The 140662-nt window shown below is 35.3% G+C and overlaps 13 protein-coding genes, 2 long non-coding RNA genes, 4 other non-coding genes and 2 pseudogenes across 37 annotated transcripts in view; 16 read left to right on the top strand and 5 right to left on the bottom strand.

Annotated features, from left to right (window-relative positions):
- The window catches only part of LOC102626516 (hypothetical protein), a 3261-nt gene extending 2559 nt beyond the window's left edge, over positions 1–702 (top strand). For 2 of the 6 annotated variants that reach the window (XM_052439721.1, XM_006484941.3), the window contains exon 10: positions 247–702. In XM_052439721.1, the coding sequence (XP_052295681.1) occupies positions 247–359 (113 nt within the window). In that variant the 3' untranslated portion in view covers positions 360–702. Of the gene's footprint in view, positions 80–246 lie in introns of those variants that run through there. The other 4 variants (XM_052439722.1, XM_015532277.3, XM_052439720.1 and 1 more) reach the window with 3 other exon arrangements.
- LOC102626033 (reticulon-like protein B8) overlaps positions 1–2595 on the bottom strand; it is a 9404-nt gene extending 6809 nt beyond the window's left edge. Inside the window, exon 1 of the mRNA XM_052439724.1 lies at positions 2584–2595. The gene's annotated coding sequence lies outside the window, so the exon portion shown is untranslated. The remainder of the gene's footprint in view (positions 1–2583) is intronic.
- Positions 1623–6851, top strand: LOC102626817 (transcription factor PIF4-like). Of its 4 annotated transcripts, XR_001508752.3 has the most exons (10): positions 1834–2192; positions 2498–2589; positions 2691–3576; positions 3682–3780; positions 3861–3926; positions 4744–4809; positions 4884–5192; positions 5331–5457; positions 5964–6037; positions 6457–6851. XR_001508752.3 is itself a non-coding variant. In XM_006484943.4 (9 exons), the coding sequence occupies exons 2-9, from the start codon at positions 2519–2521 to the stop codon at positions 5966–5968; spliced, it is 1629 nt and encodes a 542-aa protein (XP_006485006.1). In that variant the 5' UTR covers positions 1623–1789; positions 2498–2518; the 3' UTR covers positions 5969–6416. The 4 variants fall into 4 exon arrangements, 3 of the variants coding, with proteins under 3 accessions (XP_006485006.1, XP_015387762.2, XP_006485007.1); XM_006484943.4 differs by lacking the exons at positions 1834–2192; positions 6457–6851 and adding an exon at positions 1623–1789 and having other exon boundaries at positions 5964–6416; XM_015532276.3 differs by lacking the exon at positions 6457–6851 and having other exon boundaries at positions 1835–2192; positions 4893–5192; positions 5964–6416.
- Positions 6852–17072: 10221 nt separating this feature from the next.
- LOC107177788 (uncharacterized) lies at positions 17073–20814 on the top strand. The gene is made up of 5 exons (XM_052439897.1): positions 17073–17309; positions 18087–18415; positions 18557–18725; positions 18815–18998; positions 20678–20814. The coding sequence occupies exons 1-5, from the start codon at positions 17073–17075 to the stop codon at positions 20812–20814; spliced, it is 1056 nt and encodes a 351-aa protein (XP_052295857.1).
- An 11233-nt stretch (positions 20815–32047) lies between these two features.
- LOC102627579 (uncharacterized) lies at positions 32048–39762 on the bottom strand. Of its 2 annotated transcripts, XM_006484945.4 has the most exons (7): positions 39190–39758; positions 38301–38448; positions 36563–36754; positions 35619–35747; positions 34568–34737; positions 33865–33995; positions 32048–32477 (listed from the first exon to the last, which is right to left on the bottom strand). In XM_006484945.4, exons 1-7 carry the CDS (start codon positions 39395–39397, stop codon positions 32418–32420), a joined length of 1038 nt encoding a protein of 345 aa, XP_006485008.1. In that variant the 5' UTR covers positions 39398–39758; the 3' UTR covers positions 32048–32417. The 2 variants fall into 2 exon arrangements, with proteins under 2 accessions (XP_006485008.1, XP_024957003.1); XM_025101235.2 differs by lacking the exon at positions 36563–36754 and having other exon boundaries at positions 39190–39762.
- A 3797-nt stretch (positions 39763–43559) lies between these two features.
- Positions 43560–50086, bottom strand: LOC102627867 (polyamine oxidase 2-like). 3 transcript variants are annotated; one of them, XM_015532285.2, is made up of 11 exons: positions 49588–50086; positions 49285–49403; positions 48414–48502; positions 48210–48323; positions 47932–47979; positions 46638–46725; positions 46019–46104; positions 45829–45931; positions 44886–44983; positions 44369–44798; positions 43560–44254 (listed from the first exon to the last, which is right to left on the bottom strand). In XM_015532285.2, the coding sequence occupies exons 1-11, from the start codon at positions 49625–49627 to the stop codon at positions 43946–43948; spliced, it is 1524 nt and encodes a 507-aa protein (XP_015387771.1). In that variant the 5' UTR covers positions 49628–50086; the 3' UTR covers positions 43560–43945. The 3 variants fall into 3 exon arrangements, with proteins under 3 accessions (XP_015387771.1, XP_052295522.1, XP_006485011.1); XM_052439562.1 differs by having other exon boundaries at positions 47932–47976; XM_006484948.3 differs by lacking the exon at positions 47932–47979 and having other exon boundaries at positions 49588–50085.
- Positions 50087–55115: 5029 nt separating this feature from the next.
- Positions 55116–56977, bottom strand: LOC102628755 (uncharacterized). The gene is made up of 6 exons (XM_006484950.4): positions 56748–56977; positions 56568–56663; positions 56224–56473; positions 56037–56133; positions 55803–55868; positions 55116–55697 (listed from the first exon to the last, which is right to left on the bottom strand). The coding sequence occupies exons 1-6, from the start codon at positions 56941–56943 to the stop codon at positions 55500–55502; spliced, it is 903 nt and encodes a 300-aa protein (XP_006485013.1). The 5' UTR covers positions 56944–56977; the 3' UTR covers positions 55116–55499.
- A 651-nt stretch (positions 56978–57628) lies between these two features.
- On the top strand, positions 57629–71531 carry LOC102624147 (ATP-dependent DNA helicase SRS2-like protein At4g25120). Of its 4 annotated transcripts, none has more exons than XM_006485094.4 (29): positions 57630–57877; positions 58199–58859; positions 58953–58994; positions 59222–59385; positions 60488–60686; positions 61431–61487; positions 61575–61680; positions 61767–61900; positions 62043–62117; positions 62270–62395; positions 62483–62614; positions 62695–62778; positions 63169–63282; positions 63413–63513; positions 64384–64450; positions 64763–64813; positions 65140–65217; positions 65822–66031; positions 66149–66187; positions 67189–67260; positions 67363–67449; positions 67525–67581; positions 68341–68537; positions 68642–68735; positions 69513–69563; positions 70302–70364; positions 70450–70509; positions 71031–71093; positions 71207–71531. In XM_006485094.4, the coding sequence occupies exons 1-29, from the start codon at positions 57717–57719 to the stop codon at positions 71294–71296; spliced, it is 3435 nt and encodes a 1144-aa protein (XP_006485157.1). In that variant the 5' UTR covers positions 57630–57716; the 3' UTR covers positions 71297–71531. The 4 variants fall into 4 exon arrangements, with proteins under 4 accessions (XP_052295121.1, XP_006485157.1, XP_052295120.1 ...); XM_052439160.1 differs by having other exon boundaries at positions 61572–61680; XM_052439161.1 differs by lacking the exon at positions 58953–58994 and having other exon boundaries at positions 57629–57877; positions 61572–61680.
- Positions 71532–73053: 1522 nt separating this feature from the next.
- On the top strand, positions 73054–74851 carry LOC112498988 (uncharacterized). Its single transcript, XR_003066448.2, has 3 exons — positions 73054–73244; positions 74002–74045; positions 74633–74851. It is a non-coding gene; the product is annotated as an uncharacterized LOC112498988 (long non-coding RNA).
- A 43-nt stretch (positions 74852–74894) lies between these two features.
- LOC102629028 (hypothetical protein) lies at positions 74895–79021 on the bottom strand. Of its 3 annotated transcripts, XM_006484952.4 has the most exons (9): positions 78551–79021; positions 77610–77724; positions 76967–77083; positions 76612–76698; positions 76062–76138; positions 75762–75889; positions 75374–75510; positions 75124–75203; positions 74895–74997 (listed from the first exon to the last, which is right to left on the bottom strand). In XM_006484952.4, exons 1-8 carry the CDS (start codon positions 78745–78747, stop codon positions 75126–75128), a joined length of 936 nt encoding a protein of 311 aa, XP_006485015.1. In that variant the 5' UTR covers positions 78748–79021; the 3' UTR covers positions 74895–74997; positions 75124–75125. The 3 variants fall into 3 exon arrangements, with proteins under 3 accessions (XP_006485015.1, XP_052296099.1, XP_052296100.1); XM_052440139.1 differs by having other exon boundaries at positions 74895–75203; positions 78551–79017; XM_052440140.1 differs by lacking the exon at positions 78551–79021 and adding an exon at positions 77981–78002 and having other exon boundaries at positions 74895–75203.
- A 3771-nt stretch (positions 79022–82792) lies between these two features.
- On the top strand, positions 82793–84762 carry LOC102629882 (uncharacterized). Its single transcript, XR_371296.4, has 2 exons — positions 82793–83264; positions 84543–84762. It is a non-coding gene; the product is annotated as an uncharacterized LOC102629882 (long non-coding RNA).
- On the top strand, positions 82991–83093 carry LOC112499087 (small nucleolar RNA Z107/R87). Its single transcript, XR_003066613.1, has one exon. It is a non-coding gene; the product is annotated as a small nucleolar RNA Z107/R87 (small nucleolar RNA).
- LOC112499116 (small nucleolar RNA R30/Z108) lies at positions 83169–83268 on the top strand. Its single transcript, XR_003066639.1, has one exon. It is a non-coding gene; the product is annotated as a small nucleolar RNA R30/Z108 (small nucleolar RNA).
- LOC112499098 (small nucleolar RNA snoR31) lies at positions 83362–83454 on the top strand. The gene has a single exon (XR_003066624.1). It is a non-coding gene; the product is annotated as a small nucleolar RNA snoR31 (small nucleolar RNA).
- LOC112499082 (small nucleolar RNA snoR31/Z110/Z27) lies at positions 83912–84008 on the top strand. Its single transcript, XR_003066608.1, has one exon. It is a non-coding gene; the product is annotated as a small nucleolar RNA snoR31/Z110/Z27 (small nucleolar RNA).
- Positions 84763–87461: 2699 nt separating the features above from the next.
- Positions 87462–89557, top strand: LOC102624432 (3,9-dihydroxypterocarpan 6A-monooxygenase-like). The gene is made up of 2 exons (XM_006485095.4): positions 87462–88421; positions 88544–89557. Exons 1-2 carry the CDS (start codon positions 87507–87509, stop codon positions 89183–89185), a joined length of 1557 nt encoding a protein of 518 aa, XP_006485158.1. The 5' UTR covers positions 87462–87506; the 3' UTR covers positions 89186–89557.
- Positions 89558–91283: 1726 nt separating this feature from the next.
- On the top strand, positions 91284–93223 carry LOC102630066 (3,9-dihydroxypterocarpan 6A-monooxygenase-like; annotated as a pseudogene).
- A 2894-nt stretch (positions 93224–96117) lies between these two features.
- LOC102624706 (3,9-dihydroxypterocarpan 6A-monooxygenase-like) lies at positions 96118–97985 on the top strand (annotated as a pseudogene).
- A 2429-nt stretch (positions 97986–100414) lies between these two features.
- LOC102624998 (cytochrome P450 93A2-like) lies at positions 100415–102185 on the top strand. The gene is made up of 2 exons (XM_006485096.2): positions 100415–101323; positions 101443–102185. The coding sequence occupies exons 1-2, from the start codon at positions 100415–100417 to the stop codon at positions 102067–102069; spliced, it is 1536 nt and encodes a 511-aa protein (XP_006485159.1). The 3' UTR covers positions 102070–102185.
- Positions 102186–105280: 3095 nt separating this feature from the next.
- Positions 105281–120945, top strand: LOC102625283 (cytochrome P450 93A3-like). 3 transcript variants are annotated; one of them, XM_052439165.1, is made up of 3 exons: positions 105328–105645; positions 119246–119994; positions 120076–120945. In XM_052439165.1, exons 1-3 carry the CDS (start codon positions 105486–105488, stop codon positions 120706–120708), a joined length of 1542 nt encoding a protein of 513 aa, XP_052295125.1. In that variant the 5' UTR covers positions 105328–105485; the 3' UTR covers positions 120709–120945. The 3 variants fall into 3 exon arrangements, with proteins under 3 accessions (XP_015387758.1, XP_052295125.1, XP_052295124.1); XM_015532272.3 differs by lacking the exons at positions 119246–119994; positions 120076–120945 and adding an exon at positions 106476–107289 and having other exon boundaries at positions 105281–106394; XM_052439164.1 differs by lacking the exon at positions 105328–105645 and having other exon boundaries at positions 118987–119994.
- Positions 120946–133862: 12917 nt separating this feature from the next.
- LOC127901869 (uncharacterized) lies at positions 133863–136500 on the top strand. The gene is made up of 2 exons (XM_052439896.1): positions 133863–135295; positions 135383–136500. Exons 1-2 carry the CDS (start codon positions 134449–134451, stop codon positions 136498–136500), a joined length of 1965 nt encoding a protein of 654 aa, XP_052295856.1. The 5' UTR covers positions 133863–134448.
- Positions 136501–140662: the final 4162 nt, after the last annotated feature.

Raw genomic sequence — 140662 nt, 5'->3', positions numbered from 1 at the left:
AAGCAAATCCTATTTCAGCAGCTTGAGAAATGCTTAACCATCTGTTAGTCAGTAGTCAATATGCATTTTCAAGTGAAAATCTTAGAACTACGTGAATATAAATAATGTGGAGTTCTGCCAATGGTATGACTGCTGTATCAGTTTGTATACTGGCTTATAGCCTATCCATGCAAATTTCAGTTGCGGGTTTCAATTTTGCTCTTTCTTTGTTACAAGATTCTCGAACAACCAGTTTTCTGTGGACAGGTAGGCCTCAACTGGCTATTAGCCCAGGACAATGTTGTGCCAATCCCAGGAGCCAAAAATGCAGAACAGGCTGCAGAATTCGCGGGTGCATTGGGATGGAGACTCACCGATGAAGAGGTGAACGAGCTGCGCTCAATGGCTTCAGAGATAAAACCTGTCGTCAGTTTCCCTCTGGAGAATTTGTAGATTTTGTCATTTGACACAAACAAATTTATACAAGAAGCAGTTGAATTATGCACGAGTTCTGAAATTCAATCACAGTTGTAGACAGCTTTACACTTCGTTGATGGTAAATTATCACTTGAAAACGAACCTCAGCAGCTATAAATGTAAAAGTCCTCCACTTTTTTCTTCTTTAAAGAGTTGTTCAAATTATACTTAGTTTAGTTTGTATCTCAATTAACACAAAAACTTGCGTGGGTTGTGCTTGACCAATAAATATCTATCATTCTGCAATTTGCTACTGTGGATTTTGCTGTGAGACCCACCCACTTTGGGAAAATACACGACCACTGGTTTTAAAGCCAAAAAAAGAAAAAAAAATGTTATGGAATTCATCATGCTTTAGATAAGTTCTCAGTTCTCATTGGTCGGGCGCATTATGTCGAGGTGGTACATCTGATTCACATAAATATTTCTGCTGAGGTAATATGACATGACATCTTACAGAACTTTCATTGATAATGTAACAAAATTAATATATTAACTAGAGATAATAAAGTCAAATTGCACTCGAGATGTGACAATTAATAATGAGAGTAGTATTATTGAAAAATATAAAGAATATGGATCATTCCTTAATTCAAGTCAGCATTTTTCATTTTATTTATAGTTAAGCTAATTTTTCACCAGATATAAAAAACTGTAGGAGACTAAAAACAAAAATACTAGGAAAAGATCATGATCATAAAGGATCCCAATTTAAATATAATATCTCTTTGAATTTGATTTTATATTTATAAAAAAGCAAAAAAAAAAATTTTTTTTTTTTTTTACCTAATTTCTTTCTTTTTAATCTGGAATGAAATAACCCATTTTGCAGCAAAAGTGGGAATTGCATCATCCACCATGAAACAAGTAATAATAGCTCGCAATTGGCATTTTATCTATCTATTAGTTGTCAAGAACAATCTTCTCTGACAATGTCGTCCCAAATCATTGCTTCAAAAATTAGACAGGCTGTTACTGCACACATGGCAGCACCTCTGCTTACTTTCAGATCACACGTTCATTAGGCTTGTAGTTGTAGATTTTCCTATCCAAAACCGGCCCCTACGTGAGCACTCACCCCTTAAGTAATCAAACGCCACGTGTACGGATTTTAGTTGTCATCATTTACTCTCACAGCACAAGTGCAAGTACACACACAAACTACTACTGGTCCCTCTCCTTGTCCTTTTGAGAAAATTTCTCATTTTTAGGTTCCCTGCAGTGGCGAAGGTTTCACCTTTTTATATAAGAGAATTTGAGAAAAGCAGAAAACTGAAAGTGTTGCAGTTTCCACTTGAAGCAGAAGAACAAGTCTTAAATTTTTTAACTTTTGGTCAGCTCTGCTTCATTCAAATACATTTTGTATTTCTGGGTTTGTTTTAAAAAGTTCTGTTTTTGTAATCTATCTGTCTGGTTTATTTTTTTAAAAAAGAATAAACTTTTCTCTCTTTTTTTTTTTTACTCTCTTTATTTTCTTTCCTTGATAAAAATTCTGATTTGATGTCTTCAGCTGCCCTATATATACATATATATTCTTGAAATTTAGTTGGTCACTACTAGCAATGGTGTCACGAGGTTCATATGGCTGCTTTTTTTTTGTTTAATTTTGAAAAATTCTGCTGGAATTGTTAATCATTTTTCCTTCCTTCTTTTGGGAGAAGAGTTTTGAAGATTGTTGCTTTTCATTTACTTCAAAAAAATTTCTTTCCCAAATAAATAATGAAGGTTTAATGATTGTAAGTTATGAACAAAATCTAGTCTTTTACTACTTAAGGCATAATTTAAGGAGAGCTTTTCTAAATTGATAATTAAGTTGTTTCCACTTATGGTATAGGCATTTATTTTATTTTATTAATTGACTATCATATGCTTTTGTTCTCTTTTTTCAGTTAGTCAACTAACACATGAAATAATTAAATAATTTATGTGAAATTAGTGGCTGTAAACATTCTCGGACTCTGTTAAGTCTAAACACAGAGAATTAAATTATGATTTTTAAATTCAATTAATATATTGATCTGTTCTGTCTTGCTGTATGCAGCAAATATTTGTCTCCTCAGCCATGAATCCATGCATCCCTGATTGGAATTTTGAAGGTGATATCCCTATCAGCAACCAGATGAAACCAATGGGGTCTGTTCCTTCTATAAAGCTTCACCAATTTAGAAGAAGCATGAGTGCTTTTGTTGTTTCTTTAATTTTTTTTTCATATTTTTTTTTACTATTATTTACAGGCAAGATAATGAGTTAGTAGAGCTCCTATGGCAAAATGGGCATGTGGTTTTGAGCAGTCAGGCTCAAACGCAGAGGAAACCGAGTCTCAATCATAATGAGCCTCGACAAGTTCAGAAACAGACATTAAGGGGCAGTGGTTCATGCGGGAACTCAAGTAATTTGATCCAAGACGATGAAACAGTCTCGTGGATCCACTGCCCGATTGAAGATTCCTTCGAAAAGGATTTCTATTCCCAATTATTCTCCGAGCTGCCACCGTCTGGCCCAATGGAGGTCGATAAGCATACGAGACAGCTCAGAGAAGAAAAGATGGTCAAGTTTGATCCTCCGGGTGCGGTCACAAGTTCGCAACATCCAAACGTTAACCATTCGGTTGTTCCTGAACTACAAAGAAATGCGATGCCTCCTCCAAGATTCGAGGTCCACGATGCTGCTCAGCAAAACAAAAACTTGGGTGATTTGGGAAAGGTTGTTAACTTTTCTCAATCCACAGCACCCCCAAAGGGTGAGTTAGGACCTTGTAGCGGACAATTTGATCGAAAAAGGTCCGGAAATTTGACACAGGGAGAGGTCAGGGAGTGTTCGATGATGACAGTGGGGTCAAGCCACTGCGGTAGCAATCAAGTTGCGTACGATCTTGATATGAGCCGAGCATCCAGCAGTGGTGTGGGAACTACCGGCTTATCTCCTGGAAAGTTAAATGATGATGTTCGAAAAGTAATTTCTCCGAGCGAGAGGGGTAAAACTGAGACAATTGAGCCGACTGTTACTTCATCTTCCGGTGGATCTGGCAGTAGTTTTAATAGAACGAGCAAGCAATCTACTGGGGATAACAGCCTCAAAAGGAAGAGCAGAGATGCAGTGGATTCCGAATGCCAAAGTGAGGTAATTATTTATTTATTCTTTCTTTTTACTCCTCATATCTTCTTCTGTATAGCATTATTTAATCTTTTCTAATCGGATTCACGTGTGAAATTTTTCGTGTTATAGGCTGCCGGATTCGAATCTGGTGCGGGGAACAAGACAGCTCAACGATCTGGGTCTTGCCGGAGGAGCCGTGCTGCTGAAGTGCACAATCTCTCGGAAAGGGTAAGCTAATGGCACCTACCATCTGAAAAAGTGTAAGAATTGTAACTGAATATTGAAATTCTATTCTTGAATTTATGCAGAGACGGAGAGATAGGATTAATGAGAAGATGAGGGCGCTGCAAGAGCTCATACCCCACTGCAACAAGGTCTTTTCTCACTACATTTTCTTGTTGAAGTTGTCTTTATATTTCCTTGCATATGTCATTCTGATATCTTGCTTTGCATTGTTTTCAAGTTCTTACCTATGTTTTTTTTCCGGAAGAATTGCATGATTGCTTGATGAATCCAAATGAAAATCAACTTAAGCATTTGATGCTTTCAGGAAACATTCATGTTAAGAAGTAATAGTACATCAAGGTTTCTGTTTGTTCAATGAAAAAAGAATTCTGGGTGCCATGACATTACCTTGCTTTAGTGGGTAAAGATTAGAATTTCATTGGGCTTACTGAAAGATAACAGTTTAAGTCATAAATGGAATGTTCAAGTACGATAGTAGGAAGAGATGCTCTCTTAATTGTGACTTTTTGCGGTGGTTTTGGGGCTAGTGGGTAACTAATTCACCTTTTACTAAATCTCTTTTCTCTAAATACAATCTATTTGAACTTGTTTCTAAAATAAATAAAAAGGTAGGATTGTAGGAAGAGGAGTAGCGCGCAACTGAGGACAAGTGAGAGAAATACAATTTGATAGAATTTTGGCTCTTAAGTCTAATGATTGCATGGAAATTGATTATAGTTGATTAGCACAAGAGAAAGAAACAAATGGAGGGGAAAAAATTAAAAAAAAAAAATTAAACAAAGAGTAGGATATGCTGTGGCCTTTGATAGAGCAAAGTTTCAATTCACATGGGTCCCTATTGAGCTCTGTTTGAGTTTCTCTTATATAAAGAATAAACAATAGCATGGTTTAATTGACTAGATTCTTATTCAATGACTCTCAATCAAATTAATGTCAATCTTGCAGACAGATAAGGCATCAATGCTAGATGAGGCAATTGAATACTTGAAGTCACTTCAGTTACAACTTCAGGTGTGATACCGGAAATTGTAAAACTAAATTTCATCTTGCTGTTACTGACTCGTGCCATTGACAACAATTTGTAGATGTCTCAGGTAATGTGGATGGGAAGTGGGATGGCCCCATTGATGTTTCCAGGAATGCAGCACTACATGTCTCGGATGGGTATGGGAATGGGTCCACCACCGTTGCCTTCTGTCACAAATCCTATGCATTTTTCAAGGGTCCCACTTGTTGATCAATCTATGTCTATGGCCCAAGCTCAAAACCGGGCTGTAATGTGCCAAGCATCGGTGTTGAATCCAGTTAATTACCAAAATCAGATGCAAAATTCAAATTTCACCGACCAATATGCACGTTATATGGGTTTTCATCCTATGCAAGCTAACTCTCAGGTTTTACTCATCATCCATGATATATTATAAATCTGTAAATGAAGCATCATATGAAGTCTACTGTTTCTTGGGCATGTTAGTTGCTCTTTTTTTCACTAAAACACTTCTTAAAGTTACCCGGTTGGTTGTGTCTTGCAGCCTATGAATATGTTTCGATTTGGTTCTCCAACCATGCAAAATCAAATAGTGTCCCTGCCCAGCAGTAGTTGTGTACCTTTCTCTGGAGGAGCTGCGACAGATAATTCCCCTCTAAGTGGCAAGATGGGTAACTCATTTCAATCTTTTCTTCAGTTTTATTCCATAGTGTTTGAACTAGGAAGGCTACATTATTCTTTAGAGACAATAATGCTGTTATTTCATGGAAGGGCAACCTCCTATTTTAAACTCAAATGAAAATCTTAGTTCAACGAATATAGGAACCATATTTGGTGAATTTTGTCTGACTGCCTTGTGATATTGATAGCTGTCTGCTTTATTTTTCATTGCCTCTCCTCAAAATGTTACTAATGACAAGCCTTATAGAAACTTGGCCACACAAATCACAGATCCCGTAGCTATACTTTTGTCCTCTTGAATGTGAAATGATAAGCCATAAAGTCAGTTTTCATAATCATTTCTAATTTTCTTTACAAGCCGATCATTCATTACCAAAATTTTTTAGTGAATACATGAATATCTTGATATATATTAATCTTTTCGCATATTCATTCTTCTAATGCACAAGTGTCATCATATTTATTAAGTTGATCAAAATTTTCTGTATATAAACAGGTTAGTAGGTGAGAGAAGACGACTTATCAAATGCTTATGGTCCCCTATATTTATAATGGGTCGATCTCAAGAAGGTGAAAGTTGTTCCTCTTGGAGAATATTTGGTCCATTTCTTTCTTGCATAGCATATGATATCAATGCCCTATCAATTGCCTGGTTATAAGTTCTCGCGAATGGATAAATAGAGTTGTAGCTCCACTCTATATATCAGTGAAACAACTGTCAGAAAAGATCAAAATATATCGATGGGTAACGAACTCTGTAAACCTATGATTGAAACTGATCAGTTTTGGTCAACTGCTACCAATGCAAGGATGGAGGCGGGACATAAATGTCTGAAATTTTTCCCAACTGTAGCAAAAATATGGCAATTGTTTCTATTTCCTAATATGTATAAATACCTACATTTCTTGCCTGTTGGTATGTGCTTATATAAGGAATCTTTTGTTTTTATTTTCTTGATTTCTTTTTCTTTTTCAATGGTTACCAACAGAGAAAGAGGGAGGCAGGGACAGGAGGGGCCGCCATGCCCCGCCGCCGGCCACCAGCAAGACAGGAAAAATCAGATTCTCTTGTTATGAATGGTGGTAAACTACATTTGTGCGCATAAACAGGCACGCACACGCACATGCACACAAACTTGGTTGGTTTAGATGCTATACTTCCACTTGTTTGTGAGATGAGGAGGACCCAAGGATGCCCTATAATTGAGCAACGAGAATATGGGATATTCTTCTTTAGAGATTCAATCTACAAAGAAATGCACATAGTGGAAGCATAAGCTTGAAAGAAAGTTCATATAATCCATTTTAACTAAAGTAATTTTAAATCTTCATGATGTTATTGACACACTTAAAGATGCCTATATGTTATTGTATTCGCGGTCCATTATCTTTTCTTGAGTCAGTCTACAAATAACTGAATGGAGACTAAGAAAGTTTCATTGAACAGTTGCTTGAAAATTTTAACCTAACAAGTATTGTAAACTTGTAAGATAATTTGGTTGGGATACAAACCAAGTATTTCAACAGAGTAAGCATAGGATAACTCAAAATTACAATTGTTTTGTTATCATATTAAGTTACTTATTGACTTCAAATATAAGCTAACGGATAAGGATTCAAACTACAGTATTTAAGCTCTTAACAAGTCTTCAGAATCAAAGGTAAAGCTAGCCAACCACCCAATGTATCATATGATACGTGAATATCATGCATATGTAACACCATGTTGCCTTGTTATGGCCACTTGGGGACAGATGCATGCCATTTGGGGACTCATATTTGGTGGAATGATTCTCTGTTAATCTCCCCTCCCCCAATTTTAAAGAAATGTTTTGGATAAGAACGTGCATGAACTCTTTCAAATTTAATAGACATGACTAAAGACATGTTTTCAACAGATTCTTTCAATATTTGCTCCACATGAGATACATACTTCATACAAATGTGAAACTTCAACTACACGTTTCCAAAAAAAAATCAAAAGCAATATTTTTAGTTGGAATATTTTTATCACTTGAATTGAACTCATAATCATCCCTTTGTTTTTCCCTCTCCTTTTAGAATCAAAGTCATCCAATTAACGTCTGAGGTATAGATATATGCTTTCCTTTGCTTTCTATCTGTCTTACTTTGCTTTTCATTTTTGACCCTTTAGTTGTTTAAAGATAGCATATAATCTTCCTTTTGTATCTGTAGCTTTCAGTAATTTTCATAAACTTACATGGTTCTATAAATACCAATATCTTTTTCAGATTCGTTTTCATTCATATTTGGTACAAATATTTTTGCATCTTTTTGTGCCATGTTTTCACTCACATCAACAATAGCCGCATGTACAGAACATCATTAACTGGGACTCACGTGCAAGGATAGTCACAGTTGAAATTGATAGATTCTAAATTTCTAATGTTATTTGCTCCACTCCAATCTAGCATCCGACTACAAATGCAATCACGCATGGTCCATGCAAGCTAATTTCTTCAGGAACTTTGAGATACCCAAAAAGAGAAGCTGTGTGCTTTCTCAGTTTTATCAGTATCTTATAAATCCCATGGACGTATGGTGCTCTACTAAAACAACTCAGCCAAGTTCTGTCAATTTCTGCTACTTGGACCCAAAATAAAAACATGAAAAAAAGGGCAAAATGTGTGATTATCCTCTATTGATCAGAGAAGATTTTTACTCACAGACAGCTGCATGCTTTTTGTTTGTACTCCCTTCCTTCAACATTAACTTCTCCCTGTCGATGCATGCATGTGCCTTTAATATTCAGTCCACTATTTGTGCGCTCTAACAATTAACATGTACAAGTCACCAACATGAAAAGAAAACTCCAGTGATTTTGTTTTCTTTCGAAACTTTTCAAATTGTAAAAGGAGAAAAAAAAAAAAAAAAGACAATCAAACAAATAAACAAATAAACAAGCCTTTAAACCCCTACTTTACTCATTCGTAACTATGGCCAATGGGCCGTGCCGTGCCATGGACTGTGCCCAAAAAAAGCCTACCAATATTTTTTTTTTTAACGTGCTTAAAAAAGCCTACATGCAGGGGCGGATTCACCTTAAGACCAGTGGGGAAGTCCCCACTGAATTTTTTTTTTTAATAATTAATTTAGTTTTCATAAAATTCTCAATAATTTTTTCTAAAGCCCCCACTAATTTATAGTCAAGCCTGCAATACATAGTTATACTTAAATTCTCACATTCTAATTTTTTAAATTCAAATAAAAAAAGATAGACTTTGCAGACTAAAATCAAACCCATAAATATTAATATTAATTTAATTTTTAAACAGCCCACAAACTCATTAATAATTTTTTTTTATTAATCTTACTTTTCCAATTCCACTACTAACCCAACGCCCATAAAAAATTCCTAAACATTTACTTATTTTGGTTGTTTACATAGAAAAATTTTTATTTAATAACATTGATAATGAAGTTATAATACAATGTATCAATCTTTTAAATTTATATTTTTATTACTTTTTTTTAAAAAAATTATGTTACTGTTGAATAAGCCCCCAGTGAATCACTATGCTGTCTCCGCCCCTGCCTACATGCTTGGCGTGCTTTATTCAAGCCCACGTGTCTAACGTGCTTTTTTAAGCCCACCAACATGATTATTATTCATAATCATAATCATATTAATTTTTATTAAGAGAGCAATTAACATTTTATTATTAGTTTATCACAATTTCACAACTATATATTTTATTTCACAATAATCAATCATAATTCATAACACAACAATACATAAATTTAATTCCATAGATCATAATAATAATTAATTAAAATTAAAATGAAAAATATTTCATTCACAAATGAAAAATATTTCATTCACAAATGAAACGTATCTCTATTAAATATTAACTAAGTTATGATTTAATATTAATATGAAAAATATTTCATATGAAAAAAAATTTATTATTAATTTTGTAAAAAAAATTTATTTATAATTTATGATATTTATAATTTTATTTATTAAAATCGTGATATTTAGTTATTTACTTATTCATTTAATAAATTATAAACATAAATAAATAATGTAATAAATATCATAAATAAAATTATGATATTTATAATTTTATTTATTAAAATCATGATATTTACTTATTCAATTATTAAATTATAAACATAAAAATTAGAATATTTGTTTAAACTAAGATTTAATGATTTAAATTAATTTTTAAAAGTCTATGCTAAAAAATATATTAAAACATTTAATTTCAAGATATTTTACTTTAATTTCATAATATTTTATATTTACTTTTTGTTAAAAAAATTTACTTAGATATATTTTGGCCCACGTGCTATTGATGACCCACGGGCCGCGTGCTAGCCCATCAATGAACCGTGCTTATTACGTGCTTTTTCGCGTGCCGTGCTTTGACCCATCTCTAATCGTGTCATGCTTTAAGGCCCGGCACGGCCCACGTGCGTGCCGTGCCGTGCCTCATGCCTCACCGAAACGTGCTCCTGCCGTGCTGTGCCGTGTCTCGTGCCGCCCGGCCCATTGGCCATCTTTACTCATACGAACTCACATGGTGATTAACTAAAAAAAATTACTTAAAAATTACCTGACCAAGTCCGTGAAAACAAAATTTTTGAAGTTTCTCAATAATTTTTTTTTTAAAGTTTTATCCCCTATAGTAATCAATAATGCAAAAAAAAAAAAAAAAGAGTGCTCAAGGGTAATGTAACAACAAATAGAAAATCAAGCGCATGAGCATCGGACTTATTGCGTTTGCACAATGGGTCTTCACAAATAAAATATTATTCTATAGATTCAAGGCGCATTTGAGATTAAGGTTGGATAATTGTAATTTAAAAGGTATAATATTAAATTATTTGATAAACACTACATGTTGTAATTTAGAAGATAAGTTGATTTTATTTTATATTTGTATAATAAAAAATCTATTAATCTTTACTAATTTTATTAAAAGCATCGTTTAAAAATTGTATTTACTTCATACTATTAACTTTAATTTTACAATTATAATTTTTTCTATACAGTAGTTATAACTTAAAAGTTACAATACTTCAATGCAAAAGGACCTCAATTTCAAACATTTTCCAGCCCTAGTAAGATCTTTGTTGTCTTAACCTTGGATATTGGGACAATTCACTCCAAATAGAAGCCTAGTTGGATTTAGGAGTAGCTTTAGGGAGGTTTAAAAGTAATTTTGAATAGTTAAAAATTAATTTTAGTATTTGGTAAATTTTTAAAAAAATTAATTTTGGTAAATCACTTCATCCTACAATAGACTATGAAAAATAGGGAAGGATTAGCTTATCAAATTCTTATTTTTAAAATTAGTTTGATACTTAATACAATTTCATATATATTATAAAAATATAAAATTATCATTATTAACTGGGAAATAAAATCATTAATTTTAAAGAGATTATTATTATAACCAATTATATTGGGATAAAAAAATAAATAATAATAATAATAATATACAATATTTAATTTAGTTATCAATTATTATAAATACACAATAAAAACATTTTACATATGTGTTTATAAATTTGTACATAAATTTTATTCAATATCATGTTTGATTCAGTCATTTACATTTCTATAGTAATTTAATAGTGAAATCTACTAAACATATAACACTGTTTTTAAAACTTACAGCACTTTTAAAAATAAATTTTACCAAACGTTTAACTGATTCTCTTCACTGCTGATTATTTTTACAGTACAGTTGATAACAATTATTTTAGAAGTTACAATATTATCAAACTGGTCCTTAATACTCCACAAATTAAAAATTTGGGAGTATTTTTATCTTTTACTAAAATATACAAAGGTTTCTATTTGGAGGGTTTATTTGAATCCACCAAAATACTCTTCAAACCTATTTTTACATTAAAATATTTATTACCAAAATGTCTATTAATGAATTTACCATTAAGGATAAAATTATGCAATTAAATGAAATAATTTACTCTCTACATCCCTATCTAAACTCTTTTTTTTTCTTTATCGTCTATCTTCATCCCCTAAACCCTAGAATTATTTTCTAATTCTTTTTATGAATATCTCTACAAACAATTAAATTATACAATTAAATGAAATAAATCCAATTCATGTATTGAGATTTCTAAGTTGTTGTAACCTTCAATCTTTGATTTTCTAGTTGGGCGAAAGTAGCTTTTAAAAGTGAGGGAATTCAAGTTATATTGCTAATTGCAAAACAATGCCTTCAACAGCTAAACAAGGATCTTCATCCATGTAATTAATCTAAGTTATAGTTTAAAATGATGACTTCAATTCTCATTCTCCGTTACTCGGTTGAATCTCTTATTGTTCTGTTAGGTCTATTTTCCTTACTTGCTTGTGCATTTTATTCACTAAAAGCCTACTTTATTTTCAATTACTGTTGTTGTTGGTATTTTTTTGCCTGCGGATCATGCCACAGTCTCAGTTAATAGGCCATCTATTGATAGGGTTCTTATGGAGTATGAAGTTTGGATGCCACGAATTTGGATAGGTGAGGGTGATTCTAGTTTGCTATGATGTTGTTTTTGAGTGGGTTCCCGACTATTGTGCTTCTTGCCAGCATTTGGGCCACACAACAGATAATTGTTATGTTGCTAATGTTGGCCTTCATAAACCCCCAACAACCTACTGGCAAAGCACAATATACAAGTGCTAGAGATAAGAGTAAACAACCAAAGTTTGCTAATGTTATTATTACTAATAATCAACCCAAAGGGCCAAATCCTTTTAATTTGGCTTAGAAGCCTATGTTGAGGGAGGAGATTCGGCCTTCAAGGCGTATCGGTATTGAGGGTGCATCCATGGATATGAGAATTCCTAATTTAGGTGCTTGGATTGATGAGTTGATTTGGTTGGCTGAGATCGGCCTAACATTGATAGTATTGATGGTCTAGCTTGTCCTAGTGCCTTTTCAAAACTTACTAATGATACAACTTGTTTACAAAGTATTTGTTGTGTAAATTTTATTGTATTCGCAAGCGCACAAATTTATTATAGAATATATTTTTGTGATGACGATTATCGATCCCATGAGGAGGTAGATTTAATTATGCATATAGTTAATTTTTTAGGTGTAAATGTGAGTTGGTTGGAAGTGATTTTTTTTTATCTTAAGATTTAAAATAAAAAGGCGGGAATGAATTAAAAATGAAACCAATGCAGATGAAACGTTTAAGTCTTTGGATTTACAATAAACATTCACCATGGGCTTAATATTTCCTTTTTAGTTCCAATTAATTCATGAGGGGGATATTTCCACTCCTTATAATCCCCACTCTAATAAATATGGTATCAAGCACTCAGTGTGTCAGAGGTAATGATCTTCCATTAAGTGTGGTGTCAAGAACACGCTGTGCTAGACGATAATCGTGGCAAGACCATCCACTAAATAGCTTAGATACACTTTTTGTCAACACTGAGTGAAGACCACCCACATAATACTAGAGGGAAATTTTCTTCTCTAATTAATATGGTGCTAAGTACTTATTGTGCTAGACAGTAACGAACCTTCACTAAGGAGCCAGTATACCATGCAAAATCTAGATATGATACACTGTTTGTCAATAATGAGTCAAAACAACCACATAAATCAAAGAAGAAAAAAAAACAAATTTACTTAATTAAGCCCATAGATCATATTGAGGCTTCACCTTCAATCTAAACTTGAAACTAAATTAGCCACTCATAATTGAACTATGGATAAAATGGTAATTTTACTAAAATATGTAAAAAGAACATACAAGATTGAGAGAGAATTGCATAAAATGGGACTAAAAAATAGATTCAAGGGTCTCAAATTAGAGGGGAGCCCTTTATTTATAGATACAATAGATAAATCATGATCATCAGATGAAAACAATTCAGACACCCAGGATTGCGCCATGTGGTAAGTTTTGATTGGTTGGAACACATCATTAGTCAACACCACATCAGCATTTCGGTCCAATAAGATTTTGTCACATCATCGGTCAACGCCACATCATTGGCTCAATAGGATACTGCCACTTCATCGGTCAATGCCACGTCATCGTACCGATATGTGAACAGTGTCATACTTATGAATAATATCATATATGTGAACAATACCATAAACATGAACAATACCAAATATCTTTTTATGCTCTTCTTAAGGTTTCGACCGTCCTGAGTTCAAAATCGCCATTTGTTTCATTGTTTGACTTCTCGTTAGTTGTGAAATAACTAAAATATCCTTAAAATACTTAAATTATAATAAAACACACATAATAGAATTTAAATACATAAAAGTGAAAATGTTAGTGAGACTTGGAGTATAAAATGACAAACTTATCATATCTAAATATGTATTTTCCAATACGCAACAGTATTTCGGAGGCATATATAGCAGGTAGGGATGGTTGTCTTAGCTTATCCTACTCAAATTTGGATTTTAGCTTTGAAGAGTCTGGTAAAGATGATAGTAAGTTTTTATATGATCCCGATAATGTTGTACCCCTTCTTATTCTAATGTTGTGATTGAAAAATTTGATTGCCAACGAATTGTTAGTTCTTCTTAGGAGTTTTCTTTTATCATTGGTTAGAAGTACTTTAACACTGAAAAGCATATGCTGCCTTCTAGATTTTCCCCTCCTAATGATTAATTCTATTATTTGGAATATTCAAGGGATTAATAAGGCCCCCGAAGTTCATAGATTAAAATTGTTTCCAATACATCGATTATTGTTGGTTTGTATTTTGGAGCTATTTTTGAATGTAGCTGAACAAGATTTTGCTAAAGTTCATTTAGGGATGAAGAGGGCCTTGTTTTCTTAGTTTAAGAAGATTTAGGTGCTCTAGTCTTCCCGTTTTATGTGGAGATGATTTTGGACGCCGATCATATGATTCATTACTGAGTTACTCATATTTTTTTTACTTGATCTTGTTTTAATTTCCTATGTATATGTTATTTTTTCTATTTCTATGTAGGAGGATTTATGGGATGCCCTTATAGTGTTTGCTGACACTCATAATAGCCCTTGAATGATTTAGGGGATTTTATCATTGTCTGAGATTTCTAGTGGGCATGCTCAGCCTTAGACTCCGTTGGATGCTTTTAACTTCGTTTTATTGGATTGTGGTTTAAAGGATAGTAGCTTTATTAAGAGTTCTTTTACTTGGATAAATGGGCACACTTGGAGATGCCTTGATATGATGGTCTCTAACTTGCTATGGTCTGGTCTATTTTTAGTTTTTAGAGTTTCTCACATGAACCACACTACTTCTGATTGACACTAATAAGTGTACATTTAATAAGAATAAAATTATTAGTTTTTCACTTATTGTGTTGATTAATGCGTTCATTATTTTTAAATTATTTTAATACTCCCCAAATATATTTTATGTTAAATTAATTCGTAATTTGTTAATTTTTATCTTGTAAATAATTTTCAGGAATAAAGATGAAATTGGAATTAAAAGCGGGAACAAAGAAGAACTACTGGAATACAATTGAAAAGATGTAATAATAAATAATAAATAATAAATAATAAATAAAATAAAATAAAAAAAAGGACAAAAAAGCAAAAGGCAACCATGTTTTGGTTGCTGTGATGGTCAGGAGGCCATCACGCCTCCTCACCATCACACAATTCAATATGTATATATAATATCAAAATAAAATAAAATAAAATAAGACGATTCCCTTGCCTATAAAAGGCAAGGGGATGCAAGCCAGAGGGGACGCGAGAGCCGAGGGCCAGAAGCTAGAGAGCTATTTTGAGAGCTGAAGCCGAGATTGAAGAATTTCTATCTTTCTTTCTTTTCTTTTCTTGTTTCCGTTTGTATCAATTTTCTTTTTAATATATTTCAAAAAGTTTATCAAATAAAAAGAATGTTGTGTTTTCTTTCAATATGAGTAGCTAATTTTATTAAGCTGAGGTGAAGGGTGAAGCTCAATGTTTCAAACTATTAATTATTATCATTTTCTCAAATGAGTTTTTAAGTTTATTTAATTATTTTCTAATTATTTTTATATCATGTTAATTTATAAATTTCACTAGATTTTATGGTATTTTGATATAATGTCGACACATTAATATAATGTGTAACATTAGGTACTTTATTTCATATTTATCCACACACATAGAATTAAATGATATAATAATTAATTGGTAAAAGTGAGACAAAATATAAATGAGAGAGTATTAAAATTATAGTTCGAACACAGAGAGTGGATCCTAAACCTTAGCTTATTTTTAAATTAATTTCAAATAATTTCTTTGCCCCGTAATTAATTTTCTTAGTTTTACTAGATTTAAAACTCCTTGTGGTTCGACCCCGGTCTCACTGGGTTATATTATAACTAGACACTCTTATACTTAAGAATAATACATTTTTGAGTAGTATCAAATTTTTGGCGCCGTTACCAGGGAGTTTTCTAAATTTGGTATTAGTTTGTCTTTACTTTATTTTTATTTTATTTTATTTTTTTGTTTTGTCGTTACCATCTTTCCGTGATTCTATTTTATTCTCTTTTTGTAAAACTTCAGTTAGCACCCCTCTTCTTTTCAAACCTTAACATTATCCATACAATTTGTGAGAAACATCATCTTAGCCCAAAAACCTTTGCAAAGCAGTCCCCAAATCAAATTTATTTCTTTAAATTTTTGCAATTTACTTTCCGCATTTATTTTAAATGGTCAGTTATACTGCCTAACTGTTATTTAAATTTTGTTAATTTATATATTTTTATTTATATGGTCGGTTCTACCACCTAACATTTTAATTTCGGTTTATTTATTTTTGTACATTAATTTATTTAATTTTATGTTTTATTATATGGCTGGTTTATTATACCGCCAAAATTGTTTCTTTTAATTCCTTTATTTATGCCTAGTTTCACTGCCTAATTTATTTATTTTATTTATCTTTAGTTTGTTTATTTTTATTTCGCATTTTTTTACTTATTTAAATTCCAATTTATTTTCATTTTTGCAATTTTTCATTTAGTGTTTTATGCATCATTGGTTTAGCACACATCATTAGCATTGCATGCGTCGTTGGTCTCGTACAAATAGTGGCAGATTAATTAGAAGATTACCTTCACCACCCTTAAATATGGCTGACATAGGAGCTAAAAATTTTTCAGAGCACGAAAATGACCAAGCATTACAAAATCTTCATGAATAGCCTAGGACCCTTAGAGACTTCATGCATAGTTTTTCCCCCCTGATGCATCACGTTTTAATTTCAAACCTGGTATCATTCAACTTCTTCATACTTTTCATGGTTTTGAGTCTGAAAATCCATATTTGCACTTAAGGGAATTTGAGGAAGTCTGTAACACATGTACTGATCAAAATTGTAGCATGAATATAATCAGGCTTAAGTTTTTTTCCTTTCTCACTAAAGGATAAAGCTAAAACTTAGCTACAAAATCTTAGGCCAGAATCCATCCGAACTTAGGATGAAATGCAAGCACAATTTTTGAAAAAATTCTTTCCACCCCACAGAACAAATTCTTTCAAAAGACAAATAAGAACTTTCACTCAAAAATCAGGAGAAACCATCTACCAATGTTGGGATATGTTTAAAGAAGTACTTAAAATTTGCTCACACCACGGTGTTGAAATGATGTGTAATAGTGAGTTTAGGGATAAAAGTCCTGAAGATGCATTAAACTATCTTGATTATATAGAAGAAAAAGCACAACACTGGGATACAGTTGGGTATTATGAGTCATCAAGTAAACCCCAGTCATCTCCATCTGATGCAGGCATGCATAACCTAAGGGAAGACCATGATTTTCAAGCCAAATTTGCATCATTAGCTAGAAAAGTCGAAGCATTAGAGTTGAAAAAGAATGATCATGTAAAGTCTGTTCAAAATATTTCATGTTATATTTGCGATTCTACTGACCATTTTACGCAGGACTGTCCAACGTTACCAGCTTTGAGAGAAAGTTTGCATGAACAAGTAAATGTTGTTGACAATTTCAAAAGGCCAAATCCAAATCCATACTCCCAAACTTACAACTCTGGTTGGAGAAACCACCCAAATTTCAGTTGGAGAAATGACAATCATACACAACCTTCATAACCAGTTCCTCCACGTTAAAATTTCCAAAACTCCCAGAGTTACCCATCATATGTCCCACCACCAAGAAAAACTCTAGAAGACACATTGCATTCGTTTATTGAAAAACAAGAGTCGATCAATAACCAAACGATGCAAACTTTAACCAATTTGATAGAAACTATCTCCAAACTTACATCTGCTCTGACCATACATGAAAAAGGAAACTTTCCTGCTCAACCTGAACCAAACCCCAAGAGTCAACAACATCCTCAAATGGGAAATTCAGGAAACCAAAATATGAGTCAAGTCAAATCGGTTATAACCCTTCATGGTGGTAAAGTGGTCGAAAAACACATTGTGGACCCTCGTGAAACTAGTAAAGATTCAATTTCAGAAAATAAGGAAGAGTTTGTCGAACCTTTAACCCATGAAGAAATAACCAACTCGCCTCTTGTACCCCCATTTCCTCAAGCACTAATCAAGCCAAAGAAATCAAACCACAGTCCATAAATTTATGAAGTTTTTAAACAAGTAAAGGTCAATATTCCCCTGCTGGATGTCATTAAACAGGTACCTTCTTATGCAAAATTTCTGAAAGATTTGTGCACAGTGAAAAAGAAACATAAGGTGCAAAAGAGAGCTTTTCTAGCAGAACATGTAAGTTCTATTCTCTCAACCAATAGTGCTTTGAAATACAAGGATCCTGGTCGTCCAACTATTTCTTGCACTATTGGGGATCATAAAATTGGACATGCTTTACTTGATCTTGGTGCCAGTTTTAATTTGCTTCCTTACTCAGTATACCAACAACTCAATCTTGGTGAGTTAAAACCAACTTCTACCACTCTTTTACTTGCTAATAGATCGATTAAAGTTCCAAGAGGAATAATTGAAGATGTGTTAGTCCAAGTCGATAAATTCATATATTATGTGGATTTTATTGTTTTGTAAAAGGAACTAATTGTTAATGAATGCAAACAAATTCATGTTATATTGGGTCGACCATTTTTAGATACTGTTAATGCTTTGATAAATTGTAGGAATGGATTAATGAATTTATCTTTTGGCAACATGACACTGGAACTCAATGTATTCAACATGTGTAAACAATCTCACCACCAAGAAGATGATGATAATGAGAATGAGGAGATTGATCTCATCGAGCCAATCATTGAGAAACACATTCAGGATGAGAATTTTACAAACTCTGCGAAAATTTATTTTACTGGTTGTTTTAAATCAAGTAAGGAATTAGATTGTGAATTGCTAACATATGCCCTACACTTGATTCTATGCAGGTACTTACAGGTGATGATGACCAATCGAACTTTGAAAATACGGTACAACCTGAAGAACCAAACGTAGAGGAAACACCAGAGCTCGAATTAAAGCCCTTACCAGAAGAATTGAAGTATGTCTATCTTGGAGAACAAAAGACATATCTGGTGGTAATTTCTTCCCAGCTCACGCATGATCAAGAAGGTAAGTTGCTATCTGTACTAAAAAAGCATAAAACTGCATTTGGTTGGACCTTAAAAGACATAAAAGACATTAATCCTTTAATTTGCACACACCGAATACACTTAGAGGAAAATGTCAAAGCAATCTGTCAACCACAAAGAAAATTAAACCCTCATATGAAAGAAATGGTAAAAAATGAGGTCCTTAAATTACCAGATGTATGAACTATCTATCATATCTCTAATAGTAAATATGTAAGTCCAACACAAGTAGTACTAAAGAAATCTAGAATAACTGTTGTAAAAAATGAAAAAGGTGAACCAATCCCAACACGAATTCTATCTAGTTGGCGCATGTGCATTGATTTATCTATCATATCTCTAATAGTAAATAGGTAAGTCCAACACAAGTAGTACCAAAGAAATCTGGAATAACTGTTGTAAAAAATGAAAAAGGTGAACCAATCCCAACACGAATTCTATCTAGTTGGCGCATGTGCATTGATTACAGAAAATTAAATGATGTCACTAGAAAAGATCATTTTTCCCTTCCATTTCTAGACCAAATTCTCAAAAGAGTAGCTGGACATCCCTACTACTGCTTTCTTGATGGCTACTCTGACTATTATCAAATCCCTATAGCCTTAGAAGACTAGGAAAAGACCACATTCACATACCCATTTGGAACATTTGCATTTATAAGAATGCACTTTGGACTTTGTAATGCTCCTGCAACATTTCAAAGGTGCATGCTAAGCATTTTTAGTGACATGGTTGAAAATTGTCTAAAGGTTTTTATGGATGATTTAACTGTATTTGGTAATTCTTTTGATATATATCTTGATAATCTAGAAAAAGTTTTGGAAATGTGCAAAGAAAATGGACTAGTTTTAAATTGGGAAAAATGTCATTTCATGACCACTTCTGGAATTGTCTTGGGCCATGTCGTGTCGTCAAAAGGAATCGAAGTTGAAAAAGCCAAAGTTGAAGTCATTTCAAAATTACCCTCACAAAAAACAATTAGAGAAGTCTGTTCTTTTTTAGGACATGCAGGATTTTATAGGAGGTTTATAAAAGACTTTAATGCCTTATCTAGACCAATTTGTAACCTCCTAATAAAAGACACACAATTTGAATGGACTAAAGCTTGTCAACAAGCTTTTGAAAAGATAACTAGCCTTTTGACATCAACCCCAATAATGCAACCCTCTTATTGGTCTTTACCTTTTGAACTAATGTGTGATGCTAGTGATTATGTCGTTGGCGCTGTTTTGGGTCAAAGAAAGGAATGTAAGCCCTTTGTCATTTATTATGCAAGTAGAACTTTAAATAGTGCTCAAATTAATTACACTACAACTGAGAAATGACTACTTGCTGTAATATTTACATTGGATAAATTTCATTCGTATTTAATTGGTTCATCCACTATTATTTATTCTGATCATGCTGCTGTGAGATATTTAATGTCAAAACAGGATGTCAAACCAAGGTTGATACGATGGATTTTGCTACTTCAAGAATTTAACTTAACAATCAAAGACAAAAAGGGCGCTGACAATGTTGTTGCAGATAATCTTTCAAGACTAACGAATGAGTCTTCAATTGAAACAACACCCATCAATGATTCTTTCCTTGATGAATTTTTATTTTCTATAAACAAAATGACTTGGTATGCTAATATTGTTAATTATCTTGCAACAGGTGAAATGCCATGTGACTGGAGTTCCCAAGACAAGAAGAAATTCTTAACAGAAGTGAAAAGCTTTTACTGGGATGAACCATACTTGTTCAAGTATTGCTCCGATCAAATTTTTCGAAGATGCATACAAGACGACTAGGTAAGTAGGGTCATTCAATTTTGTCATTCTGAAGCATGTGGTGGCCATTTTTCTTTAAAAAAGACAGCTGCAAAAATATTGCAGTGTGAATTTTATTGGCCTACATTATTTAAACATTCACATGCATTCTGTAAAATATGTAAGAATTTTCAAATGGTAGGATCTATTTCAAAGCGAAACATGATACATTTAAACCTCATTCTTGTCATTGAAATATTTGATTGTTGGGGAATTGATTTTATGGGCCCTTTTCCATCATTATTTGGATTTGTATACATTTTGGTTGCTGTTGATAATGTTTCAAAATGGATCGAGGCGATTCCTTGTCGGCACAATGATCACAAGATTGTGATCCGCTTTTTAAAAGAAAATATTTTGAGCAGATTTGGAATACCTCGAGCCATTATCAGTGATGGAGGTAAACATTTTTGTAATAAATCATTTGAGTCCTTAATGAAGAAATATGGAATTACACATAAAGTTGCTACCCTTTATCACCCTCAAACAAGTTTTAGAAAAGACAGTTAATACAAACTGTAAAGATTGGTCTCTTCGACTAACTGATGCACTTTGGGCATATCATACTGCTTTTAAAACATCTTTAGAAATGTCACCCTATTAGCTTGTTTATGGAAAATCTTGCCACTTACCAGTTGAACTTGAACATAAATCATTTTGGGCCATTAAAGCTTTTAATTCAAATCTTGATTGTGTTGGTAATGTGCGTAAATTGCAAATAAATGAACCTGAAGAATTAAGGAATAATGCATATGAGAATTCCAGAATTATCAATGCAAGAACCAAATTTTTTCATGACAATAGAATTTTTCGGAAAACATTTAAAATTGGTCAAAAAGTGTTACTTTATAATTCTCGTCTTCATTTATTTCTAGAGAAGTTAAAGTCAAAGTGGAATGATCCATTTATTATAAAAAATGTGTATCCATATGGAGTCGCAGAAATTGAGAATCCAAAGAATGGTGTCACATTTAAAGTTAATGGGTAAAGATTGAAACCATATCTGGAATACCAACCACGTGAAGCAGATACCGAAATAAATTTGAGTGACCCACAAAATTTTGATTTAGCCTTTTCATTTTAACATTTTATGAATTTGATTTACTGTTACTTTATCGTTTGAATTGTTTGATTTTTTTTCTTGTTCATTTTCCCTATATCTTGAATAGAGTGCATTGCATTGTTTTAATTGTGTGTTGTTTGACAATAGTGATTTAGCGCACCAAATTTTTATACTTGTCATGAGTACCTCTATGAGAAATTTCTTTTTCGATTATCTTAAAACGTCTTTTATGTAAAATTTTACCTAAGGAAATTGCTCCGATTTTGTAAATTACATCCCATTTGAGATCTACAACCACCAGAGTTAGTATCCCACGTGAAAGATCTAGAAAGACAACTCAAGGAAATAGAGGATGGTATTTACAATCTGCAATTGGAACTGGAGGTAAATTCAATAAAAGGACAAAGGTGAGTTATATTTCTTGTGTGTTTTTGTTTTATTTTGTTCTTCTTCTTCACTTTTGATTTGATTTTGTAGATTTGATTCGTTTTGTTTTGATTCACTCTCCCGTATAAATGGTGGATAACGATACTCCGTGACTTTTTAAGTCGCTATTCTCAGTTTCCCACAATAACTGAAACTTCAATGTCAAGCATGGAAGAAATACAACGAAAATTGCATCAACATTTTCCTTCAATCCCTCAAAATGCTCTTAAGAAGATTTACAAAGCTCGTTGTGAACGATTGCGTTTGTTAATGATCAATGAGATTCCTGCTGACATTCGCTGGTTAATTGAAGTAAAGGTCCGATTGGCAGGTTAGTTTTTTGATCCATTCATTTCCTACATCCTGGTTTTGGTAAAAGTACATTTGCTAAGAAAAGAAGAGTTAAATGACTTGGCTCTGAATGTTCTCATTGTGTAAGACTTGCTTGCAAAAAGCCACGTTATAAAGCTTTAGGAATGGTTTCTGTAAATCGTGAAGATAAAATCAAATTCGTTAAGGATGGCATGAGTAAAGAATCGTTGGATGATATCTTACGATCTCTTGAGACGCATCCGAGTGGATATGTTCAACATGAAATTTAAAATTTGTGGAAGTTGTTTCAAAAGGAAAGTGCACAGTTTAGTCTTTGGAATCTGACTCTAAAAGACATTGTTTGTCAATTTATAAGAAAACTGGATGTGAAGCATATCCTCGACCCATAGAGGGCGTTCAAGTCGTTACTGGATGTAAAACCAGAGGAAGATATGAGCCACAATTACAACTACCAGTAAATATCCTTTTATTTTACTGTTCTTTTATCTTTTGCATTATTATTATTATTGTGTGTTATTTTTTATCTAATCACTGTTTCTTTTTTCTTTTTACTGTTCGCCTTTGAATTATTAAGCTAAAAGTTTCACGCTTCATTTGACAAACACACCACCTCATTTACAAATGTATATCATTATGTCCGTCACCAAGATCCTTAAATAGGAACTTCTTTTCAAACACTCACAAATTGTTTCTTTTTATAATTGTTCTAATGGCAGCAACTTCAAGCAGTTAATTTAAAAATATTTATGTGCTTTCTGGATTTTGCTATGGAAAGTATAAGGAGTTCGTTCAGGCAGCCATAGATCTTGTTCGTGTTATAGCAGAGAGGAAATTACATCTTGTATATGAAGGAGGTGACCGAGGGTTATCAAATCTTGTCTCTGAAGCTGCTTTCGTTCGAGAAAACCAAGTGTTAGGCATCATTCCAAAAGCCTTAAAACTTTTAAGATGTCTACCAGACCCACCAACTCGAGAAGAGTTAGTTGTCTCAGGTATGCAAGAAAGAATATTCGAAATGTTAAATCATATTGACGCTTTCATTTTCTTGCCAAGAGATCTTGCAACTTTAGAGGCGCTAATTACATTTGCTTCTTAGGCCTATTTGAATATCCATAAAAAACTCATCGGTTTGTTAAATGTTAATAACTTTTATGATGGCTTAATAACATTTCTTAATCATGCAATAAAAAATTATTTCATTCCATCCTTAGCGAAAAAACTCTTTATTTGTGCTCCTACTGCTAATGAGTTACTTGATCTTTTGCAAGCTTACAAATCAAAGCCAGATCCCATGACTTTGGCATTGGATTGGGCAACTGATGACGATGGCAGTAACTCTCGTAAAAAGTGTAAATTAGATTTAATTCTCCGTCTATAAATATTTCCAGTAGTGGCTAAGTGATATCTTCTAAACTCTACTCATTCTTTAGACATTGAGGACAATGTCTCCTTTAGGTTGGGGAGAGGGAATAGTTGATAATTGTGAAATGTCTCAGTCCTAGTGATGTTTTTACTAATTTTTATTGTAAAGACTAACTTTGGATAAAAAATTGAGTCAAAGATGGCAGAATATAGAATGTAGTGTCTCTAGAAACACATCTTTTTTAATTTAGTGTTTTGTTTTCCCAAAAAAAAGTTGTTTTCTAACTTTTTTTTCTTTCTTTTTCTCTTAATTAATTCCCTTAAGTTTCTGCAATCAGTCCCAATTTTTTAGTGTTTTCTAAAAAAAAAAAAAATTCTTTTTCGGTGTGATCTTTTAACATTGGATAACATGATGATTTTTAAATTTTGGTATTCGTATTATCTTTGGCCTTGAGTTATGTTACACTATCTTTTTCCCTTTACATGTTGAAACGTAAATTGAGAAATTGAATCAGTGAAATTGATTAAGCCATTTGGAGGAATGTACATATTATGAAAAGACCAAATGAGTTTTTGAGCCTATTATCCTTGGAGGGTAACCTGGTTTGCCTATACAACTTCACAATTTATTGTACAAGATCTCAATATTTTCTTTAAAAAAAAAATTTGTACAGCCGCATGTAATATTTTCCGTTTGTATCAAATTTCTTTTTAATATATTTAAAAAAGTTTATCAAAAAAAAAGAATGTTGTGTTTTCTTTCAATATGAGTAGCTAATTTTATTAAGCTGAGGTGAAGGGTGAAGCTCAATGTTTCAAATTATTAATTATTATTATTTTCTCAAATGAGTTTTTAAGTTTATTTAATTCTTTTCTAATTATTTTTATATCATGTTAATTTATAAATTTCACTGGATTTTATGGTATTTTGACATAATGTCGACACATTAATATAGTGTGGCACATTAGATACTTTATTCCATATTTATTCACACACATAGAATTAAATGATATAATAATTAAATGGTAAAAGTGAGGCAAAATATAAATGAGACAGTATTAAAATTATAGTTTGAATATAGAGAGTGGATTCTAAACCTTAACTTATTTTCAAATCAATTTCAAATAATTTATTTGCTCCGCAATTAATTTTCTTAGTTTTACTAGATTTAAAACTCTATGTGGTTCGTCCCTGGTCTCACCGGGTTATATTATAACTAGACACTCTTATACTTGATAGTAATACACTTTTGAGTCGTGTCAGCTTCCAGCTATTCTTCGTTGATATTGTCTTATAAGGACTTGGATAGAGGACCACCTTAGGGATGGCAATGGGGTGAGATGGTGGTGGGGAGGCTTACCCCATTTTCAACCCCATTAAAAATTTTCCTCCAGTCCCCACTCAATTCCCCAATAAATTTAGTGGGTTGGGCATGGAAAATCCCCACGTGAGAAATGATTTCCTTATCTCCATCTCATTCCCTATTTACTTGTTTTATAGTAGATATAGATACATGATTTTAGTAAATTAAAAATTAAAGACTTAAATAAAAATCATTACCATATTATAAAGTATTTAAGTTATTTTAAAAAATCTCTAAAATTTTGAAACAATATCTTAAAAATGACACGAAAATTGAAAAATGATTGAAGAAAAAAGCTCTTTAAGAAAGAAAAGAAAATATAATAATATTTTATCGTTATTTTCTTTTAGTTATAACTCATTCATATTAGGTTAAAAATTAAAAAAATTATTAACCAACATTGTAATTGATAAAATAAAAATTATTAAATAAAAATTAAAAAAATATTTGTATATAATGGAGATTGTGGTGGGGTTGGGGTAGGGAGTACAAAACCAAACCCTACCCCTATTAAGAATTTGGAAATTATTGTTTTCCCATTCCCCAAAAATTATTCAAAATTTTACCCCATTTGGGGTGGAGCCCTATGGGGCCCCCCAAACTCATGAAGAATTTTGTCATCCTTGGACCACCTAGATTCAAGTTTCTTCATGCTTAGCTTAAGTACCGTAATTTTTTCAATGTGGTTAGGCAATCTTGGTCTGTTCTTGTGGTGGGTCGTGGGATGTAGGCTTCTCCGCAAAACTTGTTCACTTAAAGTTATGTTTAAAAGCTTGGAACAAGCACACTTTTGGTAATGTTTTTCGACAAGTAAAGGAGGTTGGAGAAAATGTGGTATAAAAGGAGGGGCAATATGACTTCTTTAGTTCCTCAAATGACAAGGTTGTTCTTTCAGAAGCTAGGGCTATGCTGCAACATGCTTTACTGTGTGAAGAATTTTTTTTTAAGGTAGCAGTCTAGTGTTCGATGGGTCCGAGAAAAGGATGCCAATACTCAGTTTTTTCATGCAATGATCCAAAAAGAGCATCAATTATTTCATGTTCATCGGATTTAGGATGCTTTTTCGATATAACTTTTTGAGCCTTTTGTAATTGTTGATTTTGTTGTAGAGTTTTTTCAAGGCTTTTGGCCAGTGGTGACAGCCAGTTTTAGTTGGCCAATTTTGATTAGTTTCAGCTGGCCGATTTGATAATGCCCTGTCTTCTTGTCTCTTTATCATTGTTGAGTTTTTGTCTCAAAGATTAGACATTTATATTCTCAATACCTTTTCTTGAGGTACGCTACAACCGTTCTTATGCATGTGTCCCATTCTAGCTCTATTGATGATATTGCTAATTTTGTAAATGGATGTTGATTTAGTCGTCAATGTTTTATGGATTTTTTTTTAATCATTATGAGGCTATTCGGGTCAATTGATCAATCAATCGGAGAGCAGCTTTTATATTGCGGGCAAGGCCTTGGCATCTTATAAGGCTATAATTGAGACTGTTACTTGGTTTTCAACCACAGTAGTTTCTATTTGTTTATTTAGGTTGTCAAGTATATGTAGGCTATGTGCGGATTTGACATTTTGATTACATGATCCATAAGGTAAGGAACAATATTTTAGGGTGGGCCAGTCGGTTGCTTTTTTTTTTTTTTTGTAAGATTGTGCTCATTCGACATGTGTTTTCATCTATGCCGCTTCATCTCTTTCATGTCCTTCGACCTCCTGCTACAATCGATCAACATCTTGAGTGGATATTCAGTAGATTCTCATGATGTGATATATACTCCCATTGACGCATTTATTGGTACCGATGGTCGTCTATCTATTTTCCAGTGGCAAAGAGTGGTGTGGGAGTTAATTTCTTTTCTGATCCAGCTGATGCTTTCGAGCTAAAAGTGTGGTGGCGATTTCAGAACCAGTATTTTCTTTGGGCTTTCTTATGAAGTCCAAGTGTTATAGAGTCAAGCACCCAAGTATGGTTTAGTTTTGCTATTCTGCTTCTTCCCTGTAGAAACAATTATGCTCTATTTGTTGTGTTGCTGAATCTCATCTCCGTTGGCTGGTTAGATCTGGTGATAATAATTTCTAATATAATTTAGCTCCATACTTTTTTTTCCTTTTTAATCTTACTGTAGCTTTTATGGTCCTTTTGTCCTTCTGATGTGGTATGGTTTGGGATAAGGGAAAGTTTTGTCAGTACTACCCTTTTCAGTTGTTGAGCAAATTTTATTGGTCCCTATTTTTGGTATTGGGCCGAATAAGCTTCGTTGGGACTTATCGAGGGACGAAGATTTTTCTCTGAGGAGTGCTTGGGAGTTTATACACGGATCTCGTATCTGGAATGAGGTTTTATCTTTTATTTGGCATCAACATATTCTTTCACGAGTCTCTTTTTGCTTATAGCGCATGTTGTATGGTTTCTGGCCACAGATAATGCCTTGTGCTTAAAGGGTTTTTACATGATTTCTCAGTGTCATTGTGATCGGCCCATTAAGATTGCCAAACACTTATTTTTAGGCTGCACTATGGCTCAATAGGTTTATCGATTTTATTCAATGATTGATCTTCCATACCTTTAGTTTTTTGTCTCTCTTTGCTTTATTTATTCATTGGCAGTTGTGCAGCTTTTCTTACAGACACATTTGAGTCTAACTCTCATGCTTCATCTTGTGGCATTTCTGGAAGTTCAAAATACCTTCCAGTTTGATTCTATTATCTTTAACTTGGACGCTGTTATTTTTTGAGTGATTACTGACCTCAAACTTAATAGTTTTGCTTTTGGTTTTAAGCTATCTCAGTTGAAGGGTGTTTTGGATATTTAAATCAAGGAGGGTTTGCGAATTATTCTATCTCCTTATAGGTCAATTCGATTGGTTTCCTAGTTGAGACCGCCACTTGGGGTAATGAAGTTAAGTGTAGATAATTTTTCTCTAGCAAATCTTAGTATGTCTGCTGTTAGTGGTGTTGCCTGATTGTCGAGGAGTGGTGTTAGCTACTTTGGTTCCTTTTTAGGACACCAACCCATTCTTTTAGCGGAGTTGATGGTTGTTTTAAAGGATTTGGATCTTATCGCTTAGCTAGGTTTTTCTTCTATTAAGGTAGAATCTGATTCGGCCACTGTGGTTTCTTGGGTTATTTCTCATGGCTCCGTGTAGTAGGATTTTACTTATCTCATTGGCTGAGTCCAGGCATTGTCTTCTAGCATTTCTATCATTATTAGATATGTCTTTCGAGAAGCTACATCTTCTGCAGACTTCATGGCCAACTAAGCCCATACTCATCAAACTTATTAGTGATTTTTCAGTCCCAAAAACCTTCCAGTTGATTTGTTTGGCATTCTTCATTTGGATGCTTTTAAGATCTCACATGTTCGACCTCATATTTGCCTTATTGACTTGGATTTTTTGTTTATTGTTTTTTTTCCTTCTCTTGGGAGTTTTGGTTTATATGAGTCCCCTTCCTTATGTGTTTTACCTTTAGTTGATTTATACTTGGGTAGAGGTCCAGCCTAAACCCCCACCATCTCGGTAGTTTACCAAAAAAAAAAATCTAAAAATGAGGGCTAGAGAAAGAAAGTTCTTTTTCACAATTTTTTTTGCTTTTTTTTTAAATTAATCCAATCCCAAGTGCTTGATTTCATTAATTAATAATAAACTGCACATATTTGTTTGGCCGAAAAGCTCCGCAACTTAAATTTTGTTTGATTGATTTAGATTAAACTTTATTTTAATGTTTTTATTAAGCAACATTGAAAAATTCAACCAGATGATATTTCTAGGTTAATGATGTTTAATGGGTTTATTTAGTAATTACATTAGGATAAAATTTGGTTATTAAGAATATATTTGGAATTTAGGTGATTGTTTGAAGAAAATTTTTCAAATTTCAATAACATATTTAAAGAGTAAATAAGTTTAAAAGGTATTTTAAGGGTCCAGCTACCGTGCACTTGGTGCATGGTACCCCACATTTTGTCCATATATGAGTTGCCCATTAGATCTAACGCAAAACTTGTTTCAACGGCATGGATGTATTCTTTTTAGTTTTTAACATTGACATCCCTATTGTTTTTCAAAAAAGTAAAATAGTCAAAAGTTTGACAAATAATTTTGGATAATTTTTAAATTTTATATTTTTATCAATTAATCTAATTACTATTAAAATTAATAACAGTTTAAGCCCAATATCTTGAAAAAATATTTAATACATAAAATCTTTTTTATTTTTTGAAAATAATATAATATTAATTTAATATGTAATAAATAATTTAAATATATAATTAAATTTTAATTTATCAATGATAATATGACCAAATGACAATATTAAAAAATTTCATAATAATCAACTATGCTTTAGTATTCAAATATAAATAATAGAAATATACTCTTTAGTGTAAATAGTAGAAATATTTTGGACTTATATATTAATATTTCAAAACTTCTAATGTTTTCACTTTTTGACAAAAAAGAGGGACTATAAAATAATTTACAAAAAAATGAGGTACCGTGCACTTGGGACACCGAAACTTTATCCTTATTTTAATGAATTCAAATATCCCTATTCTTTTTAATTTTTGTTGGCGCAAAATTTTTTAACTATGCTTATTGGACTTATGAGTATGTTATTAAAGCATAAATTTAGACTCGTGATTGTAATTTTACTAATATTAAATGCCACTTTTCAAGTGGTCATCGTATCCAGCATCTTTAGAAATTGAGATTCTCAACTCATTTTATATTTTACTTGCCTTATTGATTGCTTTTTTGTAACTTGGGCAGAGGGTATCTGAACCCTTGCAACTTGACAGGAGTAAACAAATAAAGAATAATTTGTCCTCAGAATCACCAACTGTAGCTCATTTTATTTTGGAATCTCCACTCTTAACTATCACATAAACACAATAATTAGACACTTTATTCTTGCTTTCTCCTACTTGTACTTGATTTGCAAAATGGAATCATTTTCATTATCAACGTATCCTCAACTTTTTCCTTTGGTATATATTATAGGGTTATTTCCACCTAACTCCTAAATCTTTCAACATTTTTCACTGTGCACCTAACTTTTTTGACATTTTCCACTACACACCCAATTCCGTTAATTTGACTGTTATTTTTAACGGAACTATTTGAAAGTTAATGAAATGTCTGAAATACCCCTTATCTTGAATTAGAAAAGAATTAAATGAAATAAAATGTTAATCCAATTATTAATATTTACATTAAAAATTCTTAATTAAAATAATTAATAATAATCCCATCAATTAACTTATCAAATAAATTTAATTTATCATTATCAAATAATATTTAGGGCATGAACTTCTAAAATTGCCCTTTGACCGTTAGAATAAACGGTCAAATTAACGGATTTGGGTGTGGATTGAGCATTGTTGAAACATTTGGGTGTGCGGTGGAATATGTTGAAACATTTGGGGGCAGCATGGAATTAACCCTATATTATAATAACAATATATATTATAATAAGAATCAACCTGCAGCTTCTTTTTCTTCTAGAAAACTCAAAGCGTTCATTCAAACTCCAGTTTTGGCTCAAACGCACATGTTCAACTTTTTGAATCAAAATTATCTTATCGTGTCTGCCTGTCTGTGTCTGTCCGTTTAGGCAAGTTGTGTTGGGTTTGGACCCATGTAATGATAATTATATCTAATCTCACCATGTAAAACATAATAGTATGTGAACAAAAAATAAAACAAAATAGTAAATGGGTGTCACTCAAAAGCGAAATAAATGCATAAGCGTTGCAGATGATAACGTTGTTGTCATTTGATATGTCATTGCGCATTGCAATCTTTTTCTTTTGACGTTGGTTGGTGGAAAAGGATTGATGACACAGATTGGTCCCATTCTTGCACAATTTGTGGCCACAAAACATTTTGCGAACACAAGTTGCAACAGACATGTGACATGCCGTGTGGTCCGTACTCAAGCATTCAAATCTTTGCAATGCTTTAACCTAAAAATTGAAGTGGACGAACTAGTTGAGCTAATCCCTGCCCTTGTACTATATAAAAAGGATGTACTCATTTATCTCTCTCTCTCTAATCTTCGGTTTAATGCTAATCTAATGTTGAAAAACTTGTCTTGAAATGCTCCAAACTCGAAGGGAGGACTTCTCAAGAGATTATTCATCTTTACCACTATTCTCGCCCAAACACACTCTTAATTGCGGACGAAAATATGAATTTTAAAGACCACATGGCACATATACTCTCATAAAACTTTGTTCGATCAGCTGATTTTATCCATTCATGTTAAATGAAATTAAAAAGACTCGTCCTCGTAATTTAGGGCAGGTCGTTTCATTTCTTTTCCCTTCTTTTTATTATACATTGGAAATTTGTGGTCCATTTCTTACTTAATTATGAACCATGTTCATTGTTTGAGAGAAATGAGTATAAACCACCCCCAAAATTTGGAAATTTATAGCAAACTTTCCTCATTTCTTCCTAGAATAAAACTTCATTTTCAGAAAAATAGAATGAACTTTGGCAATTTATATTTTAATTCCGAGAGCTGACTTGATAGAAACTTCTTAGCAAATACAAAGTTTGGGAGTCGGTCATTAAATAAAAATACAAAATCAAATCTTTGAACTTCAAATGTTTAAAAGAGCTCGGAGCTGAACATAAAATGGGCATTGAGAGCAAGCCGAGCCACTGGAGACCTTGCAACAGTTCTATGATTTCTCGATTATTATTGATAGAGAACCGAAGACCACAAGAAGATAAACCGGGGACATCTGATTACGCCAATGCAACAACACAAGCAGAGAGCCACGCTTTCATCATAATTTCTTATCAGACTTGTTCATGAGAAAAATAATACTTTTACACAGAATCTGAAATCGGCAAAACTCAATTCAGAAATAATCAGCCTACCGACACTAATTTTAATGTGAATACCTAACACTGTACGGAGAAAAAATATGCTTCAACCACTTCTTTATTTTTCATTTTGCACTGACTGTTTCCATTCTTCCGATTTTTTTCTGCGACTGTACAATTGAACTCTTTTGCGTCTGCAAAGGTCATCTTGCATTCATGAATGAATTCCAGGCCAGCAATGCTGCCCCCACTGCAGGCTCCACCTAATGTCAATACAATAAAACAGAAGCCATGGATTTTGTGATATATGTATGTCCATATATAGTTACATGTGCACAAAGAAAGATAAAAGGAAATCTAAAACAAACACGTTATACATATTTTAGTCAGACAAGGGAACAATAAAAATCAGTCTAACAGGTGGAACAGTCACATGTTTCAATTTAAATACCTGCCCTACAAGTGAGGAAATGGGTCATCCAAGAAGATTTCACATGATAACCATAAATATATGAAATGACTATAACCTTGCACTTAAAAAGCTTAAATCAATAGGTGGCTAGCTATCACAAGGAAGTTTCCACAACTGCCCCTCAAGAATGTGTTTCTAACATTACTCTAGAAAAGCTTGATGCTCGGCAGTCAGTACCATAAAAGCTATCCCAAGGTGAAACTCCAGTTGGAAAGTCACACTGAATAGGACCTAGAGGCTGAAACTCAATAATTAGGGTTATTTGACAATCAAAGTAGGTGGATTAAAACAAGAGATTTGAAATATAGACCATACTGTATTCATTTCTGGTATTCAGTGCAAGTTGAGGCACATTCTCTTTTAATGCAAGATAAATGGTGTAGAAGAAAGATGAAAAACAGAATCTAATAATCATACTGTGTCAAGAATTTTCTAGGTGGAATAAAGAACCTAACTCTCAAAAGAATGGTAAAGAAACCAATGTTCATATACAAAAACAGACAAGATAATACTTGCAACTAATTTCTCTAACCTTCATAAGCCTAGAAATGTGCTCTTATGGACAGAGTGGCTGGTCATCCAACCCAATATTAAATCATATGATATTCACATTTAGAAATGCTAAAAATAAGAATCTAAATTATCTTTAAAAACGTTAAATATCAGCTCTCCCGAAAAAAAAAAATAAAAAAGTACATATTACAAAATTGCAAGAGTTGCAGAAAAGTATAGATCTTATAACTTGCAACTCCAGGAGAATTTCCTAAACCTATCTCAGTGTTAAAATTGCAAGCCAATGTCTCTAAATGGGACCACACAACTTAAAAACACAACCAAAAACCAATTCATATGAATGACAGAAAAAAACTATCTTGAATTAAGAGAAGTTGGTATTCAACAGGAACCTCTATTGCAGATCACATGCACCGTACTCTCCAATCATGCCTTCTATGTCTCGCTAATAACTAGTGCTCTACTGTGCTTTCCAATTCTAAATTAACACATACTAAAACTTTTATTTGTAAAATTCAAGTTCCAGCAGTTTAATAGCTTCTTAAATTTTCTTTTCTTGATAGCTTGTAACAAGCCCAAGGGTATAACTGTATCCTACACAAGGCTGCACCACAACAATTAGCAGATGCTTGATCACATGAGTGCCAGTGAGGCCAGATGCATACCTTCGGTCTAATTGGAACTGCTCCAGGGTAGTCTCTCAAGATGCATTTTACAACTTCTCTTCCTATATCCCACCTTCTATTAGCTTCAAGAACACCACCAACCATGACAAGAGGAAAAGAATGTTTTCCATCTACATTCAAAAAAATTTAAAATTAGCCCAACCCACCAAATAAATTTACAGTAGATCTATCGTAGATAGACTATAGAGATACCCATTGTACTTTTTTAATGTAAGCAGTTATCCAGTATTACTTGCAAGCATAAAGTATCTGCACCAGATTAATAAACCACTCATGTTTGTCCTGATTAACCTGTATCAATAATATCTAAAAGCTGTACATGGAATTTGTACAAGATCCTGCTAGTAGAAAGAGTATACAACAAAGTTGGTTCAGACAATATGTTGAACATTTCAGGATTCATCAATTCTTATCATAAAGTCAACTATGCTGTATACTAAAAAGCTAAGCAGGGTTACAAATGCAAACCAGATTGGTCATATTGACATTCCAAATGCATTCCACAATCTTGCTATAGTATATTTATGTAGGAATATCTATCTACTGCAGAAATAACTAACTAAAAACCAGGGAAATATGTCAAATGCTTTATGAGGGCAAAGAATAAAGGAAAATCAATATTTATGAAAATATAGTACCAAGAGAGGGACTTTTTCTTTCAAAATTTTAGTATATGTCACACCTTCTCCAGACAAACTAAGTCTCTGAACAACTGCTTTCACACTTAAAGCCAGCTCTTCTACAGAATCTTGCAAGATCTTATTCGCAACTTCATCACCTGCCTCTGCACATGATACAACAACTGGAACAAGTGCAGCTATCCGAGCCCAAGAAGGATCTACATAGGTCCACCTAAATACGAATGAGAGAATGAGTTGTGAAACATATCATGAGAAAGTTTAATCTATCGAGTTAAGCAAATATTAGATGTTACAAAAGAAAATTTTAATCACTTATTTTGCAACTACAAAATGCCTAAGGAGTTATCTACAGGACACATCATTCTGCCTAAACAAATTTTCAGATTAATTGTTCCAAAAATGATAACCAAGCACTTAATTGGTATCTAGGATCAGAAAATGCCTATTACATCATTTTTTCCCACCAAATTATAATCAATATTCTAAAACACATATCAAACAAATAAATGGGTGCACGACAAGAAAAAGAAAGGATGTGTAGTAACATGAGCATGTAGTCCAACAACAATAAAGGACCATAGACATGAGAAGTAACAAAAGTTATTAGTTTTTATTGAAAGATGGGAGAAGTACCTCGTACAAGAATAATGAGATAAAATTATAGAGGTAACCAAAAAAAAAAAAGACAATATAAAGGAACTTTACAGGAAGTGATGTTTGCCAGGATACCTTCATTAGAGCAGGGAAAAAAATTAATACAGACACGAGAAGATTTAGGGTAACAGAAAATCACTCCTCGGTAAGGTAGAAGGTTGCAGAAGTGGTTTCAGAAAAGGTGGAGAAAACAATGAGAAGGCTAAAAAATTTTGAGAAATTGAATAAAGAGGAGGGCAATACCTCATGGATATATTTACACTTTGCAAAAGCAGCAACTGAGGCAATTGCTCACAAAAATGTTAATTAATGAATCAAGATTCACTTTGGCCTATTTCTCCAAAAACTAAATGAGAAACTGAAAAATGACAATGAGTGCCAAAAACGACAGTTTGTTACCGCAAGAATCACAAATTAGTGAGTTTGTAGATCATATACCCGATCAGTTCATCTGGAGAAGAAAGTTCAAGTGTACTTAAGATATTAGATGTAAGCATTGTATCTGGGCCGCGTCCATCATAAGCCCTTATCACTGCAGTTAATGCCTGTGCAGCTATCCCATATCCACTGCCAGTGAACAAAAATGCAGTTTGCTATAAGCCACAGCATATATAGCTTTACATCATATACAACATAAAAACGCACATTTTTAGAACAGCAGAAGAAATATTCTTAACAAATAAATGAACAAAAATTGCACTTATTCACAAGTCTTATCTTAGTTTATTACCTGTTAGGTTATGATCTTTTTGTGGGTTTTCCTTGATGTGGGTTAAGTTTTGTCATTTAAAAAGTAGCTAAATTTATTCCTAATTCTAGCAACTTTAGGAATCCAACTCCTGATAGATTATTCTTGATAGCATGCTGAGGTACTTGGTTTATTGTTTAGGATGTGGAAGCTGAGTGTTCTTGTATCTCTTCACCTACAGTACACTTTCATCTTTTTAACTTAATTTCTTTCAAACCCCGACCAACTCTCAAACTCTCCCTTTTCTAAACATCTGAACTTAACCTACAATTGCCACCCATACATGACACTTATTTTAGAAACTAAAAATGAAGAAAAATTATGATACTCATTGTATGATGAATTTTCTGATCTAGCAGTACTTATTTACACTGTCACATATCCATACTCTTTGAGAAAGTTTTATCCAGCTAAAACGAATCAAACTCTCCTCCATTATCTGTCTCAATATTGTAGGAATATATTGAAGTTCATGGATGAGAAGGCCTCACACCTAATGATAAAGTCAAACATCGGAAACCCAAATATGGCAATACATCTTGACCAAAAGGGTCATTTATGAGACATCTCTTGAATTTCCATTTAAAAAGTTGTTAAAAAGGAAAAAAAATCATTCTGAGCAACCAAAAGATACCTTCCCCAATCACCTAGAATAGGCCCTGCACCAGCAGCCCGGGCATCTCTACCATCTTCTGTAAATCCATAAGCAATGGTCCCAGTACCAGCAATTAGAACACATCCATGAAGCTTTCCCATTGTTCCACTCGCCAAAGCTGCGAGAGCATCATTGTGGACATACAACCTTACGTTACCAGGAAATATGTCTCTGCACAATCAAAACATTGAATATTCATTTACGTCTATCAATCAAATATTCAAGATGCCTGCAACACCTAGAAATGTTATAGGCGCCATAGCTGGTGCAAAAGAAATGAACCAAACCCTTTTCCTTTTTTTGTCCATTGAAGATAACAAAAAAAATCCATATCTTACCACAAAAAGTGAGGTAAAAACTGAGGCGCACAAGTGAAATTGATCAATTTATTTTAGAAACAATTAGATCGTATCAATTTATTTTAGAAACAATTAGATCGTTGCAATAAATTTACTTTCTGGGTTAATTTGAGGGGGAAAATTACTGATTTCACCATCAATATGATCACAAAAATTTATGGAATTCCACGAATGTTTCAGTGCTTCTTTCGATGGAAAAGGAAGAGGAATTCAATAAGCATTTCTTACATTTATCTTCCAACAAAAGACTCTAGCTCCTATAAACATTTACTAGCATCCCTAAAATATATGCATCACAGATCTACAAGGAAGAAACATTTTTTATTAGATTGCTTGATGTGACAATATAAAATAATATACAATCAAAGAAACCCGGTCCATAACACAGAGACAGATCTTAAATACTTAGTTTACTACTAGACTAAAGCCTAAAAATAATTCCAAGAGAGATCTTAAATACTGAACCAAACCCAATAACTGAGGCCACCAAAACCAAAGTCAGTACTTGCCAAATGAGGGTTGAGGAATCCTCTGCATGATGGACAATTCTTAATGCGTGTCATTTTACTTCTTACGGTATGGGCTGTCTTTATTATTATTTGTTTAAACCATATCCACCAAAACCTTATTCAGAACTTGCCAGATGACCATTTTGCCATTACACTTCTATCAGATCTCCCGTTTCTCAGGCACAATTTGCCTTCCATTTGTTGGCATCAATTCCTCAAAAGACTTTCTGATTGGCATAAGGGTGGCAACCATAGCTACTGAAAAAATAATCCAGTACATCTTAGGGCCTGAAATTATGACTCTTATTCTTTTGTTCTACCCTGATAAATGATGCATTAGCAGCTATAAAAGCCTTCATTGCTTTGCACAGGATTGTTCATCTCTTGGTTTCACATAATTTAATCCTTCGTAAAATATAAGATGTATGTTAACATATTTTACAGTCTATTGTACCAAGTTACCCTAAATCCTTTGTGAATTGTATTTCGACATATTTTACGGTCTACTCTACCCTGTTACTAGTAGTAAAAAATTTGTATCCATTTTTCATGATATCATACATGGATTAGATAGAGCATGGTGAATTCTTCAAAAAAAAATGGTGTCTGGTAGGTGAGATTTCAAGTAAGTGTTTCCATAATCTTCTTCTGTCCGTTAATCACACAAAAAACCAGTTTCTTATTAGGGGAAAAAAAAAAGGCATATTCCCCAGTTCTCTATAGCCCAACTTTTTTTTTCACAATATTTTCCACATTAATATAGCATTCAATTTTTTCTAAAGATCATCCAATATCCAAATCCAATTTCTAACAGTATTAGAACTACAAGATGTACTTTAGAGAGCAGACCTGAGCCAGTTTAATATTCTTTGCTGATCTGTTGGATGGTTAACACCAGAAACCGCAAGACAAACAGCTCGAACAGCAGACCGATTGGAACCTGACTTCAAAAGTGCATCTGCCATCACTTTCTCTATTGTCTCCCTAGCAGCATCTTCTGTAAAATACAAAACAATTGATAGTCATGAGAAGAAATTGATTCATAATACACGCTCTTTTTATATTTCAGCCATCATAATGCAACATAAATGAGATTTCTATACCTTTGTTAGCAGAAACCTTGTCGAAATACATCAAATCAAGTGCATCGAAAAGATAAAAAGAAGTACCAAAAACTAAAACAACGATTTAAAATTGAGGATAATTAAAACTTAGAGGATAAAGGAAAGAACAACTACAACAGTTCGTTGACAATGATAGCCCTAAAAAAGAAAATAAATAAATAAGTAAGATAATGAAAGTTCTCAGAAACTCAATAAAAATGTGTAAATTTCACACCTCTCCAATGCAACTCCTATATTTCTGAGCTTAAAAAATTAACTTAAAACAAAAGGTAGGGGAGCGGACAAGCCAAAATCAATTTTTTGGCCCCTTATCTTCCCCAAAATTCGAACTCAGGTGGCCAGCCAAACAAAGCTGTTTGAAAACCACTCGCCCAAGTCCTTACGGGCAGCCTACAAAATTAACTTGTCCCAGCATCTTTTGGCTAATGTATCACAGAACTAGGCAACTAGCACCGAAAATCAAGCACAATGACATATATTACATGCATCAGCAATGCACATAGCAGCAGTAACACAATTACAAATGAACTCGGACCGAAATGCTTACCAACACAATCAAGAAAATCCCACATCTCAAAAGCAACCAAAATTAAAAAAAACGAATTGATGATTACCGCCAACGCTGTTGTGATTGGAGCAGCCGGCAGCTGCCCGGGCAAGAACGGGGAGAGGGTCGGGCAGGGGGTCGGACATGGAAATGACGGGCATGCATATGCAGACGGTGGAGGTGGTCCCACCGTCCAATCCCAATATAACTTCGCGTCCGCCGCTCTCCTCCGCCGTCTCGAAATCCCAGATTTCCCCATTCCTGTATCTCTTCATATCTACTGTTCTGTTCTGTTTCTTTTTTTTTTTTAACCCCAAACAATTCCTCCGACACAACACACACAAATAAAAATAAATTAAAAGGAAAAAAAAAAAAGAAAGAAAGTGAGAAAGTGAGGTTTCTGGCTAATGGAAATGGCGAGCGTTTGTAACTGCGATTGTGTGTGTCATTTTGCCATATTTAACTAATTTCTATTAAATCTTGATTGGAAGATGTTTGAATGTGGAGTATAAATAATAAATAATAAATTAAGGAAATTGTTCGGATTCGGACGGCAAGATGGGGCCAAATGCTCCTGGTTGAATTCAATGTATTTTCTTTTTCTTGCTTCGGAGAAAACTTTACGATAATCTGTCAGGAAAATGGAACTTATGCCCTTTTTTCTTTTCTTTTTTTTTCGAATTAAAATTTAAATGATTTATCATATCATTAAGATATTTAGGGCTAATTTGAGAATAGTTTAATTTTTAAAATAATTATTATTAGTTGTATTGTAGAAATAATCAATTTTGAAAAAAACGGTTAAGTGTTTGGTAAATTTTATTTTCAGAAGTAGTGTAAGTTTTAAAAGTAATTATTTGTATTTAATAAATTTTATTGTTAAACTATTGTGAAAAATAAATAATTAAAATATACATAATGTAAAACTTACTTATATATATAAAAATATGTACATACAATACTTATAATTATGTATTATAAAAATTTTAAATAAAAATAATATTTATACTATATTAATTTTATTTCTTTTATTTTTATCTTAAGACAATTGAGAATTAAAAAATCAACTACAATTTTCAATAAAATAAAATCAATCAAAGTATAGGAAAGTACTGCAAAAAAATAAACGTAAAAAATGTAATAAGCTACAAAAACTCAGCCAATAGGCCTGTAGTCCATTGGTGTGCCCATGCCCTCAACAACCTTGAAGGTAAGCATGGGTTCAAGTCACAGCGCAGGGTTAGCATTGGGACTTGGTCTTCTTGTATAATGGAAGTTAATTGGCTCTCCATATTGGGGTAGGATCGATTTTTCTCTAATATTAATAGTGAGAGTAAATCTCTCTTCAATTTAATGAGAATTGATATTTGGATTGTGCTGTAATAGAATTACTGAGAATAAGTCCCAACAGATCGATTTTCCTCTAATATTAATAGTGAGGGCAAATCTCTCTTCAGTTTAATGAGAATTGATATTCGGATTGTACTTTAATAGCATTACTCAGGACAAGTCCCGACGGATTTCTGATTATAAATATCATGATTGTAATATATGAGTATAAAAAAAAAAAGCTACAAAAACTCAAAAAGAAAATAAATAATATATTGTCATGCAATATTATATTGTCAAGTCCCAACGGATTTCTGATTATAAATATTAAGATTGTAATATATGAGTGTATAAAAAAAAAAGCTACAAAAACTCAAAAAGAAAATAAATAATATATTGTCATGCAATATTATATTGTCATTAAACTTGCGGCAATATTATTTGCATAGAGAAATTTTGATGTGATGTAAAACATGAAGAAGAAATAGAGCAAACAAAACGTGAATTGTAATAAAAGATCATTAAAATATTAATTTTTTAATTTTCTTTCTAATTTAAATAATAATAATTTTTTATTTAGGTAATAATTGAAAAGATATTTATAAAATTATATTAAAGGATAAAATTAATCCTCAAAATCAAAATCTAAAAATTATTCGTTTTTTGTTTTTCAAAATCAGTTATAGGAGGAGTTAATTTTAATAAAAATAATTTTTTTTTTACTAAACACTAAAATTAACTTTTAAATTTTTAAAATAACTTTCAAACCTCTCAAAAATAATTTTAAAGAGGTCCTAACCTCTCTTAAATTAAAAATAGTCAATTAAATAATTTTGTAGGAAACAACTCGCTTAAGTTTTAAGAGTAACATAATAATAAAAGCATTTAAATAATGTAACTTATGTTTAATTTTTATCTTATAATGAATTTACGACTACTAACAAGTAATCATTCGAATCGAAATTAACTAAAAATAAAATAAAAAATGAGAATTAAAATAATACTTAACCTATAAAATCAGAATAAAAATAAATGTATTGCCATTGATATGTTTATTTTACCTTAGAATAAAAAAAATTACAAAAATATCCTTAACTTATTATTATCACTATTTTTATTATTTATTATATGATTATTAAGAAAATTATTGTTAATGATAATAATAGTTATAATTTTTTTCCTCTTTTATTTTTTATTATTGTTTTATCTAAATTCTGTTTCTTTTTCCTTTTCTCCTCTTCTTCTTCTTCTCTTTTTTCTTTCTCTTTTCTGCAAATTCTTCGTTACTTCTTCATCAGCCACGTCGATTTCATCTTCTTCATCAACATCATTATCATCACAATTTCTTCCTTTTCCTCCAGTCAATTTCGGTTCTTCATCTTCATCAACATCAAAATTCAGTTTCATCTTCATAATCGTCATCACTCAGTATCCTCATCTTCATCATCATCATCATCACGATTACATCATCATCATCATTATTGTCATAAAAAATCATCACCATCAACTATCTTACTATCAATAATCATCATCATCGATTGGTTCTTCAACGACGACGGAGATGCTGACCATGACAGCAGCGACAAATCCGACAGCGACGGAGATGGGTTGCAACTAGCGAAGGTGCTGCCGCCGATCGTTTCTTTGGGTCCAGGTGATAGAGACGCGATGGGTTAGTCGGCTAGGTTAAAGATTTCGTGGGTTTTTCCTTTTTTCAATTTTTCTTTTTTAATTGTAAAGAGGGTATTTTGGAAAAATAAAACAGACGATGAGGATAGTGAATGGAATTCTGATTCCTAAGCTCCTGCTGCAACTAATCAAACGCGATTTTACGTAGGTCCCATTTAGAGGTGGTAAAAATATCCGCTCGGTCCGGATCCGGACCGTACCCAGACGTTGCGGGCCGGGTAATATCTAGTCTGGGTATGAAGTCGGGTCGGTCTTAAACATTACTTGATAAACCCGAAATCCGGATTTATTAAAAAAAATTATAAAATATATATTATTTTAAATATTTTATATTTATTTGACTTATTTATTATACATATATAAAGTTTTAAACAATTAAAATTTATATTTTTATGTCAAATTTTATTGAAATAAATTTAAAACTTATAAAATTACCAAAAAATAAAAAATATATATACATAAAATATTAAAAAATATAAAATTCGGGTACCCGGATTAAAATTCGACCCGGACCCGGACCCGGACCCAGACCGGTTGCATCCGGACAGGGTCCGGTCATGGCAATACCCGGACCCGGCCCGGGGTTTTGCCATCTCTAGTCCCATTCCCAACATCTGTTTTAATGTGTAACCCTAATCTTAAAGGCATATAAACTGAGAGTTTATATGAGTCCAAAATACTTACCATTTTGCGATGGTTTATTTTTAGAACTTAGGAATTGCTATGTCACCAACTCAACAGAAAGCACTAATGAATTCAGGCATGTGAAGAATTGGGTGGCCGCGCTGGCATGAAACAAAAATATCAAATTTTAGTCAATATTCACCATCAATTTTCTTATTTATTTATTTTTGTATACCCATTTAGTCAATAATGCCATTTGTGCTTTTTAAGCCCTCAGTTTTGCAATTTTTTTTTTCACCGACAGTTAATTCTGTAGACTTTCAGAGTTAAGAAACCATGTGATTGAATTTGAAGGGTAGGCACAACAAATACATTTATGAAGAAACAAACATGATATCATCACAAAAATATCATTAATGATTTGTAACATACTATTAACATCAATATCTATCAGCAATTTGACATTGTATAGGTTTAATTTAAATTCCTTTCCTCAAAACTTGAGTGAAGACAGTTTTTTTTCTCACAAGTAGAGTTGACGTCTCTTAAATATTAAAAAGAATTAAAATTTAAATAATATTATATAAAATTTAATGTAAACTGATCTCAATAATTATATAATTATAAATATAATGAACAATATCCTTATAAAAAAATGGCCATCATACAAAACATTGTCGAGTAATGTAAGTTAAAAACATAGCTCTCTACTCTCTTAGCCATCCATTAGTCACACTCACATATAAGTAGGTTACAAGGAAGAGAACAAGAAACAAAAACAAACCACCAACGACAAGCACCAAATATCAAAACTTTTATTTACTACTTAATGCTGCAAATTGTCTAATGTCTGGTTGTCCAATTATATAATGGACATAAAAGTGACAATACACTTTCCCCACACAATGTTTCACTCTCATTTCGAAATTTTTGTTATTACATAAATTTTGTTCCAAGTTCAAAATGCTATAGGTATATGCCACACATGGCAATTTATACACATTTGCCAATTATTCAACTGATTGGTCAATGGGAAAATGGTTGTTTTTCACAACATTCCCCTCACAGCCAGTAGTCAAATGGGCAACAATGTGTTAGCTAGATCAGTCCCAGTGTTTACATAAATCTACACCAATATACTACCATTACTTTCTAGTATAACTGACAGCCCTCTTTTTAAGTTACAGACGGGAGATCAAAAATGGGACAGAAATCGGGGTTTCCTCACCCATTACTGGCTGGAATAAGTCCAATTCCCCATAACGCTCCAGAACACGCATACGGCAGTCCTCGGCAGCCATCAGTCCAGTCGAGAATGCACCATGAACAGACCCTGGGTAGCTCATGCTTGTTGCCTCGCCGGCAAAGAATAGGTTGTCCACTGGTATCCTTAGCCTTTCATACAGATCATGGGATTTGCCTACTGTATCGTAGCTGTAGGACCCAAGCGAGTTGGCGTCTGTGCCCCAATGAGAAACAAGATATTGGATCTGCATAAGTTAAACATAATGTTAATTCTTTGACAATTATGTATTAGCAAATATTTTCAAACTGAACTGCACACAACTCAAGCTGGTATTTATGTGTATTAAAACAAGAATTACCGGGGAAGATGCATCAGGAAGGATCTTCTTGAGTTGCGTAAAAGCAAAATTAGCAGCAGCTTCATCGGACATTTTCTCAATGTCTCTAGCCAACTGCCCGGCAGGCATGTAAACAAGGACACAGTGACCTGTTGCCTTGTGAAGATTTAGAAAGTAGCTGCACCCATATGATGTATCTGAAACCACCCCCAAGAACTCCACATTTGGCCAAAACACTTTGTCGAAATGCATTATTATTTTATTCTCAATGCCCACACCAAGGTCATCAATGGCTGCTTCCTTCCAGTCAGGGAGCCTAGGTTCAAACTTGATGGTTCTCGCCTTCAACACACCAAGAGGAACAGCAACAACAACAGCATCTGCAACAAATGTCTTTCCACCTTCTACTGTTACCTTCACTCCAATATAATGCCTTGTTATTTTAGTAACCCTGGAAATAAATCAGATTAGGACATGAGCTAGAAAAAAGTCACAATATAATGAAGGGCACAAAAAATGCAGAGAAAATAATGTATACCTGTGGCCTAAGCGAATGTCAAGACCTTTGGCAAGGGTGTTTATAACCGGTAGGTAACCCCGAACCATAAGCCCATGACCCCCAGGAAGCAGCTCTTCCTGTATATACGGTAGGCAAATACTAACATCTTAAAAAATGGGTGGAAAAAAAAAATCCTAAAACACAGCAGAAAATATTGCTAATTAAATTGAATCATCCAGGAAGCAATTCTAGCAACAAGTAGTTATAATGTACTCACAATTATCACCAGATAGAACCATGATCTCCAAGTATGTACAAAATGGCTTCATTTTCTTTTTTACCCCCAGTTATCTATTTGATGAATCAACAAAATCCAATTGTATTTTTAAAGTGCACTGCTGCAAACTCAGGTGACACTATATCCAAGTATAGTGTAAAATGGCTTCATTTATCTATTTGATGATAAAATGGCTTCATTTTCGTTTTTACCCCCAGTTATCTATTTGACGAATCAACAAAATCTAATTGTATTTTTAAAGTGCACTGCTGCAAATTCAGGTGACACTAAAACCATGATCTCCAAGTATGTATAAAATGGCTTCATTTTCTTTTTTACCCCCAGTTATCTATTTGACGAATCAACAAAATCTAATTGTATTTTTAAAGTGCACTGCTGCAAACTCAGGTGACACTATATCCTAGTGACATTCCAGAAGTTAATAATATTCTAACATGCGAGAAGAAAAATGAGCACAACTACCTAATAATATCATAATATTACGTCAATCAAACCACTGAATAAACATCTTTTTGATAGCTTTTAAAATGAAACTAAATTTAATTCACTATACTATTAGAATTATGAGACAACAGATCTGATTAGCAGTACAATTTTTATCTACTCCTTTCCACTATATGCCAGAACCCTATTAACACACAAATATGCAAGTCTACAAAATCTCAATTATGAAATTAAGCTTGCCTTATCCCATGATTTAAGTGATATTGTCTCAGCATCTGCAGCAAACCAGCCTTCCATTCTGCACAAGTACCATTGAAGTACCTTATGGGCAAGCCCCTCCAACCTGCATGTTAAAACCAATTTCAATAAATCAAGCAGCTTTCGCTGTAAAGAAATGCCAGGAAGAGAGCTTGAAACATGCTCAAAGAACCTTAATTCTGGCCTCCTATCAAAAACAATAGAAATGGCGCGTTGTATGGACATGTCTTCATCATGTTCTTCTCTTACTTTGTCCGTCTGCATTTGAGAAAAAAAGTGGCTCAGCTAATACGCAATGTGAAACAGAACAAAAATGGTTTACCAAACGCTAATTTGCTGAAAGAAACGCACAAAATCCTCAGTGTCGCTAAAAAGCAACACTCCACTCAAGCCTTAGGTTTTATTTAGTATTGAGATGCTATAGCTTTTAAATTACAGCTGCCGTGGAGAAAAAAAAAGTTGTAACTCTCAAACAAAAGCTAATAATAGTAAATACAATTTTTAAATAATAATATTGATAAAATTATTAAAGATATAATAGATTTTTAATCATACAAGTGTATAATAAAATTAACTTAGCTTCCGGGCTATAGCAGCTAGTGTTTACTAAACACTTTAATGCTGTAGCTTTTAAGCTACAAGTGCCCAACCTCAATCCCAAACAAGTCTTAGTAAAAAAAAAAAAAAAACTCAAAATACAAATCTATAAAGGTGTTACATCATCATTAAATTTGTCAACTTGTGACAACACAACTCATTAAGAGAAAAAATGGAGAACGAAAATCACATGCCTCTTTCAAAATGCTTTCAAAAGCTTCTCCAACCTTTGTGACTAACTCCTGAGGAACTTGATTCCCATCCATATCAAAGAGCGCATAACTGCAAAAAGAATATACATCCTCAGCAACGCCATACATTAATTGCTTCCAAATTAATTTGAAAAAAAAAAGATTCAGCAAACACAAAGGGAAATTTGTACTTGGAATTTTGTAGAAGGTAATAAGTCTAATAAAGATACAAATGAAACCTTGACACAATCACAGAAGAAGGCTTCACAATGTAATAAGTGAAGGACTTCATAAGTTGGGTTCAACAATGATATTGAATGGCCACAAGACAGAGTGATTTTGAAAATTCCTGTTATTCTATGAAAAATAAATATTTTCTAGTTGGAATCATCATCTCAGAAGTTATGGATATAAAAGGAAGAACTATAGTTTCCAAAATTATCAAGAACTCTCGGGAGTTTGACCAACAAACCCTTTTAAAACCATAATAACATCTCAAATTTAAATGCATCTATTCACTTCTAAATCTGAGAATCCTTAAATTTCAGTAATCATCCTGCATATAAATAATTTAAACAATCAACCTTTACCCAGATGTTATTAATTGACTATTTTCATTCCAGGATAATGAAATTAATAATACAAAGACGATCAATACAACTGCCAAATACACCAGCTACGCCTAACATGTGGAATGGGTGCTCAAGGATGTTGTGCTCACAACCAATACAAATCATGTTCGTATTCGGTTGTCTAGCAACTTAATATCCCAAACCTAGTAACAATGAAGCCAGATTGTTTTTATCTGGCCATGATCATTTCAGATTTATAAAATTAATTTACATATATATCTAGATGATTCATGTTTGGATACAGACGTCTCACAATTTGACAATCCAAAAGTTCTTATCACCATAAAAAATATTATAGAGTTATGTATAGCACATCCTCTTTATCAATGGTGAAAGTTTATCATCTGTTCAAGTGCTACCAATGTTCTTTTTATTTTCTCTTTTTTTTTTATATTAAAAGTATCTCAATATGCGCACCGCTTCAGAACTGGGACCGTTTCCGTACCACACAATTTTGATAGTCAGGAAACCCAGGTAATAGAATATCAAGAGTAGGTAGGTGACTTCAAGAGGATTTAAACCTGTGAATGTTGGTTGGCAACTAGGACACATACCATCAACCCTGCCTTTGGGATCTGAAACAAACATATGTTTTTTGCAATAATAGTTCCAGGTGAATTTTCTACCCATGACAACCAATTAATTCAGTTGGGGTCAGAATTTACCACAAATTGGCCTGAATCAAACTGACCACCACTGTCTTCAAGACTCTGCTGTGGATTTGAATAAGAACAGAACAATTTTACAAATGAATCCAATTTCTCTTGAATGATCATTAATCATCCAATATGCATTACCAGATAAGATAATAATTACGATGTCTAATCAGGCCTTGATACCTGAACACAAATTTGCGTTGGACGCAGCTATTAATGATGCAGAATAACAGGAAACCAGATCAAAATATACCAGGTACATGAAAGAAAATTTGACAAATCTTCACCTTTCTAAATCATGGTCATACAAGACTGAATTGTCACCACTGGTTCGATACAAAGGTAACCCTAGTCTGCTGATCACTGGTGCCAAAGGATTCTCTTGGCAGACTCCATGCAACCTGAAATATCAATATTTAAGATTAAAGCTTGCAACATTTTCAAACAAGAGGGATTAGCATTTCTGGAGAAAAAGGAAGTCGTGCAATTACCATGATGCACCCAGGTCAACTGGAAAACCAAATGAATAATCAGTATGAACTCGACCACCAACTCTATCCCGAGATTCCAGAAGGACCACCTGAACATGCAAAATTGAATCAATTTTAGAAACAAAACCAAAGAAAGCAAAAGCTTAGTAGTCCATATCACGATGACTTTGGGACTCTTTGACAATAGCACATGACACCCATTGCACAAAAGCCACGAACAGAATGGCATGAAAGGGCATATCTATGGATGATGGTAAGCATCCTTCAAATCAAGAGATTAAGATACAAGTAAATTTAAGTAAACTAAGCAAGTAAAGATTTTTCATTCATTAAAGTGCATGCGCAATAGTTGAGGTGGAAAGAACAAAAGAATTGCCTCAAAAACCAGGCTAACTACAAAATTCCTAGCACCACCAAGTCAGGCTTTTTCAATCCCAGTTCTTTATTTTCTGTTTATTAAAGAAAACCATTTTCTTCTGATGATTTATGCAGTAGTTCAAACAGTACATTTCCCTACCTAAAATTTAAGATGGCTTAATAGTAATCTGGTCAAATATTCAATACCAAAAATTCAGCTCCCTTTAGCATGTAAATTTTACCAATTCAACAAACACAATGACCTTGTCCTTGCACTACCGAAATTCCGTAACCTCACTTGTGTTTGCACCTAAAAAAGTCTAAAACCCAAGTGAGGCGCCAACTGCCAAGGACCCGAACCTCTCTCCCTCTTGTATGTAAACCAAGGTTCAACTATTCAAACTCACTCCCCTTGGGTTTTCCTAGTAAATACGTTATGTTCCATATAATATATAAATAACTAATAAAAATTGATTTTAAAAAGAAAAAAAGTTTAAATAATAATTTTTTAGACCTTAAATGAGGCATCGTGGAGAGCACGCGCTGCCGCAACTCCAGCCATCCCAGCGCCGATCACAATGACCGATGGCGACCTCGCCTGCCCTTTCCCCGCATTATTTGAGTAGCACAGAGCTGCACAATAGCACAAGTCACAAACAAACAATTAGCATTCAATCACTTAATAATTCAAGCCTATCAAAAGCTGCCACGCGCGTTCAACTAACAAAAGCTCGCGATCCAGAAACAATAACAGTAACAAAAACCACCGACAAATATTAAAAAACAAATACAGAAGAAGAAGAAGCGAAAAGCGAACCTCTACGCAGCTGGCGATTACTCCTGCTTGCAGAATCCATGGCTTGATGAATATAACACGAGACGATTACTACTAAAGTTATTATTTGAATTTGAATTAAAATTATTAATTAAATTTGATGATATTGACGATAACGATAATAATAATAATAATGGCTCGGTAGCTTTCTTTTCAAATTTAAATAAAGAGGGAGGCAATTGAGGGGAATAATGAAGGATAAAAATCAAAAGGCACGTTATGAAATGGTTGGAATTCGAATACAGGAAATAAAAACCCAGCTTTCCCAACCAGCTCATGCAGAATCCTTTTTTCCGATTTTCTCTAATTTCACCAAATCAAACGCCCAATCGAACACCACTCAGCCTCCGGATGAAAATTTGAACCAAATCTGAGGGTACAACGGTAATCTTATCGAATAGTACGAAATTTCAAGAGAGAGAGAGAGAGAGAGAGAGAGGGACCGGTTCAGGTTGGTGAATGGCGATTGTGATCAGCTTGCTTGTGCGGGTTGGCTGTATTTATAGAGTTTCGGGATTTGCCAACTAAACGCAAACAGCGTGTACGCGTCTGTAAACGCGCGTGTATGGTATATATGTAATCTCTGTTTCTAGTTGAAACGTGGCGTGATTTAGTGATTTTTTTATTTTTTTATTTTTAGAGGCTAAGAACTTTTAGATCCCTTATCTTTTAGGAAATAACAAATCGGGATAGAGTTTATACTTTTTAATAATAGTATTTAGATAATAAATTTTAAATATTTTAAATCAGACCCTTTTTTAATCTATTTTTTTCTTATATTTTTTAATAGACTTTAACGGGTGTTGTTTAAATTATTATATGGATAACGTTTAATTTACTCTTCATTTTTTTCTTATTAAACAAAAAAATACATCAATTTATTATTTGTCTAAATTTCTAAAACTAATTGAAATTAACTCTCTTTCTTCGCTTTCTTTCTTTGGTAAACTTCTCCCTCATGCAGCCGCTTGTTATCTTCTTCTATAATTTATATTTTCTTTGCTTCCTTAATCACAAATTAAAGAAAAAAAAAGGTGGCTGGTGAGAAGGCAATAAAAAATAATAATTAATTAAAAAATAATTTTAATGTCCACCAATCAGTCAACTACTAAAACAATGCATTTTTGTGATTAATTAAAGAAAATTAAGAGTAAGTTAAATTTTTCTTCACATAATAAGTTAAATTATATAAATCAAAATCTCTTTAAAACGTTATGAAAAATTAGATTATGAGAATAAAAATATTGGATGAGATTATTTTAATTTAATTTTCACTTAAAATCTTGGTAATAGGGTATGTCGGTGGGTGCACTTACTGGAATTTGAAAAAATGTACAAATATTACATTGATTCCAATTTCCAATAGACCTAAAACGTCATGTTCGAGAACTTTCTCTTTGCCCCTTCAAAATTTAATTAAAAAAAAATGTATTAACGTAAGGATTATTTGATTTATGAACTTTGCTGAGAGAGGAAATTCAAGTCTGACTAAACATTTTCACTTCTTTGTGTTTCAAGCGAAATTTAGGGGATACAAATGTCATTACGGAAGGGAGGTGAATCTGCTGCCTGAACCGTACATAGTAGAAATTAGAAACGCAACCATTTATTTATTTCCTTATTTATTTAGAATGAATTTGGAATAAGCACACATTTTGCAGTGCATTTTGGAAAATGAATTGAGTTATACGTCATATGCCAGCTTTTTTTCATTTTCGTCCAAGTCCAACTTCATTCACGTGTGGAATGTAATAATATATCATTTAAGAATTATGGCTATTATTTTGATTAATATAAGTGGATTAAATATATCCCATATTTAAAATAGTATAATTACAATCAACGAGACAATTTGTGTGGAAAAAGTTAGTTCTCAATTTATTTAATTATTTATTTTGATAACATAATGTGTCGATAAAAGTATCATAAATCATAGGAGACTGTGTTGATTTCTTTATGAGCCAAATTTAGAAGAAAATATAAGCAGAATGTCATGTAGAAAAACCTATTACGGTTTAGTAATCGATCATTTCTATTCAATTGAATGGTGAAAACTATGAGCTAACACTGCTCTCTTTTAATTTTCTTGGTGGTTGGTGAGAGAGGTTATAATCCATAAACAGCTCAGTGTGAATCATAAGAAAATGGCAATACTCAATTTTAAATTTCTTGGTTGTGGATTTGAGAAGCTGAAACATCAATAAGGTTTTAAGTTTAATTTTTTTTATTATTATTTTTATAAATGTCAAGAGGTTAGGTCAAGTTCTATGTAACCTTTATTTAATGAAAAATGACTAATACACCCTAAACCTTTAGAAAAAGGAATATGGAACTCCATAATGTTAAAAGAAAAAAAGATATTTAAACCTTAATTTGTTAACGGATTCGGTTTGTTTAAATAATTAAAAGGTTAATACGGTACATCCTTTACTAATAACTAATGAATTTACTAAAAAAAACCCTCATCCAAAAATTACAAAATTCAATCGATTATTAATTAGAGAAGCTCCTCCCCCATCAAAAAATCACAAATCCTTAATAAAATTCCCTAACCTTCCACCACAAGCAGACCCTGCTACTCATGCCTAGCCGCTGCTCGTGCTGTTGCTTCTGGAATCTACCAAAATGTTGATGATGACAATGAACTATATTCATCAAATGATGATAATGAAGGCATAGCACTTGTTGATGCTGAAAGTGGATCAAATTGGGATGACGACAGAGTGGATGTTAGAGTCATTGAATTTCTACCGAAAAATGATGATAAAGAAGAAGAAGAAGAAGAAGAAGACGACGATGAAGATGAAGAGTGACGCGAACAACAAAATTCCAACATTATTGATAAACAGCAACATAAACACCCGTTGATGAAGAAGAAGAAGAACAAGAAGAAGACATTGAATTTGAAGATGAGCAATTGGGAAAAATACAAGAGATTGAGACTGAAGCTGAAGTTTAAGTGTCTTTAATACTTGGAAATGTTTCCTTGTTGATTTTGGGAATCGAAGACGAGAGAAGAAGACAGCTACTATTGCTCAATTCTTCTTTTTAATTTATTTCATGTTAGATTTAAATTTTAATTTTGTATACAGAAATTAGAAGAGACCCAATGATAATGAGGAAGAAGACATTGAATTTCAAGATGAGCAATTTGGAAAAATTGGATATTAAATTGAATTTCTACGGTAAAGTTTCAAACTTTAAGAATAAGGTTATGTTTGTAATTTTATTAATAATTTATCGGTAAATTGGGCAGGTAAAAATGTTGACTTATATGTTAGAGGAAGATAATGATAATTATAAGTTGAAAATAAATGTTCTGTTAAAATTAATGGAATTCACTAATAAATTGGAGTTTAAATATCTTTTTTAAAATCTTAAAAAAATTTGTATTTTTTTTTCATAAATGTTTGGTGTGTATCAATCTTTTTCCCTTATTTAATAACATCATAGGAATCTCTTCAAATTTGTTACTTAAAACATTTATGGTGAAAAACCTCAATAGCTTTTAATATTCTTTCGAAGATTAAGGTTATTACTTTATCTAGGTTTATCCATATTAATTTTAATTCAATAATCACGTTAGATCTTATTTATTAGAGAGACAACACCAATCAAATGCTATAAATATAATGACAATTTTTTAATATGTGATGAAAAAAAAAGTAAAAGGCAAGAGCCAATAAGTCAATGAGCGTTAATTTTTGAGGAAAATGATATTTATCCCCGTATGACAAACGCGAAGTCTTGAATTGTCAAAAAAAATCTCTCTTTTATTCAATTAATTTTTTTTTTTTTTTTTGGTCAGGGCCTAAATAGGAGCTCATTCGGCGAGTGCGTCAATGCTCAAAATTTTATCAGTCATTGTTAATTTGTTACTTCTAAAATATCTTTCAGATGTCAAGTCACTGTGATACTAACTTTTCATTCCAATTTTGCAACAAATCCATGCAGTACTCATCTTTTAACAACCTTTTTTTTTCATGATTGCAATCGTGTGAAGGAAAATTCCTTATCTACAAATGAAAAAGAACATATGCATCAATTGTCGGGTTTGGGGCCTTTCAGTAATTTTGCACCAAAAGTAACGGTAAACGCTCACGGTCATGGGCGTTAAGGGGAGTTAGATGGTTGACGGTTGGATTGTGGGGTACTGTCAACGGCGTCGTTTAATGGGGGCCCCCCCGTGTGATTAAAATAATTGAATACGAAAACGCTTTTCGCGTGTGCTAGTTGAAAAATGCAGTGAAAACGACGTCAAAGATCGTGATTTATTTCTGTCCAACCACGTGTGTGTTGGTTAATTTTTGATATCCATTATCGTACAATTGGATTAACGTTGCTATTAATTAATTACTCCACTAATTTTTTGTTGTTGAAACTTGAAAGAATTACTCCGCTAAATTAGCAAGACGAATTAAATGAAAACACTAGTACCGAAGTTGTAACCGAGTTACTGGCCATTCAGCCAAGTGGTGAGTTGTAACCCACGCATAGTTCGCCAATGGGCTCTTGGCCCATTTGACAACACCCGGGCACTCAGGTTAGAGTGCATGGATTGTCCAAATGATTAGGACTCGACTTCTTTCTAAATTAAATTTAGTGGACGTTGTAACTAGACCATATTTGAATCGGTAGAGTTTTGATTATAATATATTAATATGTAGTAAAAATAATAATAATAAAAACACGCTCAATTTAAGACTTCACGAATCGAATAGAGTAAAATTTCAAACTAATTTCAACAGATTTTTAAATTATATTACTATGCATATTTATTTAAAGTCCCAATAGATGTAATCTTATAATATATATGCAGATTATACTTAGTTAAAATAAAGTCGAGAAAGAGTTAGTTGTGGTGTTGTGTGGATATCATTTATCTTTTTGTTTTTAAGCAATTGCAAGATCAGCCGATAAGGTGATTTAAAAAAAAAGGGATAATGCTTGATGGCGCGATTGGGGTTTTTTTTATTATTATTAATATTGTTAACCAAAGTTTTAAAACTTTGTTGTATTTAGTTGAACTAAATAAATATGTTCATTAAATTAAAAATTGTACTTAAAAGCACCTTTTCTATATGTCATGCCGCATTACTGAATTTAATTTCTTACTCTTTTACCACTTTCATGCAAAATACAATGCATGACGCCTAATAATGCTATTTATTAATGAAAGCGTATGCCTTCAAATATAATTTAGAGCACCACCGGTTTTTTTTTTTTTTGGAGAGAGGAGGGGGGGGTGTTTTATATGTGATTTTTTCTAAATGTCGTGAGACAGCGATGGCTCTTGTTGCATCATATTCATAGTGGCATCAAATATATCAGCTATCAATATCAAGCAGTTAAAGAATAGAGCGGGTCCACATAATACTGTAGCTGAGTTGCTACCTGTGGACATAATAAATTTTGACAGCGATAAGCACCTGTTGGATAACGACTTGGCCGTGCCTGTTTTACAGACAGTGACACGATTCTCCTTCACATCACACAAAATGATAAAAATATGGGAGGGTTCCAATATATATATATTTTGAAACAAAGGCATGTTGGGCCCAAAAACCCAACAATATATATTATACAGGACACACTTTTTATCAAAAAATACACAGGACACATGCTCTGAATATTTTGGGACAGAATAATATGCACTCAACTTTCTTACAACAACTTATCAGTGTTCTGTTTAAATATGATGATGATCAATCACTGTTCTTTCCCTCACAACTTCCAAACTGCATCATAAATATCAAAATCTATGGCCGGGTGAAAATCTTACGCAGTTGACTGATTCTAGTAGTTAAGAGTTAAGACCAGCAGATTCTACCTTACAATTACTGTACAATAAATGCAACATAGTTCTTTTAATTTAACACAAGTATTTAATTTTGTCATTCGCCTGAAAACTTACATATTTTATATGTTTTTTTACCAATCTTGCAATGGATGCCTCCAAATTTGCAAGAAAAAAAGTGCTTGTGTAATGAACTTTCAACGCTTAATCTCTTCATTTCTTCGACAACAACTCTCTTCAGAGAACTGCTCACATCTCCCAATAGCCAAGCCAATGATATATGAGGGCGTGGATCCTGTATCAATATTTGTTACAGCATAAATGAGGCAGAACATATAGTAGATGTTCAAGAAAGTAACAAAAATAGTTTGCAAAAGACTGACGGTGCTAACAACGGAACCTTATAAAATTCAGGGAGATTATGAAGCCGGTAAACCTCATTAACCACTTGAATCTGCTTAGTTATCTGAAAAGATGTCAAACAAAGCCAACATTTAAAATCATTTGATAACATGAAAGATGAACCAATGATCCTACCAATACTAGTAATTGCTAGCATCCATGGTTTACAAACATCCATGGTATACAAAGATAATAAAAAGGGTAATCTACATAAGAGATGAATAAAGCATACCTCAAGTAGTCCTCCAGTAATAACTTCTAAGGAAAGAAACGTGCGCGTGCGATCATCATTAACAAAAGCCTCCCACTTACTAAAATCAATCCAATATCTACTCAGCACAAAAAAAAAAAAAAGTATTAGAAACCTCATCATAATAAATAATGTATCAAAATGACTAGAGAATAGACGATAATCACACCGCCGCTGAGACTGAAGCCTCTGGCGAAGCATTGCCACAATGGAGTCAATTTGGTGCACGCGAATAGGGACGGTTCTGCCCAAACTAATGTGAAATTCCCTTCCAAATGCAACTTGCTCCAACTCCGAATCGTCTTTGCGGAGACTGGTAAATGGAACATCGACATCAACAACGTAAATACCGGGCAAAATAGACGAGACCCTCTTCAAGAACTGAGCCAGCTCTTTCTTTGGCGCCAATGGTATAAGAACTACAGATACAATGCCGTTATTAGTCCAAAAATAAATAAATAAATAAATAAAGCATTTTTAGATGAGATGATCACAAAAGAGAAGTAGATTCACCTGGGATATATACGTGTAAAGCATAATTGCCTTCAACGTGGGGAAAGTTCCTGACTCTACTAGGCTGACCGGTGGGAAGATGATGATCTATCGAACCTTTCGTTGGCAAAACAGCAAACAGCTGGTGAGCATAAATAAGAATCGAAAGACTACCGTTAATTGAGGAGATGTTGTATTTACCAAGGGAATTGGGAGGGTTAACGAGAGAGAGAGGAGGCGGGGGCAAAGGTAAATTGGTCGTCTCCGGTTGCGAGCTAGAAGAGTTGATGCCGCTGTTGCTTGGGTTGCCGCGTTCTGTGTCCGAGTCTGAAGACGAGTCCCCGTACGAAGCTAACAAGGCTTCCATTTTTTTTTTGGAAAAATACAAGGCTTCCATTTTATTTTTATTCTCGTGCGCGCGCCACACTAGCGATTTAAGTCTTAAGAGAGAGGAAAATAGGCAATTTATTTATCTAATTATTTTTACTTTTACAAGTTCACAACTAATGGGCCGGCAGTGGGACTATCAGGACTTGCAATTTTTTTTAAAAAATTCTTTTTCTGTCAAAATCTACTTTAATTCTCAAAATACTTTTCTTTTAGTTTCAATTTCTTTCTGACCTGAAAAGAAAAAAATTCAGATTCTTTCAAATAACTCTAATTACAAATTTTTTTACAAATTTTTAAATTATTAAATCATATATATTTGACAAAAAAATCATACATACATATGTGTGTGTGAATTAAGTAATTAAAAGTAAACTCAAATAGATATCATGTAATTTTTTTAATTAAAAAAAGAAAAAAGTTTAGAATGCAAAAGTGTTTGTGAGAAAATAAAAAATGTAAAACACTTAAATGCAATTGTATGGATGTAAAGAGTTAGAGAGAGAAATATGGTGATATTATTAGATTTATTTTGTCTTTTAATACGATTTTTAATGCAATTGTAAAAAGAAAAGGGTTTTATAAGGATTTCAGAAGGGTGCCAATAGTTCAAGTCTTCCAAAAAACCCAACCATTATAGGCCCATGCCCAAAGCCCCATAATTTGAATTACAAATAGGAGGGAACCCACGCCTAATTTCCTTCTTTTTACCAACGTCAGGGTTTCCTTCCTCAGGAAGCTGACTCATCTCTCTGCTTCAAACTTCGCTCCATAAAAAAAACAATGTTAAAGGAAAATGTTAATGTAACGACTCATCTTCCAGTCGATCAAATCAATGAGTCTCACAGGTCTCGGGTTTCTCAGAATTTCAGAGCGGCAAAGCCATTTCTTGACCGTAAACGGCAGCGCCAGGCCGTTGATTTTGACCGTCAATTTCCTAATAAGTGAGTGCAGTTCAAGATTCATTTTCTCTTTATTTTAATTCGAAGATAATTGATTTGAGTTATAATTTTTATGTGACTTGTTTATTTCATTTTTGCGAGAAATTAAAATTAGCTGACACTCAAGAGTAGAAAGATTTGTTTCATTTTTTGCTGAATTGATTAAAGCCCTAATAACTGAATTAAATTTAGCATTAATCTCTCTCCGTGAAATTGCTTAGAAAATCAAAATTGGACATTATAATTGTAATCTGTCACAACTGAAAACTCATAATCAAACATCAATATATGTAAGCTTAATAATACGATTGATTTTAATTTCAGGAGTAGGGATTCAAATTCAATTCCAATTGAATCCCCGGATTCAATTACTAGTGTCAAAAGGGTTCCTCTTGCAGAGATACCTGTTAGCACACCATCTCTGCAAACTATAAATGGTGTCAAGTCAGTGGTTGGTGAATTTAGCGGCATTTCATGTGTGCTCAATGATTTGTCAAATGAAAGGACAAATGGTGTTCCTTTGGATATATCGGATCCTTTTATAACTCCAATAAAACAACCGGAGTTTTTTAACATGAGTGAATCTTTCTCAATGCCTAGCCCTTTAGACGATGATTTTGATGATTCAATTTTGCAAGAGATTGATGCTATATGCGAGAAATCTGCTGCTAAAGATGTAAGGAAAGCTCAAAATAGTGGCATTTATGAGGAAACTCATCAGAATGATAATAGCTGTACTCATCTTAACGCCAGTTTAGAGTCTGTCACCACCAATGAGAACATAAGAATGGATATCTCAATGGACCTGGCTGGTGATATGAAGTCTAGCATGGAGAAGACAGATACCATTCAGACCATAAAGACAGGGAATATGCCTGATGAATACTCAAAATACTTGCAATCCTTAAATGATCAGCAGCTTGAAGCAGCTTGTGGTGATATGTCAACCCCTTTACTGATTGTTGCAGGTCCAGGAAGTGGGAAGGTCTCTTGTGCTCTCAGTCTCTCTTTCACATTAATGCTTTTCCTGAAATATTCCATCTATGGTTAAATCCAAAATTTCTTCTTTTGATGTTAGACTTCGACAATGGTTGGGCGTGTTTTGTTTTTGCTTAATGAGGTATTACCAAAACTTTGCTGTCAATGATCTCTTCATTTTTCACTTGCTATTTTTCTAGTTAATTATATATAGAGACCTCTGCATCACTCGCGTGTTCTCCTAGTGATTGCATGAATACCTCATATCCTGTCATATGTAGAAAAGCTCACAAGTTTTTCCCATCTTCATTTTGGAAGTGCCATTTGATACTTTTTAACAGTTCTTTCTTTAACCCAAAATCTGGTTAGGGTATAAGTCCGTCAAACATTCTGGCTATGACTTTTACTACAGCAGCAGCTTCTGAGATGAGAGACCGCATTGGATCAATAGTTGGGAAGGCAACTGCCAAAGAGCTTACAATCAGCACATTCCATTCATTTTCTTTGCAACTCTGTCGTTCACATGCCGAAAAGTAAGCACATTCTGCAGTCATTTAATCTTTATTTTGTCTACTAACATGGTTAGTGTTTGCTTTGGGTTCTGTTTCGCTCTGAGATTATGGAAGACTTTTAAGTATACATGGTCTTAGAGAGTATGCTGAAAGAACATATTAACATCATCAATTTTTCCGGTAATGAAAACTTTACTGTCAGTTACACCTGCCAAGCAACTATAAACCAATTACCAGTTTTGATTAAAAGACTTTGTGGAACTCCAAATATTATGCATATTATAGACTGTTTATGATCAAGGTTGTCCTTGCATAAAGTTTTATGTATGTATGCTGGTTTGAATTTCAAGAATGTTGCATGTTGAATTTTGGTCTTTTTTCTTTATCAGGTTCTAATTTAGATGGCCTGGCTTAATACCATGCAAATATGTTGAATGCTAGTATTTTATTTAGATCAAGCCTCCTATACCCGTCTTGATGTGGTTTGAAATCATTTGGACATAATTATGTTAACTGATAAGGTTTAGGGCATAACTCTATAACACAATGTAATCCTGGAAGTAGAAAAGAAAGTTTTGGCCACTATTCTGAGTACCATGAGAGACTAATATGGGTAATCTTTTATGCCTTTTATTAGACAGTGAAATGTCAAGGAGATTATTAGTTCATTTGTAGGTTTTATAATTTCACATCACTTAAGTTTGTATTATTCTGAATCTGGGTATTGGTGATTGAGCTTGACTGATGGACAGGCTTAAGCCTATATCGTTTTATTGTATTTTTAATCTTTTACCAGCAATCATCATCTATAGTATTCTTGCTTTACAATAATGCTTACTTTCCATGATGGTGGTATATTTATTTACAATGAAGCCTTAGGTTAACGGCTATTAGTTATTCTACACTACATAGATCTGTTAGACACTTAGATCCCCCTCTCTTAATCATGGTGGCTTCAATTTATAGTTCTACTAGTTCCCTTCTACAATCATCATAGATTTTTTGTTTGGTACTGCTTATCTCCTTCTTTCTATTTCAACGCTGATAGCCAATTTTTTCTTCTGTCATCTCTTTGTTTACTTAATTATTTAACTCTTGTATCTTATGGCTACTTATGATATAGGTTAGAACGAACATCAGAGTTCTTAATATATGGACATGGGCAACAAAGGAGAGCAATTATTGAGGCAGTGCGGTTATTGGAAAATGAAAAAAGTAAACAGAATGACAATGCTTGCAAACCTGTTGATGATTCTAATCGTATGAGGTGTCTGGAATATTTGAAGGACAAGTCCAAGAAATGGCAGAAGTTTGTGACTCAGGTTAGTAATTTGTTACCCATGTGGATAATTGTAAGCAGCAAATAGAAGACTTACGATTGAAGTAATATTTCTCCCCAGTGAATTATATATGTCCTGGGAAACTAATACACATATTTAGCCAGGATAAATTACCAAGATGAGGCTACATGTAGGTTCTTCATAGAGATTAGAACAAGGAATATCTTCTATACCATAGACGCTTGAGTCAAGTTGAATAAGTCCTAGTTGTAAAGAGAATTAGTACTGATATGCTGACAACAGATGGTCATTTTGGCTACATGAGGGCCAGTCTTTTCATGATGAATGCTATGCTTTTCTTTTCCATGTCCTCTTTTAAGCTTTGTAAGTACAACAAATTTGAGAGAGAGGGTATGGATGTGGTCTATCGGGAAAATGGGTGAAACATTCCATCATGCAAGCCAGAAATAGATTCACATGATAACTTTGTTATAAGCCTGGCATACTCAACTATATACTCTGATAAGTATTGGTAGTTATTGGCTTACAGCTTTTGACAAGATTGATTGACTATCACAAGTATAAATTATAAGATAATGATGCCTAATAGTTATGGCAGATATCCAATTGATTTTGATAAGATATTTATACTTGTGATAGTGATTCCACCTTTTTAAAATTAAAAAAAATGTGAATTTATTATTGTTATTACTTTTTCTGATTAAACTTATTGGTTTGAGTTACGACTGTATGTGGAATTGTCTCTCTGATGTTACTCTATTTCAGGCTAAAGCTTCTGGAAAGACTCCTGCAGAGTTCCGTAAAATTGGTGATGAGATCGGAGTAAGCTTTGATAACTTGCTAGTTTTCATATCTTTTCTGGTATTGTCGCTTGTAATCATGAAATTCTGAACTTTGGATCTAAAGCAGGCTGCAATTCTTGAAAACTACAATGGCATATTAAGGTCTTGTAATGCTCTGGACTACCATGATTTAATCAGCTGTTCTGTGAAACTGCTCAGTACTTTTCCTGAAGGTTCATATCATCTAATTTTGTTGATCCTTTTATAGAGTTTTAAGCATTACTCCATGGTGACAATTGCATGCTCTTCCAATTTGAAGTTTTCCAGGAGTACCAGGATTCATGGAAGGCCATCATAGTAGATGAATTCCAGGACACGAGTGCCATGCAATACAGTCTCCTACAGATTCTCGCATCTCATAACCGCATAACTATTGTTGGTGATGATGATCAGGTATGAGTGTGTGTGTGTGTGCGTATATATATATTTGTGGATTATTTTGAGGGAAGTTGAAGCCTTTCCAAGTGCTCATTTTAACCTCATCAAATTTCTTTCTTAGTTGTACCTAAGTTGAATGCTATATACATTATTGCAGTCCATTTTCAGTTTCAATGGAGCTGACATTTCAGGATTTGATTCTTTTCGTAAAGATTTTCTGAACTACAAAGAGGTCTGGTTCCTCATAACTACTTTATCATTCTCATTTACTTTTGCTTGATTATGGACTATTTGGCATGCTTAAAAATTTGAGTGAAGTTCTTATAAACATGTCTTCCATATCTCAATTTGTAGATTCCTAAATGTTACATATTCATGATTCAGATAAGACTTACTAGAAACTATCGGTCTACACGATGTATCGTTGAGGCTGCATCTTCACTTATACAACATAATGTGAAGAGATGCCAATTAAAGAATGTTCAGACAGATAATTCCCATGGATCTAAGGTATCCTAACATTTTTATGTGCTTTGTACATTTCAAATTTCTTGAGTTGCTAATTTTGTTTCTCCATTACTGGGACTTGAAATACAGATAATCATCAAGGAATGTCACAATGAGGATGCACAATGTGCATTCATTATTGACAAAATCCTGGAACATGCTTCTAATGGTCCAGCTTCAATATGCTCCTATGGTAGTATAGCAATTCTCTACCGCCGACAGGTCAACCTTAATTTCCATATTGTGCATAAGATAAAGAGAGAAACTTCTGCTAAAGAACTATTGCTTCATTTGTACTACAGGTATCAGGGAAGGTCTTCCAAACAGCTTTTCGCGAGAGGAAAATACCATTTAACATTCATGGTGTGGCCTTCTACAGGAAAAAGGTCGGATATACTTCCAAAGTGCTTTTTGTGTCATCCATATTAACTAATTACTTTAAACATGCATTGCTTTTGGATTTTTTTTACTTCCATATTGATTGCCATTAACAAACACAAATTCATATGGTTGTTCCTCCCTATACTCTTTAGTGGAATTAGTTATGACATCACTGGAAAAGCCCGCTCTTTATCATTTCCTCATCTCTTGGCCAACTATTACAAGTTATCTAGACCTGTAACGTAATGTGTTAATTGTTTTTCAACTTCTTTGTGCTCTCTTTTGAGTTATTCTAAATCTTGTATTTTGTTCCTTTATTCCCTACTTTTTGATGTTTGATGCTATTTTCTTCTGTTTTACCAAGATGTTTATTTGCTGAAATAGTCTTGTAATAGGTAGTTAGAGCAATCATTGCGATGCTGAGAACAACATTGCCTGGTTGTGATGATGGCCCTTACCGCCGAGTATTCAAGGCTTTCCTTCTTCTCGAGAAAGAAGAAAAGAAGAGGGTAAGTGCTTAACATTATTATTTTTTTATTATTCTTTTAGCAGGAGAGTACTTATTACAATTTACTTAAGAGGCATATACCCATCATAAGGCTCTTGTATTGATGATGACTCTGTTTCTCTTTCTGTCAGGTAATAGATCATATCGATAAAATCTCAATTATCAGAAAATGCAGCTTCATATCTGCTGCTTGTGACATTTTTGGTGCAAAGATTTCTGGTACCTTCAAGAGGTTTTGTTTACCAATTTGTTCTTGTCATGCGTACATGTGATAAATGATTTTGAATAAACCAAAGCAAGTAAAAGTCTAACTGTATATTTTATTTGGAATAAACCAAATGCTCTTATTTGGCATTAGATGTCGATATTGTGATTTTCTTGCAGTACCGACAGCAAATGCTGATTCAATACCATAATTCTAATACTTCATTAGCTATAGCTTTCCTTCTAGCATTCAATAGATTTATCTTTAAATGATGTTTTCTCAACTCAATTATTACACCTATTAGTATATTATCTTTCCAGTACTTCATTAGCTATAGCTTATTCTCCTAGCATTCAGTAGATTAACTTGAAGATGTTTTCTCAACTCAATTATTACACCAATTCATATACTATTTTCTTCAGAAAATCATCATCATTTTTTTTAGACCTCAATTGTTCCCTTTTCCTTTTGTCCTTTCGCTCGTCTATTCTTATCCTTTAGATGGGATGAACTTCTGTTGATAAAACGGTTGTACTGAATTGTTGCAAGCAAAATTTCTTTAAGATGGTATTGCATCTGAAGGATTTTGTGGTTTCTTGCTAATGATTTTGCGAGACATTTGAGTTGGTGGTTGTCTCTTAATTGCATTCGTAGGGGTGTCTGATGCTATAATGAGAATCAATCTGGTTATATCACCTAAGATTTAAATAGTAAAATTTCATTAGAAACCTGTTTTCCTGAAATCATTGTTAGTAACATTGTAAGAATCCAGTTATTTCATGTGGGGCTAGTGAATCTCTCTCACTCATTAGACACAAACATGAGCTTCTATTGATTCTGTTCTAATGGTGTGCTGTATAGAAAGTTGCTTATCTTTTATCCCTTAATTGATCACAGGAGCCAACTTACCCAAGGACGCAAGGTGTTGTTAACCCTAGAGATGATATCAAAACTTGTTCGTCGGGTAATTACAGACCATGTCTCATTTTTTAGTGAAATATTCCATTCTTTCTTTTATATATCTGTTAATAGAAATGAATCTTCAATGAGAAAAAGTTATTCTGAACCAAATTTTGTGATGACTTATTATCTAATTTTGGTGTAGTTATCTGAATTGAGCTTGCTTGGCCTCATGCAACTAGGCTTGATTTCAGCTAAACTAATTATTATATTAAATACGAAATTAGCTTCTTGTAACTTTTCCTGTTAAAGTTAACATAGCCAGTTAAGCATCAACTTCCTGGAGAAGTCCATTTCACCCATTAATTCGTTACAGGAACCATCAATTTCGGCTGTCATAACGTCTGTGGCAAACATGGTACCTCAGGTTCGTCTTTCGTCTGCCAAATTTTGAAGAGAACTGTTTTAGTTTAATTTGCATGCGTCTATTTTCCATCTTCTTAGAAGCTATTGTCATGTTTTTGGCTTTAGCAAATAGCTTTCTGTTTCATCAAACATGCTATGTTAATCAAGCTCCTTCCTAGTCAATTTTTCTGGTCAGGTTCAATGTTTTTGTGGCATAGAACTGTTCTTCCCAATGACTAGCTTCACTACTAAATTATTAGAATATATTTTTATCTAGTTGTTCATCAATTTTGTTCTTTGGTATACTTATGTCTTACCTTATATGCTTATATGTTTTTCACTTTTTAGAAATACCTTCTTGAGCAAAGGGCAGTTGTTGATTTTGATGGAGGGAAATTGCTAAATGAAGACAATGACCTCAGATCTGTAAGTTCAGTTCTTTCAATTTGATGCAAATTTAGGCTACAACTGCATGAAAACTTATCACCTAATTGTCATCCATATATGTGAGTAGAATATATCAGTTTTCCTTACACATCCATAATTTTTGTATCTTTATTCCCCTCTCTCTTTTATTTGTCCAACTTTGCTCTATTTTGATTAGTCAATATTTTGGGTTATCCAAAACCGCTGATTTTACTAAATTGTTCGGATGTGCTGCTTTCATTTTAGTAGCAGCAGATCAATGGAATTTAGTTGTTTTTGTTGCATTGCTCGGTCCAGAGTTCTCATTCTCCTTTTGATTCACCTTTAGCTTGTTTAAGGAGTCATAAATCCATGTTCTTTTTTGTATATGGATCTTGTCCCTATCCCAGGTTAGTGTCCTCCATCTAACTGTTGTATGAAAGTTCATCAAGAGAGCTCAACAAACAACTTAATGAATTAATGATTCTTGTGCCAATATTGTTTCGAGAGACAACTGTTGTCATAAGAGGCTTCAAGACTAACAATTTATGTACCATATAATTTGACTAATAGAATGAAATAGAGAGTTTGATATGTGCATTAATTTGGCTATTCCACATTGCAGGTTCTCCAATACCTGTTAGCCGACGTCACTGATTTTTTATCTACAAAATTTACGGCAGCAAAAGAGGAGGGAAATGTGGATCAAGATAAAAAAGGCTGTATTAATGTACTCAAAGCTTTTATTGACTACATATCAGAGCGAGAGACAGAAAATTTTCGTACCCAAAGGCATGATAATGAAAATTCTGTCACATTGACTACCATTCATCAGGTATTTTCCTCTCAAACATCTTGTTTGTTCCCAAGGACTTCCAGGGCACTTACTAGTGTAATCATTAAATGTGTTCAGCTTAGTTTTCATCTTATCTTCTTCATTTTGCTTGTGTAGTCAAAAGGCTTAGAATGGGACATTGTTTTTGTCGCAAAGGTAATTGGCTGAGTTCTTTGCTAGTTTTTATGCATATAATTTCCAAAATGGCTATAATTGTTCTTATTAATAATTATTCTTAAAGTTTTTAATCATTTTTATAGTGTTCAGTAACTCTTTTGACTGCATGTATGCTTTCAGCATTGAGCGAGTGTTGTTATGGAGTATGTTTTCAATAGAACAAAGATTAAGGTTTGTTGTTGAAATGCTCGTGGCAAAATTTCAGTATCAAACTAATAGGGGTTTCTCCATAGAATTCACGTTCAGATTGTGTTATATATGATTCTGTATTGGATTTCAACCTACTGAAGCATTCATCTAACCAGACATGGAATCTGCTATATTTGGGTTTGACACTTTGCACAACATCAGAAAAGTTCAATTTTTTTTGTTATTATAACATTTACAAAGGTTAACTTTATCTAGTGCTAAATGACCTAGCTAATATGCATCAGTAGCTCCACAATAGTCATTAAAACATAATCAAGTAAGAGAAAACAAGTTTCTTTTGGCTTGACTGATGTTTCTTGACAAATAAGGCTTTTGTGATCGCATGGTAGGTAAACCATTTATTTGGTGATATGTCAAATAATAATGTAATACTCTTATCAAGTGTTCTCACAACTATATGGCTGAAACTAGAAGTGATATGATATCTAGTGAATATAAAATCGATAGATTTAATGTCAACCTTGAAATGATACATCAAATTTGAACATAATCCATAATCAGAACCGAAAATACCTATTTAAACCGTTTCATAAGGATATCATTCCATCAGTCTTGATTGTCTTTTTTAAAAAAGCATTAGACAATATGCTTTATCCTAGAGGATTATTGATAGTTTTACTTCTTCAAGTTATAATTTGTGATTTGTTGTTCTTTGGCTTGTGGATTACAGTTTGTGTTTTGATTCTTGCTACTGCTTCTTTGCTTTCAATGGTAGCTCTATCACTTCAGTTTGATAAATTGTTTTCCTGCTTCCTAACAACTGGGTGCAGGCAAATGAAACTGAAATTCCTTTAGTACATGAATTTAATGGTGCTGTCAACGAAAAAGGGACCTCAGTTGAGGTACTCTTTAATCTTTGTGGAAAATTGTTAGTAAGTTTCTCTTTGTAGTATAAATTGCTTGAATGTGGAATTTTCTAATCATTATCATTTTAAGAATTTTAGGAGGAACGGCGTCTACTGTATGTAGCAATGACTCGTGCTCGGAAAAAGCTTTTTATTCTATATGTTATGATGGATGCTAATTGGCAGGTTTGAAGTATGCACAACTTTTGCACCATTTTGTTTATTGTTGTCTCTCTCATATAACACTCTGATTGTGCTCAGCTGCTTCAACCATCACGATTTCTCAAAGAAATTCCGCATCATCTTCGGGAGGTTCAGGTATGTTTGCTGCTTTCAAATTTTGTCGGTAATTATTGTCCAAGTTTTGAGTAGAGTCATGAAAATGAATTATGTTTGGTTTTCGCTGTTGTTGTCCCATTCTATGGCTGTGTCAGATATGGATAAGCTACGTAATACATCTGTTAACTGAAGTATGAATAGAAAATTTATGTAGAAAGATTGAGATATGGATACAGTATGAAATTGTTTATTTAAACTGTTGGAAGTAACTGAAATGTGAATGTATTAGTTTCTCAATAGCATTGCTATCATGGAAATTCATGCTATAGCTGAATTGTGATGTAATCTTTATTTTGCTAGTAAAAGCACCTTCAGTTGTGACAATTCAGAAATTTTCTATTCATACTTCAGTTTTCATTCCAAGTGTGAACATTCTTGCATAATATTATTACATTAACATTAGATACATGTGAAATATTGACAATATGCATATGCTAATTTTCATTAATAAGGTACGAATCAACAATTTTTTATTTTGTATCTTTTCTTCTTACTTCGGACAGAAAATTATTAGATAGCCGGAAATATTTCATTAATGCCAAGATAAAAATGAAATTTATGTGTTATAACATCCACATTGTGCAATACTGTAACACATTGCATGGACTTCATATGTTGAAACTGAAATTTAAGTCTAATTCTTTATCTCCCATTTATCTTTTTATGAGTTTCGTCATCATAATGTCTGGCTTTTTTTCCCGGATGCTGCTTTACTTTGAGGATAATGTTCTTGAGTAGGCTGAACAAAGTGTACAAGACCAGCACGAGAACATTCCAGAAGGAACTGCCCAATTTACAATTAATCTGCCAAGAGAAGAGAACTGTTGTGAAACAGATCTGGTGTCAACTGACTTCCTGAATGTTCAACTTAGCGGGGCTGCAACAGAGTCAATGGAACTACTGGAGGCATGCAATGGAAATAGTTTCTTACGAAGGTTTTCCTTTAAACTGCTATTTGCATAATAATGATATTATTACATATAGTAATTCCCTATTGGGGTGTAACTTTTACTCCTGTTCAATTGTCACCACTATACAGATTCAGTGTGGAGGACAGATCAATCATTTCCCATTTATTCCATCAATGGGCCAAGAAGAAAGCCTTCCAGGAGCCTAAGAGATTGCTTAACAAGGTTATCCTTTCATAAATTCATTTTTTTACCCATATCCTATGGTAGTTCAGATTCGGTCTAAAGCAATTTTATATTGACATGCATATACTATTTAGTTTATAGTCAGGGTTGAATTGTGTGTGGCTCTTGCTGACTTTATGCTCTAGGCCAGACAACTGTATACGAGAATTATCTAGTGCAAATGTATTATGCGGAAGGAGCTAAAAGATAAAAAAGGAACTCTAACGCAGTGTTTTCTTTATTTTTAGCACATTAGCGGTCCTGATTCTTTATCTTTTTGCTCATTGCATATATCCACACTAGATGAGGAATAGAACTAAATATGCCCAATTTTTATTTCATGAAGCTTTAAAATCTAGTATGTCATGCATTGCATGATCTATTATAACAAACTTGTTTCACTAGTGTGTAAAATTTATGTGCATTTCCTACAAAGCTGACCCACATGCAATACTTCTTTGCTATTTTCATAAACTCAAAGTACTGTTTTCTGGATAGTGAGGAGCTTAAATAAAACTTCACTATCGATTAAGCGTATATGTGAGAAAGATTCAGCCCAAGAATCTTCAAGAATAGGCATTTCAGTTACCTGGTTTCCTGTATAGTCATGCAGATAGTTTCTCATATGTTGAATTGATGAAAAGATATTTATAAAAGTGTCCTACTTTTTCTGACAAATGATGAGTAACATTTATATTGGCTACCAGGTGAATCTGTGGAAGTATTAATGCCTGGTTATTTTGACCAGTCTGATGTTTGGACCTTCTTCATTTACAGGTTGATTTTGTAATTGATGAACGTCTAAGAGTGAAGAAGAACAAGCATAAGGTTGTACTACTAGTCCATTTTTTTTTAATTTTTAAATTTTAAAACAACATTTTTTAATGAAGTCCTCCTTTGCTTTAACTGGTACATAATAAATTTTAGCTGTTGGGAAGTACTTTTTTGCTGACAAAACCATTGATCTATGCTCCTTATCAATATGAGAGGATATACCATCAACCTGTAGGCTATTGACATGATATCAACTTATAATTCAAAGACTTATGCTAGAAATAGATCCTGTTGGAAGTTTTCATGTTCAGAGATATTATGTAGATTTTTTTAAGAAGAATGCTGAAATGCAGTTGAAAATTTTTACTATGTTAGACTATGAATCCTCTCTAATTAATCTTTCATTAGTTCATGATTAGAGATACTGGTCCAAAAGACAGTTCATATGCACCTCCATTTTCATCAAATAGATATAAACTTATTAAGAGGAATCCATCGCAACTCTATCAATAATTCTGCTATTACAGCCTTCTATGCCCGTTTCTGGAAAGACGTTAATTGGTCCATTGAATGAAGTCTTATGGAGATGATTAAGAAAGTGTCTTGGATTTTGACTACTAATTATGACTTTCATTTAGTGTTCAAGGGAATTATCTATGAAATGTCCGCATAAAAATCTAAATCATCCATTTATCCTTTTGAACTTGTGCTGAAACCTAATTCAATTATATTGACCTGTATTACCCATAATTGTTAAACAATTTCTGAAACGGTTCATGCATGATTTATTAGGATGTTTTGCGTGCTCTGAAGTCTTGTTTGAGCTCCAATGAAGCGTTTCACTATGCAGAATACGTAAGTACATGGAAATGTCAGATTTTGCTCCATATGGAGTTAATATTTACCAAATTTTGCTCAATATGGAGTATCTGTCCTATAGGTTTTGAGATGGGAAAAAATTCCTGCTGATCAACGTGCTCATATGATACGAGAGAAACAGGTTTGCCATTTCAACTTCCAGATACTTCACTGAAAATATATAACCATGTTCACTTTCCTCATTTTTCTTCAGCCATGTTCTCTTGCTTAGTTTAAATTAAGCTTCAACACTTATCAGTGGTCACTGCTCTCTGTGCTAATCCGTTACCCACTGTTAACTTTAGGGCTATTCCGTTCTCTGAGTTTCTTCTGGTCATAGTTCAGGAGAATAAAAATGTCCAAGTTTGAGTGTCCTGAGTCCCTTTAGGGTATTTAGCTCAACGAGAACACAAAAATTCCAGTAAAAATGTGCAAGAGGAATAAATTTTCTGTATTATGCTGTTCTTGTTGCAATATCCGAAGTCTGTTACCCTTCATCTGGATACTACCTCAAATCTGAAGGGTTTGATATGTCAAAATATTCTTCTGATAGAGCATGTAATATTTCATTCAGGTTTCTATTTAAAAAGCTCCTCAAACCGACCTTCGTTTTTAAATGCGTTGCAAAAGCTAATGTTTTCTGATGTTTTTCTTCTTCTCCAGGAGCATTTTCAGAAATTAAGAATTGAGAATTCAATGGGTTCGTCGGCACCGACTTCTAAACAGGTAGCTAACAGTCTTTTGGTTTTATTGCAATTTTTAATAGCTATTATGTCTCCATACCTAAAAGAAAAAAAAAATAGTAAACCTGGATTCTCCTCACTTTTGTTGAAATGTAGATCGCTTTTCTAAGAAGTTTGGGATGCACTGAAGCCCCTGCATCACGTCTCCATGCTTCTCGTTTGATTGAACAATACAAATCATTATGACTAGAGAGGTTTGTGAACTTGCAGAATGCTGGCCTCAAGGAAAAGAATTGCCAAAAGTTTCATTGTATGTGTTTTCGAAATGTCGATGCTGTAGTACTTTTGCGTATATTTATTATAACTGTGGTGTTTTTCAGCCGCTATTAGGCTATTAACTCTTCATACTCCAGCCATAACCCCCTTTCTTTAATTGGTGCATTTCGTGCTATTAAACGGATTGAGATTTACGCCGAACCCATTTAGGTCTTATTTAGTATTGAGATGATAAAAAAATTTATGTTATAGTTATTTTGAAGAAAAAAAAGAACTACAACTATAAAAAAGAAAATTAATAACACGTAATTAAAGGACTTCTAAATAGTTTTGACAAAAATATTAAAGCTATTATAGATTTTCATCATACAAGTGTGAGATTAATTTATTTTATTTTCCAAACTATAGCAGTAAGCATTTACTAAATATTTTAATATTATAGATTGTGTTTGGGGTAGGTGCGTTGCCATAGTTTAGCAACTCCACCCATACATTTTCAGGAGAATTCTCCTAAAAATGTATGGGCGGAGCAACAGTGCTATGCCAGCGCAACTGCAATGTTTTTAAACTGCAATGTTTTTAAACTACAATTACAAAACTTAATAGCAAACATGGTATTACTAAACCAATGATGATGGCGTTGATTATTCTAAGGTAATGTTTACATTTTGGATTAAAATGAGAATTTTGAAAAGTGAAAATCTTATTAAGAGTGTTGAGTAAGAATAAGTTGTTTATTTACACTGAAATGAAAGTATAGAACCAGAATTAAAATGCAATTTATGTATTTATTTTGTTTTGAATTGAGGGTAAATAGTTTTAAATTACAGTTTTACTTTTATTTAAAAAAATTATAATTTTTAATTACAAAATTAATAAGAAATATATTCGAAAAATAAAATACTTATTTTATTACATTTGTAAACTAATAATAATTATTAATATTTTGAATTATGTAAAATCACAATTTTTTATTAATTTTAATTTTAATAATATAAATTAAAAATTATTAATACCAGCAACCCAAATGAAACATTATTATTAATAACATAGTACAAAATTAATATTTTCTAAGAATAAATTATTTGTTATTATTAATAATTATTAATATTAAATAAATATAATAATATTATATTTTCAAATAAAGATAGTATATAGTAATATTATTAATTCTCTAAGAATACAATAATATTATTTTTAAGTAATTTTAACTTAGTAAATTATTATTTTTAACTAAATATAATAATACTATTTAAATAAATATGATATAATTTATTTTACTCTATTAAATTTAATAAAAGAAGGGTCACAAAAGAAAAGGTGGGAGTGGGCCCCATGAAAGTGGGAATCCACCACCTCACTCCAAAAATGAGTGAACTCCACAAAGTGAAATTTCTACTCCTCTCTTAAAATATGTAAATAAACACTGGAATGGAAGGAATTTATATTCCTCAGTCCTCACTCCTACTTAAGTAAATAAACATAGTATAATATACAAATATCAACGCCCCAAGTGAGATGATGATATTGCCTCTGAAGAACAAGAATAGGCATGCTCAGTTCATATTCATTTATGTAAAGGAAGTTCCAGAAGACTCTTCCTCCAGACTAGTAATGACAAGGTAACACAAATAACGTTAAATAGGCCAAAAGAAACTACTTGTGCTCTTGGTAGGTCACCTTGTGGCACACAACATGTAATATCCCAAATCTCCTAAGGGTATTTAAGTCTTTTTAATTTTTAGTGATCATTTTTACCCTAGTATAAATAGAATAAGATGTCTTTTTCATTATAAGAGAGAGAGAGAGAAAAGAGAAAAGAAAAGAAAAAGAGAAGAAGAAAGTCTTCTTCTTCTTATTAGTTCTGTCATAGGCAACACATGAGATCAAGGTGTTATTGTTGGGAGAAGTTTTGGAGGTAAGTTTTAATCTTGGTTTTTATTAAATTGTTGTGGAGAAGCATGATTGCAATAGAAGTAGAAACCTACGATTTTACAGAAATATGCTGACAGTGAATTATTACGAAAATCATAATACTTTGTATAAATTGATTTTGATTCTGATTTTTGGGTATGTTAGACTAGACATCGTCTAGAACGTTTTGAAACTTGTTTCAAGTTAATCGGATAATATTTCAATTAATTATAATTTTTCAAATTCAAGTCTGAAAATCTGGAAATTTATGATTTTAGTGAATAACGTGAATTACGAAATTATTTTTACCATAGTTAGACTTCTTAAAAAATTATGAAATTTGGACCAATGATTTTTATATATGTCTAGTATGATTCTGGAAATTTTCATGATTTTATGATAAAGCAATAAATTGTTTTGTATTTGTAAAGCAAGTGTGTTCAAAACAGAAAACTGTTTGACAATATTGATGATGTCTGAAACGTGAATTATTTTCAATAGTTTTTGAAGGAATTATGTTATGAAATTTTTATCAATGAACTTTCAATGTGTCAGCATATGGTTTGTAAAATTTGAAATTCTTCCAATAAGAGAATAGTTTATTAAAAATCGAAGAAGTATGGACTGTTATGTTTTAAGGGCTGATTATTGAGAACATTTGAGGTTTGGCTTTTGAGTTGTTTACATTGAAATATTTGAGGACATTAGAGTTTATGATTGAGATTTGATTATATCTTATGAGGCGTTATTGGTGATTTTAGGTTGATGGTATCAGTACGCATTTGTTACATGAGGATGCCAAGAGGTAAGTAAACTAAACTTTAAAACGAATCACACTAAATAATATATATGTTTGACTTGTGTGAAAAACCTATTTTGATATGTACAAATATGAATTTATATGTGTCTGCTCATGTGTTTATGTGATGTGTTGTTATGTAATGGGCGTATGTATGTACATGGGCATATGTATGTGTGATGGTTCATTCGCATGAACACGAAAATGCATTGATTTTTCTATGAATGAGCAAGTGAATTTTAGCAAACGAAATTTCTGTTTTATGAGATTTTGCATTGGGGGCCACCTCTTGAAGTTGTGTGGGGGCCACCTCTTGAGGGCCAGAGGGCCAGAGCGCCGCAAAGTGCCACGCATGGTGCAAAGTGCCACGCACAGCACAAAGTGCCACATTGCAGGATACGTATTTCATCGAAAGAAAATGAGAAAGTTTGAAAGCGACAAAAAGAGATTTTTATGAATTTATTTTACAGTATTTCCAAAAGATCATGACATATCATCCATTGCATTATGTATAAGTATGTATGTATTTTCCATATAAAAAAAACTAGTTTGCTTACTGGGTTTTGTACTCATTATAGTTTATTGTGATTCAGTTTCCAGAAATCAGGATTGATTCGTGATGAGTGAGAAGATGGATTTGAATTGAGGATAGTAGATGGTTTGGTTAAGTTTTTAAGTTATTCCGCTGGCTTTTGTATTTGAGGCTTGAATTTTATCGATTGTAAAGAGTTATTTAAATTCATATGTGAGTTGTGGACATATTTGCCCTTAGATTTCGGATTGGGGTGTTACACAACATATCTCATTTTCTTGGGTGAAGCAAGCACATCCATCCACTAGAATTTAATTGTATCATTTACTCAAAGGAAGTGACTTCTTTTTGCATAAAAAATTTCTCTTCAAAGTGCAAAACTACAATGTCATCCGCCACAAAGTTTCGAACACGGTTTATTGGCACCTATATATGTTCATGATTATCTTGATTTGTTTATATATACAGAGAATTGGTTATCTTCACAGAAAGAACTTGCGACAACTTCATATGTGAGTTGTACAGAAAATAAAGATTAAATAGCTAATGCACCTTTAATCGAAGGGGTCAATCCGTGGATCATGTTCACTTGCCATTGCCATTCCCGTACAGAGGCATGTAGGGCACATCACCTGCAAAGTATAAGAAATGATAAAAAAAAAAAAAATGAATTCTGAGAATTTGTGCGCCAAAAGCATGCATATACAGTACCAATTACAACTAATGTATTTGAAAAAGAAGTGTAAAATAATTCTGTAAATGAATCCCATGTTCAAAATATTTCATTAGGTGTCCATCCAACCTTTCCAGATCCTGAACAGTTTGAACATCTTTCTGTTTTTGGTGCAGATAGAGGCTGATCTCCACCATTAACTGTTGAGACTGGTTCAATAAGAACAAGAGATCCAGTATTCGAGCACCGTGCACAAGCGAGATATCCTGCATTTATCAGGTCAAATACGAAGAAAAACACAGTAAGAAAGATTTCCTTTCTCGACAATTGGATGAATGTATGAATCCTTTACAGACAAAGAAGCCAATGTGGATATACTCAACAAATATCTATCTGTAGCCAAAGTGAACACAGAATAATGGTAGCATAACTGCAGAGTGCCGAAGGTCTAGCAGAAAGGTTTGTTAGAAATAGACATTAACGGCCTAGAAAATAGAGGATAGATTCAAGAAAATACCTGTTCCAAGACAGTATTTGCATCTTTTTTGTTCCTGCTGCTTCACATTGTTTACTTCAACTATCATCAAGGCTGAAATCACCCCAACTGCTCCTCCAGAGAATGATGCAACTATAGGGTCAACCTGACTGAAATTTGCAGCAGCAAGTATGGTGAGTATCAAATCATAGCATCTCCAAAATTTCATCATATTCTAAGAGAAAGAACCATCATGGAAGAGAGTGGACTGTATTTTATTCAACAAGCAAGCTGCAAGCCGGTAACAGTGCGACTAGAGATGGATGATTGTATAATCAATACCTCAATTGCATTGGTAAATGCACACTCTGGATAAAATCTGCATATGATGTGCCCCCTATACCCAGCTTAAGCTCCAACTGAGATGCAAAACAAAAGCCAAATTGTGTTAAGAATATGGAACTCATCTCCATCAACATATCTTCAATTGCTCACTAATCATTGGATATTGACTAAATTTTGAGCAATTTCTCTTCGGCAGCAACTATGTACTAACTCAGGAGGACTCAAGAATCAGCTAATTATATTTTTTAGAAAATGTCTTCCTCTGTAAGAGAGAACTTAACAGTTAACACTTGAGCATGATATTATTCTCTCCCTTAATTTGTCCTCCAAGTTTGCACATCTTGCACCAGTCATTTGGCACCTTTCATTCCTCAAGTTATCCACTACGTTCCTTGTTAAGAGAAGTAAATTATTGACTAGGTTCCTTATCAAGAAAAGTAATTTAAGAAGAAATTTTTTTCTTCTAGTCGACTGATTGATGGAGAGATGGGCATCTCAAAAATCACAGGTAATCTGATAATAGCAGCTAAATGTATAAATAACTCACAGAGGGTGCTAGAAGGCCACCAAAAAGAATAACCCCAGCAATGAGAGAAAAACAAGTTGCATAGTACACCTTCAAATTCGCTGCACTCTGAAAGCAAGCATTGAAATCATTAATCAATTAACATGCAGTCAACATCTTCAAGGAGAAGATGTACCTAATTTAGCCAGCTAATATTGCAAGAGTCAATAACAAAGGGAAAAGGAAGTACACTTAATTTCAACTAAACAAAATTTAACGACTGACTCATGTAATTACAATAAAGAATACTAGCATTAACTTGGGAAACAAAATATGGATAGAAAAAGGAACACTCACATTGCATGCCGGAAAAAAATAAATAAATAAAAACACTAACCAAAGGAGGCAAGAACGGGATGAATGACGGAAAACTAGGAAGTTCGTTGTCTTGTTCTTCTTTGGAAATACCAAGTTCAGCATTTTTAATTCTCTGTTGTATCCTCAGCCTGCGAACCTACGCTCATTTGAGAACAAAGATAAGCGCTAAGGCAATGTCATAAAAAATGTACGTTAGAATTGAATCTAAATGTAAATTAAAGCTAAATGTAAATTAAAGCTAAGAGTAAATGTTTCTGCATGTACTATAAAGATGGAGCATAGAAAGGGGAACGTAAAGTTATGCCGGAGAAGAGATACCATACATGTTAATAAACATTCAAAAACCAAGAACTGATAAACTACAACCATAATATATTATCCTAACTGTGTGGATTAGCATCATATATTTCCAGCAGAACCACTACCACAATACATTAAACCTTGTATGAACAACTGCCTATAAATAAAATCAGCTTAGGAATTGTATTTTGCAATACATGTAGCCTTGATATTCACACATGAATCTAGTTTAAGTTGTTTAAAAGTTGTCATGAGTGCATTGTCATTCCTAGCAAAGACAGTGGATAAACTCTCCTATGGTATAATAATGTTGTCCTCCTTGACAAAAGACATTAACAGCCAGCAAAATATCATAAGCTCACCTCTTCCATATGCAGGAAAATTTTATTCCGCCGACTTCGAATATTATCGTGTATTTCTTGCAGTTCCATCTTGGCAAAGTCCTGCACTGTTTCAGGACCTTCTATGATGCAAAATCTGCATTCAAAATCACAAAACAAGTATATAAAAAGCTTTCCATTGGATTTTTTTGAGACACCTAAGACATATCTAATTTTTGCATGCCAATTATAAGTCAAGCCATGCATTGCTCTCTTGCCCCACCACCAAAGAAAAAAATGGGGAAGTTTCTTGTTCAGTGTGATATGCAATCCACAAGAAAGAGTAGTATAAAGGAATTGTTATTGAGTGATCTCAAAACAGTTGGAAAGTTACTTTCAAAGTATCCTCTTACCATGCATCCCTTCATCTCTAATGTTGGTATTATATACTCACTTCTTATTCCAAATAGACGTGCATATTTTAAGTATTGATATCCTTTGCATGTACCTATGGCAGTTCAAGCCAAAGCACTTATTGAGAAACGGCACCGCACTCAAGAGTCGTGCAACATGTGATTCATCAAGTGGATGATATATTGAATTTTCACAAATTTTCAATAAAATCTATTACACCTTTTGGGATGAATAACTGTATATGATAACTCTTTGAAAAATTCTCAAATCAAACTCCCTCCCAGGAGTATTTACACTGTTCTAGCGCCAATTTTCGCCTGTTTGCCATTTGACCAACCAAATTCTAAATTCAACTTCAACATCACAATTTGATGCGCTCAGTACAAATACCAGCAAGAAAAATAACAGTTAACACCAATAACAAACATGTAGCCATCACTCTGTGATCGCTTCACAGGAGTCATATGTAATTTTTTTTTTAAAAAAAGTTATATTGCAGTATGTTATTTGAAAAATTCGCATCATCCGAACAGATAAAACATCAATCATACATAAAAGAGAGAGATTACCCGGCGGCGTTTTTATCAGCGGACTCGGCGTCGATCGACGGAGCAAAAGAAGAAGATTCAGGCTCCGACGCTCTACATCGCCAATTCGAATTAAGCCGGCGAAATCTAGAGTTGCCGCCGTGGTAATTGTACGGAATCAGCGGTTTTTTAGCTGGATACAAACCGGCCAAAACGCGGCCGCCGCAACACATCAACATCGTGAATTGAATGAATATCTATTTATTAGATTATGTTTATTGCTCTGCAGAGCATATGAACAAGGGAGTGGGGGAGTTTAATAAAAGACAAGCATCGCAGAGCGCAGGCGTTGAAACGTCGAGGCATTTTGGTTTCGGAATCCCATTATTATTTTTCTTTATTTAATTCTTTATTTTATTATGGTGGGAAAAATATCGTTGGTGTTTGCTACGTGGAAGGTAGGTATTGGCGGTTTTTTTTTTTTTTTTTTATCAATTGAAATTTGAGAATGGAGCTTTGTCTGTTCCGCCTTGGTGGTTTTTTACCGGGAAAATCTATGGCTGCCTTCGCAACTGGTATGTTTTAAGAAATAAAATTGAATAACTTTTAAATAAAAATAAATAAATAAATTCTCCGGATGTGAGATGTCCCCATTTTAATTAATAACTAATTAGAATTTGTGATCTCATATTCTTTTTGGAATTAGTGTTTCTTCAGTGACTCTCGATAACGGTTTGAACATTTTATTTAGAATTTCGTACTCTTTTTGGTGATTACCACATTTTTTTAAGATATTAGTATAAGAGACTCACTCTTAAAATTAAATCTTAATTTCGTTTGTCATAAAATTTTATGTGCGTGTCAATTAATTGAGTTGATAAATTATTATGTTGAAAACAAGAGATATTAATTTCAAACCTAGCTAGCAAAATATATCGATTTGAAAGCAAGAGTTGCAATTGAATTTAGTTCGCATGGGTTGCGGTTAGTAGGGGTGGCAAAAAAGCCCGGGCCGGCCCAGGTCCGGGCAAGCCCAGCTCAGGCCCGCGGGTCCGGCCCGCATGGGGTGGGCCTGGATATGGGCCTAAAAATTATGAAGCCCGCATATGTTGGGCCTGGACAAGGGCTTAGCAAAAAAACCCGAACTTGGTCCAGGCTTTCTAAATTTATGAATAAAAAATAAATTTAATTTAAATAAAAAAAAATCAAAATATTAAATTAGTTTAATTTTTTATATTAGTATTTGTTATTTTATTAGGTTGTATTGCTAATATTTAATGTATTTGACTATTATTCTATTTATATATTATATTATTATCTTTAATTTAAATATTTTTCTTAATTTAAAAAATATTTTATAATTAATTTAAAAAGCCCGAGCCCGGCCCAGACCCGTCTAAGCCCGGCCCGAGTTCGGCCGGGCTTTTGAAGGGCTTGGACATCGTTTAACTAATGTGGGCTTGGGCCTGGGCTTTGAAAAGCCCGGCCCAAGCCCGCAATTTGCCATCCCTAGCGGTTAGGCTAAATTAAGAAAAAGAATACATTATTTTTGTCTCTACACGTGTGGTAATGTTTCTCCTTACTTAGGTAGTGTTTGTTTTTTATCTTAAATCTAAATGAGTCTGAATGCATCTAAATACGAAAATCTAAATGACATGTTTGTTTTTCTTTTTTAAATATCTGAATATAAGTGACATCTTGTTTGTTTTTATAATAAAAAACATCTTAAACTTAGTTATTTGACATTTATGTTCTTGTAAATTAAAACAAAAAAAGAGGATTAGATTTTATAGTTTAGAAAATAAGTTATTTTACTGAGATATTTTTAGAATATAATATTTACTTGTCATTCAGACTTTTTTTCATTCTGATAAAAGTCACAAAAGTTTCTTTTTTCTATTCAGATGTAAATATCTAAAAATCAGACATAAGTTCTAAAAAACAAACAAACAAATTTTAAAAAATGTCTGAAATTAATAAAATTTCAAATTTAAGACATTTGACAAATAACCTCTTAATGTAGCCACTATTTTTTTAAGTAGATTTCTAAAAGGGCGAGACTATTTGTACTCTAAAAATCACCCTGAACACTTTTGTTTTAATAAAATAATTTATTACAAAATTACCCATCATATAAATTACTATTAAGGACAATTTATTTATGAGTCAATACAACTTAATTACTTTAAACACTCATATGATACACTCATTATTTAACATATAATCTTTTTATATCTAACATGTTAAAAAATAATTCATTGGAACATGCAGCAAATCAATATTTTAAATAATTTTGAAGACAAAATATTTTTAAGACTTACAATTTTCAAGAAATAAAATAAACTAAAATTATTGCAAAGGTGTTCATGCTTTTTGTCTTTGATCTATAAATAAATAAAAGCACTTTAGGTTGCAATTTGATTTTCAATTATTATTGGGGTAGTGAAAGTCCATACTTCTTGATCTTAAAGAATTTATAGGTGCAAAAATTAATGTGGAATACATTCTTTAATTAACGAAAACTAATAAATAAAATTATTTTAAAAAATTTGTTTAAAACTTGACTTAATTCTACTGTTGCAAGTTATGTTATATGTATTAAATGAATTTTCTTTGAGTGTGCTAAATATTTTTATTGGTGTTTTGAGTAAATTAATTTAAATGATTTAAGTAGGGATTTTTAGCATTTTAAAGAGTATACGAAGTAAAAATTAATTTTTCAAATTTATTACATGAGTGTATAGAGTAATAGAGTGTTCAGAATAATTTTTAGAGTACAAATAACTGTATCCTTTCCAAATTGAAATTCAAAATAAGTTACAACACAGTTGTTGGCACATTTCTAATACTACACCCCATACTTTATAAAATGAAATTGAAGAGATAAAAAAAAAAATCATATTTTTAGTTAAAAATAAAGAGACCCTTAAAATTTATTACATGAGTGTATAGAGTAATAGAGTGTTCAGAATAATTTTTAGAGTACAAATAACTGTATCCTTTCCAAATTGAAATTCAAAATAAGTTACAACACAGTTGTTGGCACATTTCTAATACTACACCCCATACTTTATAAAAATGAAATTGAAGAGATAAAAAAAAAAAAATCATATTTTTAGTTAAAAATAAAGAGACCCTTAAAATTTAGTTCTTAATTAAACATTTAAGTCGTGTACGAAGTATTTATTATATTCTTAATTAGCATCCAAGTAATGTGTCACATTAATTGTCTTATGTGAGATGTGCTCGAAACCTTTGAAGTTTAACTTCTAATTAGATATTTAATATTACTGATGGATGTAATTTAATAAGGCGAAAAGATAGGTAAAAATTAAGGTGGCGTTTATTTTTTAACTTAATGACTTAAAGTGATTTAACTCAATTAATTAAGTTAATTAGAGATGTTTGTTTTTATAACTTAATGTGACTTTTTAGATAATTTTGACTTAATAAAATAAGCTAATTTTTTTTTTAGTTTTTTACTTAATGGAGAAATCTGAATTAAGTCAATTATTTGCTAATGTCAAAAATATCCCTGTTTTATAATTTATTTTTCATGTCTATCCCAAAACTCACCTATAGATATTTGCCCCACATAAAAATATCCCTGTTTTTTCTTTCTTATATTATATATGATAAAATTTGAAATTTATGGTATTTTATATATTAAAATTCTAAAATAATTATGTGTTCACTTGAATATAGTTTTACTTATAAATGTTAAAATATTGTGGTGTTTAATATATTATTTATTTGGCATTCAAATTTAATAAGGATACAAATGTAAAAGTACATATTTTCAGCTTTTTAAGTTGAAAAAAACAAACAACTTAATACTTATTTTTCGAGATTCAGACGAAAAATAAACATATTATTCAGATTCAGACATTCAGACCTATTCCGAATTCAGACTAATTCAGGTCTATTCAGATTTCAGACAAAAAAACAAACGCCACCTAAGTCAACTTACCCCAACTCACAAGTAATTTTTCATAACTCTTTAATTATTTAATTGACAATAATTGAATTATTAAAAAAAAAATTTATAAGTCGAGTTAAGTTACATTTACTTAACAAGGCTCAAAAAAATAACATCAGAACTGATTAGAGAATGCTTATCTATTTTTTATTATTTTTTTTTCAAACAAGGTCATCAAAAGCTGGGGGTTTAAAGCCGGGTCGGATCGAAGACCCGGATATGCAGTTAATCCGGAACACCCGGTTGAGTCCTCAATAAAACCCTAGGGTTTCATACATCGCACTCCTATATAAATTCATAACACCCCCCACCCTTCTGTAGTCGCCTCAGTTTTCCCTCTCCTCCATCAATCAAGTTCACGGTTTCATATCATTCATTGCTCTCTCTGTTTCGTTTTTCATGTTAAATTATTATTATTATTTTGGTATTGTCCAGTTTTTTTCAAACTCGTTTCACTAAAATTGAATTATCAATCAACTACACGATTTAAAAAAATAAAAAAAGATCGCGGTGATGACTCAGTAAAATTCAAGCTCAACAGACCGGAATGCAGGCTTCTCTTTTCGAGAACTTTGCGTGTCGACAACCCCGCTGAACTGAGCGATCTCTCACTTTCCATTTTTTATTTTCAATTTTATTTTCTTAAAAAAATATTTTACTAGGGGAAAAATTAGGTAAAGAAGGGATTACGATGAGGATTCACAGCTCCCTCTTCCGAAATTTATTGAAGAAATTGGCTGGCAGAATCGAACCTATGACTTTTATTGCCACCACTGAGTAATCTTCTTTACTTTTGATTTTACCACTTTTTTTCTTTTTTAAAAAATTATGACCATCTCGATTTTGTCTTAATTTAATTACAATTATGCTTTTGTGGATGAGGATGAAGCTACAATCTTATAATCCAACACTTGATCTGAGATATTCATTATCAAATGAAGCTTTAAGTATTTGCTTCTGAATCTGCTTTTCAGTTTTTGCTCCTTCATTGATAATTGTATCCACTATTCCTGAAGACTAAAATTATATATTTTTGCAAAATTTTGCCATGATTTCTGGTTGGTGATGAGATGGCATGTCGAATAAAGCTGTGAGATTATCATTTTTCATTGGTGTACAAATTTAATGTATTTTTGAAATCTATTGGTGCTCTTTTGTTTAGGACACACGTTGCTCTAAAATTCATTTAGACTTTGGTTATCTAAAGATAGGTAGATTTAGTTAATAGGAATATAACAACATCTATAACCATGTTAGCTAGTTCTATCTATCTTTTGAAATTCCATGTTTACTTGAATTTTGTTAATAGAATTGACATTTGGATAAGTGTTAATCAGATGAAATGTCTTTGTAACCAATGCATTAATTCTGTAATTTGTTCTCAGTTTTTAATGGCCAGAGGGTTATTACAGTTTATAAACTGTGTCATCATGTGATGAAATGAGGAAAAATCTTAGGACACCTTCCTACACGGCATTCATTTGCTGTGGATGAGAAGAAAGTTTCCATTCTGATGGTGATCTTGTCTAGTGAGGGAATTCATTTATTTTGAACTACAATGTGTGAATGGCCTTGGTCAGTTTTTATTTTTATTTTTAAATAAATTTATTTTTTAAATATTGATAAATTTAAAGTGGGTTAAATTAACTACACTTGGATTTATTAATATTTTAAAGGTAAATTTATTTTAAAATAAAATAAAATAGTAAAAAGTCAAATAATGAAAAATAATGGGTATTACATCTGTATGAAATGCAATGCAATGACATTATCCTCATTCTTACTTGTATGAAATCTTATTAGTTGGGAGCTCTTAAGTTAAATTTAATGTAATTTATATCTACTCACTTGAATAGTGTGTGGTGTGTGACTCACGTACTGTTCATGTGAGTGGTGTAACTTAGCATTTGCCATCTTATTAACTGTGGTCTGTCTGTTTTTATGATTTGATTGGACGCTGATACAATGATAAGTACCTTTAACAAAAGTTTGTGTTCCTTGATGTGTGCCATTCTACTCACTCCTTATTCTTTATATATTGTCTTTTATTTACAGGTTATTGATTACTTCCTACATGAGTACTTGTATCCATAATATATTTGACTGTATAGACGGTGGATTACTTTGTATTTTTATGATTGTATCCGTTTCATCTATTGTTATTTGTTTTGTTATCACACTCATTATTGAGATAGGGATAGCCTGATAGGATATATTGTTTGAACAGTTGTAGCAGATTTTATAATCAACTGATTGAACAAGCATTGTGTTACTACTAATTCAAAATCTTGTACTTTTTTAGTTCCTTAAATGTACAAACTAAGATAATATTTTAAGAGCAGTGCTAAATGGTGGGAGAGATGAGAGAGGGATGGCAGAAACAGCAGCATGTGCTGCTGTTTTTGTGCCTACTTTGTTCATCCGTTTTATTATTTAAAAAATTAAAAAATAGTAAAAAATTAATTCATTTGTTCTCTGGTTAGGGAGAGGGAAAATGTTAAATATTATTTAAAAAATTAAAAAAATAAAAAATTAATTCATTTGTTCTCTCGTCAAGGAGAGGCAATATGTTAAAGGAAAATGTTAAACGTCGGGAAGGTTGAGAGAACTTAGAGAGAACTGAAAATTGGACGTGCTGTCAATAAGTGAAAAAACAAGCGTATTAAATATTAATTTTTTTTTCTTTTTCACAATTCTTTTTTGAATTGCTTTTTGTCTTTCATGTGGGCTCTTACTTACTTTTTGTTGAATATTTTATAAAAGAGTTGTGAAAAAGAAGAATGAAAAATTAATATTTAATGCGTTTGCTTTTTCATGTAGGGCCAAGGGCATTACTCATTTTTCATTCTTAATGAAAAATGTTTGTTTCTCTTGGGGTTCTCTTAACATTCATGACGTTTAGCAGCACTCTATGTTTAATGTGATGTAGTGTTTGAGTGTTGAGGATGAGGATAAGCTGCTTTTGTATTTTCTCTCGATTGTCCTTTGAATTTTTTTATTTTTCATTTTTTAAATAAGAAAATGAAGAGAGAGGGGGCATATTTCTATGGTCCGTCTCTCATCTTTCTCGTCGTTTAGTATTTTTCATATTTTAATTTTTTAAAATATTTTTTTGGCTATAATGAATTATGTACTATTACATTTTCTAATTTTCACATGCATGCACTTAAAAATATCATTTTTATTTCGGTGTGGCCATTGGCACTCTTAACAAATATTTTCTATTTATTGTAAGTTAACAATTTCAAATTTAAATTGATTATTAGCCAGCTTATTCCATGAGTCTGTGCAATAGTTAGAAGTTTATTTTTCTTAACTGATTATTTTTCATATTATTTCATGAGTATGTGGAATAATTAGAAGTTTATTTACAAGTAAACTAAATTAATTGGGAATATTGAATTGAAATTATTTAATACTCATAATCAAATTAAACTACTTCTCTCACAATTGTGGGGAAGGATAGGAGTATTTTTGTGCATTATTCGATGTTGATATATATAAATTTTTTTTTTGGGTTTCCCATTCAAAACATTTTATAGATGCACACTTTTTATGAAGGTGATTTTCTTCTAAATGTTCTAAAAATAGATCAGAAAATGAAAATAGCAAACCCGCTACATTGCACACAGATGCGAATGTAGTCTTCTATTTTATTTTAATTTGTACTTGAATCATGATGCTTATTAGTAACTGGTGACTCATGAATTAATATATAATGCAGAATATTTTTCTTCTGTGTGTGTGTATCTTGTGTATTTAATTGGATGCAATTCAACTTTGCTCTCAAGTTTTTTTTTGGTCAAGAATTGCTTTAAATAATTTTTTTTTAAAATAATACAAAAAAAGCAGCATCAACTTGCGTTGATTGCTTGAGGGGTCCAGAATATAAATCAATGGAAGTTGGAGTGGTCCATAAACATATGATGTAGGTTTTAGTTTGTGACCATTTGTGCAGCCAACAAACTAAGACGAGATGCTGCAGTTAAAAAAATGAATTCGTACATCTTTTGTGAAAGAAAGCAACTGAAAATTGGACGGGATGACATGTTAAAGAAGTTGACGGGGATGAGAACCGATTGAAAAGCAAGGGGGAAAAAAAAAGAGCGTAAAATTTAAAGTATGATGGGTGCGATAACAACATTTGCATAACATTTCTAGGGCAAGATTAAAAAATAGTGATTATCTCCAACTATGATCAAAGCTTAAGGCTATAATCGTCAATATCATGCATTTGCATAACATTTCTAGGGCAGATCTAATTGCACTTTAATAGACATTTTAATACAAAAAATACAATTAAGATTAAAACAAACTTCACTAGAAGCACTTTCCATCTTTTAAAAATTTAATATATTCTCACCAATGGGCCTTTGGTCCAGTGGGAGAACCCTTGTATTTACAATAATGAGTGTAAGGGTTCGAGTTTCCATAAAAGTATTTATGTGGCTTATTTATAATCCTCCCTCAATTATCAAATAATTGCGTGAAGTCATTCTATTCCTCACGAAATGTGAGTGGAGTAGACAGTCTTCGAATATTTGAGAGAGTTTGAAGAATTTGGGCAGCACTTCAGAGGAGTACATGTCATGAAAAAGGTCCCAATTATAAAATCTGTTTGTAAATATTAATTGTAATACCTACAGTCCTGTATAACAGTATTAAAAAAAATTTTAATATATTCTCTTATAATTTGAACTTTGGTGTTCCATGTTACATTTTAAGGTGGAAATAACTTGTTCTACATGAAATAGTTATAGTCCAATTATCATAAAACATTATAATTATTCTTAAATGAAGCCAAGTACCCACCACAGGCATAAGAAACAACTTTTCTAAAACTTACATTTTAGGCTAAGTTTTGAATGGTTGCATGAATAAATAATTAAAAGAACTTGAAAAAAGTAATTATTATTCTAAAATATGCATCTCTATTGTTATTTAAACACATAGCAAGCTCAACTTTATATCTTAGCTACAATTTCTTTCTTTCTTTTTTTTTTTTGGCATTTTTGAGCCATGGCTGGCATGCAAGATGCTGTACTTGTCCTCATCTGTGTAGCCTCCATCATCTTGGTTCGAGCCATCTTAGCCAAAACTCAAACCAGGGCTCGCCTCCCGCCGAGCCCACGCCGGTTACCAATCATAGGACACATGCACCTCCTCGGTCCAGTCCTCCCCAAAGCCTTTCACAATCTTTCAACCCGCAATGGCCCCTTAGTCCACTTCTTCATCGGCTCAAAGCCCTGCGTGCTTGCGTCCTCCCCTGAAATGGCCAAAGAATTTCTCAAAACCAACGAATCAATTTTCATGAACAGGCCCAAAACGGCCAATCTTGATTACATCACGTATGGCTCATCTGATTTCGCCACCGTGCATTATGGCCCTTACTGGAAGTTCATCAAGAAGCTCTGCATGACTGAGCTTCTCGGCGGAAGGACCCTGGACCAGCTCCGACCCATTAGAGAAGAAGAAACCAAGCGGTTTTTAAGGCTAATGCTGAAGAAAGCTGAGCTTGGAGAGGCCGTGAACTTTGGAGGGGAGCTTATGAGGTTGACAAATAATGTAATATCGAGGATGACCTTAGGGCAGAGGTGTTCTGATAGTGAAGATGAAGCTGGTGAAGTGAGGAAGTTGGTGAAGGAGTTGAATGTGCTTGGAGCCAAGTTCAATCTTTCGGATACCATCTGGTTGTTCAAGCATTTTGACTTGCAGCTGGGGTTAAAGAAGCAGCTTAAGGATGCTCGCGACAGGTATGATGTTATGATGGAGAGGATCATCAAGGAGCATGAAGATGAGAGGATGAAGAGGAAGGAGAGTGGTGATGGCGAAGGTGAAATTGTCAAGGATTTGCTAGATATTTTGTTGGATATTTATGAAGATGAGAATGCGGAGATGAGATTGACTAGAGAAAACATTAAAGCCTTCGTCATGGTAATGTTAAATTTTAATCGTACGCTGTTATAAATGCACACGTGACACAAAATCATTAAATTCTATACGAATTTGGCATGTTAGTGATATTAACATTTGAATAATTTCTTGTGTTTTAACAGAATATTTTTGGGGCTGGAACTGATACGTCTTCAATTACAGTAGAATGGGGACTAGCAGAGCTAATTAACAAACCGGAAGTGATGGAGAAAGCAAGACAAGAGATTGATTCTGTTGTTGGCAAAAGTAGAATTGTGGAGGAATCAGACATTCCTAGCCTTCCCTATATGCAAGCCGTGGTGAAAGAGATACTAAGACTTCACCCAACTGGACCGTTAGTCGTGAGAGAGTCATCCGAAGACTGTACAATTGCTGATTACAGGATTCCAGCAAAGACCAGGCTGTTTGTTAACTTGTGGTCCCTCGGAAGGGACCCCAACCATTGGGAGAAACCACTTGAGTTCAGGCCGGAGAGGTTTCTAAGCAAGGAGTGGAGCGCAAAGAGCCAGTTTTTGGATGTCAGGGGACAGTACTTTCATATGATTCCATTTGGGAGTGGAAGAAGAAGCTGCCCTGGAGCTACTCTGGCATTACAGTTTGTTCCCACCACACTTGCTGCTATAATTCAGTGTTTTGAATTGAAAGTTGGTGATGGAGGGAATGGAGCTGTTGACATGGAAGAGGGTCCTGGACTCACTCTTCCCAGGGCTCATTCCCTAGTCTGTACTCCAGTGGCTAGGCTCAGTCCATTCCCATCAATCTGATTGTGCTCCTGTTGTATGGTTCATTTGAATTTGATGTAGTGTACGTCTCATGGTTGAAGCATAATGGCAGTTGATAATAATGTAAATACAGTGTGATATGAAAAACAGAGAGCCAAGCTCAGTGTATTTTGTGTTACTTCTATGCTCTTAATGTGCCATTTGTCACTGAGATTTCGGAACAAGGAGTTTCTTTGGATCTTATCCCAGCAAGTTCTTATTTTCAGATCAGCTGCGAAAGCCTGAATTATTGTGCTTCTAGCTGGAGCGCCAAGTTACAGGTTCTAGTTCTGAAATGCCGACCGATGACATAACTGATTCAGAACAAGAAACTTTGGCAATTTAGTCAAGTCCAAACGCTTTTACCAAATTAGTTATTTATTAGCTTTCATCAGTTTTATATTTTAATTGCCAACATTTCTCATCATTCAAACTAATAAATAATGAATTTGAAAAATCTCTAGATATACAATACGAAATTATAAATATCAAGCATTTTTTTACAGGATACAATAAAAAAATATAGACCTACTTCCTCAGTACAACATAACACAGAAACCACAAATGACACCAGGAAAGCAAGAAACAGAGCAAAGCAAAGCTAAAGAACAAGGTCCGACCAGGCATTTTCAAGCGTAGCTGAAGCATTTTCTTGATCAATTGATAGGATATGAACCATCGTCAAATTCTGAATGATAAATATATTAACAATAATGCTATAGCTACTCGTATATTAATCACAGCTTTACAATTATATATAAAATACATTTGTGTAACTGTCCATGAAAATCCGACATTATTTTAGCAGTATCAATAGGTAGCTTGTCAAACAAGAAACATAATGCTTGTATGTAACCAAACCGTATCTAAGCCCCCTAATCTACAGGCAAAGATTGAGTAATTGTATGTACAAAACCTCCTGGTCGAAATAGGTTTTCAAATTACGCACAATGAGAAATTCATTTTCCTTGTTATACAAGTTATTTTATCATGGGAATGAAAACCTAACAATTTATTTTATTTTTCTGAATTTTACAGAATATTTGTTCAGCCAGTAGCGACCCACCTAATATAACTATAGAAAGGGCACTAGCAGAGCTTATCAATCACCAGGACATAACGAAAAAAGCAAGAGAAGAGATTGATTCTGTAGTCGGAAGGAGCAGACTAGTGGAAGAATCAGATATCAAAAACCTTCCCCATCTCCAAGCTACATTCAAAGAAGCACTTTGGCTTCACCCCCTACTGGCCCAATGGCCATAAGAGAATCAACTGAAACCTTCAACCAATGGCCATGGGAGTCCTATACAACCCATTTCCGCATTTTGTGATATCGCACCTTATCATCAATCTATCAAACTCTTGAACCAAAATCCTTTAACCCAAAAAAAGAAGAAGAAATAATAATAATAAGATGAAGAATCAGGTGACAAATTCATGAATCAAGTTTGAAAACCTATGAATGATGAATGTACCACATTGCATCAGATGACAGGGAAACGCCCAGTGGTTTTAGGAAGTCGTTAGTCCACCGAAGCCGCCTCTTTTTCCGTTAATTTAGATGCTTGACCATAGCTTGACTAATGAATGTATCACTTTACCCCTAATGTAATCTAATGTTAATCAAAGTACCAGCTTACATCATTCTCATATATTAGTTGCTAACAACTTTCGTTATTATACATGCAAGCGAAGAGAGATTGCTATTAATTACTAGAATAATAATTTATGTTGCAAACATTTGGCCTGAGTTTTAACTTTAGTTCACAAGAAAACTAGGAGAAGAATGATAATCGAGAGGATCAGACGAAATTAATATACTGAAAGCATAAGCAGTAGCATACAAACAAATTAGGTAAAAGGACATTATCATTTACCAAATCTTGCCGACCCAGGACATCTGATTGGAAGAAATACCTACTTTAACAAATTCAATGGATAAGATATGGAACATTGTGCAATTTTAAAATGATAAATATATTAATCACAGATTACGATTATAAATTGTATTCGTTTGGGTGACTGTCCAAAGAAAAGTCTAAGACATTATTTTGGCAGTATTAGTAGGTAGCTTTCAAACGAGAAAAATGCAATGCTTGTAAGCAAAACCATATCTAAAGCCCCAAGTCTACAAGTCAAAGACTGAGTTATTTCTCAAATTATTTGCTTCAATTTCCTTAATAAAACCTCTTTTCACTTTTTGCCTTCAAAAAGAATCAAACATGGCTGATTTGCAGGGTTTCTTTTTACCTTTCATTATTTGTCTAGTTTCCTTGCTCGTGGTACAAGCGATCTTCAGAAGAACCAGGATACAGTCTCGACTTCCACCAAGCCCAACCGCACTGCCAATCATTGGACATCTTCATCTTCTTGCTCCAATTCCTCACTAAGCCATTTACAAACTTTCAAGCCGCTATGGACCTTTGATTCATTTCTTCCTTGGATCAGTCCCCTGTGTTGTTGCTTGCTCCTCAGAAATAGCAAAAGAGTTACTCAAAACCCACGAAAACGCTTTCAGCAGCCGTCCAAAGATGCTTGCTGTTGACTACCTTACATATGGTTCAGCTGGTTTCATCTTTACTCCTTACGGACCTTATTGGAAGTTCATGAAGAAGTTATGTATGTCTGAACTTCTTGGTGCAAGAACACTGAACCAGCTCCTTCCAGTCCGGTCAGAAGAGATAAGACGGTTTATACAGATGGTGCTAACAAAAGCAAATGCTAAAGAGGCGGTTGATGTTGGATTAGAGATCAACCGGTTAACAAATCACATAATGTCAAGAATGACTATGAGTCAAAGATGTTCTGACAATGAAGCCGATGAAGTGAGGGAGTTGGTGCAATCTATATTACAGCTTTGTGGTAAATTTAATCTGGCTGATTGTTTTTGGTTCTGTAAGAACTTAGACTTGCAGGGGTTCGGCAAAAAGACCAATGAAGCTCGTAAAACATTTGATGCAATGATGGAGAGAATTATAAAAGAGCATGAAGAAACAAGGAAGCTTAATAAGGAAACTAGTGGAGATGATGCACCAAAGGATTTACTTGACATTCTACTAACTATATTAGAAGATGAGAGCTCAGAAGTTAAGTTGACGAGGGAAAACATAAAGGCCTTCATTCTGGTAAATAGTCTTTGGCACCTCTGCGTGAACTTATTATTATCCAAAATTTCCCTGATTCACTACTAGCAGAACTATAATCACGAGATGAAAATATAATAATTATTTTTTCATTGCACAGGATATGTTTTCAGCTGGCATGGATACAACTGCTGTTACTATAGAATGGGCGCTGGCGGAACTAATTAATCACCCAGATATCATGAATAAAGCAAGAGGAGAGATTGACGTTGTAGTCGGAAAAAACAGATTAGTAGACGAATCAGATATTAGCAACCTCCCTTACTTTCAAGCCATAGTAAAGGAGACACTTCGGCTTCACCCCACTGGCCCAATGATCGTGAGAGAGTCAATTGAAAGCTGTACCATCAATGGCTATGAGATTCCGGCAAAGACCAGAGTGTTCATTAATGTGTGGGCAATAGGCAGGGACCCGAACCACTGGGAAAAGCCACTTGAATTCCACCCTGAAAGGTTCATTGGTGAAGATGGAAAGACCCAGTTGGATGTCAGGGGCCAGCATTATCATTATATTCCATTTGGTAGTGGAAGAAGAGCCTGCCCCGGAATCTCTTTGGCACTACATATGGTTCAGACAACCCTTGCTACTATGATTCAGTGCTTTGATTGGAAGGTTAATGGAGGAGATGGCGCTACAGTTGACATGGAAGAAGCCCCTGGCCTAACTCTTCCGAGGGCTTGTCCGTTAATTTGTGTCCCGCTCACTAGGCTTAATCCATTTCCATCATTGGAATGATTGCATTCAACAATAATGTAAATGCGCCATGATGTAAGAGTATAGAACTTGATCAATTACAAATATCAAACACATTAGAAACCAAACATGCATGATGCAAGGACCTTACTGGTTGTAAAAATGGAATCAATATCCAAAGCAATAAGATATATGTGAGTTTAAACTTCACTGCAGTATAATTAATCATGATTCAATAAGATATATGTCATGAGTAAATTATTTATATAATATGTTGGGAACTTGTCCAGACAAGTAATGTAATAGTTGTAACAATATTTCTCAAGTCTACAAGGTAAAAGACACAGAAATTTCTTCTCCCTAAAGCCAACACAGCTTCCCTTGCTCTTATATAAATACCTTCCTAAGATAAACAACTTAATCTGACAGCAAGCATGGCTATGATCCAAAGATATTTCTAAAGAAACTTGTTTTCATTTCTTAAATAAAACATTATACACTAAGAGTTATTTATAGATGCAGAGGTTATATTTTTTCAAAGATTACATATGTAAATACGGAAGGAAATGTGTCAATCTGATCGGCGTGGATCGTGTCTTTGACAAGTGCAAATTATCCCTTTGATAAGTGCGGATTATGTCTTTGAAAACTTCCTTCAATGCCGTTTTATTTGACATTCTCAACACTCCCCCTCAAGCTGGTGCATAGATGTCTTGCATACCCAGCTTGTCTAGGAGTTTTGTAAATGTCCTGCTTGAAATGGCCTTCGTTAAAATATCTGCAAGTTGATCTTCTGATCGAATTTTCGACAGTTCTAAGATTTTTTCATCTAATTTCTCCTTGATGAAAAATCTATCTACCTCGACATGTTTTGTTCGATCGTGTTGAACTGGGTTATGAGCAATATCTCGTGCAGCTTTGTTGTCACAGTATAGTTGTATTAGTTGTTGTGATGGATAGCCCAAATTGTTTAAGATAAAGCTTATCCATAGCCCTTCACATACCCCAAGGGCCATGACTCGATATTCTGCTTCAGCGCTCAAACGGGCAATGACATGTTGTTTCTTGCTTCTCCATGTGACAAGGTTGCCTCCCACAAAGGTAAAGTATCCTGAAGTAGAGCGTCTATCACTAACTGACCCGGCCCAATCTACATCAATATAAACTTCTATGTTGCTGTAATCCTCATTTTTGGAAAATATGATTCCTTTTCCTAGATTTGTCTTCAGGTACCTCAGGATCCGCATTACTACTTTCATGTGTTGTTCTCTGGGATTATGCATAAACTGACTTACAACACTCAATGCATAAGGAAGATCTGGCCTTGTGTGGGACAAGTACATCAATCTTCCAATCAGAATTTGATATCTTCCTTTGTCTATTAGAACTTGGTCTGAGGTAATACAAAACTTCAGTCCTTCTTCTATTGGGGTGTCAATAGGCTGACAAGCTGTCATTCCCGTTTCGTGCAATAGATCTAAGGCATATTTCCTTTGAGACAGAAAGATTCCTCCCTTAGATCGAGAAACCTCAATTCCAAGAAAATATTTTAAGGCTCCTAAATCCTTCATCTCAAACTCTCTCAACAAGTACTTTTGAAGAGCCCCTCTTTCTTCCTCGTCATTGCCTGTAACTACCATATTATCCACATAGACAATAAGGGCAATGATTTTACCTTGTCGTTTTTTAATGAACAAGGTATTATCTGAATTGCTTTGGTTATACTCAAAAAGAACCATAGCCTTTGTGAATTTCCTGAACCATGTTCTTGGAGATTGCTTCAACCCGTACAATGATTTCTTCAATTTGCATACTTTCTGATTGAGTCGTTCTGGTCCACTGCATCCTGGTGGCAGATCCATATAAATTTCTTTAGACAGGTCTCCATGGAGGAAAGCATTCTTTAAATCGAACTGTTGCACTGGGCAATCTAAGTTGACTGCTAATGATAATAAGATACGAATAATATTAATTTTTGCTACCGGTGCAAACGTATCGGTATAATCTATCCCGTATGTCTAGGTGTAACCCTTAGCTACGAGTCTTGCTTTGTATTATTCAATAGAGCCATCTGCTTTGTAATTTATAGTGTAGATCCATCGGCCACCCACTGGTTTCTTTCCTTGTGGAAGATCAACTAGTCCCCATGTTTGATTTTTCTGAAGAGATCTTATTTCGTCATTCATAGCCGCTTTCCACTTTGGGTCTTTTAAGGCTTCCTGTACACTGTTAGGAATAAATACAGTAGATAATTGATTCACAAATGACTGATTTGATTCTGATAAGCGATAGTTAGACACAAAATGACTCATAGGGTATTTGACTCTACTAGAGAAGTCAGGCTCATATATGGGTTTAGGGACACCTCTATTTTGACGCTGGGGAATAATTCTTCTTATTGGACTTGTGGTAGGAACATCCTCTGCAGACGATCTTTAGATATGAACTTGACTAGAGAACACATAAAGGCTCTCATCAGGGTAAATACTCTTTGACCCATGTGTACTTTTTTCGTTTCTTTTAAATATCACAAGTGAAGTAAGATTTTTCGGCATTGCCCAGGATTTTATTTTCAGCTAGGACAATTCATCTGCTATTACTAATGCACACTGGCAGAAATAATCAATCACCCAGATGTGATTGGAGAAAGCAAGAGAAGAGACTGATATTGTAATAGGAGAAAACAGACCATAGTCAAAGAAACACTGAGGCTTCACCCTGAAGCCACCCCTTTGATCATAAGAGAGTCAAATGCATAACTGTACCATGAATGGCTATTGAGATTCCACAAAAGATCAGAGTGTTCATTAACGCGTCGGCTATAGTCAGGGACCCAAACCACCGAGAGAATCCACTAGAGTTCCTGTATAAGAGGTTTGTTGGTGAAATGGAAAAGAGTAAGTTGACCGGAATCAAAGCAAAACTTGTGTTTAAAATTCGGTTGACTAAAATGAACGCTGGACCATTTGCATACAAACAAGTTAAGACAAGGAATAAACTTTAAAATAAGATTCAGCAAATAGTAGTCCAACTAATATCAATAAAGAAAGCAAGTTGCCTTCATACAAATAAAGCAATTTCCGGAACAATAGATTAAACCCAACATTTGAAGCAACAGCGGCAAAGACTTTGTAACCGTTCAAAGAATCTCTCTGGACATTTTCTCACCCGTTACACTTACACCAAATTAATTATATAAACCGCACCTTAGGACCAACAGCTCAAACTCAGTTTGTTTTTCCAATAAGAGCATATATACATGGCTGATTTCAGTGGCTACATTATACTTTTCCTTATATGGCTAGTCTCCATGATTTTGGTCCGAACAATTTTAGGAAGAAGTAAGATCACATCCAATCTTCCACCAAGTCCACTGGCATTACCAATCATTGGACGTCTCCATCTCCTTGGCCCAATACCTCACCAAGCTCTTCACAAACTCTCCATGATGGACCCTTGATTCATTTTTTCCTTGGCACAGTCTCTTGTATTGTTGCTTGCTCCCCTGAAACAGCAAAAGAGATCCTCAAAACCCATGAAACTTCTTTCTGTGACCGCCCCATTTCGGCTACTGTTGACTACCTTACATATGGCTCGGCTGATTTCGCATTTGCGCCTTATGGACCACACTGGAAGTTCATGAAGAAAATATGCATGACTCAACTTCTTGGTGGCCAAACACTGAACCAATTTATCCCCATTAGGTCTGAAGAAATAAAGCGATTTATGCAGCTCATGCTGAAGAAAGCAAAAGCAAGTGAGGCAGTTGATGTTGGAAGAGAGCTTATACGGCTAACAAATAACGTGATGCCAAGAATGACTATGGGCCAAATATGTTCTAATAATGAAGAAGAAGCCGATGAGGTGATGAATTTGGTGCTATCCATATTTGAGCTTAGTGGTAAATTTAACTTGGCAGACTGTATTTGGTTCTGTAAGAACTTAGATTTGCAGGGATTTGGCAAGAAGATGAAGGAAGCTCGAAAGAGATTTGATACAATGATGGAGAGAATTATAAAGGAGCACGAAGAAACGAGGAAGACTAATAAGGAAACTGGTAGAGATGATGCACCAAATGATTTACTTGACATTCTACTAACAGTTTCAGAAGATGAAAGCTCAGAAATTAAGTTGACAAGGGAAAACGTAAAGGCCTTTTTCATGGTAAGAAGTCTTTGACACTATGCATGAGCTTTTATCATCCATATCTCTCCGATTTACTAGTTTCTGAAAGCTTATAATGTATTGCACAGAATATATTTTCAGGTGGCACCGATACGTCTGCTATCACTACAGAATGGGCGCTAGCAGAGCTAATTAATCACCTAGATATCATGAACAAAGCAAAAGAAGAGATCGATGTTGTAGCAGGAAAAAACAGATTGGTAGAAGAATCAGATATCGCCAACTTCCCTTACCTCCAAGCTTTAGTAAAGGAAACACTTCGGCTTCACCCTGCTGGCCCAATGTCCGTAAGAGAATCAACTGAAAACTGCACCATCAATGGCTACGAGATTCCGGCAAAGACCAGAGTGTTCATTAACGTGTGGTCCATAGGCAGGGACCCGAAACACTGGGAAGCCCCACTTGAATTCCGCCCCGAAAGGTTCATTGCAGAAGATGGGAAGAGCCAGTTGGCTGTCAGGGGAAAACATTATCATTATATACCGTTCGGGAGTGGAAGAAGAGCCTGCCCTGGAATCTCGTTAGCACTACACATGGTTCATTCAACACTTGCTGCTATGATTCAGTGCTTTGATTGGAAGGTTAATGGAGGAGATGGCGCTACAGTTGACATGGAAGAAGCGCCTGGCCTAACTCTTCCGAGGGCTCATCCGTTAATTTGTGTCCCGGCCGCCAGGCTTAATCCATTTCTCTCATTGAATGACTGGAGCAGTCAGCAATAATGTAAATGCACCATGATGCTAAAGACCACAGAGCAAAATCCGGTGTATTTTGTTCTTGTGTTTCTGTCAGGTTCAAAATTAAAAAACTCAGGTTATAATTAAAGAATTGGTTTACAAATTCATGAATCAATATCCAGGCTTTCCCTATCGTCCGACTCAAAGGCTTACATCAGGATTTGAAAGGACAACAACTACGAAAATTTTAAATGCATGAAAAACGTGGCAACGAGGAAAAATCCTAAAAGCTTTCGCTGATTATTCAAGAGTATTAAGCTTATATCAGGCTTATTTTTTTATTGCTAACGACACAAATATATATATAAAATGGGTGATTGAAAAGAATAAGGACTTGCACGGTAAAAATTATAAAATATATTTAGATAAAATTAAAAACCAACCTAAACAAACGGCGTTTGTTTTATATTCATGTTGTCGACGTTTGTCAAACGTTAGCTGAATCTGTCAAATAGCATATTAAATATTCGTACTGAAAGAGCTCGAATACTATGGCCTATGAAAACATTGTCAATGACAAACAAAATGATGTGTAAAAATAAAAATAAAAATAAATTTGAGAAAAACTTGTAAATTATATTCTTAAAAGGAACATTTTGTCGTGAGCTTTTCACCCATATCTTTAGGATTCCTGAGCTGATGTATGTCCTATATGCCATTAATCTATTTTACTAGTGAAGTTGAAAGCTTAAATTAAAGTGAATATTATTTGATGGAATCTTTTAAATTGACATTATATATACATAGAGCGAGCTACCTATTAGGGGTTTTTAATCATATTAAACTTAGGGATAAAATAAATACAAAAAAACACAAATTTTGATATATTAAGGATAAAATATATTACATTGAAGTTCGCTATTTCCTATTTTTTAACTCATTCCTGACTTTGATATAGTCAGGTATTCTTAATTGGAATACACACACAAACACACACTATTAAACTGTGCGGTATAAATAGATTATTATTTTTTAATGTAATATAAAGCCACACGGTTTAACGGTATGTTTACATAAAAAAATTAGAATGTATATGGTATATAAAAACACGGACACATTGTTAAGCTGTGTGACTTAATAAATTTAATTTTTAATACACTATATAATCGTGTGGTTTAATAACATTAATAACTGACTCTGTTAGACTGTATAGCTTAACAGCATGTCTGCATAAAAAAAAAAATGAGTGCACCCACATTAAAAAAAGACTACATATATTGTGTTAAATGGGCATGTTTTATGTGTATTTAAAAGATTGAATTAGGGTGGTAGTTGTTAAAGAATGTGCTGAATCTGCTGATGATGTACAAGATGCTATTAGTGAATAACGATGTGAAAAGTAAAGGACAAAAGGAGTATACATTCCCAATGAGATACTTAGGTTGAATAATACGAAAAATAATGCGAACTATTGGTTTTGACAATCTTTCTATACCTAAAACTTAAATAACTTCAATTTATCAAAAACAAAGGAAAACTCAGATTATTTTACATAATAAAATGCATTTGGTTAAAATTAAAATAATGAAAAAAAAGATGCTTAAATTTGACATCTAAAAGAATATTAATCCAATAAATTTATTCTGAAATACAAAAATTGAACGATTTTTTTATGTGTAATAAACTTGAAAAGGACATATTATATGCTCGAGTTTGACACCGGTGGTTCAATTCCGCGTAAATGAATTTGTGAAAAAGCAATGACCAGTGCTTTCACCAAACGCCGAATACTTATTTTTACAACTCGACATAAGCACTAAAAAGACTAGGCAATAAACTTTAGAGCACGAAGCAGCATTGCAGAACCAGCATCTTGGTTTTATGGGGCCATAATGGAGAGCTATAAACTAGACTGGGCTATAACATAAAATTTATAATATTGAATAGACTAACAAAGTTACAGAGGTGGCTGTAATAGATAAACGGCTACAAACTTTGATGGGCTGTGATAAATTTGCGTAAATTATTTTTTTTTCCAAGAATTTAATTAAGTTATTATTTTTAACTTCAGGAATGCAATGCAAGTAGTTCTGCCCCCAGTATATATTGTTACATCAATTATTTATACCGATTATGACAATGCCATTGCCCCATTTCACGACAAAGACAACAATCAAGGTATCTATGATTTCTAAACTTCCTGCAATCAAGAGACAAATATTAGATGTTAAAAAACCAGAAAAGTTACAACAAGGCATAACGTTTGGAGGTGTAACCAAAGGTTAAAATAGTCCAATGCACTGAGTAACTGCTCAAAGAATTTCATTTGAATTTCGTCAGCAAATTATTAATCCTCTGTACATTCCGTCAAGCGGCCGTCTCGTTACTTCAAACTTATCCGAACAGCCTCTCCATGACAGAACCCCGAGAATCAGATTTTCCAATACAAATGACAACCGGCGTCATTGCCAAATTGGCACCGAAAAATACTTATATAAACACCTTTCTTTGTTATCTTCACTAAGAGCAAAACATGGCTGATTTTAGCGGCTGCATTATTCTTTCACTCATATGGCTAGTCTCATTGATCTTGGCCCGATCAATCCTCAGAAGAAGTAAGCGCACATCTTATTTTCCACCAAGCCCGATGGCATTGCCAATCATCGGACACCTCCACCTCCTTGCGCCGATACCTCACCAAGCTCTTCACAAACTCTCCATCCGCTATGGACCCTTGATTCATTTTCGCCTTGGCTCTGTCCCTTGTGTTGCTGTTTGCTCTGCAGACGTTGCGAAAGATTTCTTTAAGACCCACGAAACCTCTATACTTAACCGTCCCTTTTTGATTAACGTGGACTACATTACCTATGGCTCAGCCGATTTCTTGTTTGCCCCTTATGGACCTTACTGGAAGTTCATGAAGAAAATATGCATGACACAACTTCTCGGTGGCCAAACACTGAACCAGTTTCTTCCCATCAGGTCCGAAGAGATAAGGCGGTTCATACGATACGTGCTGAAAAAGGCGAAAGCAAGCGAGGAAGTTGATGTTGGAGGACAGCTTATACGGTTAACAAATGATGTCGTGACAAGAATGACTATGAACTACAGATGTTCGGATAATGAAGAGGAAGCTGATGAGATGAGGAAGGTGGTGTCAGCTGCAACTGAACTTACTGGGAAGTTTAATTTGGCAGATTATATTTGGTTCTGTAAGTTCTTAGATTTGCAAGGATTTGGGAAAAGACTCAAGGAGACTCTTGAAAAGTTTGATGAAATGATGGAGAGAATTATAAAGGAGCACCAAGAAGCAAGAAAGATAAATGAAGAAGCAGGCAACGATTATGCGCCTAAGGATTTACTTGACATTCTACTAGATATATCAGAAGATGAGAGCTCAGAAATAAAGTTGAGCAGAGAAAACATAAAGTCTTTCATAGCGGTAAAGAAAAGTTCATAATTTTTGTTAACTTATTCAGGAATTCTTTTTCCTTGTGTTGCAAGTTATCTTACGGGAACAAAATCTGACAATTTTTTTTTTTTTTTTTCTGAATTTTGTAGGATATGTTCGCAGCGGGTAGCGATACACCTGCTATAACTATAGAATGGGCACTAGCACAGCTTATCAACCACCCAGATGTAATGAAAAAGGCGAGAGAAGAGATTGATTCTGTAGTAGGAAAGAGCAGACTAGTAGAAGAATCAGATATCGTAAACCTCCCCTATCTCCAAGCTATAGTCAAAGAAGTACTTCGGCTTCACCCAACCCCAATGGCTGTAAGAGAATCAACTGAAAGCTTCACCATCAATGGCTACGAGATTCCAGCAAAGACCAGAGTCTTCATCAATGTATGGGCTATATGCAGAGACCCAAAATACTGGGAAAACCCATTTGAATTCTGTCCGGAAAGGTTCATTGGTGAAGATGGAAAGAGCCAGTTAGATGTCAGGGGGCAACATTATCATTATATTCCATTTGGTAGTGGAAGAAGAGTCTGTCCTGGAACCACATTAGCATTACTGATGGTTCAGACAACTCTTGCTGCTATGATTCAGTGCTTTGATTGGAAAGTCAATGGAGGAGATGGCACTGTCGACATGGAAGAAGCAGTTGGGATAACTCTTCCTAGGGCTCATTCCTTAGTTTGTGTCCCAATCACTATGCTCGATCCATTTCCCTCACTCTAATATATATATATATATCACAAAGGAATTAAAAAGAAAAAACTGCATGGTACTTTTTGTATACTTGTAAGCAGCTGTAGTTAAAAGCATGGTTGTATTGTATCTTTGTAAATGAAGCTTGTTCCCGGAGTTATAAGATAAATTCTATTTTTCCTATTAAATTTTCAAGTGCTGCCATTTTTAGTTAGCGATCTATCAGAACCCTTGCTCAAATCACGTTTAGTATGACAGTCGATATCTAGTCTATTAAGAGGTTCAGGTCTCAGACGAAGAATGATCAAATCTACCTCCAAATAAGAAAAGTATCTACTATTGAAATTTTGTTCACACGGGAGTTGAACCCTTTACCTGAATGAGAATTGATTCAACACCAACTCACCAAGTTATTGGATGGACCAATTATTGTCCATTTTGAACTCCCTAACCTCCATGAAGCTTATTGTGCATTGAGTTTTTTTTTATAAATTTTTTTAATTAAAGAAGAAAAAGGTCTTTAAATACTTTTAATACCATTTGCATGATTCCAGCTAAAATCCAGCTTTTTGATAATGTGTATTGAGTTCAAACCAGTGTGGTTTATTATCAAAGATTGGAATGAATAAAACAACTGATATCAGGGAGGCTATACACTATAGCAGAGGAGAAAATGAAATAAAAAAGTTAAAAAAAAAAAGACAATGAAAGTAGCTTTGATAGGAAAAGGTAACTTACCAGTGAAGTAAGGTCAGTGATAAAACTGAACAACCAGCATTGTACAGCCTTTCAGAATCATTCCTCCAAAAGTGCATGAAGAACTTCCATCATATTTGCTTAATATGATCCTGGACCTTGCTTGCAGGGCTTGGCCTGTCAATTAGCAATGGACATTTCTATGTGAGTGATCAGATTTCTGGTTTGATTTTGCAGTAGACAACTTCTAGACCATGTGGTTATACTAAAATGAACTTAGAATTAGCATACATACAAACAAGACAACCAAACAAAGTCAAGACTAGGAATAAACCTTAGAAAAGTGCAAGCACATTGATCATTCAATAAGACATCAGTAGTGGCATCTTTTGCAATGATTCACATTTCTGCCCCTGCTGGTTTTCTGAAGAAGAAAGACTGAACCGATAAAATCCCACAGATATTCTTGGAAAATCCATCCAATTACTGGGATGGAAAAAAAAAAAAAAAAAAAAACACACACACACACACAGAACATTGATGAGTTTGGTGAGATGGGTGGTACAGTTAAAGGGCATTTAGACAACGGCCTCAATCCAAAATGCCATAGCATCAAATGTTCAGTACTTGATGCAAATGGAAGGGCCAAATCAGATTGACACAAACGTAATGAGCTCAATTAAATCATTTGATGCTAGAGAACTGTTAAGACAAGCAATTGAAGACGAACACAAACTTATGCAATTGAAGAATGAATAGAATTCTTTACATAGAGCCGTTTCACTTCATTTTAAGGCGGAAACCGGCCAGGCAACTAATTACCCCCTTTTTTTTTCCTCACTCAACCGACTCACTCATACCGGTTCAAAATTTAAAAAACTGCTTGGAGCAGCACGTGTTAATTTTCATGAATAAATTGCTTGATCCAAGAAAAAGTAAAAAATTGCTAACTAAAGAGTTCTTATGAGTCAAAATTAACGAGTTGTTATCATTTAGTGACGCTTGATTGTCTTAATATACCAAAAGTTTTATGATAGTTAAAAATTGATTGCTGTCAAGTTCTTGTCAGTACTAGCTTAAATCGCAACAAAATTGAAACTTTTAGCACCTACGATATAAATTTTGGTGAAAATTTCATGATTCTTAGAAGTTAAAAATATTTGAAAATGCTCATTCTCTCTTTCGTTAACATTCTGATGTGATCATTGAAGCAGGCTCAGGGGAGAAATTAATCTTAATCGCCTGGTTTGCTAAGATGGGGAGTGAGTAATTAAGCAGCTCCATTTCAAGTTGGTGTTAAAGATAATTAGGACATACACAGCCAACTAACACTAATCAAACTCAATCAAGATTCAGCCAACGGCAATCCTTTAACACTTCCCTTTTGAGGGGCTGTTTCCAATATTCTTCAGCTAAGAAAAGTGCTCTGTCACTGTGTGACTGCTATTGCAGAATCAAAGGAATGGCTCGTAGTCTTGCTGTTGTTGGAAGTCCCGTTATTTGAATAAGAAAAGGCAATCTGCCGCTGCAATTGGTATGATAGGAACTTTGTACATGCAGCTCTTAATTAGAACCAAGCCACGGCTAGGCAACTCTTATTCAGAACCAAGCCGCGGCTGAGACAGCTACTGCTCATTCTTGGTATCATGAGAGTGTCAGGGACGTATATGATTAGAATGGACAAAATAATCCTAGTGGGGAAATATGGAAAACTCAAACCAGTAGGACAGTTAAGGCCAATGTAAAATGTGGATGCTGCACATCTGCAGTTGATGTTAGCTTAGTGTTAAACCATGTGACGTTTCTGTGTGCATTCCATTCTCTGTGTTTTGCTGTTCTTGATCAAGTTCTTTGAGTATTGACAGTGATTTTTTGTGTTCAGTCAATTAAACCTTTATAAACTATATTGATTTTGATCAATTAGTCCTGGATTTCAAGGTTTCTTGGTTCGAAATCCTGACAAACTTAGAATTGCAGAGGTTAAAATTTAAAAATGCAGCCTACTGAAGACCTAGAAGCCTATTGAAGTATCATTATAATAAGGTTAGCTCTTCACTATTGCTGTATTACTATAAATATACCATACCAAAAGCAGTGAAAGAATGAACTTTGATGGCAAAAACTAAGCTACCCAATAAGTAAAGTCAGGGATATAGATCAAAATAAAAGGTTTGCGAAGAGTACAGCATTTTTTCATCAATGGACTTTTATTGTGCCTGCTTAAGATCCTGTACCCTGATTGGCCTGTCATTGATATTTAGCAACAAGATGACTGTTCAGGGTTCTGCTTTCACCCTGGCAGCCGGCAGCTTACAGCAAATACCAAATACTTGTGGTTAAAATTCACTAAAATAAAAGCTTAAACATTTGCATACAAACAAGTGAAGAAAAGAAATAAACTTTAAAAAATAAGCAACAGCAGATATTACACACTACCACTGACTCAGTCATGGCTTTGCCAACCATCTGATTTCAAGGCAGAAAGACAATGACCAAAATCAGACTTTCTGCAATTAAATATAAACATTATAATTTGTCCGAACCAGAAAGTTAAGGCGTTGATAATTAATTTGAAATATTAAAATGTTGCTTTCACATGAATACAATAACGTTTGAAACAATAGCTGAACCGTAAGGCAAAGCCGGCGAAGACTTTTTGTCACGCTATATCTCCGTTAAGTACCAACTTATATAAACAGCATTGTTAAGACCAACAGCAAAATCTCAGTCATTCTCACTAAGAGCAAAACATGGTTGATTTCAGAGGCTACATTGTACTTTTCCTCGTATGGCTAGTCTCCACAATCTTGGTCCGATCAATCTTCCGGAGAAGTAAGACCACATCTAGTCTTCCACCAAGCCCAATGGCATTACCAATCATCGGACACCTCCACCTCCTTGCCCCAATACCTCACCAGGCACTTCACAAACTTTCCATCCGCTATGGACCCTTAATTCATTTGTTCCTTGGCTCAGTCCCATGTATTGTTGCTTGCTCCCCTGAAACAGCAAAAGAGATCCTCAAAACCCATGAAACTTCTTTCTGCGACCGCCCCATTTCAGCTGCGGTTGACTACCTTACATATGGCTCAGCTGATTTCTCATTTGCTCCTTATGGACCTTACTGGAAGTTCATGAAGAAATTATGCATGACTCAACTTCTTGGTGGCCAAACGCTGAACCAATTTATCCCCATCAGGTCTGAAGAAATATGGCGGTTTATGCAGCTCATGCTGAAGAAAGCGAAAGCAAGTGAGGCAGTTGATGTTGGAAAAGAGCTTATTCGGCTAACAAATAACGTAGTGTCAAGAATGACTATGGGCCAAATATGTTCCATCAATGACAAAGAAGCTGATGAGGTCAGGAAGTTGGTGCAAGAAACAGCTGAACTCACCGGAAAATTTAATTTGCAAGATTATATTTGGTTCTGTAAGAACATAGATTTACAGGGATTTGGGAAAAGACTCAAGGAAGTTCGTCGCAAGTTTGATGATATGATGGAGAGAATTTTAAAGGAGCACCAAGAAGCAAGAAAGATAAATAAAGAAACAGGCAAGGATTATGCACCCATGGATTTACTTGATATGCTACTAGATATATCAGAAGATGAGAGCTCAGAAATCAAGTTGACCAGAGAAAACATCAAGGCCTTCATCCTGGTAAGGAATATTTGCCAGCTATTAATAAAAATACTTGAAAATCACTTCGATAAACCATCATTCTTCGCTTGTGATATGCAGGATATTTTCGCTGCTGGTACTGATACATCAGCTATCACTGTAGAATGGGCGCTAGCAGAGCTAATCAATCACCCTGACATGATGAAAAAAACAAGAGAAGAGATTGATTCTGTTGTAGGAAAGAGCAGACTAGTAGAAGAATCAGATATCATAAACCTTCCCTATCTCCAGGCTCTAGTAAAAGAAACACTTCGGCTTCACCCAACTGGCCCAATGTCCGTAAGAGAATCAACTGAAAACTGCACCATCAATGGCTATGAGATCCCGGCAAGGACGAGAGTGTTCATTAACGTGTGGGCAATAAACAGGGACCCGAACCACTGGGAAACCCCACTTGAATTCTGCCCCGAAAGGTTCATTGCAGAAGATGGGAAGAGCCAGTTGGATGTCAGGGGACAACATTATCATTATATTCCGTTCGGCAGCGGAAGAAGAGCCTGCCCTGGAACCACATTAGCACTACACATGGTTCATTCAACCCTTGCTGCTATGATTCAGTGCTTTGATTGGGAGGTTATTGGAGGAAATGGCACTAGAGTCGACATGGAAGAAGGAACTGGCCTAACTCTTCCGAGGGCCCATCCTCTGATTTGTGTCCCTATTACTAGGATTAATCCGTTTCCATTATCCTGATTCATCGTAAGAAAACACAAAAACAAGGAGAAAACAGTGACTTAGTTTTGATTCTAGTGGCCACATATTTTTCCGAATGTAAAACTTCTTGTTCTTGTAACACTTAATGATTTTCTTTTAAGATGTAGATCCTGTTTATAGTGAAGTCAGATTTTCTTCTCTTCAGTAGGTCAAAATGCGTGGAATTATTGACAAATTGTTGCTTATGAAGATCACTGAACTTTGATATTAACATTTGTGCAAGAGTAAAAGCTCAACTCTTAATATTCTGTGCAGAGTGCACACCATGACCTAGAAAGTGTTTGATAAACTCGATGATTATGTCTTCAATGTTTAGTGACAAACCTTAGAAAGCAAAGATCACTGAACTTTGATATTAACATTTGTACAAGAGTAAAAGCTCAACTCTTAATATTCTGTGCAGAGTGCACACCATTACTTAGAAAGTGTTTGATAAACTCGATGATTATGTCTTCAAGGTTTAGTGACAAACCCTAGAAAGCAAAGTCTTTGATTGCTGAACTATATCTACTCGGTACGAACATCATTGATTTAACTTTTAATAAAATGAGAAAGTGAGGAAACTTATACTTGCCTTCAAAATACAATTCCTGATGCCTGAAAAATTCGGGGCATCAATTCCGGTCAAAGTAGCATTTCTATTTTCAAAAAAGAAAAAAAATGGTTGATACATTGTTGATTCTTGTTTCATCTGCCTTTGAACTCTATTTTCACATGAACTGATGAACACGAACGGAGCTAACCAAACTCATTAATATTATTTAACATTATAAAACCTAATTAAATAACTCAACAATCATGATTACCACCTAATCCCAACCTTCTTTTTACAGGCAATGCTTTGAATAATTGAATTTCTTATCAACTAATTAATTAATTGTTCGTGGGTAAGTTCAAAACACTCGGGTCCCTCGCTTTCCGCTGCAATCGTGGGATGGAATCATGGGACTCACAGAAAAATAATACCTTTTAATAATTAATTATGAACATAAAATAAATCAACAAGAACCGGATGCGGATAAGTCCTCTAATGGGACGTGCGATCAGGACCACGTGTCATAGACCCACAAACCGTTTCAATTTCATAATTTTATCATCCGCCCATAGTTTTATACATTACTCCTATTTTTTGTTTTGTTTGTTTAAACTCTAAACTCAAGGCAACTCATTTCTATCTGCGTCTATAATTAACAGTATGGATCTGCCTCGAATATCTCTCAATTAGTTGCTTTCAAATCTTTCAAGTCCGAGCAATTTTTCCTTATCTTCACAATTTGTATTTTCTTTCTATTTCAGATTCATCATTCAGTGTCCAAACTCAATTGCTATCCAGTTTTGATACATTGTATTTGATTATCTTTTTCATTCTTTATCATAATCTTTCACAAATTAGATCTGTTTTTGTATTTTAGAGGTGAAAATCTCATTTGGGTGTCGCTCAAATCTACCGATTTACACAAAAAAAAAACGTAACTTTAATCAATTCTTATTGTCCAAAATTGCGGGGTTGTTTCCAAGGTGGTGACAGACTGATACATATTAAAAGTTTCATGATAGTTAAAAATTGATTACCATCAGGTTCTTTCATTCCTCGCTTAAATTGAAAGAAGATTGAAACTTTTAGCACTTAAAACATATATTTTGGATGAGAGTTTTAGCACTTCAAATATATATTTTGGATGAAAGTTTCATGACTCTTGAAGTTAAAGCTTTTTAACATGCTTAGTCTCTCTTTTGTTAACATTGTGACATGATCATTGAAGCAGGCTCAGGAGAGAAATTAATCTTAATCGCTTGGTTTGCTAAGATGGGAAGTGATTAGTTAAGCAGCTCCTCTTCAAGTTGGTGTTAAAGCAAACAGATCCATCGGAAATACCCAGCTAACTGACACTAATCAAACTCAACCAAGCCATCCCCCAACGGCAATCCTTCAACACTTCCCTTTGACAGACTGTTTCAAATATTCTTCAGCTAAGAAAAGTGCTCTGTCAATATGTGACTGCTGCAGTTGATGTAAGCTTAGTGTTGAATCATGTGACATTTCTGTGTACGTTCTTTTCTCTGTGTTTAGCTGTTCTCGATCAAGTTCTTTGAGTATTGATTGCGATTTCTTGTGTTCAATCAATTTTTTAATCTTTATAGAATACTTTGATCTCGATCAACTAGGCCTGGGTTTCAAGGTTTCTTGGCTTGAAATCCTAAGAAACTTAGAATTGCAGAGGTTAAAATTTAAAAATGTAGACTATTGAAGACCTATAAGCCTATTAAAGTATCGTTGCAATAAAGTTGTCTCTTGGCTGTTGCTGTATTACTATAAATATACCATAGCAAAAGCAGTGAAAGAATGAAGCTTTGATGGCAAAAACTAACCTACCCAATAAGTAAAGTCAGGGATATAAATCAGAATAAAAGGTTTGCAGAGCGTACAACATTATTTCATCAATGCACTTTTATTGTGCCTGCTGAAGATCCTGTACCCTCATTGGCCAGTCATTGATATTTAGTAACAAGATGACTGTTCAGGGTTCTGCTTTCACCCTGGCAGCCGGCAGCTCACTGCAAATACCAAATACATGTGGTTAAAATTCACTAAAATGAAAGATTAAACATTTGCATACAAACAAGTGATTAAAAAATTAGCAGAAGCAAATACTACACACTATCACTGACTCAGTCATGGCTTTGCCAACCATCTCATTAAAGACAATGACCAAAATCCATGAGTAAGAATTCAGACTTCCTGCAATTAAATATTAACATTATATCTCATGAACAACTCATGCACGTATATATACAGATTACATTCCTATAATTAAGGGGTTAATATTCCTACGTATTCCTACGTATCCCTATAGTCTAGCAGTTGTCATTGTTTGTTTACAACTAATATTCCGATACCCCCCTCAAGTTGGAGCATGCAGGTCTTGAATGCCCAACTTGCGAAGGAAGAACTCAAACCGTTGTCTACCCAATGCCTTCGTAAATATATCAGCCAGTTGTGCATGGGTCGAGACATAAGCTGGTTGAATGTTACCAAAGCGAACCTCATCACGAACAAAATGACAGTCTATCTCAATATGTTTGGTCCGCTCATGAAACACTGGATTTGCTGCAATGTGTAAGGCTGCCTGATTGTCACAGTATAGCTTCATTGGATTTGGATGCTCCACGCCAAGAGTCAATAGTATCTCTTTTAACCATTTTAATTCGCAAGTGGTTGCTGCCATAGATCGATATTCTGCCTCAGCCGACGACCGAGAGACAGTGTGTTGCTTCTTCGTCTTCCAAGAGACTGGTGAATTGCCGAGTAGAATGAACCATCCAGTTAAAGAACGACGAGTTAATGGACAACTTGCCCAATCTGAGTCACACCAAGCTGATAGTTGCAGGTCACAGTCTGATCTTAGCATTATTCCTTGACCAGGATTCCCTTTCAAGTAACGCACAACGCGTAGAGCAGCCGCCCAATGTTCTTCTCGTGGCTGTTGCATGAATTGTGCCAACACATGCACACTGTAAGATAACTCGGGACGTGTAACAGAGAGATAAATAAGTCGGCCCACCAAACGTCTGTAACTCTCAGGTTTAGATAAGAAAACGCCATCGGCCAAAGCCAAATTATGGTTGTGCTCTAGCGGAAAAGATGCAGGTTTAGCTCCGAGTAAACCAACCTCAGAAATAATATCCAGCGCATATTTACGTTGGCACAAGAAAATTCCTGTAGGACTTCGAGCTACTTCGATTCCGAGGAAATATTTCAACATTCCTAAATCCCTCATATGAAAACATTTGCTCAAATATTCCTTGAAAACTTTAATGGCTGCATGATCATTACCTGTCACAACAATGTCATCAACATATACAAGGACATTGATTTGTACCTTGCCTTGGCTCAAAGTAAAAAGAGAGGAGTCCGAGTATGATTGTTCGAAACCATAACTCTTCAGAGCAGTAACCAATTTCGCAAACCAACATCGGGGAGCTTGTTGTAATCCATACAAAGACTTCTTCAAATGACATACCATCCCTGGGTTCTCTGAATGAAAACCAGGAGGCATACACATGTACACCTCTTCTTCCAAATCGCCGTGTAAGAACGCATTATGCACGTCCATTTGATGAAGTTCCCAGTGCTTAGCTGCTGCTACTGCCAGAAGAGCTCGAACTGTAACCATTTTTGCCACTGGAGCAAACGTCTCATTGTAGGCAATCCCTGCAACTTGCTTGTTCCCGAGAATTACCAATCGAGCCTTATAGCGCTTAATGGTTCCATCAGCATTATATTTAATCTTGTATACCCATTTACAATTTATAGCTCGTTTTCCTGGTGGTAAGGATTCTACAGTCCATGTCTCATTATCTTCCAGTGCTTGTATCTCTTTCTTCATTGCATCTCTCCATTTTTCATCTTTGACCGCTTCAGTAAAAGAACTGGGCTCAGTACCTGCAGTGACAGCTGCCAAGAAAGCACGATGTCGCAATGAAAACTTATCATAGTTCACATAATGTGTTATCGGATAAGGACTACCTGAGGAATGCGTATGGCCAAGTGAGCGTGCAGAGGGGCTCGAGGAGGAGCTCAACCATTGTACTGTGTGTAAGACATAATCTCGCAATCTGGTGGATTGTTGTCGTTGCCTGCAACCACGCCCTAGCACAATTTCAGATTGCTCATCATCCATAATCTCATTGGCACCCCCGTTGCTACAAATATTCCTTGATCCTGTTCATCATATATAGGTGTTTCAGTAGATTGCCCATAATCTATATCCCTTATACCTTCTTGATCCTCTTGGTTTGGCATCCTAGAGTGGTGCTCCATGTCCAAGTTTTCACTCACAGCAGCTCCCCGCATAATTTCCTCTTCGGCAACCAAGCTATCTAACTCATTTTTTTTCGTTTTGCCTTGCTCACTAGTGCCTTTGTTCACATAAGGAAACACATGTTCTTTGAATACAACATCCCTTGAGACAAAGAGCTCACCCGAGTTCAGATCATCCAAGCTCCAGCCTTTCTTTCCATAAGGATACCCAATAAAAATGCATTTCCTACTTTGACTGGCAAATTTATCTCCTCCATGCTTTTGATTATGAGCATAAGCCAAACATCCAAACACTTAGATATTTTTATACGAAGGGGTTTCACCAAACAATATTTCATAAGGTGTTTTCCCTTGTAACAAGTCGGATGGAGTTCGATTGATTAAGTATGCAGCTGTCAATATACACTCTCCCCAAAATTCAATGGGCAAATTTGCTTGGAAACGCAGTGCCCGTGCTACATTGAGTATATGACGATGTTTCCGTTCTACTCTCCCATTTTGTTGAGGGGTCCCAACGCACGAGGTTTGATGTATTACACCTTTCTCCACAAAATAACCATCCAAACAGGTGAACTCAGTTCCATTATCACTACGCACTATTTTCACATGTCTATTAAATTGTCTATGAACCATAGCAAAGAAATTCTGAATCGTTCGTGCCACCTCGCTTTTATTATTTAATAAATAAATCCACACTGCTCTAGAGTAATCATCAACAATAGTCAAAAAATAATATGCACCGCAAAAAGTTGGAGTTCTATAAGGACCCCATAAATCACAATGAATCTTCTCAAAAATATTAGATGCCTTATTATCACTTGATACAAACTCTTCTCGACAATGTTTTGCTCGGACACAGACTTCACATTCATCAGTGCACTTATTATTATTTCTATTAACGATGGGTAACAACCTAATGACCTTGTTGGAAGGATGGCCCAACCTTTGATGCCAAAGATCTACTGAGTCATTTTCTGCTACTTTTATAACTTTGACTGATGTTAAGCTCCGAAAGTAGTAGAGCCCCTCGCGTTGCTCACCCGCACCAATTAGCATCCTCGAATTGTGGTCCTGTATAATACAAAATTTATTAGTGAACTGGACTATACAATTCGACTCCTTAATCAACTGTGCTACTGAAATTAAGTTACACTTTAAATTAGGCACATATAACACATTATTTAGTTTTAGATGTTTATCCAAAACTATGGTTCCTTCTTTCTCCGCTATTGTTTCCTTCCCATCTGGTAGCCCAACAGAACATGAGAGGATTTTCTTCACATCACTCATCGACTTAAGGCTTCCTGTCATATGATGAGAGGCCCCGCTGTCAATTATCCATTCCATTATTTTATGCTTACCGTTCAATCTTCCTTGATTCCCTTCTTTTTGCCCATTTAATAGATTAAGCAATAAATTCCATTGTTCGTTGCTTAGTCCATTCAATCCACTTTTGTCTGCTTCGACTCTCTGTTCTTGAGCCGTGCTTCCCTGTGTTGTTACTTGCGCTACGTTGGCCCGAATTTGTCCACCCCGTCCTCTTCCTCCAGATGCAGCAGGCTGCTTCTGTCCTCCTTGTCCACGGCCTGTTCCACGTCCACCTCCTCCTCGAGGTCTATCCCCCCACCAATCGGGGTACCTAATTAGCTGGAAACATGATTCTGCATCGTGTCCTGTTCTCTTGTAATTTGAGCACAACACGGTTTTGTCCTTGCTCTCGGTCCGTCCTTTCAAGCTTGTTGCTGTTTGAATTGCAAAAGCCATGGCCTCGACTTGCTGTTCCTTCCCGCGGGTTATACTACAAACTCGCTCTTCCTGGATAATCATAGCATATGCTCGATTCAAGGTTGGCAATGGTTTAGTGCTCAAGATATTAGAGCGCACCGTCCCATAAGTTGAGTCATCCAAGCCCATAAAAAACTGATGTAGCCTTTCCTCTTCACGTTTCTTATCTAATTCCGCGCTAATGTTGCATGCACATCCTCCACATCGGCACGTCGAGTATTGCTCATAGTTTCCCAATTCTTCCCAGATCATCTTTAATTTGCCATAGTAACTCATAACAGTTATGCCTCGCTGTTTACATTCAGCTAACTCAGTTTAAGCTGATGAACATGTGGTTCGTTTCCTGCCGAGAACCGTTCCTTGATATCATCCCAAAGTTCCTTTGCAACTTCCCTGTAAGTTATAGTCGAGCGCAAAGTTGGTTCAATTGTGTTCAAGATACATGATATCAGCATGGAGTTAACTGTCCACCAATCTTCCTGTGTCATAGAATCATCCAAAGGCTGTATCACAGAACCATCGATGAAGCCAAATTTTTTCTTGGCCCGCAACGCCGTTCTCATTGCTCGTGCCCATTCATCATAATTGTCACCCTTCAATTGAACTTGGGTGATTGTGTTCCCTAGATTGTCGTTGGCCAAGAGAAAATACGGTGATGTTGCACTCTTCGACGGCCCATCATCGCTGCCGCTCCTAGCCATATTTGTGTTGCTCTGATACCATGAAAAGAATATATTTCAGAATTGAATTTCTTGCCCTTCTCATTAACAACTCATGCACGTATATATACAGATTACATTCCTATAATTAAGGGGTTAATATTCCTACGTATCCCTATAGTCTAGCAGTTGTCATTGTTTGTTTACAACTAATATTCCAATATATTTGTTGTGCAATTAAATATTAACATTTTATTTGATTGTGCGCAGAATATGGAATGAAGCGCACTAAATAATCACAGCAAAAATAAATGATACAATAATTTAATGTGGTTCGGCAATATGTCTACGTCTATGGGAGTAAAAAAAATAATTCTATTAATAAAATTATTTTGAGTAAAATATTTGAGTAAAGAAACTTCAGTTTTCAAAAAATAAATACATACTCTCACACATACTTGAAAAGAAAAAACTCTCAAATACACACACTCCTTAAAAGTAAAAAATTCTTAAATACATACACTATTCAATTGCTCACTCTCTCGATAATTCTTTACTCGAATTGTTTCTCTCAATTTTAGGATGATTTTTAATGAGTGGAGTAGCTTCAATTTACAGGAGCCCCTCAAGGAATTTGTCAATAGAGCGGGTAATTTTTAAAAACCTCCCCTGAGGTTTGGGCTTGTTGCAAGTAGATGGCGAGAATCTATTTATTTGTAAAAAACCCCCTGTGTTTTTGCTCTGTTTGGTTGCCGTTTGGGTTGTTGTGGGCATTGTTGACATTTCGCAATAAAACAAATCTTTTGCAACTTTCGTTGCCTTGAGAACAATAGCTAGTCATTTCAATTACTGATGTTCTGACACAAATAAAAACCAAACTTGCAAAAAGAAGTTTGGTTTCGTTTCAAACAATGCATCTCTTTGCTATCATTTTTTTAATAATCTTAAAAACTAAAAACTAAAAACGAAAGCAAAAAAAAAAATGACCACCACCATCATCATATAAAACCTTGGATACAAAGACGATTTTTGATCATCACAGAGGATTACCGAATTGATGAGCAGCAGCTTACAGTGGCAACGAGCAGTAGCACAAACCACAAGCACGAACCACTAGTCCACGATGTATCGCAGTGAGTTTCGCCGGCAACCCACAAGCACGAACATCTATGTCGAAGCGAATCAGAGGTGAGTTGTTTGAAAACACACTCTTATCTGCTTTTTATTTGTAGATAACTCAAAAAGATATTGTGATTTATATACATGGCTTAGGTAAAATCAGAATTGAAATTAGAAAAATTTAGCTCTGTAATGGCAGTAAAACAAGGCAAAATTTGTTTGATCTATATATAACATTTGCTGCATATGGTCGTGGACTTACAATGGTTAAGCCTTAGAGTTTACAGCTTATAGGAGAATTGGTTTTTGGTTTAATATTAGTGGAAGGAATAATAAGAGCCAAGCTATTTGACACCGGACACTTGATTAATGTAAGAAATTCTACTCAAAACTGAACAGTCTGCACTTAACTGATCATGACTTACTGTAGATAGCTCCAAATTTAGATTAGTAAAATTCATTGGAAAGCTAACAGAAATATCTTTCCAATGATGTATGGCTCGAAAATTAATTCGATCTCATGCAATACAGTTTAATTCCCAAATATGCCCCTTCTGCACAGAAATTCTGCTCACTTGATTAATGTAAGAAATTCTACTCAAAACTGAACAGTCTACACTTAACTGATTATAACTTACTGTAGATAGCTTCAAATTTAGATTAGTAAAATTCATTTGAAAGCTAACAGAAATATAGTTCCAATGATGTATGGCTCGAAAATTAATTCGATTTCATGCAGTACAGTTTAATTCCCAAAGATGCCCCTTCTGCACATAAATTCTTCTCACTTGATTAATGTAACAAATTCTACTAAAAACTGAACAGTCTGCACTTAACTAATCATAACTTACTGTAGATAGCTCCAAATTTAGATTAGTAAAATTCATTGGAAAGATAACAGGAATATATTTCCAATAATGTATGGCTCGAAAATTAATTTGATCTCATGCAGTAAAGTTTAATTCCCAAAGATTCCCCTTCTGCACAGAAATTCTGCTCACTTGATTAATGTAAGAAATTCTACTCAAAACTGAACAGTCTGCACTTAACTGATCATAACTTACTGTAGATAGCTCCAAATTTAGATTAGTAAAATTCATTGGAAAGTTAACAGAAATATCTTTCCAATGATGTATGGCTCGAAAATTAATTTGATCTCATGCAGTACAATTTAATCCACTGTCTTTATGTAATCATGCCAAATACAAGTAGCTTGGTGGTGCTTGTTGGGTTATCAATTGTAAAAATGGAAAAAATGAATGTATTTCTTGCCTGTTGTGTGAAGGTTGTATAGAGTGGCCAGAACTGATACTGCTGCTTTGTACTAGTGCTGGATGGTTTCATTTGAAAAAAAAAAATTATTAAATCTAGCTTTTGCATGTGTGTTATTTGTGATGATGATGAGAAATGTTGTGAAGAATGACACATTTAGAGTATAAGGGAAGAAGAATGACATGTTGAGAAGTATAAATTGTTTCTGTGTGCTGTGCATAAGGCTTTAAATTACTTTACAATCTTATAAATAGCAGGAGACTTGCAATATGATTGTTGGTTTGTAATGGTCATAATGCAACACCCTCTTTATTTTTTTTTCAAGTTTTTAATTTTATCTTTCTTGTAGGAACTTTAAGGAAATATCAATAATTTAAAGAGGGTAAAATAGTCATAATCCTTACCTATGATATTGTAAATCTTTGGAATTGACAGGTATAAAATTGTCAAAAAATAGGGTTTGTGCTTTTCGCACCAACAATTTTAATTTTTTTTTTTAGTTATGTCAGTCTATAAACTGTTGTTAAGGGCAATATTATCTTTGCACAGTCAACTAACGGTCAATGTAAAAATTAACTGACGGTAGGAGGTTTTTTACAAATAAACGGATTCTCGCCATCTACCTGCAACAAGCCCAAACCTCAGGGGAGGTTTTTCAAAATTACCCCAATAGCGCCCGTCAATTTGTCGATAGTGCCCATTAATGTCAACTTGACAAATTGGCCAACATTTGGCTAATTTGTCAAAATTGATATGTACTGTTTTGAAACACAAAAAAAATGAATATGGCTCATGAGCAAACAAATCACCAATTTTGACTTTTCAACAATATTTTGTCCAAACAAGAAAGTTAAGGCATCGATAATTAATTTGGATTATTAAGATGTTGCTTTCACACAAATTACAATTTAACGTTTGGCACAATAGCTGAAATGCAAGGTAAAGTCGGCAAAGACTTTCTGTCATGCTATATCTCCACTTAGTACCAACTTATATATAACAACATTATTAAGACCAACAGCAAAAGATCTCAGTTAGGCCCCGTTTGGGATTGCTTTTGGGAGGGTTAAAAGTGATTTTAAAAAATGTAAAAGCTAATTTTAGTGTTTGGTAAAAAAAAATCAAAATCACTTTTCCCAGAATCAGCTCCTCCTACAGCTGATTTTGAAAAGTAGGAAAGGAGTAACTTTTAGATTCTGATTTTGAGAATCAATTTTATCCTTTAATATAATTCCATAAATATTCTTACAATTATTACTTAAACCCGAAATTATCCTTATTTAAATTGGAAATAAAATCAATATTTTAATACTTTTTTATTATAATTAACGCACACCTTTCGTTTGCCCTATTTCTTCATATTTTGTGTTCTATCAAAACTTCTCTAGTGCAATAAAGTAAGAACCAATACGTGTTCCATCACCATATTCAATAACAGTAAGTGATTCATCACCCTTTTCATGCATATTCAATGTAATTTTTATTATAATATTTGTACGTGTACATTTTTATATGTATAAGTAAATTGTACGTGTACATTTTTATATGTATAAGTAAATTTCAACGAGATATTGTACGTGTACATTTTTATATGTATAAGTAAATTTCATCTTACATTATGTACATTTTAGTAATTTATTTTCTTACAGCAGTTTAACAATAAGATTTACCAAACACCCATATCTGCTTGCAAAATTCACAGTACTTTTGAAAATAAAATTTGCCAAACACTTAACTAATTCTTTTCACAGCTGATTATTTCCACAGCACAGCTAACAGCAATTATTTTAAAAGCTGCAGCATTACCAAACTGGCCCTTATTCTCACTAAGAGCAAAACATGGTTGATTTTAGAGGCTGCATTTTTCTTCTCCTCACATGCCAGTCTCCACGAACTTGGCCCGATCAATCTTCCGAAGAAGTCAACTTGTCGATAGTGCCCATTAATGTCAACTTGACAAATTGGCCAACATTTGGCTAATTTGTCAAAATTGATATGTACCGTTTTGAAACACAAAAAAAAATGCATATGGCTCATGAGCAAACAAATCACCAATTTTGACTTTTCAACAATATTTTGTCCAAACAAGAAAGTTAAGGCGTCGATAATTAATTTGGATTATTAAGATGTTGCTTTCACACAAATTACAATTTAACGTTTGGAACAATAGCTGAAATGCAAGGTAAAGCCGGCAAAGACTTTCTGTTATGCTATATCTCCACTTAGTACCAACTTATATATAACAGCATTATTAAGACCAACAGCAAAAGATCTCAGTTATTCTCACTAAGAGCAAAACATGGTTGATTTCAGAGGCTACATTGTACTTTTCCTCGTATGGCTAGTCTCCACAATCTTGGTCCGATCAATCTTCCGGAGAAGTAAGACCACATCTAGTCTTCCACCAAGCCCAATGGCATTACCGATCATCGGACACCTCCACCTCCTTGCCCCAGTACCTCACCATGCACTTCACAAACTTTCCATCCGCTATGGACCCTTAATTCATTTGTTCCTTGGCTCAGTCCCATGTGTTGTTGCTTGCTCCCCTGAAACAGCAAAGGAGATCCTCAAAACCCATGAAACTTCTTTCTGCGACCGCCCCATTTCGGTTGCGGTTAACTGCCTTACATATGGCTCAGCTGATTTCTCATTTGCTCCTTATGGACCTTACTGGAAGTTCATGAAGAAATTATGCATGACTCAACTTCTTGGTGGCCAAACGCTGAACCAATTTATCCCCATCAGGTCTGAAGAAATAAGGCGGTTTATGCAGTTCATGCTGAAGAAAGCGAAAGCAAGTGAGGCAGTTGATGTTGGAAAAGAGCTTATTCGGCTAGTAAATAACGTAGTGTCAAGAATGACTATGGGCCAAATATGTTCCAACAATGACAAAGAAGCTGATGAGGTCAGGAAGTTGGTGCAAGAAACAGCTGAACTCGTCGGAAAATTTAATTTGCAAGATTATATTTGGTTCTGTAAGAACATAGATTTGCAGGGATTTGGGAAAAGATTCAAGGAAGTTCGTCGGAAGTTTGATAATATGATGGAGAGAATTATAAAGGAGCACCAAGAAGCAAGAAAGATAAATAAAGAAACAGGCAAGGATTATGCACCCATGGATTTACTTGACATGCTACTAGATATATCAGAAGATGAGAGCTCAGAAATCAAGTTGACTAGAGACAACATCAAGGCCTTCATCCTGGTAAGGAAAATTTCCCGCCTTTGAATAAAACTACTTGAAAATCATTTAGGTGAACCATCATTCTTTGCTTGTGATATGCAGGACATTTTCGTTGCTGGTACCGATACATCAGCCATCACTATAGAATGGGCGCTAGCAGAGCTAATCAATCACCCTGACATGATGAAAAAAACAAGAGAAGAGATTGATTCTGTTGTAGGAAAGAGCAGACTAGTAGAAGAATCAGATATCATAAACCTTCCCTATCTCCAGGCTCTAGTAAAAGAAACACTTCGGCTTCACCCAGCTGCCCCAATGCCCGTAAGAGAATCAACTGAAAACTGCACCATCAATGGCCATGAGATCCCGGCAAGGACGAGAGTGTTCATTAACGTGTGGGCAATAAATAGGGACCCGAACCACTGGGAAACCCCACTTGAATTCTGCCCCGAAAGGTTCATTGCAGAAGATGGGAAGAGCCAGTTGGATGTCAGGGGACAACATTATCATTATATTCCGTTCGGCAGCGGAAGAAGAGCCTGCCCTGGAACCACATTAGCACTACACATGGTTCATTCAACCCTTGCTGCTATGATTCAGTGCTTTGATTGGGAGGTTATTGGAGGAAATGGCACAAGAGTCGACATGGAAGAAGGAACTGGCCTCACTCTTCCGATGGCCCATCCTCTGATTTGTGTCCCTATTACTAGGATTAATCCGTTTCCATTATCCTGATTCATCGTAAGAAAACACAAAAACAAGGAGAAAACAGTGACTTAGTTTTGATTCTAGTGGCCACATATTTTTCCGAATGTAAAACTTCTTGTTCTTGTAACACTTAATGATTTTCCTTTAAGATGTAGATCCTGTTTATTGTGAAGTCAGATTTTCTTCTCTTCAGTAGGTCAAAATGCGTGGAATTATTGAGAAATTGTAACAGATAAATAAAGGAGATAATTAGCATTTGTACAAGAGTATAAGCTCAGTTCTTAACTAAATATTCTGTGCAGAGTGCATACCATTACTTAAAAAGTATTTGATAAACTCGATGACCATGTCTTCAAACAAACCTTAGAAAGCAAAGCCTTTGATTGCTGAACTATATCTACTAGGTACCAACATCATTGATATAACTTTTAATAAAATGAGAAAGTAAAGAAACTTGTACTTGGCTTCAAAATACAATTCCTGATGCCTGAAAAATTCGGGGCATCAATTTCAGTCAAAGTAGCATTTCTATTTTCCCAATGTTGGAATTAAGAGTGTGTAACCTTAATTCTTATACCTAAGAAATCACCACACACTGATCTTTGATAAGGCAAGAATGAAGTATCAATTTAGAAATCAGATTAAGAAACAAGGGTATTTAACTGAGACAGAAATTAAGAAAGAATAAAGCAAAATGAAATGCAAGAGGGGGTTATAGAGGTTCGGCTTGGTAGCCTACATCCTCTTGAGAAACAGAAGCCAGAGCTTTTCTTTATGCTTAAACAGATTACAAGTCTTAGAGTGAATGCTACAAGGAACGACTATTCTAAGTATAGCCCTCAAAGGCTTTATATACACCTCAGAAGGAATCCAGATATGTGAGCTGTACACCAGCTCTTGTTCTAGGTTTGTTTCAACAAACCCAGCAAACTCCCGCCAACCCCAACTGTCAGTAACAACTCTTCAAATTGAAACGGCATCGGCAGTTACCATTTAACTTAAGTTTGATCGTGCAAGTCACGTGCGTAACTTAAGTCTTTTGTATGATGGGTGCTGGTTGTCGTTAAGCAGTGTTATCTGTGTGTTTGCTTTGTCGTTTCCTATCCAATTCCAGAAATGACAAAGTCGTCTCCTTCTGAAGGTTCTAATTCATGTTCACATTTAACAATCTCCACCTTGAATCTGAATCATAGCACTCCTATGGCTTCTTCTTCTCTAGTTTCTGCATCTTCATATTCTACAGATGCCAGCTAAGTTTAAGCAGTGCTCAAACTTAGCCATTGGAACTGGCTTTGTCAACATATCAGCAACATTGTTACTAGTATGAACCTTCACAAGCTTCACAGTGCCTTTAGAGATTTCCAGCCTTATGAAATGGAGCTTGATGTCGATGTGCTTGGTCTTTTCATGATGGACTTGGTTTTTGCTCAGACTGATAGCACTTTGACTGTCACATAGAATTGCTATGGATGATTGCTCATACCCCAATTCATTTATCATGCCCCTTAACCATATTGCTTCTTTGAAGGCCTCTGCAACAGCTGTGTACTCTGCCTCTGTTGTAGATAGGGCCACTACACTTTGAAGTGATGCTTTCCAGCTGATTGTGCAGTTATTAAGTGTGAAAAGAAAATCAGTGAGTGATCTTCTGTTATCTAGGTCCCCTGCATAGTCAGAGTCAACAGATCCCTCAACCAGATTGTAGTTGGCCCTCTCCCCTCCATACAGCAGACCATAGCTTGTAGTCCCTCTTAGATACCTCAGTATCCATTTCACAGCCCTCTAGTGTTCCTTCTCTGGATTTGACATAAACCTGCTGACCAGGCTTACTGCATATGACAAATCAGGTCTTGTTAAGACCGTTGCATACATTAGGCAGCCTACTGAGTTAGCATATGGTGTTTTCAACATTTCAGTTTGTTCTGATTCAGTACTTGGACACTACTGACTTGATAACCTGAAATGAGCTGCCATTGGAGTGGATACTGGTTTACAGTTCAGCATCGCAAACTTCTCCAAAACTTTGTTGACATATTTTTCTTGTGATAGAAACAATGTCCTGGCTGTTCTGTTCCTTATCATTTCAACACCTAAGATCTTTTTTGCTGGGCTAAGATCTTTCATGTCAAACTTATCTTTGAGTTGTTGCTTCGGCAGATCAATCAACTTCATGCTTTTACTGGCCAGGAGCATGTCATCAACATACAGGACAAGATAGATCACTTCCTCCCCATAAGTCTTTCTGAGATATACACAGCAGTCATAACTGGATTTCTGAAAGTTCAGTTCTTGCATATAGCTGTCAAATTTCAAGTACCACTGTCAGGGAGACTGCTTGAGCCCATAAAGGGATTTTTGAAGTAAGCACACCCAATCAGGGTGTTGAGCATTCACAAAGCCCTCAAGTTGTGACATTACAATCTCCTCTTGTAGATCACCATGTAGGAAGGCTGTTTTAACATCTAGTTGTTCAAGATGTATATCATAAACAGCTACCAGTGACAGAATAATCCTTATTGATGTGTGTCTGACTACATGTGAGAAGACTTCAGTGTAATCAACCCCTTCCCTTTGGGTAAAGCCCTTTGCCACCAACCTTGCTTTGAATCTCTTGGGTTCAACATCAGGGATTTCATCTTTTACTTTGTAGACCCATTTACAGCCCACAACTTTCTTTCCTTCTAGTTTTTGAATCAATTTCCAGGTGCCATTTTTATATAGAGAGTCCATCTCATCTTCCATGGCCTTGATCCATTGAGCTGATTCTTTACATGCCACAGATTCTTCATAAGTTTTTGGCTCCTCTTGATCAACCTCATGTGCTGCTGTCAAGGCATATGCTATTAAGTCAGCATATCCCAATCTCTCTGGTGCTCTAACTTGTCTCTTCTGTCTGTCTCTGGTAAACTGATAATCTTGTATTGAGATGTGCTCTTGAGATTGAGCATTGGTCTCATCTGAGCCTTGAGTTTCTCCAGTGTGACTTGTGTTCTTACCATCCTCAGTTTTTGATAGCTCCACCTCAAAGTGAGGTGTCTCTGCACCTGGGATTTTCTAGATTGTGCTTTGAGCAGAAGTCTGATTTTTTAGCATCTCAAACTCATTGAAAATTACATCCCTGCTTATTATGCACTTAGGTGGTTTAAAGTCTACACACCACAGCTTGTAACCCTTAGTTCCACTAGGATACCTTAGGAAGGCACATTTCAATGCCCTTGGTTCAAGCTTGCCCTGCTTGATATGTGCATAAGCAGTGCAGCAAAAAATTCTCAACTGGGTGTAGTCAGCTAATTTCCCTTACCAAACTTCATAAGGTGTTTTAAGTTCTATTGCAGTTGAGGGGCATCTATTTATCAGGTAACAAGCTGTACACAAAGCTTCAGCCCATAATGTCTTTGGCAGCTTTGAATGAAATAACATGCATTTAACTCTTTCCATTAGTGTTCTATTCATTCTTTCTGCCAAACCATTTTGTTGTGGTGTGTGCCTAACAGTTTTGTGTCTTTGGATTCCACTCTTTTCACACAAATCATCAAACTGTTTATTACAAAACTCAAGTCCATTATCAGTTCTAACCCTTCTGACTTTCCTATTAATTTGAGTTTCAATCAAGGTTTTCCAGGCTTTGAATCTTTCAAAAGCCTGATCTTTGCTCCTTATTGGATACACCCATACCATCCTAGAAAAGTCATCTATCATAGATAGAAAATAACAAGCTCTACCTAGAGATTCAATCTGTGCTGGTCCCCACAGATCCGAGTGAATATAATCCAAAGTACCCTTAGTATTATGCACTGCAGTTTTAAACCTGGTTCTTGAGGACTTTCCTAGGACACACTCCTCACAGAAACCAACAGTACTTATTTTATCACTCCCTAGAGCTCCCTGTTTTTCTAGTTCTTTCAGCCCACTTTCACTTACATGACCCAACCTGAAATGCCACAGTAATGTTTTATCTTGATCTTGTTTTATCACTACCCCAGCATCCCCAGTTATTGCTGTTCCCTTCAGTATGTATAAACCATGCTGCATTACACCTTTCATCAGTATCAGAGACCCTTTAATAACTTTTAAGGAGCTTGATTCAAGTCTGATACAACACCCTGCCTTATCTAACATGCTTAGAGAAATTAGGTTTCTTTTAGGCTCTGGAATATGCCTTACATTATCAAGTTCTCTAATTATACCATCAGACATTTTCAATCTAACAGAGCCTATACCAATGACTTTACAGGAAGCATTGTTACCCATTAAGACTTTACCTCCTTCAAAGGGTTGATAGCTAGTGAATAAGTGTTTATGGGGACACATGTGATAGGTGTATTGTGCAAATTTTATTAAACTCACAAGTGCACGAATCTATTGTAGTATAGATCAATGGTGACGAATGTCGATCCCACGAGGAGTTGGATTTTAATTATATGTAGAATTAATTTTGTAAATGGGTGGTTGAAATTATGGTGGAAGTGATTTAAATTATTCTAAAATTGGAATTGAGATTCTAAAATTGGAATTGCAATGGCGAGAATAAATTGAAGAGAATTCTATTGAAATGTCGTACTTGGGTATCTGGATCCGTATCAACATGCATCATGGGCTAAATATTCCTTATTAATGCCAATTAAATCATGAGGGGAGAATCCACACCTCATGAACCACGCTCTAATCAATATGGTGCTAAGGGCTTATCGTACCAAATAATAACAACCTTATACTAGAGAGCCGGTGTAACGAAGGTGGTATCTAGACAAGATTATTATTATTTATCGACGAGAAGTCAAAACATCCACAAAAACTAGAGGGGAAGAGAAAGTAAATTTACCAAATTAAGCCCATGACACATGTTGAGACTTCACATTCAACCCAAGCTTGAAAGAAAATTAGCCACTCATAATTGAACTAGGGGCAAAATAGAAATTTATTAAAATATGTAGAAAATACAAGATGGAGAGAGAATTACAGAAAATGGAGTCCAAAAATGGATTCAGAGATATCAAATTAGGGGGGGTAGGCCCCCTTTTTATAGATACATGGAGTAAATCATGACCATCGGATTAAAAACAGTTTGGATGCTCAGGACTACGCCATGTCATCAGTCAACAGTACGCGGTTTGACCACGCGAATGAACAGTAACACAGTTTGACCCGGGTTGAACAGTAACGCGGTTTAGTTGAAAATAATCCTGTGTGATGCATGTACCGTACGCGGGATTTTTCGTCCACTGATATACTGCCACGTCACCATCAACAGTACATAAGAATTTTAGTCCAACATGATCGTGACAACTCATCAGTCAATGCCACATCATCGGTCAATGCCACGTCATCGATCCGTCTATGCGAACAGTGTCGTGAACAGTAACGTAGACAGTACCGTACACGTGAATAGTACCGTACATGTGAATAGTGCCATTTTTCCTTTTATGCTCTTCCTAAGATTTTCGACTGTCCTGAGTTCAAAAGCGATGTCCGTTTTGCCGTCTGATCTCTCCTTTATTGTGAAATGACTGCAATGCCCCTAAAATACATAAAATACTTAATTAAAATAAAACGCATGTAATTAAATCACAAGAAGGTTAAATACATAAAAGTAAGGGTTGTTAGTAAGACTTGAAATGTAAAATGATGGTTTTCTCCTTTATAAATATGCATTTTCTAACACTCAACACACCTCCAAACGAGCTTATTGCTAGTCCCTAGCAAATAAGGCGAAAACAAAATTCAAATTCAAAATGATTTTTTTTTTAGAAACACTCGTGTTTATTCAATCAGATTAATGATAGCAATCAAATAAAAGTATAAGCATTATCTCCAGTCTAAAGCAACATCACACCCACATCAACCATCCACATGAATCAGCCCAGTAGACTTTGTTATAGCTACTTTCAAGAATGACATGTCAAACCCCAAAATCTCACTGGAAGTAGTGACACTCTCACAAAGAAATTAAAACCAATAAAAATAGTCACTCAAATGAATGGTAATTGAGAGAGAAAATAATGAAGAAGTGATATCACATGCTCTCACCAAGATGAAATAAATATGCCCTCCGCTTAAAAATAATACGATCTCAAGTCAAACAAAAATGCTAGTCAACTCAATTTATTTATCTTTTTTGTTTCTTTTATTTATTTATTTATTTTTATTATGCACCAATACATCTTTTTAGCCCATATAACTAGCTTCTACTTCAAACTATAGTTCCCTAAAATCAAGAAGGACTTTTATTAGGACGTAACGTAGGCTAGGGACATGGCTAATAAAGAAGAGAAATAGGGAAAACAAAGTATATGTTTGAGAAAAATGCAGAGAAATTTTTTTTTTTTTTGGAAGTTGCAAGGTAGATTTCACCTATTATTGTTATTTTTATTCTTTTGAAACAACAACTTTTATTTTGTTTTTTCTTTTTTTTTTGTTTTTTGCTTTTATTTGGTATAACTTCACTGAACAAAATAATTATTTACATTTTCTCAAACATAAATAGGTGATGGAACTTATAAGACATTGGGTAATACTCCAAATCGGAGTGGGTCAAGATGATAAGTTGACAAAGAAAAGATTTTTGTTTTATTTTTTTTTTAAGGCTCAAAAGGGTTAACTATGGATATTTAATAAAAGGGATGGCTAGAAAGGATCAAACGGATCAAAGATGGCTTTTCCATCATCTTTTAGGGCTCTAAATAATCATCCATATCTACTAGTTAGATGGGCCTCTCAATATAGCAACACACATTTTTTTTTCTTTTTCTTCTTTTTTTTTATTTTACAATTTTTTTTTAGGGTTAACTCAAAAGAAATCTAGAGATTGTATATAAAATAATAAACTGCTAAGCTGTATAAAGAATGGGCAAAGGGTTACTCTTCAAGAGAAATGATAGGCTCAAAAACTCACTTGGCACTTATTTATAACATGTTCATTCCTTCAAGCAACTCATATTTGTCTCCGACATCAACATGTAAAGTAGCAAACATAGCATAATATCACTTAAGACCAAAGATAATACAAATACTAAAATTTGAAATTAATCATGTCATCCAATGTTAAAACAAATAACACAATTTTTTTTAACAACATTCTACCCCCCAACCTATTCTAAACATGAAAGGAAAATATGCATGCAAAAATGTGAAAATGATGTAGAAAAATTAATTAGAAAAAGAAATATTTTTTTTTTAACTAAGAAGATGCGTTTCTAGAGGCACTACACTCCGTATTCAACCATCTTTGACTCAAATATTTGAATATATTTATAAAGGAGAAATTAAAAAGAAGAAGAAAAATGAACATCAAAACTTAATAAAGAAAAAGAAAATGTCTAAAATTTTTTTTGAATTTTTTTTTGTTGTTTTTTTTCAAACGATGAAGATGCGTTTCTAAAGTAACTACACTCCATATTCAGCCATCTTCAACACAAAAAGTTAGCAACAGTTAGTTTCTACAATAAAAAATCAGTAAAAACTTAACCAAGATTCCACAATTGTCGACTATTCCCTCCCCCCAACCAGAATGAAACATTGTCCTCAATATTTGAAAGGAAAGAAGTAGAGTTTAGAAGACATCACCTAGGTGGTGTAACACAGAAGAAAATATTTACAGGCAGAGAGTTAAATCTAATTTGTTCTTCTTACTGCGGCTACTGTTACCGTCATTATTTGGACGCTCCAACACAAAGGTCCAGGGGTCTGGCTCCGGTCTATAAGCTTGTAACAGATCAAGTAGCTCATTAGCAGTGTGAGCACAAATAAAGAGTTTTTTCGCATTAGAGGGAATGAAATAGTTTTTTATTGCATGGTTAAGAAATGCGATAAAGCCATCATAAAAGTTATTGACATTTAACGAATCGATGGCTTTCTGGTGGATGTGCAGATGGGCCCAAGATGCTAGTGTGATAAGTGCCTCTAGTGTTGCAAGATCTCCTGGAAGGAAAACAAAAGCATCAGCATGATGAAGCATTTCAGTTATTCTTTCTTGCATACCTGAGACGACTAACTCTTCTCCAGTTGATGAGTCAGACGAACTGCCCAATGGTGTTAGGGCTCTTGGGATGATGCCTAACACTTGGCTGCTTCTGATAAAAGCTGCTTCAGAGACCATTTTTGATAACCCTCGGTTACCTCCTCCATACACCAAGTGTAATTTTCTCTCTGTTATACTTCGACCAAGATCGATGGCTGCCTCAACGAACTCTTTATGTTTGCCATAGGTAAATCCAGAAAGCACACAAATGTTCTTGAATTGTCTATTGGGAGTAGCCGCCATTGGGATACTTCTTAAAAAATAATTTGTGAGTGCTTGACAAAAAAAATCACATTTAAGAGTCTTGGTGACAGTGGGTCACAGTTGTGTATGAGGTAACATGTCAGTGTCAAATAACGCGTAAAGCACGTGGCTCGCGAGTCAAAAAGAAAACAGTGAAAAGGAAAAAGCAAACAGTAAAAAAATTATTAAAGACAATAATGCACACAATAAAACAATAGTGAAATAAAATAACAGTAAAGTGAAAGGATATTTACAGGTAGTTGCGACTGTGGCTCACATCTTCCTCTGGTTTTACGTCCAGAAACGGCTTGAACGCCCTCTATGGGTCGAGGATAGGCTTCCTATCCAGTTTTCTTATAAACTGGCAAACAAGGTCGTTTATAGTCAGATTCCCGAGACTATATCGTGCATGCTCTTTCTGGAATAATGGCCATAACTGAAGAATCGCTCCTTGCACATATCCACTGGGATGCGTTTCAAGAGACAAAAGGATATCATATCATCCAATGACTCCTTATTCAAGCCATCCCTAATGAATTGAATCTTATCTTCCCTGTCATCAGACACCATTCCTAAAGAACATGAGTTTTTATTGCAACTCATTCTGGCACACTTATGACAAGCAACAGAAATTCTTCGAGCTCGTCGTTTTCTTGCATAATTTCCTTTACCACAACCAGGCATGTATGCAATAAATTTTGGAGGTAACTCACTTGCCGATCGTACTTTAGCCTCGATTAACCAACGGATGTCAGCAGGTATGTTATTCCTCATGAGTAATCGCATGCGTTCGGACCGAGTTTTATAGATTGTAAGGATGGCATTTTGAGGAAGTGAAGGGAATTGCTTGTGAAGCTTCGCTAGAATCTCATTTCTGTCCATACTTTCGCCTCAGAATATCAGTTATTATGGGAAACTGAAGTAACCGACTTGATTGTCACGGAGTACCGTTATCCGCCACTTCACCGGGATAACAAACTAAAGCAAACAAACAGAAAAATAAATTAAAACACACAAAGAAAATTAAAATCGTCCTTTTATTGAATTTACCTCAAGCTCCAACTGGATGTCGTAAACACTTCTCTCAATGTCTCTGAGTTGGCTTTCTAAACCCTCAACATAGGCTACTAATTCTGGTGGCTGTAGAGCCCAAATGCAATGTGTTTTACAAAATTGAATCTGCCTTTTGAGATGAGTTTTGACATGTTGAAGTGGTTTAAGAATGTTCAGGAGGAACGGTCTAAGTAAGGTACTCATGATTAAAAATGATAAGAGAAAACTTAATAGTTAAACAAACACACTTATGCAAAAATAATTTCAATTATCAAAAGAATAATATAAAGAAAAAAAAAATCAAATCACCGAAAAAAAAAATCAATTCAAATCTGGTGGGTCACTCAAATTTATTTCGGTGTCTTCTCCATGTGGTTGGTACTCTAGATATGGCTTTAATCTTTGACCATTAACTTTAAACGTGACACCGTTCTTTGGGTCCTTAATTTCAATTGCCCCATGTGGAAAAACAGTATGTACAATAAATGGGCCAGACCAACGAGAGCGTAACTTACCTGGGAATAGGTGCAAGCGAGAATTGAATAAAAGCACTTTTTGACCTGGAGTGAAAGATTTTCTCATAATTTGCTTGTCATGGAAGACTTTCATTCGTTGCTTGTAAATCTTGACATTTTCGTATGCGTCATTGCGAATTTCTTCAAGTTCTGCCAGTTGTAATCTTCTTTTTGAGCTGGCTTGCTGCATGTCAAAGTTGAATTTCTTGATTGCCCAATATCCACGATGCTCGAGTTCCACAGGTAGGTGGCAAGCTTTTCCATACACTAACCTGTAGGGTGACATCCCAATCGGGGTCTTGAAAGCCGTTCTATATGCCCATAATGCATCATCAAGTCTTAATGACCAATCTTTTCTGTCTGGCCTCACCGTCTTTTCTAATATGTGCTTTATTTCTCAATTAGAAATCTCAACTTGGCCACTGGTTTGCGGATGATATGGGGTCGCCATTTTGTGAGTGATTGAATACTTTGTTAAAAGAGACTTGAATGCTTTGTTACAAAAGTGGGCACCGCCATCACTGATTATTGCTCGAGGAAATCCAAAGCGTGAGACAATGTTGCTTTTCAAAAATCCTATCACCACCTTGTGATCATTAGTTCTGCATGGAATTGCTTCTACCCATTTGGATACATAGTCAACAGCAACCAATATGTATTGATGGCCAAAAGAAGGGGGAAAGGGTCCCATGAAGTCGATACCCCATACATCAAAAATCTCAACCACTAAAATTGGATTTAGTGGCATCATGTTCTTTCTTGTAATACTTCCCATTCGTTGACACCTATCACATGAAGAACAGAAAGTGTAAGCGTCTCGAAATATAGATGGCCAATAGAAACCATATTGTAAAACTTTAGTCGCTGTTTTCTTAGCACTGAAATGGCCTCCACAAGCTTGTTCATGGCAGAATGAAAGGATATTCTGAATTTCACTTTCTGGGACACATCGTCTAACAATTTGGCCTGCACAATACTTGAACAAATACGGGTCATCCCAAAAGAAATTCTTTATCTCTGCAAAGAATTCAGCCTTGTCTTACTTGGTCCAATGCTCTGAAAGTTTACTTGTAACAAGATAATTAACGATATCAGCATACCATGGTAATACTTCCACACTCATCAATTGTTCATCTGGAAATGATTCATTCAATGGTAATGATTCTGTAATTGTGTCAAAATAGAGACGAGAGAGGTGGTTCGCCACAACATTCTCTGTGCCTTTCTTATCTTTGAATTCCAAGTCGAACTCCTGCAAAAGTAACACCCAACGAATTAGTCTAGCTTTTGCATATTTCTTTGTGAGAAGATATTTAAGAGCAGCATGATCCGTGAATATAATTATTTTACAATCAATGAGATATGATCGAAATTTTTCCAATGCAAATACTATTGCTAGCATTTCTTTTTCAGTAGTTGAATAGTTCAACTGTGCATCATTTAATGTCATACTAGCATAATAAATAACATGGGGAATTCGATTAACTCTTTGTCCTAATACTGCTCTTACTGCATAATCAGATGCATCACACATGAGATCAAATGGTAAACTCCAGTTTCGGGCCTGAATGATGGGTGATGATGTCAACAACTGCTTTAATTTGTCAAACGCTACAAGACATGAATCATTAAAGATAAAAGGTACATCCTTAGCAAGTAAATTGCATAAGGGTCTAGAAACTTTGCTAAAATCTTTAATGAAACGTCTATAAAAACCAGCATGCCCAAGGAAAGACCTTACTTCTCTGACTGTTTTGGGTGGAGAAAGATTAGAAATAAGATCCACCTTGGCTTTGTCAACCTCAATACCTTTGCTCGAAATGATGTGACCGAGAACAATACCTTGTTTTACCATAAAATGACACTTCTCCCAATTTAAGACCAAGTTCTTTTCGATACATCTCTATAGAACTAGTGTTAGATGATGTAAACATTGATCAAATGAGTCACCAAAGACAGAAAAGTCATCCATAAAGACTTCAAGGAATCGTTCAACCATATCAGAAAAAATGCTCAACATGCATCGTTGAAATGTAGCAGGTGCATTACATAATCCAAATGACATTCTCCTATATGCAAAAGTGCCAAAAAGGCAAGTGAAAGTGGTTTTCTCTTGATCTTTTGGTGCTATGGGAATCTGATTATATCCTGAGTAGCCATCTAGAAAGCAATAAAATTCATGGCCTGCCAATTTATCAAGCATTTGATCGATAAATGGTAAAGGAAAATGGTCTTTACGTGTGACAGAATTCAACTTTCTATAATCAATGCATACACGCCATCCTGTAGTTACTCTAGTTGGTATCAATTCATTATCAGTATTTGTAACTACTGTGACTCCTGACTTTTTGGGGATAACTTGTACATGACTGACCCATGAACTATCAAAAATTGAGTAAATGATACCTGCGTCTAATAGCTTAAGGACTTCTGTTTTAATAACTTCTTTCATATTAGGATTTAACCGACGTTGCATTTCCCTAGTAGATTTAGCATTTTCATCAAGGTGAATGTAATGCATGCAGTTTACTAGATTTATACCTTTTATGTCTGCTATGGTCCATCCTAATGCTCCTTTGTGCTCTTTTAAAACATCCAACAACTTACTTTTTTGTTCGTCATTTAGGGATGATAAGATGATTACCGGTAGAGTACTTTCTTCTTCCAAAAATGCATATTGTTGATGCGAGATTCCGGTTCTCCTCGTTCTACGACCAGGATCCCTGCTCGATCAACTCTACCACGACCAGGAGGTCTCCTAGTAATGCTTCTTCTCCGGATGTCCCTGCACACACAGACAAGTCAGAGTACGCCGGTTGTTCTCCCGGCGCAAACCCTCCGACGCTCAAGTCAGATATGAAGGTTTGGGGAACGCTTGCCACAGGTCTTATGGCTTTTTTGTGGTTTTCTCTTTTATCTTAAAAATGCTAACCCTTTTACCTTCGTTGGCTACCTTTTTATAGGCTTCCTCTGAATCTCAGTCTTCCGCTCTTTTCGAGACGGTATGGGACTCCAACTGCTGCGTTATGGGCAAAACATGGGATCTAGCGTGTTACGCCACGGTTCAGGGGAAAGCGTGGCTGCCACGGCTCTGTGAGACCTTGCGTGTTACGCCACGGTTCTGGGGAAAGTGTGGCTGTCATGGCTCCGTGAGATCTTGCGTGTTACGTCGCGGTTCTGGGGAAAGCGTGGCTGTTGTGCCTAGGTTCTCGTGCTGGAGAGCGCGTCTTGCCAACTGCCGTCGACCGGGTCTCCTCGCCTCTCGGTCTCTAGCCGGAATGGCCTCATGCCTTTTATAGGAATTGGCCTCGCGGACGACAACATCGTGGACGAGCAGGATGTTTCTGCTCCTGTTCTTCCACGCGCCAGGCTTTAACGGAAAACACCGGTGCGCAGAACTCCGCCATCAGATGTCTGCTCGTCATTCCTGGTCCCTTCGACGCATTTGTCCCAAACAGTATCCCTCCCAAACACCGGTCCCCCAGTTTCTGGTGTTGGGTAATGTAGTGGACCAGCAATAGAAACTCGATAGTACTCGCTCGCGTGGGTTTGGAAAAGGCTGCCAGGAGTCATGTCGCATTTAATTGCGGACGAGGTGACGTGGCAGAAATCCCCCCCTCCATTTGAATTTCAAACCGACGGTTACGGGATTCTCGGAATATGCGTCATTAAATGCTGGCAGCCCAAGAGTTTGCTTCTCAGTAAGGAAACCCAAAATCTTCAAACACGAACTCGTCATTTTCTCCATTCTTGTCTCTCCGGCAAATGAACCTCGGCGCCAAAGCTGTCATCCCTGTCTCTCTCTGACCGAGTCCCTGCTTCAGGTATTTTTTCTATTTTTTTTTTTTTTTCGGTATCGGTTAGTTGTAGGTAATCTCCTTTCTCTCTGCTTTGCTTGAGGTTGTAGTTGGCGGTGGTGTTTTGGTTAGAACTTAGGATATGTCGAAGGGTAAGGAGAAGGTCGTTGAGGTTGGTGACGACGAACTAGGTTTTTTGCCTAGTCTGCCCGCTGATTTTGCTTTTGATCCCGGGATCCCCTTAGAGCCCATTAGGTCTAGTGTTGGTACTAGCGCTAGGAGGATGTCTCCCCAAACAACCTCCTCGAGCGACAGTAGCGATGAAGAAGGGTCTTCTGGATCGGAGAACACTTTGAGTGAGGGTCAAGGGGATGATTCTAGTGAGGCGTCCCCATCAGGAGCATCACGACCAGAAGAACGGGGTACAGTAGGGGGTAGAGCCTTGTCGCGTGATTATGCCATTGACTACATGTCGTGTACGACCACGTTTGACGAGCTCAATGACCTCCGACTTAGGTATAGTATTCCTGGTGAGATACCTCTTAGGATCCCAGGAAAAAAGGATACACCTAGCCGGCCTCCCAGGGGATACGTTACCCTGTATCTGGAGAGCTTTAAGTATGGGCTGAGGTGTCCCTTGCAGCCTTACTTTGCCCGGATACTTAACGGGCTAAATCTGGCTCCTGGTCAGCTGAACCCCAACGGGTGGAGAGTGCTCTCTGGTCTGTTCATATTGTGGGACAGATGTTGCCAAAGCGAGCCCACGGTTGATGAGGTGAAGCATCTGTACCAGCTGAAGAGCAGCCCTAAAGATGCCGGCTGGTACTACTTCCAATCTGGTACCAAGAGCAGGAAACCCATAACTGATCTTCCAACTGGTGGTGGTGGGACTTGGAAGAGGAAATTCTTTTTTGCTGGGGGTCCCTGGGGTCAAGTTGCACAAATAGACGGGAAGGATTGTCGCGTCCCACCCCGTTTCACGGTCCCAGGTTGCCTGCTCGCTTTAGATGTCTTGTATCCATAATTGTTCCTGCTGTATTGGTTTGTCTCTAACCAAGTGTCTGTTTGTGCTGTAGTTTCCTGGGGTGTTCACTTCCCGCTCCGACCTGGTCTGCTTAAACGGGTCGAGGCTGTATTGGCCAATTCCTGCTCGAGCCGAGAACTGCTATCTACATACAACTTCCTCGAGTCTCGGTTGATACTTCCTGGCCATAAGATGGAGGACGCAGTGATTGGAGCTCTGACCAGGAAACGCTCTCGGCCTCCAACAACCGATAGGGACCAGGACAAAGATGCTCCCGCTGCGAAGCGAAAGAACATCGTGCAGCAGGTTCCTCCCTTGCAGGCTCTCCCTCCTGCCTCTGCTAGAGTCGGGGAATCCAGTAGAGCGGCCACTGATCCTGCTTCCTCTTCTCCACCTGTTGTGCCTCGGTCCCGCTTACCCGACAGCCGACCAGAACACTTGGTTCCCTATCTCAATGAGTTGTCTAAACTCGTGAGCAAGAAGGACCTGGAGGGCTTTGACGGTTGTACCCTGGGCGAGCTGGTGGGAGCCATGCAGTACAGTGCTTTCCATCTCAGCTGCATGGCCACCTACTATAAGGCCAAGGTTGGCCGTTACGACAGGAAGATGAAGGAGGACATTCAATCGGCGACGACCAGAGCTGACGTTGCCGAGAAAAAGGCGGGGGAGCTAAACGTTGAGAACCTCAAGCTGATAGAGCAAGAGTCCCTTGCTCAAGCAAAAGCCATTACACTCGAGGAGGAGCTGACCAAGGTTAAGGAGGACCTCCAAGGGCAGAGGGCTATGTATGAGGCTCAGCTCGAATCTCTCCGCGATTCCCACCGAGCTCATGTAGAGAACTTGGAGAGGGAGGCCGACAACCAGTACGACCAGGGACTTCGGCATTCGTATCGTTGTATCATGGCCGTCCTCGGGAAGCAACACCCTGATCTGAAGATGGATGACCTTGCAGCTGGTGTTGCTCAACATATGGACGAGGAGGCGGCCAAGGAAGATGCCGAGGGGTTAGAGCCGATCGTGATTGAGGAGGGTAACTCTCCTCCTCGTGCAGTCCCTGCTGATGTTGGCGAGGCGAGCACCCCCCCGGACGCAACTGGTGATACCCCTCCCGCACCCGAGGAGGTCCAGCCAACCGATGCTGCTCGGCTCACTGACCCACCATCTTTTTGATATATTTCTTCTTGTATTGTAATGAACAACGTTTATGAAATTTATCCCCTCTGTTAGCCATTAATAAAAATGTTGTTGATTACTATCTCGTGTCGTACTCATGAATTAATTTTCGTCTGAAACGCTGATCGCTTCTGTCTCGCCGTAAGACAGGCTTTGAGACTTGGTGAGGCCTTTGCGTGCCGTAGAAAACTTTCCAAATGCTTTGGAGCCTGCTCGCCTTCTCGCGAGCGAGCAGATCCTTGCATGCTGGGCTTTTGTCTGGCCCTAAGACAGGCTTTGAGACTTTGTCGAGCCTTCGCATGCCTTAGGATTTTCTTCAAACGATTTGGATTCTGCTGCCTTCTCGTGGCCGAGCAGATCCTGGCATGCTTGGCTTCTGTCTCGCCATAAGACAGGCTCTGAGACTTGGCGAGCCTTTGCATGCCTTAGGATTTTCTTCAAACGATTTGGATTCTGCTGCCTTCTCGTGGCCGAGCAGATCCTGGCATGCTTGGCTTCTGTCTCGCCATAAGACAGGCTCTGAGACTTGGCGAGCCTTTGCATGCCTTAGGATTTTCTTCAAACGATTTGGATTCTGCTGCCTTCTCGTGGCCGAGCAGATCCTGGCATGCTTGGCTTCTGTCTCGCCATAAGACAGGCTCTGAGACTTGGCGAGCCTTTGCATGCCTTAAGATTTTCTTCAAACGATTTGGATTCTGCTGCCTTCTCGTGGCCGAGCAGATCCTGGCATGCTTGGCTTCTGTCTCGCCATAAGACAGGCTCTGAGACTTGGCGAGCCTTTGCATGCCTTAGGATTTTCTTCAAACGATTTGGATTCTGCTGCCTTCTCGTGGCCGAGCAGATCCTGGCATGCTTGGCTTCTGTCTCGCCATAAGACAGGCTCTGAGACTTGGCGAGCCTTTGCATGCCTTAGGATTTTCTTCAAACGATTTGGATTCTGCTGCCTTCTCGTGGCCGAGCAGATCCTGGCATGCTTGGCTTCTGTCTCGCCATAAGACAGGCTCTGAGACTTGGCGAGCCTTTGCATGCCTTAGGATTTTTTTCTTTTTTTTTTTTTTTTTTTTCGGTTTCAAGCGAAATAAATTCGTCGACGTTACATTAATGGCAGGATTTGACTTACATGAAATTGTTCGGACATAAAACATAAAAATAAAAGATAGACCGCATGAGCAGAAATTGCTTTAAAATGTGAGCAAGTCTTACTGGAAGTATTTTCGGAGGTGTGCTGCGTTCCATGGGCGTTTCACTTCGTGGCCGTCCGCGCGAACCAGCTTGTAAGCTCCGGGCCCCGCTATCTGCTTGACTCTATACGGCCCTTCCCAATTCGGTCCCAGCACTCCTTGAGTCGAATCTTTGGTGCTCTGATTCACTCTTCTCAGTACCCAGTCTCCGACCCTGAATTGCCGTATGTTCACCTTCTGGTTATAATACCGAGCAACCCTCTGTTGGTAAGTGACTGATCGCTCGGCTGCTTGTTCCCTCCTCTCCATTAGCAGATCAAGATTCAAACATATCTGCTCGTCGTTCTCCTGCTCATTGAAATGATCTGTCCGGTGTGTGGTCGTTCCTACCTCAGCCGGCACGACCGCTTCATGTCCGAAAGCCAAAGCGAACGGTGTCTCCCCCGTTGCGGTTTTGTGGGTTGTTCTGTATGCCCATAGCACACCTGACAGCTCGTCAACCCACGCACCCTTTTTTGCTCCGAGCCTGGTTTTCAGAAGCCTCTTGACTGTCTTGTTGGCTGCTTCTACTTGTCCATTCGATTGGGGGTGAGCAGGCGAGCAATACTTCAGCTCTATCCCGAGGTTCTGGCAGAAATCCCTGAAGCTGTGATTATCGAACTGCCTGCCATTATCCGTTACCAAGGCATATGGGATCCCGTATCGACAGACCAGGTTTCTCCACACGAAGTCTGTTGTTTTCTTCTCTGTGATCCTGCTAAGGGCTTCTACCTCTATCCACTTCGTGAAGTAATCTATAGCGACTATCGCATGTGTTGCTGCTCCTCGTCCCTTTGGCAATGGGCCGATCAGATCAATTCCCCATTGAGCGAATGGCCAAGGGGAGGCCATGGAGGTGAGCTTCTCTGGTGGTTGGTTAGAAAAATTTGCAAAACTCTGGCAGCTTGCACAGCTCCTGGTCTTCCTTTGCGCATCCTGGTGCATCGTCGGCCAGAAATATCCCTGCCTTAAGACCTTGTGGGCCAGGGACCTCCCGCCAGAATGATTTCCGCAAATTCCTTCATGCACTTCCCTCAGCACGTAATCCGCGTCGTCATCGTCCAAACACCGAAGGAATGGTAATGTATATCCTCGTCGATACAGTACCCCATCGATCATCGTGTATCTCGAGGCCTGAGCTCTAATCTTCCGAGCCCGTAGCTTATCTGGTGGTAAGACCCCGTCTCTAAGGTACGAAACTATCGGGTCCCTCCACGAGCTTTTTTGTTCTATCCGCAACACCCCCAAATTTTGCTCGATACTCGGGCGAGACTTTACTTCTAGGGGGACCGACTTTGGCATTTTTGGGTCGGCGACGGCTGCCATCCTAGCCAAAATGTCTGCTCGACTATTCTGCTCCCTGGGGATTTGTATCACCTCCACTGCTTCGAACTTCCCCATCATCTGCCTGACTATCCTTAGGTACTGTTCCATCTTCTCCTCTCTTGGTTGGAATCTTTCACTGACATGATTCGCAACCAGCTGGGAATCGGTTCTGATCTTAACTCTGTCCGCTTTCACGGCCCTAGCCAATTCCAGCCCTGCTATCAAGGCTTCATATTCTGCCTGGTTATTTGTGGCTGCAAATTCCAACTTTACAGCATAAGAGATCTCCTCCCCCTCTGGGCCTTCCAGGACAATCCCTGCTCCTGAACCCCGCTCTCCTGATGACCCATCCACCGATATCTGCCATACTTGAGTTTCGTCGTTGCCTATATCTGCATCTTGCTGATCCAAGCATACTTCAGGCTCCGCGAACTCAGCTACGAAATCGGCCATTGCCTGGGCCTTTATCGCCGCGCGGGGTTTATAGTCTAAGTCGAATTCGCTCAGCTCTACAGCCCATTTGACGAGCCGACCAGAGGCATCCGGCTTGTGCAGAATTTGACGCAATGGCTGGTTGGTGATTACCGAGACCGGGAATGCTTGAAAGTACGGCCTCAACTTCCGAGCAGCAACCACAAGGGCCAGTGCCCATTTCTCCATCGTTGGGTATCTGGTCTCAGCGTCGAGCAGGGCCTTGCTGGTGTAGTATATCGGATACTGAATTCCTTCTTCCTCTCTCACCAGAACGGAACTGGCGGCCCGATCAGATACCGCCAAATACAGATTCAACTTGTCCCCATCCCTCGGTGTGGACAGTAGCGGAGCTTGCTGCAAGTAATGCTTCAAGTTCCGGAAGGCTTCCTCGCATTCTGGGGTCCATTCCGTTTTCTTTCCCCTCCTTATCACTTGAAAGAATGGCTGACACTTATCTGTAGCCTTGGATATGAATCTGCTCAACGCCGCCAACCTCCCCGTGAGGCTCTGCATCTCCTTCAGGTTTCGAGGAGACGTCATTTGCACAATCGCCTGGATCTTCTCGGGATTTGCTTCAATCCCCCTATGGCTCACCATGAATCCCAGGAATTTCCCGGACTCGACCCCGAAAGCACACTTCTCCGGGTTGAGCTTCATCTTATACTTCCTCAAAAGCTCGAACGTCTCCTCGAGATGTCTGACATGTTCCTTCGGGACTTTGGACTTGGTGATCATGTCGTCCACGTACACCTCCATGGTTTTCCCGATCAAGGGCTTAAAGACTTTATTCACCAGCCTTTGATAGGTGGCCCCAGCATTCTTGAGACCGAATGGCATCACCCTGTAACAGAACAGACCTTGGTTAGTGATGAAAGCCGTGCTCTCCTCATCCGGCTCGTACATGGGGATCTGGTTGTATCCCGAGAATGCGTCCATGAAGCTAAGCAGACCATGTCCAGCCGTTGAATCTACTAGCTGATCGATCTTTGGTAAAGGGAAGCTGTCTTTTGGGCACGCCTTATTGAGGTCTGTGAAATCCACACACATCCTCCACTTGCCGTTCGCCTTCTTTACCAACACCACGTTCGATATCCACTCTGGGTAATTAACTTCCCGAATGAACCCTGCTCTCAGAAGCT

Source organism: Citrus sinensis, chromosome 4 (assembly GCF_022201045.2).
Source record: "Citrus sinensis cultivar Valencia sweet orange chromosome 4, DVS_A1.0, whole genome shotgun sequence".
NCBI classification, from domain to species: Eukaryota; Viridiplantae; Streptophyta; class Magnoliopsida; order Sapindales; family Rutaceae; genus Citrus; species Citrus sinensis.
The sequence above is the reverse complement of the archived record's forward strand: the minus strand, read 5'-3'. Positions and strand labels throughout refer to the sequence as shown.

Excerpts from the sequence above, each read along its gene's own strand:
- LOC102624998 (XM_006485096.2), top strand. The coding sequence starts at position 100,415 with ATGGCTGATTTTAGCGGCTGCATTATTCTTTCACTCATATGGCTAGTC. Across the intron at positions 101,324-101,442 it reads ACATAAAGTCTTTCATAGCG|GATATGTTCGCAGCGGGTAG; the intron begins GTAAAGAAAAGT and ends TGAATTTTGTAG.
- LOC107177788 (XM_052439897.1), top strand. The coding sequence starts at position 17,073 with ATGTGTAATAGTGAGTTTAGGGATAAAAGTCCTGAAGATGCATTAAAC. Across the intron at positions 17,310-18,086 it reads AGTTGAAAAAGAATGATCAT|GTACCTTCTTATGCAAAATT; the intron begins GTAAAGTCTGTT and ends GTCATTAAACAG. Across the intron at positions 18,416-18,556 it reads AGAGGAATAATTGAAGATGT|GAATGGATTAATGAATTTAT; the intron begins GTTAGTCCAAGT and ends GATAAATTGTAG.
- LOC102628755 (XM_006484950.4), bottom strand. The coding sequence starts at position 56,943 with ATGGAAGCCTTGTATTTTTCCAAAAAAAAAATGGAAGCCTTGTTAGCT. Across the intron at positions 56,134-56,223 it reads AGGCTTCAGTCTCAGCGGCG|ATATTGGATTGATTTTAGTA; the intron begins GTGTGATTATCG and ends TGTGCTGAGTAG. Across the intron at positions 55,698-55,802 it reads ATCTCCCTGAATTTTATAAG|GATCCACGCCCTCATATATC; the intron begins GTTCCGTTGTTA and ends ATATTGATACAG.
- LOC127901869 (XM_052439896.1), top strand. The coding sequence starts at position 134,449 with ATGTCGAAGGGTAAGGAGAAGGTCGTTGAGGTTGGTGACGACGAACTA. Across the intron at positions 135,296-135,382 it reads ACCCCGTTTCACGGTCCCAG|TTTCCTGGGGTGTTCACTTC; the intron begins GTTGCCTGCTCG and ends TTTGTGCTGTAG.
- LOC102624147 (XM_052439160.1), top strand. The coding sequence starts at position 57,717 with ATGTTAAAGGAAAATGTTAATGTAACGACTCATCTTCCAGTCGATCAA. Across the intron at positions 59,386-60,487 it reads TGTCGTTCACATGCCGAAAA|GTTAGAACGAACATCAGAGT; the intron begins GTAAGCACATTC and ends CTTATGATATAG. Across the intron at positions 62,779-63,168 it reads TGGCCTTCTACAGGAAAAAG|GTAGTTAGAGCAATCATTGC; the intron begins GTCGGATATACT and ends GTCTTGTAATAG.
- LOC102624432 (XM_006485095.4), top strand. The coding sequence starts at position 87,507 with ATGGCTGGCATGCAAGATGCTGTACTTGTCCTCATCTGTGTAGCCTCC. Across the intron at positions 88,422-88,543 it reads ACATTAAAGCCTTCGTCATG|AATATTTTTGGGGCTGGAAC; the intron begins GTAATGTTAAAT and ends GTGTTTTAACAG.
- LOC102626817 (XM_006484944.4), top strand. Across the intron at positions 3,577-3,681 it reads ATTCCGAATGCCAAAGTGAG|GCTGCCGGATTCGAATCTGG; the intron begins GTAATTATTTAT and ends TTCGTGTTATAG. Across the intron at positions 4,810-4,883 it reads CACTTCAGTTACAACTTCAG|ATGTCTCAGGTAATGTGGAT; the intron begins GTGTGATACCGG and ends AACAATTTGTAG.
- LOC102627867 (XM_015532285.2), bottom strand. The coding sequence starts at position 49,627 with ATGGATTCTGCAAGCAGGAGTAATCGCCAGCTGCGTAGAG. Across the intron at positions 48,324-48,413 it reads GTTGACCTGGGTGCATCATG|GTTGCATGGAGTCTGCCAAG; the intron begins GTAATTGCACGA and ends TTGATATTTCAG. Across the intron at positions 45,932-46,018 it reads GATAGGAGGCCAGAATTAAG|GTTGGAGGGGCTTGCCCATA; the intron begins GTTCTTTGAGCA and ends TTTAACATGCAG.
- LOC102625283 (XM_052439165.1), top strand. The coding sequence starts at position 105,486 with ATGGTTGATTTCAGAGGCTACATTGTACTTTTCCTCGTATGGCTAGTC. Across the intron at positions 105,646-119,245 it reads CCACCTCCTTGCCCCAATAC|CTCACCATGCACTTCACAAA; the intron begins CTCACCAGGCAC and ends TTGCCCCAGTAC. Across the intron at positions 119,995-120,075 it reads ACATCAAGGCCTTCATCCTG|GACATTTTCGTTGCTGGTAC; the intron begins GTAAGGAAAATT and ends TGTGATATGCAG.
- LOC102629028 (XM_006484952.4), bottom strand. The coding sequence starts at position 78,747 with ATGTTGATGTGTTGCGGCGGCCGCGTTTTGGCCGGTTTGTATCCAGCT. Across the intron at positions 77,084-77,609 it reads TTTTCCTGCATATGGAAGAG|GTTCGCAGGCTGAGGATACA; the intron begins GTGAGCTTATGA and ends AAATGAGCGTAG. Across the intron at positions 75,204-75,373 it reads ACTGTTCAGGATCTGGAAAG|GTGATGTGCCCTACATGCCT; the intron begins GTTGGATGGACA and ends TATACTTTGCAG.
- LOC102627579 (XM_006484945.4), bottom strand. The coding sequence starts at position 39,397 with ATGAAGAGATACAGGAATGGGGAAATCTGGGATTTCGAGACGGCGGAG. Across the intron at positions 34,738-35,618 it reads TCTCCAGATGAACTGATCGG|GTGGACCTATGTAGATCCTT; the intron begins GTATATGATCTA and ends ATTCGTATTTAG. Across the intron at positions 32,478-33,864 it reads CAGTTCCAATTAGACCGAAG|GTGGAGCCTGCAGTGGGGGC; the intron begins GTATGCATCTGG and ends TATTGACATTAG.